Source organism: Callorhinchus milii, unplaced genomic scaffold (genome assembly GCF_018977255.1).
Source record: "Callorhinchus milii isolate IMCB2004 unplaced genomic scaffold, IMCB_Cmil_1.0 Scaffold3, whole genome shotgun sequence".
NCBI classification, from domain to species: domain Eukaryota; kingdom Metazoa; phylum Chordata; class Chondrichthyes; order Chimaeriformes; family Callorhinchidae; genus Callorhinchus; species Callorhinchus milii.
Genome location: NW_024704744.1, coordinates 31,895,616 through 32,039,794, shown reverse-complemented (window position 1 = coordinate 32,039,794; position 144,179 = coordinate 31,895,616). Strand labels below are relative to the sequence as shown.

General features: G+C 42.1%; 5 protein-coding genes, 1 long non-coding RNA gene and 1 other non-coding gene across 9 annotated transcripts; 5 read left to right on the top strand and 2 right to left on the bottom strand.

Annotated features, from left to right (window-relative positions):
• Nucleotides 1-15,383: 15,383 nt before the first annotated feature.
• On the bottom strand, nt 15,384-15,455 carry trnae-cuc. Its single transcript has one exon. It is a non-coding gene; the product is annotated as a tRNA-Glu (tRNA).
• Nucleotides 15,456-15,978: 523 nt separating this feature from the next.
• LOC103182306 lies at nt 15,979-22,725 on the top strand. The gene is made up of 4 exons (XR_488304.2): nt 15,979-16,052; nt 17,532-17,674; nt 18,200-18,278; nt 22,524-22,725. It is a non-coding gene; the product is annotated as an uncharacterized LOC103182306 (long non-coding RNA).
• Nucleotides 22,726-27,608: 4,883 nt separating this feature from the next.
• On the top strand, nt 27,609-66,398 carry LOC103182304 (nuclear receptor coactivator 7-like). Of its 2 annotated transcripts, none has more exons than XM_042333504.1 (11): nt 27,609-27,672; nt 40,232-40,401; nt 46,087-46,349; nt 53,844-53,908; nt 54,126-54,233; nt 55,152-55,235; nt 56,051-56,209; nt 57,534-57,718; nt 59,441-60,216; nt 60,724-60,889; nt 65,957-66,398. In XM_042333504.1, the coding sequence occupies exons 2-11, from the start codon at nt 40,352-40,354 to the stop codon at nt 66,018-66,020; spliced, it is 1,920 nt and encodes a 639-aa protein (XP_042189438.1). In that variant the 5' UTR covers nt 27,609-27,672; nt 40,232-40,351; the 3' UTR covers nt 66,021-66,398. The 2 variants fall into 2 exon arrangements, with proteins under 2 accessions (XP_042189438.1, XP_042189439.1); XM_042333505.1 differs by lacking the exon at nt 65,957-66,398 and adding an exon at nt 61,556-61,582.
• Nucleotides 66,399-69,793: 3,395 nt separating this feature from the next.
• On the top strand, nt 69,794-80,538 carry LOC103182305 (nuclear receptor coactivator 7). 2 transcript variants are annotated; one of them, XM_007899270.2, is made up of 7 exons: nt 69,794-69,880; nt 72,830-72,977; nt 76,931-77,056; nt 77,609-77,761; nt 77,847-77,942; nt 78,174-78,247; nt 79,142-80,538. In XM_007899270.2, exons 1-7 carry the CDS (start codon nt 69,855-69,857, stop codon nt 79,275-79,277), a joined length of 759 nt encoding a protein of 252 aa, XP_007897461.1. In that variant the 5' UTR covers nt 69,794-69,854; the 3' UTR covers nt 79,278-80,538. The 2 variants fall into 2 exon arrangements, with proteins under 2 accessions (XP_007897461.1, XP_007897462.1); XM_007899271.2 differs by lacking the exons at nt 69,794-69,880; nt 72,830-72,977 and adding an exon at nt 75,317-75,450.
• Nucleotides 80,539-84,764: 4,226 nt separating this feature from the next.
• hint3 (histidine triad nucleotide binding protein 3) lies at nt 84,765-92,500 on the top strand. The gene is made up of 5 exons (XM_007899314.2): nt 84,765-85,010; nt 88,351-88,468; nt 89,724-89,793; nt 89,997-90,123; nt 90,877-92,500. Exons 1-5 carry the CDS (start codon nt 84,765-84,767, stop codon nt 90,928-90,930), a joined length of 615 nt encoding a protein of 204 aa, XP_007897505.1. The 3' UTR covers nt 90,931-92,500.
• A 1,860-nt stretch (nt 92,501-94,360) lies between these two features.
• On the bottom strand, nt 94,361-95,193 carry si:dkey-29b11.3 (actin-binding Rho-activating protein-like). The gene has a single exon (XM_042333506.1). It carries the CDS (start codon nt 94,989-94,991, stop codon nt 94,545-94,547), a length of 447 nt encoding a protein of 148 aa, XP_042189440.1. The 5' UTR covers nt 94,992-95,193; the 3' UTR covers nt 94,361-94,544.
• A 2,829-nt stretch (nt 95,194-98,022) lies between these two features.
• trmt11 (tRNA methyltransferase 11 homolog) lies at nt 98,023-129,706 on the top strand. Its single transcript, XM_042333570.1, has 13 exons — nt 98,023-98,164; nt 100,948-101,013; nt 102,737-102,810; nt 103,372-103,453; nt 103,552-103,644; nt 104,750-104,884; nt 106,211-106,367; nt 106,890-106,970; nt 108,054-108,218; nt 108,756-108,828; nt 113,015-113,146; nt 118,386-118,506; nt 129,361-129,706. Exons 1-13 carry the CDS (start codon nt 98,051-98,053, stop codon nt 129,490-129,492), a joined length of 1,425 nt encoding a protein of 474 aa, XP_042189504.1. The 5' UTR covers nt 98,023-98,050; the 3' UTR covers nt 129,493-129,706.
• The last annotated feature ends 14,473 nt before the right edge of the window (nt 129,707-144,179 follow it).

Sequence of the window (144,179 nt, the reverse complement as noted above, 5' to 3'; positions counted from 1 at the left end):
TATAGCTATTAAAAAGAAAAAGCACACAAACGCACATTTTAATTTATTTATACAATTGTAATGCACCGATACACATACAAGACCAAGTTAAATATGGAATGTACATTACTCAGGGTTAAGACGGAAGCCTGGGCCAATTTCCCTGGTCAACACGCATCCTATTTGTTTCATGCATCTGTCTTCCTTTGACCTATGCAAATTGTAAATAGCACATGTGGGACAAAATATAGGATGCACCATTTATAATCAGTTCAAGAATTTTTGCAAGAGAATGGGCTCCCATCTGTGCGTCTGTCAATGATTTGTCACATGGCAAGTTCCCAATCTTTGCTGAAGCAAAAAAGGGAGAACATATCCCACAGAGAACAGAGATAAAATCAGAGTGCTTTGAGCAGATGCATCTCTTGCTTAGTTCGAGAATGACATAGGCAGAGGGTCGGGGATGTGTTGCTTGTCAGTCCTTTCACCTGAAGAATGGCACACGCGGAAGAAAATATTGTGTTTTGCAATTATTAAAAAATGCAAGGGTAGAGACATCCTGTCTGTTTTTGGAGTGGTTACAATGCAAGAATGGGAAGGTATTTTCTTATGTGTGCAAAGCTTGCTCGCCCAAATTAGTAAATGATAGATCCTTATACAATAGACTGGACTGTCAGCCCTCGTCTAGCTCACAGCCCAGTCTTACACTCTTTGAAATTTTACTTTAAATGGAGATACCATTCGCTTGTCCTTAGGGGACATTAAGGATCCCATGACACTATTCAAAAAGGAGTTCCTTCAGTCCCCTGGTCAACAAGCTCCAGATAGATTAATCATTTATCTCAAGTTTGTTGGATTTTGTTGTGGGCAATATAGCTGTTACATCTGCCAATAAGATGCAATGACTACACTTGACAATAATTATTGTGAAGGGCTTTGAGATGTTTCAGCATGACAATAAAAATGCAATTTTTTTGTTCTATACTGCTTTGTTCTATACCTCCATAAGGAACTATAAAGGAATCTATATTTTGATCTCAAAAGTTTAAGCTTGCCAGATGAATATTAAAAAAATGGTCATTCACTTTATGGCTATTTGTGCGACATTCCTATATACAGATTGGCTGCCAAAATAATATAATCATTACACATTACAGAAATTCCCTGTGAAGCAGCATTATGACATTATATCAAATGTATAGATAATTTGCATAATTCTTGCTTATTGTGTAGCGCCTTATCATGTTGAAACATCTCAAAGAGCAAGTACAGTGACTGTTTTGTAAAAATCTCCTCTTCCAATTTGAGAGTTGTTAATCTTTTCATCTTGTCATCTTTTCAAAGCCTGTCGACGTTGCTTGGCACAAGCAGTATTTAGAGTCATGGAGAATCCATTATATTCTCGGCTCATATGTTAGAGTGTTTGGTGAGGGTATCTGGGGTTCTCAACTCAGTTTGAAATTACAGGATATTTCAGTTACAATGCAGCACACTGTTAAAATGCATATTAATGGATGAATGGAAATTTGAAACAGTTGTGGGACAGTGATACTAAAAGATTTAAGTGAGATTTTTAAACACAAGAACAATAGTAACAAGTGGTTGTGTACATTATCTAAACTGACCCAAATCATGTCACTGTTTTTGACCTTTCTCCCATCTATATTTGTTCTAACACTTTACAATTTAAAATTTCTATTGGAGGAAGTTGTAAATTCCCAGTGACTAGTCATTATTGCAAACTGCCGTGGATTGTTGTGGAATGGTCTCTGTGGAGTGATTGCAGCTGGCAGAAAAANGACAAAGACAAAAAAATTGACAAAGAAGAATGGAAACAGGTTGAAGGATATTACGAAGGACTGTTTGCACTTACTCACTCCTGTGCGCATATTGCAATGAAGGTACTAGGGTTATTTATTTGAGTTGAAGAGTTTCCAATATACATTTATAAAGACCACTTTTAAGCATAACTATTTGATAGCGTGAATGAGATAATAAACTTCCAAATAGCTCTCCCAATAATTTGATTGGTAATGCAACCTCCATTCACAAAATGAACTCCATTGGTTGAAAAGGTGCCATTTTGTATTAACGTTTAACATTTGAAAAATTGTGGAAAATTCTTATGTTCAGTCATAAATTAGAAACTGTTTAAGGCACCGAGGAAATTTACAGCACATTATATCTGTGCTGGCTTGTTGAAAGATCAATCCATTCAATCTAATTGTCTCTTGAAAGCTAATTAGTTCAAGGCACTCACACATTTTGAACAGGGAAATTTTATTAATTTGGCCCAAGGTTTGAGAGAGGGCAAACTCATTGATCAATAACAAAAATTAGGGAAGGACATAAGTGGAGGCTCAGCACACCCCAATGGTCAGTACACAGAATGTTTCTGGAAAGTGACCCAGAACTGCTCTGCTATACATTCCAAGGACTTCAAAAACATGGTATCAGAAAGGGTCAGTTGATCCAGTCAAGTCTGTTCCTTTTGGAGATTATGCAAGGCCTAGTTTATTGGGCAAAACACAAAATATTGCAGATCCTGGAATCTGAAACAAAAACAGAGAGGGCTGGGAAAACTCAGCAGGTCAGGCAGCATCTAAAGAGAAAGGAAAGTGAGTCAACGTTTCGGGTCCACGACCCTTCGTCAGAACACTGGGACCCTCTGATATTGTCTCCTTCCTGTGGGGATATTTCTCCCTTTCTTGGAATAGGAAAGATTGGAAGCTTGTCATATTGAAATTCACAACATATTATATTTGTATAGTGCCTTTCATGTCGGGAGGACATCCCAAGCACTGGACAGTCAGGGATTCGGACCAATAGGAGAAGCTCAGATGGAAGCCACACATTCCCCTACAAAAGCTGATGTTAGATTTGATCATTTCTATCTCTGAGGTGAAAGTATTACAACGGTGCTCTCTGACCCACAAGGAAATCAAACTAAAAATGCAAAATGTTGATCTATTCCTATTATTTACACAATTCAACACTGCCGGCCCCTCCCTCGTCAGACAACATTCTTCCCAGATGCTAATATCGCGGAAACCATTGTTTTTCCAGGATTATTTTTAACCAAAAGTGTCACCACTGAGGGTGATAGTCAGGTGTGAGCACCAGTATTATGGTATTCAGAAGTTGGACAGATATTTCAAAACATATTTTGACCTTGTTTCTTAAATGATACATGGATTGTGTTTAGGAATACCACAGATTTTGAACCTAATAGCTGTCATTGTGGATTTACTCCTTCATGCTACTATACATCTGGTATTGGTATTAGTCAGTTTTGGACGGTGAGCATTATAGTTGCAGGCCTGTAATAATGCCGGCAGTGAACCGAGAAGGCAATAAATGTTGAAGGTGGCTTCAGGCCCAACCATTGTTACAAAGTCACAGCAGTCTTTAGGTATTGATTGTTTCACAACAATTTACATTTATAAAGCGCCTTTAATAACATAAACTTAACATAAAATGTAGGAGCAGAAGTAGGCCATTTGGCCCTTCGAGCCTGCCCTGCCATTCAATCATGGCTGATCTTCTAATCTAATTCCAGCTAATAACCTAACTCTGCCTTATCCCCATATCCCTTAATCCCTTTTGCAATAAGAAATCTATCCATCTCAGTCTTGAATGTGTTCAAGGACTGAGCATCAACAGCTTTTTGGGGTAGTGAGTTCCATACATTCACCACCCTAATGTGAGGAGGACTTCTTAAAGCACTTGACACAGCTCTCTGGGAGTCTGAGTTGGTGGGGCAGGAGGGGGAAGTATGGCTGAAATCGCAGTAGGTTTTCAAGATGGAAGGAAGGAGCAAGGCAGAGGGACCTGAGATGGTGATCCAGAGAGCTGGTCCATAAGCACAGTCAAAGAGGAACATTTTCAGGCAGGAGTTGAAAAAGGGGAAGGGGCAAGGCGGAAGGATTGAGGGAGAGTGTTCCAGAGTTTTGGAGCATTGGGCTGAAATCATGACCTCTGATAGTGGGGCGAAGGGTGTGAGGGACAAGCAGGAGGCTGGTGCCAGTCAAGCAGAAGCACCAGGTGGTGGATTGGGCAGTGAGGTGGACAGAGGTCTATTGCAATTACACAAAGAGCTGCAAATCCTGTCGGTGTGTGGTGGGGTGGGGGGAGGGAGGTGGCCATAAGCATGGTCGAAGAGGAAGGTTTTCAGGCAGGACTTGAAAAAGGGGAGAGAGGGAGCAAGGTGGAGGGATTGAGGGAGTGTTCCAGAGTTTCGGGGCACAGAGGCTGAAAGTTGCGACCTCCGATGGTGGGGGAAAGGATACGAGAAATAAAAGTGTGTGGGTTAAGATTGGGTTAAGATGTGACAACACCTAATATACTGGCAGAACAGGTTCAATTCTCTCTTCCTGTTCCTACTTTCCTATTTTTCCAAATTACTTAAAATGACTCCGCTACATTAAAATATGCATTCTAAGGTCCCAAATAATCATATATCTAGTTAAGTCCAGGTAAAATTATTAATGTTAAAGGCTCCAGAGTGATATGGTCAGAGATCTCCAACTCAACAAGTCTGTTCAATATGATCTAACAATAGCATAGTTTAGATCTGTAAAATAATTCACATCAAAATTAAGCTGTTCACCCAACTATTCCATTCACCAAGGTGCCAGTGTGTAAGAAAGTCAATCTGATCAAGTGACTAGTGATTATTAAATGATCTGGACAAAATAATGATCACAAACTACATCAGCTAACATTGTATCCAAAAATATATCAAAATTATTCACAATTTACATTGACCTCTTGGGTTCAAATCTAAATAAAATAGTATTGATGTTGTCCTTTCCTCAAGCAACAAATAATATGAGTGAGGTACATCTTTGAATGACCATCAGTAATTTTAGCTTTGTATTCAGCTCTGAAGCTGAAACTATATCAAATGCAGGGATTATTATTGGAGTCCTGTAGCTCAGTGGTTGGAGCACTCGTCTTGCAAGCGAGACACCTGGGTTCAGTTCCAGCAGGGCGAAATCTTGGGCAAGTTTCCTTACTTCACACGCCTAATAATAATCCCTCCAAAACAAAACAATAATAAATTGGTCATTTTCAATCCATGGTGGGACACTGCTGTGTGTAATTGGCTGCTGCGTTTCGCCCACAAATATACAGTCAATTCACTTTACAGTATACTCTGTGAAGCACTTTGAGACATCTGGAACATGTGAAAAGTGCTATATCAAATGCAACGATTATTATTATATTATTATATTATTAAATTAATATTAAAGAAATCCTAATGCTAAATTTTCTAAGAATGACGTGTAAAGAATCTGTTCTCCCCAGCCAAAGGCTTCCTTCGCGTTTATTGACATAACAATTGTCATGTGGCTTTATCCCTACCTGCTTATAAGTAATTCCAGAAACCTTTATTAGTGAACGTTTGCTTTCTAATAAAACTAGTCTGGACCTTGTTTAGGAGGGCGGATAAAATCTCTGCATTTTGCTGATCAACATGTTAGATGGAATCTAGCAACTTTATCAATGAAAGAAAGATGGCTGCACAGCCATGGGTCATTTATTTCATACACATATCTTAGCACCTGCAGCCTAAGCCTAAGTAGTCAGTGGGTGGCTGGTTCACAAATTGAAAGGATTGGTTATAGTGCGTGAACTGATTGGCTGTGTATTAAAGCTGGTAATCTCATCTCTCAAACTGTGACCCAGAGCTGACTAAAAGCTTTGACTTATTTTCAGCCTGGCTGACAGCTTGCATGTACAAGCCAGAAACTCCAATGAACCCTTCTCACATTTAACGTTTACTACAGGATGCAGAGTGAGATTAGTCAACCTGGTGCTCACATTTTAAGTACAGTTCTTTGAGCTTACATTTATATAGAGCCTTTGATGTAAATAAACATGTTTTACCAAATGAGATCAGTTAGATAATGTAGTGAATGTTAAGGTAGGCGAACAGGATCAATGGGGTCCTTAGCTAATTTTGTGCTGATATAAATGTGATGGTAGTAGTTTCACGCCTTGCCCTGTTTCAAAACCAATAACACCCTACCTGGCCCCTCTGCAGTCATTTAATTAATTGTGGATCACAGTAGCCTACCTACACCTCAAATTGTTGTCACTGTGATCTTTAATCTTTAGTAATGGTAAAACATGAATCATGAGCAGATCATTCTTGGCAGCTTTTTTGTTTATTTTTACTATTCACTTTGCTGTCTCCCGCCTGACCCACCCTACCATCGGTGGCCGGGCTTTCAACCTCTCTGCCCCCAAACTCTGGAACTCCATCCCACAGTCCATTCGCCTCGCTTCCTCCCTTGCCTCCTTCAAGGACAGTCTCAAGACCCTCCTCTTCGATCATGCCTTCAGTCGCCCTCCCACCTCTCTGCCTTCCCTCACCCCTACCCCACCCCTCCCCAGGATTGGATCCCGACCCCTGACTGTCCAGCGCTTTGGGACGTCCTCCTGACATGAAAGGCGCTCTATCAATGTAATTTTGCTGTTGTTGTTGTTGTTGCTGTCATCTGTGTTGGAATATGAGGCATGTTTCAGGATTCTGCTAGAGGAGAAGGCCAAGTATACCAAAATGGTCTACACTTCAATAAGCCTGCAGATCTGATGATAGGAGTCAGTAGTGTACTAGTGCTAAAAATATAACAGGGCATAATAACCTCAAATGGGCAAATTGTGAAGCCAACTATTTATAGAAAATATTTTTTCATTGGCCTCAGGATCAAAAACAGGATTTGTGTAATGCCTCTGAGCAATAGTCTCCTTAAGATTGGTAATCAAATTGTCTTCAAAGTTAAGAACAGTGTTGAAAGCTGAGAACATTACTTAAACATTAAAGCCTTAACATGTTCTCTCCAAGGACATCATTTGGAGGAGTATTTTCAATTTCAAGTATTTCTGTATTTGGTAATAGGGAAAGGGCAGGTTTGAAAATGTTGCACATGTAGAAGTCTGACTTTCAATGCTATTCCTTCTGTCTCCTGGAGAAGTGCCATTTTGTTCTTCAAGCTCACTGCAGAGCCACTGTCAGTTATGGGCCTCATCTACCTGCTGTGCACTCAGACGCTATTAAACCTTTCAGTCTCAGCTGCCTCCGAATCAGCATCCCAGGACCACGAAGGATACAGACCACCACTGAGCTACACAGTGCCTCTGTGGAGAGTGAAACCTGAAATATCAAACTTTCAGGAAGCTCTGAAAATTACATTATAAATGCAATTTCCTTTGTAAGATAGAAGGCTTTTAAACTTTTTTTTAGCTAAATAGTTAAAATACTTTACATCAAAAGTATTCACTCCTACACCTACTGGTACCAGTTTAGTTCAGTTGATGGCACTCTCGCCTCTGTTTGAATGTTCTGGGCTTATGAAAAACAACATATTTCCTTCAGCTGCCCATCTTGGCATTGTGACAGTAGATGTTTCTTGTCCTTAGCTATTTTCCATAGTCGTAGGAAAAGTTGGTTTTGAGGCAGACAGCAAAGAACTAAAGTTGAGGTTGGATAAGAACACAGTTAGAGTACACTTTTGAGTATTCTATACTGCAAGATTTCAAAATAAATGGCTGGCTGTCAACAGCAATTCTCCAGCAGCCCAGCCACCCTGGCTCATCCTCAGGACTTGGAAAGGCGGACCAGTCATTGGGCAGGGACTCTTCCTACTCAGCTCCTGTTAACCTGGCAAGCCACAGCCCTAATGGGTAGGGTGGTCCTAGCTGGCCAAGCAGACAGTGATCTCAATAATAAACAATGTGGTTTTAGTTGGTTAGACTCAAGCAGTACCCCTATGCACGCTCTGGGGTCCCCAAGCTTTGCTCTTGCTAACCTGAGTCTAATACTTTCCAGAATTAAGTAAGTAGGATGCGTCCCTCCAGGGAGAGAGTGTAGATTCCATTCCAATAAATATAGAATTATATAGCACAGAAGGAGGCCCTTTGGCCCATCGTGTCTGTGCAGGCTCTTTGAAAAGAGCTATCCAAATTAATCCCACTCCCCTGCACTCTCCCCAAGCCCTGCAAACTTGTCCTCCCCAAATAATTATCTACTTCTCTCTTAAAAGTTGTTATCGAATCGGCTTCCACCACCCTTTCAGGCAATGCCAGAACCGAACAACAACAACAACCTGGATTTATATAGCGCCCTCCATGCTGGACGGCGTCTCGGAGCGCTTCACAGTAATGAATCCCGGGACTGAGCCAGGGGGAGGAAGGTGACCAAAGGCGCGGTCGAAAAGAAAGGTCTTCAGCCAAGACCTAAAAATAGGAAGAGAGGGGCCCGAGGCGAAGGGAGTGAGGAAGGGAGTTCCAGAGCCTCGGGGCATAGTGGCTGAAGGCATGGCCGCCGAGGATGGAGCGGAGGACTCGGGGGATGAGGAGGAAGCCAGACCCGGAGGAACGAAGGCAACGGGTACTGTTTTGAGGAGAGAGGAGGTCAGAGAGGTAAGGGGTGCAGAGGAGTGCAGGGACTTGAATACAAGGGTGAGGATCTTGAAATCGATCCTCTCTGGGATAGGCAGCCAGTGCAGTCTGGCAAGGACTGGGGTGATCGGGGAGTGGAGTTTTGTGTGAGTAAGAATGCGGGCGGCAGAGTTTTGAATGATCTGGATTTGATGGATGGTAATGGATGGGAGACCAGCAAGGAGGGCGTTAGACTAGTCCAGCCGAGAAGTGACAAAGGCATGAAGCAGGGTTTCAGCGGCTTTTGGGGAGAGGTATTGGCGGAGACGGGCGATGCGTTGAAGGTGGAAGAAAGCGGTGCTGGTGAGGGACTGCATGTGGGGGATGAAGGATAATTGGGGGTCGAACCTGACGCCTAGATTGCGTACGGGTTTGGAGAGTTTTAGCGGGAGGTTGGGTAAATGGAGGAGGTGAGAGCTGTGAGATTTTAGATGTTGACGAGAGACAAAGAGTATGGCTTCCGTCTTGTCAATGTTCAGCTGAAGGAAATTTGCGCTCATCCAGCGCCTGAGATCTGTCAGGCAGGCTGAACAACTTGCGCTGTAAAAAAATTTCTCCTCACCTCCCCTCTGTTCCTTTTAATAACTATTTTTAATTGGTGCCCTCGGGTTACCGACCCACCCGCCAGTGGAAATAGTTTCTCCTTGTTCACCCTATCAAATCCCCTCATAATTTTGAAAACTTCTATTAAGTCTCCCCTTAACCTTCTCTGCTCCAAGGAGAATACTCCTAGCTTCTGTAGCCTCTCCTCATAACTGAAGTCCCTCATTCCTGGTACCGTCCTGGTAGATCTCCTTTGCACCCTCTCCAATGCCTTGACATCCTTCCTAAAGTGTGGGGCCCAGAACCGAACACAGTCTGTAGCTGAAGCTTAACCAGTGTTTCATAAAGGTTCATCATAATTTCCTGACTTTTGTATTCTATGCCCCTATTTATAAAGCCTGGTATCCCGTGTGCCTTTTTAACAGCTTTACCTACCTGTCCTGCCACCTTCAAAGATTTCCTTATATGAACCCCCAGGTCTCTCTGTCCCTTCACCCCCTTTAAGATTGTACCATCAGCCTATATGGCCTCTCCTCATTCTTCCTCCCAAAATGCATCACTTTGCATTTCTCCACATTAAACTTCATCTGCCACTTGTCTGCCCATTTCACCAGTCTGTCTATGTCCATTTGCAGTCCTCTAGTATCCTCCTCACTGTTTACTACTTTTCCTAGCTCGGTATCATCTGCAAACTTGGAAATTGTACTCCCTAAACCCAAGTCCAGGTCATTTATATAGATCAAAAACAGCAGTGGTCCCAATATTGATCCCTGGGGGACACCACTGCACACTTCCCTCCAGTCAGAAGAACAACGTTCACCACTATTCTCTGCTTTCTGTCTCCCAGCCAGTTCTGTATCCGTGCTGCCATTGTCCCTTTAATACTGTGGGCTTCTATTTTGCTTACAAGTCTCTTATGTGGCATTTTATCAAACGCCTTTTGAAAATAATAAAAACTACATCAACTGCTCTACCTTCATCTACCTTCCCCGTTATTTCATCAAATAAACTTTATCAGGATTGTTAGACATGATTTGCCTTTAACAAATCCATGTTGGGTGTCTTTTATTAACCCATATTTTTCTAAGTGAAATTTTGTATTTTGTCCCGGATTCCCTGGAGTTTCCACGTGTAGTTGGGCTGCATGGATGTCTATTTGGTTTGGATACTCTTAGGCATAGAGACGGGATTCTGCATGTGCCAGACACCTCGCTGACCAAAAAATGGAAAAGATGCAGTATAGATTCATCAGGTTGTTACCAGGGATGCAGGGTTTCAGCTTGGAAGAGAATCTTGATAAGTTAGACCTTCTTTCACTGGAGCTGAGGAGGTTAAAGGGTGAACTGATTGAGGTCTTCAAAATTGTGTCAGGCTATGAGAGGCTAAATCAATGAAACCACAACTCAGCAATTTTTGGCTGCAGAATCTGCAGAAATAGTCAAATATTTTAAAAATAGATATGTTTGAAATATATTTTTACAGTTATATTTGTGTACAGTGAAATCAGTGCAGACAGAGAAAAAAATGTTTTGTGTGAATTACATTTTTAATAGATTATCCATGAACTAAACATCTCTTCTGTTCGGTGTAAAGTTCTGCAGTGCCAGTCTCCTTGACAACACTCCATTCTTCGGGTGTCAAACATGCAGGTGTGCTGGGATTCATTGTGCAAATAAGCCAACAAAGGTTGGCCTCACATTAGCTGCTTTGGCTATTTACCATAAAGTTATACAAGTGTTAAGGTCAATCTATGTTTTAGCAGACATAAAAAGATTTATAAAGACATCACCTATGCACCAGAATTTTCATTGTTTAAAATGTTAATTTACGTCATCTGAGAAAATGTTTAATTTACATGAATTGAGGATGTAGGGCACACGGGTGGGGGAGAGATATTGGTTGTTTGATCCATGTACATTTTTCCCTTTTGTAAAGTTGATGGAGTTTGCATTTGTTTTTTTTATTCATTCTTAACCTTTACTTTTGTAACTCTGCTGTCAAGTCACTGTGACATGTCCAGTCAATGAGAAGCTGTTTCCAACAGATTTAACAGCTCTACAGAGCATTTGTCTGTAAACCTAAAGAATATATTCTAACCTGATATACATCAATCAATAGAAAGGTCATAATTGGAGGAAATGTTTACCATTAGCATATTCTAACATCAAAAATTATTAGGTACGTACTGTGTGATGTGATGTGCACACTTTGAAAATTGCAGTTACAGAAAATATCCCCACCGCAGATTTTGTCACAATAGTCAGTGCCAAAGGCAGCATTGCCTGCCTCTGGAGTTGTGAGTGTAGGCTTTGGAACAAAGAATCCCCCAAATAAAAATAAAGAAACAAATCCCCCAAATAAAATTGGTCACTCACTCCATGGTTATGTGTGGGACATTGTTGTGTGCAAATTCGCTGCTGTGTTTGTCCACAAAATACACAACAACAAAATTACATTTATAGAGCGCCTTTCACGTCGGAAGGAAGTCCCAAGGCGCTGGACAGTCAGGGGTCAGGACCCGAGCGTGGGGGAGGGGTGGTGTAGGGGTGAGGGAAGGCAGAGGGGTGGGAGGGAGACCGAAGGCACGATCGAAGCGGAGGATCTTGAGATCGTCCTGAAGGAGGCAAGGGAGGAAGCAAGGCAAAGGGACCGTGGGATGGATTTCCAAAGTTTGGGGGCAAAGAGGCTGAAAGTTTGGCCACCGAGGTAGGGCGGGTCGGGCGGGAGACATGGAGCAGGCCGGAGCCCGCTGAATGGAGGGAGCGGGCAGATTAGTAGGGAGTCAGCAGGTCAGAGAGGTAGGAGGTGGCAAGGCCATAGATGGCCTTGAAAGTGAGGACGAGGATCTTGAATTCGATCCTCTGAGGGATGGAGAGCCAATGGAATTGGGTGAGGATGGGAGTGATGGGGTCACGGAACCTGGTGCTCGAGAGTACATGAGTTGCAGAATTTTGGATGATCTGCAGCTTGCGAAGGGAAGAGTTGGGAAGACCGATGAGGAGGGAATTTCCATAATCGAGCCTTGATGTGATGAATGTGTGGGTAAGGGTTTCAGCAGTCTGAGAGGTGAGGCAATGGCAGAGTCTGGCAATGTTGTGGAGGTGGTGGTAGGCAGGTGCGGATCATGGTGCAGATGTGGAGGAGAAAGGACAGTTCAGGGTCAACGAAACACGTAGGTTCCTGACTGGCTTACTGAGGTTGAGTGTGCAGTCATGGATCATGATGCTGCCAGCACCCGAGGTGTGGAGGCGCTAGCGTGAGCCAATCAGGAGGGCCTCGGTCTTGCTGATGTTCAACTGGAGAAAGTTGTCCCTCGTCCAGGACTTGATGTCTGACAGGCAGTCGGTCAGGACCCCAGTAGTCCTGGAGTTGAGGATGGAGGCAGAGAGATAGAATTGGGTGTCATCCGCATACATGTGGAAATTTACCCCATGTCTGCGGATCATGTCACCAAGGGGGAGCATGTAGAGGGTGAAGAGGAGGGGACCGAGGATAGAGCCCTGAGGAAAACCGCATGAAACGGTGCGGGGGCTAGAGGAGAAGCTATTTGCTGCAACGAAGTGGAGGCAGTGTGAAAGGTAGGACTTAAAGCAATCAAGGACAGAACCTTAAAGGTTGAGGTGGGAGGAGAGGCGGTGGAGGAGGATTGAGTGGTCCACAGTGTCAAAAGCGGCAGAGAGGACAAGGAGGATGAGGAGATAGAGCCAGCCCTGGTCACACATGGTCAGGGTGTCATTTGTAACCTTGACCAGAGCAGTTTCCGTGCTGTGGGCAACAGGGAACCTGATTGAAGGGACTCATGGAGGGAGTGGGAGGAGAGGAAAGAGAGAAGCTGGGAGGCAACAGCTCTCTCAAGGACCTTGGACAGAAAAGGAAGGTTGGAGATGGCTGGTAGCTGGACAGCTGTGTTGGGTCAAGGGAAGGTTTCTTCAAGGTGGGGGAGACGGGGGTAGGAACAGTGCCAGGTGACAGGGAGAGGTTGATGATGTCGGCGAGTAGTGGGGCAAGGAGGTGGAGCTGGGATTTAAGGAGAGGGTTGGGGATAGTGTCCAGGGAGCAGATGGTGGGCTTCATGGAGGATATGGTGGTGATGATAGAGGAGGGAGTGACAGGTTCAAAGGTGTGGAAGGAGGGATGGGTAGTGGTCGGAGTGTTGGGCGGGGTGGTAGGGAGGGGGTGGAAGTTGGGTGGGCAGTGGCAGCTGAGAGGATTCCCTCGATGTTGGACTCAAGGAAGTTCAGCATTTCCTCACAGTGGGAGTCGGAGGAAAGAATCTGCAAGGTGTGGCAGGGAGGGCTGAGATGCTGGTTGGTGGTGGAGAACAGGAGCCTGGGTTTGACCTTTGCCTGAGGTTGATCTTCACACATTTACAGTAAATCCTGTGAAGCGCTTTGAGACGTCTTTCCGACATGTTAAAGCACCATATCAAATGCAAGGATTATTATTATTAAAAAACTTGAAGAGAAGATGTAATGACTCCGAAGAAATTAAAAAAGATAAATTGTGAAAAGTTATTCCAACTGATTGGTGAATTAATACTGAGGGGAAGGGGGGCATAAACTCAGGATTGTCACTGGAACAAATATTTTCACGCAGAGGGTTATGTATAATAATCCTTAGATTTGATATAGCATTTTGTCACATCATCGAGACATATTAAAGAGCTTCACAGGATATGCTGTAAAGTATCATGACTGTGTATTTGTTGGCAAAAATGGCAGCCAATTTGCCCAAAGCAACATGAAATGCTTGTACAGTATTTCAACATGGAATGACTTCCTCCACAAGACGCAGATTATTCAGAACTCTGCATTTTGGGTCTTCTCTTGTATCAAGCTCCGAAGGCCGATCACCCCCATCCTTGTCCAGCTTAAGTGGCTTCTCATCCCCTGGAGGATTGAGTTTAATATCCTAGTCTTCATTTATTGACTTGTTCCTCTCTAACTCTGCGATTACAACTTAACCAACCTGCCCGCTCATCAGACACTGGCCTGCTCTATGAGCCCTGCCTGCCCTGCCCACCCCACCATTGGCAGTCGTGCTTTCAGCCTTCTGGAACTCCATCCCAGAATCTAGTTACCTTGTCCCCTCTCTTGCCTACCTCAAGACCCATCTCAAGACCTTCCTCTTTGACAATGCCTTCAGTCATCCTTCCATGCCCAACCCCCTTGACCTCCATCCCTCTTGATTCCAATCCCAGCTCAGGTGCAAACCCTCAACTGTCCAGCGCCTTGGGACGTCCTCCTGTAATGAAAGGCACTATAAAAATATAATTTGTGTTGCTGTTGTTACTTTGATACTGAGGCTACGACCGCAACATTTGAAAGGAAATTGGATAAATATTTGAAAAGAATGTAAAAGTGTGGAAAAAGAACAGAGAATTTGAATCAAAATAGTTTAAAGTGGCACCAGCTCAACTGGCTGAAAAGCATCCTTCTGTACTATAATTTCTATAGTTGTGTAGAAAACTGGGTCAACTAATACTTTTTTTAAAAAAAAAGAGCTCGTTGAAATACAAAGATAGTTATGGGACTATGGGATATTAGGGAAAAGTATAAATTCAGCTGATCAAATTTCAAATACTGCATGGAACATGATTCCTGAGCTGCTGGTAAATTTTATTAAATGAAATGAAATGGTAAAATGGCCATTGGAAATTTTGCCGAACCCTTTTTTTTAAAAAAAGTTTAAAGCAAATTCAAATGGGTTGATCCACGAAAGCGGTCGAGCGGTCTGCGAAAGGATGGCCCGGAGGAGACGATTCTCCTTCCACGTTCTTAAAGCGTGACCTCGGGGAAGGCGGCCGAAAAGATTCAGAGCGCCCGAGGAAATGTAAAGAGTTTGTCTGCTCGCTGAGGGAAGATTGTATCCAATGGAAGATTTTTTTTGGAGGGGTGGGGGGGGGTAAATTATGGTTGGAACAATCATTTTAATGATGTGTCTTTGGAGAAGCAAAGAAGGAAAGCAATGACTGAGCAACACAAGGCTCATGGCAGCCCTGCAGACAGCAATTTCAGGCACCAGGTGGCAACAGAGAGTCCCTACAGGATCTGGACAGTCAACACCGTGTTGAGTTACAGGGATACCTGTCCTTTCAAATTGGGTTTGCAAATCGGACCAGAGAAAAGCAAACCACGCTGATAAAACACCTGAATAATTTAACATGCAATACACTGCGGCAGCGACGGTCACCTCGTGGTCTTTTTCGATTGAATGCTAAAAGTTTATTCATTTCCACTCAAGGCGATGCAAGAGGGGGGTGGGGTGGGGTGATGCAAAAAATGGCAACTTGGACAATTTATCATCACAAAAAGGTTGGGTTTGTTTGAAAGGGTTGAACTGTTTTTTTTTCAATGATTATCTCTCTTTTTTTTAAAAAAAAAGAAAGTTTTGCAGCGAAACAAAAGACGGCCTTCCCTGACCGGGAATCGAACCCGGGCCGCGGCGGTGAGAGCGCCGAATCCTAACCACTAGACCACCAGGGAGCTCTGGAGACAGGGCGCCAAAACCGCTCACATAGTGACGCGAGGCGTGCGCCCGGGGCCTCCCGGAGTGTGCGCACTGACACCTGATTCAGCATCGCGGGTCAGGCCGGGTGGGGCGGGTTCACGCTCGGATTGGGCGGCTTTTGCCGTTGCTGTGCGTGGGGAGAACGGCTTCCGGTGGGCGGGCGGGCGGGCGCCTAACCTTTTAATTTTTTTTAAAGTTTAAACCTGCAAAGCGTTTTTTTTTCCCCCCCCAACTTTGAAGCCCCTTTTTCTCACGAATTTCAAAAGCACTAAAGCCAACTCAGACACTGTTCTATCCACAGGAGGGCCCACGCCCAACGTTGGGCTAGTTTTGGGCTACTGTCTGGTTGACTGGGCTACAAACCTATTTGCCCCCCTGTCCCCCTCTGGTGCAAACACCACCCCTCACCCTTGGCTGTTTGTGGGACGCTGTTGGGCGTAATTGGCTGCTGCGTTTCGCCCACAGAAAACTCGTCTTAACGACGCTTCCTATTTTCAGATCTCTGCTAAAGACCTTTCTTTTCGACCGCGCCTTTGGCCACCTTCCTCATCTATCTAATCTTCCCTGGAGAGGTAGTGTGACCACAGATGTTTATAATAATAATAATAATAATAATCCTTGCATTTGATATCGCGCCTTATCACGTCGTCAAGATGTCTCAAAGCGCTTCACAGTATATACTGTAATGTGTAGTTTTGTGTACGAAATGTGGCAGCCAATTGCACACAGCAGTGTCCCACAAACAGTGGTGGATTGAGTGACCAAATCATTAATATTATTTGTAATATTTAAATTATTTCCAGCGATGATTAACGGTCCATTTCACCAAATACAATATCCTGTGTCCCGATATCATGGTTTTGTCAATCTCGCAAACTAACTGAAAAGGCCCTCCTGTTTGGCTCCCGCCAGCGGCTCCACACCTCAGGCTTTGACAGTATCACCATCCATGGTTGCACACTCCACCTTACTAATCCAGTCAGGAACCTTGTGTTGTTTGACCCTCAACTATCCTTTCTACCCCACATCCATGCCATGACCCGCTCTGCCTTCCCCCACCTCTGCAACATTGCCCGGCTCCGCCACTATCTCACACCGCAGGCCAACCCTCATACATGCTTTCATTATATTGAGGCTTGACTATGCAACCCTCTTGCTTGTTGGCCTCCCCTCACCTTCAAAGCTCTCTATGGCCTTACTCCCCCCTACCTCTGAGAACTCCTAACCCCCTACCATCCTGCCCGGTCTCTTCACTCAGTGGGCTTCTGTTTTACGTCCCCCGCCTCGCACACCACACCACGCCTTCTGCCACTCTGCCCCTATCCTCTGGAACTCCATCCTGCAGTCCCTCTGCCTCGCCCCCTCCCTTGCCTCCTTCAAGACCTATTTGAAGACCCTCCTCTTCAACCGTGCTTTCAATCATTCTGCTTCCCCCCTTGCCCTCCACCCTCCCTAATCCTGGCCCCCAGCTCGGGTCCGAAACACGGATTGTCCAATGCCTTGGGACATCCTCCCAATGTGAAAGGCATTTTACAAATGTAATTTTGTTATTGTTGTTGTTGAATTTGACATACAAACTGGATTGTGCAAGAAAATATGCACATTCAAAATTAGAAAAGACAGGAGTTATGTAGCAGTTCTGAATTACTCCAGATGGCACTACTCCAATTCAGTTTACAGGGGCATTATGAATTCAGTGTATATTTCATATTGCCAGCCTTCAATTTGAAAGTTGTTTGAAAGAAATGGAAATATTATGCATTATGAATGAATGGCTGGATGGATGGATGAATGAAATTAATTAATTGTTATACTGCTCTTTAATTTTCAAATATCTTAGGGAGTATCAAAGGCAATTTATAGTCGAATCTGTTTAACGTTATAATCTATTGGACCGGACAAAATTATAACACTATATGTACTATAACAATATAACAATATGTACTTGCAATCACTTCCAGACTCTTCTGTAGGCATTTACAATTTACAATACGCAACTTAACATTATGCAAACTCGACTACTCTATCAACTATAATGACTCTTTTTATAGACAAACCATAGGCAGCAAAATTTGTGCCAACACCTCTGATGACAGCACAGCCAACCTGGCTCATCAACAGGACTTAGAAGGACAGACCAAGTGGAGATATACCACTCAGCTCCTATTAACTCTGCAAGCCAAAGCCCTAACAGGTAGGGTTGTCCCACACACACTCCAGGGACCCCAAGTATTGGCTCTTGCCAACCTGCGCCTCATACTTTCTGGAATTAGGTAAGCAGGATGAGTCCCTCCAGGAAGAGAGTGCGCATTCCATTCCAACAATCTATCTCTGGGAATTCCATGTATAGGTGGGATGCATGGAAATCTCAGTTTGGTTTGGATGCATGTGTCAGACACCCGACTGACCTCCCAAAAAAATTTGTGAAGCGTTGACCCACAATAGCCATTAAATAATCATTTAATCAAAGATTAAGTGGCAGTAACACAAATTCCTAAAAGTATGCAACTGATTCACTCTGAAAATGCCAATTTTGACTATAAAAGTATATTTTGTAAGGTTGTTTCAAGTATTCTTTCTTTTGATTTGTCTAACTGAGTTTCTATGAAAATTGTTCAGTGGAAAGATAGTACTTTAAATCTGCATTTTTTATGCAGATTTAAAGTCTATGCTGATAAATGTACACTAATAACCATCTGCTTTCTGCAATAACTTTTAGGACCAGCTGTGAAAGCAAGGACTGAATGAACAATTATGCAAAAGGGAAGATCAATAAACTATTCACAAAGCATGAGATGGTAAGAATTGAAAAAGTGAGTGAATGTTACCGCCAACTTAAAATATATATCCCAGACAACTTAACTCAAAATTGTTTTACAAAATTGCACATTGCACATCTGGCACTGCAATATCATTTTACATTAAGCTTTCCAGATCGTACAAGAGCTAGATATAAGAACCACGTAGCATGATTTTACTGGAAAAGATATAAAGTTCAAGGGACATAAAAGGCAATAAATCTGAAGTGAAGTACATATGTTTGTATAACTGCTTCAGCATCTATTTTAACTCCTCTCAGAAAATTATTATCACACTTGGTGAACCATTGTGAAACATTGTTCTTATTTTGCTAAATATTTAATGATAATATGATGTGAAAATATGGATTCATATGTAGTTTCCAGGAAGCCCATTAAAGAGACTCATGAAGGAAATCACTGGTAAATATCCAACAAAACACAATTTGTCGAGATAAACGATCACTGAAGCAGGATAAAGTACAGAGCAACCCCATTCTAACCTCATTCCATGTCCAATATCCCAGTATTTGTTCTGTAAGTGAGGCGCAAAAAAGGCCAACTTCTCAGTAACCAGGTCACTGCTGATGCCACATCCTGCACATTGCACATTTTCTAACACAAGAAACTGACTAGGCACCACAAGAATCTGGGTGTACTGTGCCTAGAGTCCTGGATGAGAGCTAAGTTTCTTCAGTTGAACATCAACAACAATAACAATAGCAACAACTTGGATTTATATAGCGCCCTCCACGCCGGACTGCGTCTCAAAGTGCTTCACAATAACAGATCCCGGGGCCGAGCCGGGGGGGGGGAGGAAGGTGACCAAAGGCGCGGTCGAAAAGAAAGGTCTTCAGTAGAGACCTGAAAATAGAAAGGGATGGAATGAGTTGAAGGGAGTGAGGAAGGGAGTTCCAGAGCCTCGGGGCATAGTGGCTGAAGGCACGGCCACTGAGGGTGGAGCAGAGGACTCAGGGGACGAGGAGGAGGCCATATCCGGAGCAACAAAGGCAAAGGGTACTGTTTTGAGGAGAGAGGAGGTCAGAGAAGTAAGGGGTGCAGAGGAGTGCAGGGATTTGAATACAAGGGTGAGGATCTTGAAGTCGATCCTCTCTGGGACAGGCAGCCAGTGCAGTCTGGCAAGGACTGAGGTGATCGGGGAGCGGAGTTTCGTGCGGGCGGTAGAGTTTTGAATGATTTGGATTTTATGGATGGCAATGGATGGGAGATCGGCGAGGAGGGCATTAGAGTAGTCCAGCTGAGAGGTGACAAAGGCATGGACCAGGGTTTCAGCGGCTTTTGGAGTGAGATATTGGCGGAGACGGGCGATGCATCGGAGGTGGAAGAAAGCGGTGCTGGTGAGGGACTGGATGTGGGGGATGAAGGATAATTGGGGTTCGAACCTGATGCCTAGGTTGCATACAGATTTGGAGTTTTAGTGGGAGGTCAGGTAGATGGAGGAGGTGAGAGCCGTGAGAGTTTAGCGTCCGTCTTGTCAACATTCAGCTGAAGGAAATTTCCGCTCATCCAGCCCCTGACATCTGACAGGTAGGCTAACAGAACATCAGAGAACTGAGGGTCACAAAGAGAGGTGGAAAAATAGAGTTGGGTGTCATCTGCATATATGTGGAAGTGTACCCCATGTCTGCGGATGATATCCCCAAGAGGGAGCATGTAGATCAGTAAGAGCAGGGGACCAAGGATGGATCCTTGGGGTACACCGCAGGTGACTGGGTGAGAGCGGGAGGAGAAGCTGTTTGTGCAGATGTACTGCTGGCGGTTTGTGAGGTAGGACTCAAACCAGGCGAGTGCGGTCCCACTGAAGTGGAATACGGAGGAAAGGCGGAGGAACAAGACCGAGGCTCTCCTGATTGGCTCCCGTCAGCGCCGCTACACCTCAGGCACTGACAGCATCACATCCATGGATGCACACTGCATCTTACTAAGCCAGTCCAGAACCTTGCATCTTGTTTTGACCCTCAACTATCCTTTCTACTCCACATTCATGCGATGAACCACTCTGCCTTTCCTCACCTCTGCAACATTGCCCGGCTCCGCCACTGTCTGACACAACAGGCCACCAAAACCCTCAAACACACATTCATAACACCCAGGCTTGACCATGCAAACTCCTTGCTTGTCGGCCTCCCCAACGCCACCATCCATAGGCTACAGATCATCCAAAACTCTGCAGCCCATGTCCTTGCCCACACCAGCCCAACTCCACTGATTTCCCATCACACAGAAGATACAGTTCAAGATCCTGGTCCTCATCTTCAAAGCCCTCCATGGCCTTGCTCCCTCCTACCTCTGCAACCTCCTAAATGCTTACCATCCTGCCCACTTCCTCCGCTCAGCAGGCTCCGGCCTGTTTTACATCCCCCACTATTGGTGGGCGGACCTTCTGCCACTCTGCCCCTACCCTCTGAAACTCAATCGCGTAGTCCCTCCACCTCGCCCCCCCTCCCTTGCCTCCTTCAAGACCCATCTCAAGACCCTCCTCTTCGATCGTGTTTTCGATCACCTTGCTTCCCCCACCACCCTCCACTCTTCAGTGACAATTCCGATCCCCAGCTCAGGTCCAAAAAACAGATTTTATATCTCTCTTATGAAGGTAGGAACATTTGTACATCACTCAGCCAATCAGGTCTGTCCATCCTTTTATTAGATTATGGTGGATCTTTCAATCCCATTTCCCCTGCATTTCTCCATATTTCTAACCCCCCTCAATTTCTAGAATGGTTTCACTCTAATGTTATGACTATGTTCCTTTTAAGCAGCTCAATTATACAACCCTGCAATTTCCTCAATTCTAGAGAATGAAGTCCATTTACCCAGCCTACTCAGTAAAACTCAGCTTTCACTTCCCAAGTCAATCGATGCTGGATCACCCTCCTTCCATCCAAACCCAGTTTATTTTCCTTAGGTTGATTGGGTGCCCTAAACTGAACATCGTGCTCCAAGTTAGATCTGACCAGCCATCTGTATAAGCAGCACCTCCTTGTCTTTAGGCAGTAGACCTCTTGTTATAACGAATAGAATTGCATTAGCTTTTTTAATTGATCTCCATCCAGGGTCTTGATGATGATTATTTACCAAACATTTACAGTACCCATTTATTGTAAAGCTGCTATCAGTAAGACTATCAAGAACTGGAATGGATCTCCAGGGAATTTTATTGTAATGGGAGAAAGCCAGCATGGCTTATGTTTATTGCTGAAGGCTAAAGATTATTTAGCAGCGAAGAATAAAAGAACTAAATTTAATATAAAAGTTAGCAGAAATTGTGAAGAAACAAACACTTTTTAACATGGGAGAAGGACAATGCTTGGATTACCACTGTCCAGTATCAAAACCCAACCAGTCCCCTGAAAATTCAACCAAAATGTTAGTTCTCATTTGCAGTGATCTTTCAGAGTAAACACTTTGCTACTATTGGGGGACAAAATATGACACTTTGTTTGGATTTTAAAAATCTGTTGGTCACCATTTTCATGAAACTAAAGTATGTTAGTAAAGAAAAAAACGAGAATGTTAGTGTCATCTGTGTGATAAGGATGACCATCTGAGAGGTCAGGACTTTGAGCTCACAGTCCATTTCAGTGCTGGGGAGTGCTGCATTATTCGAGCTGCCTTCCTTCGGATGCAACATTGAACAAAGTCCTATTTGTGCCTGTTCAGGTTGACGTTAAAGATCCAATGGCCCAATTCAAAAATAGAATGGAGTTTCTCCCAGTGTCCTGTCCAAAAATCGCCAAGTTAAAAATAATTGATTATGGGACAAGCTTGTGCATAAATTGGCTGTCGTGTTCACCAACAAAGTATATAGTCACTACACTTTACAGTAATTCCTATGAAGCTGTTTGAAATATTCTCCTGACCTGAAAAACATTACAGTATATTAAATGTAAGGACCATTATCAATTACAGTCTCTGTGCTACACAGTATACAAAAGTCTTGTGAAGTGCTTTGAGACATTTCGACATGATAAAGCTTTATATCAAACTATCTGTATCCGTTGCAGCTTCACTTGCAACCAAAGGATCCAATATGGAATGTAGATTGACACACAGACAGACACACAGACAAACATTTCGTCTTTATCTATATCCATCTGGGAGGATTCCTGTGGGAGGACTCCTTTTGGGAGGACTCAGTGGGAGGACTCAGCGCTTTAAAAATGTAATTTTATTGTTGTTGCCATGACTCAGCTTCGTCTTTGTTCTTTATTTTGTCCTGCCAAGTTTCCATCTACAAGGAAAACATTGGGGTGCAATAATGGAACTTGAATGAAAAGGAGAAGCAAAGCAAAATGGAGAAGCGGGTTGACCTCTTCATGAATTATACTGTATTTAAAAATCTGTTTACAATGAAGATGAAAGAACAAAAAATAAACCAAAGTGTGTATTGAACTGCATTAGTGCTGATGCTCCATTTTACTTTCTGTTTGCCTGCACATCTCTCACATACTGATTGTACAGTATTTCAGCTAGCGCAACAACAACAACAACAACAAGATTTCATTTATGGAGCGTCTTTCACATCGGGAGGACGTCCCAAGGCGCTGGACAGTTGGGTCAGGACCCGAGCAGGGGGGAAATGGTCAGGGTGAGGGGAGGGAAGGGAGGGAGTGAGGAGGGGGTAGAGAGTCGAGAGGGGAGCTGAAGGCTTGGTCAAAGAGAAAGGTCTTGAGACCGGCCTTGAAGGAGGAAAGGGAGGAGGCAAGGCGAAGGCACTGGGGGATAGAGTTCCAGAGCTTAGGGGCTGAGAGGCTGAAGGCCCGGCCACCGATGGTAGGGCGGTTGGGGCGGGGGATGTGGAGCAGACCGGAGCCAGAGGAACGGAGGGTACGGGCAGGTAGGTAGGGGGATAGTAGGTCAGAGAGGTAGGAGGGAGCAAGGCCGTGAATGGCCTTGTAGGTAAGGATGAGGATCTTGAATTCGATCCTCTGGGGATGGGGAGCCAGTGGAGGCGAGCGAGGGTGGGAGTGATGTGGTCGCGAAGCCTGGTGCGGGACAGTACACGAGCTGCAGAGTTCTGAATGACCTGCAGCTTGTGGAGGGAGGTGCCGGGAGGGCCGGCGAGGAGAGAGTTCCCATAGTCCAGCCTTGAGGTGATAAAGGCATGGACCAGTGTTTCAGCAGCGTGAGGGGTGAGGTAATGCCGTAGTTTGGCGGTGTTTCGGAAGTGATGGAAGGTGGTGCCAGTTGTGGTGTGGATATGAGGAAGAAAGGACAGCTCAGGGTCGAACAGAACCCCGAGGTTCCTGACCGGCTTTGAGAGGTGGAGAGTGCAGCCTTGGATGCTGATGCTGTCAGCGCCTGAGGTGCGGAGGCGCTCACGTGAGCCAATCAGGAGGGCCTCAGTTTTACGCACGTTGAGCTGAAGAAAGTTGTCTCTTGTCCAGGACTCGATGTCGGACAGGCAGCTGTCAGGACATCGGTGGTCGTGCAGTTGAGGGTAGAGGAGGAAAGGTAGAGTTGGGTGTCATTCGCTTACATGTGGAAGTTGACCCCATGTCTGCGGATGATGTCAACAAGGGGCAGCATATAGAGGGTGAAGAGGAGGGGACCGAGGACAGAGCCCTGAGGGACACCGCACGAGACAGTGCGGGGGGCGGGGGGCTGGAGGAAAAGCCGTTAGCGGAGATGCTGAGCTGGGGGGAGGGGGCGTTGACCGTAGGCACGGTCGAAGAGGACGGTCTTCAGGCTCTATCTGAAGATGGGGAAGGAAATGGCAATGTGGAGTGACAGAGGAAGAGTGTTCCAGAGTTTCGGGGCGTAGTGGCTGAAAGCGCGGCCATCCAAATGCGGAACGGACGGCACGAGGATCATGCAGGAGGCCGGATCCAGTAGAGCTGAGGGAGCCAAAACACTTTCATCTAACAATGGAATTATTTTTTGTTGAAATATTTTAAGATTATGTGCTGTTGTATGGAGGGGGAATAATCTGCAGGTTAACACTGTTGTTTTTACCTTCTGCTTTGTTGTTACATAAAATGAAAGTGGAATTCGCAGCAATAGGGAGAAAGGATATCTAGGAAAAAGTGTAAAGGAGAAGGATGGTTAAAACAAATACTGAAACACAGGCAAGATAGTATGCACCAGTCACTTGACAGACCCGGTAAAGTACAAGCTGTTAACTTTTTTTGAAAATATATAATTATTTATAAATATAATATTTAGTACAACAGACATCCAAAACAAACACAACATCTTCTGTTACAATTGTTTTCCTTTCTCCCGATACAAAAAACATTCCATTGTTTACGGTACATTCCTTCACCACACATAGGTTGTGCGCACGTTTTTTGGGAAGTTCCCTTTAACACAGTTGGGAATTGCTCCTGTGTACATCACGTCTATGTGCGCCTCTGCACACACCCTGATAAGGCGCACTTGCCGCTTTCGGAAGGCGACCCGATGTGCACCGTACACGCACACGTTTACAGCACATACATTTTTGGGACGCTCTTTGGTTACATCTCGAGCCTCCTTCTGTACCCATACTTCAATCAGTTTAGGTGCGTTCGCGGGCTACCCGGTGGGTGCGCCCTGAGCGGGTTGTACCGGAGCGGCTCCTGCCGGGGTCAGACCCCATCTGGCCTTTGCCGCGGTTGAGACAAACTTCATTCAGCTTGGCCCTCAGTATATAGTCCCTGATCATATCGTGCGCGAGCCTGAGGCAGGCCCTCACCATCCCCTTGTTCTGCCAGAAGAACAGCTGGTTTTGTGAGTTTCAAAGGGTTAACACTGCTGAACAAATCCAGCAGTAGAATGCAATACACCACAAATACCACAGGTTGATCTATTTATTTGAGCAAAACACATGCAAATATTCCACTCCGCTCTTAGCTCCATCTCCTCCCCTCTCATCACCACTTCCTCCACTCTTAGCTCATACTATTTTCCAGCAGCTTTTTATTGTGTTGTTTTTAACAGACTTGTTCCTTCTGCTCTCTCACACACAAGATTTCTCTAATCACTAAGCAAAGCTTTGATGTCATTTTCTTGTCCTGTGACGTGAGAAGATGGCATGATGCAATGAAATTACAAAACTTTCTCTTTTCTGAATGCATCTGAGCATGTAGAGCTTTCCACTCTTTTCAAACAATAGTTTGGAGTTAATGATATTGATTGTGGGTGGATAGTGACATATGTAGCACAGTGACATGTGAAGAATTTAAGGTATGCAATTGAAATTTATACATTTTGTGCAAAATAAGTAGCTCCTTCTTCAGAGTCCCATTTCAGTACTTAATTTATATTTTTCTTGTAAGATAATATATCCTAATACTGTCTCTGAACAAATAATGTAATCATTTTGATGAGTTTTCTGCATTGATAAGTGTGAGCCACCCCTTTTACCATATTTAAAACATTATCCTATGCTGAGCATTCTATTATGTTTGAATATAAACTGTGTTATTTAACCAGTGATAGTACTGCGTTAATTTCAATGCAAGTTGAAGTGCGAGTACACAGTTAGAGAAAAATATTGCTGGCAAAGTGTTCCCTTCCAATGATACCCAAATGAATTCCTTAATTTGCATCTTATTTATATAACATAATCTGTGAGTGGAGGAAGTGTTGAGAGAATAGATGGTACCACTGGGGTGGAAAGGCGGCCCAAAGAATAAAGGCGGCACTGATGAAAGTAGACGGGTGGCGCTGAGACTGGAGGAGATGGAGCTGAGAATGATTGGAGGGAAGGGGTTTGAGGAGGAGGGTGGAGGAATGTGTGGCTGAGCATGAAGTAGGTGGGCGGGGCTGTGAGTGTGGGGGCGGGGCTGTGAGTGTGGGGGCGGGGCTGTGAGTGTGGGGGCGGGGCTGTGAGTGTGGGGGAGGGGCTGTGAGTGTGGGGGCGGGGCTGTGAGTGTGGGGAGGGGCAGTGAGTGTGGGGGCGGGGCTGTGAGTGTGTGGGCGGGGCTGTGAGTGTGAGTGGGGCTGTGAGTGTGGGGGCGGGGCTGTGAGTGTGGGGGCGGGGCTGTGAGTGTGTGGGCGGGGCTGTGAGTGTGTGAGTGGGGCTGTGAGTGTGGGGGCGGGGCTGTGAGTGTGGGGGCGGGGCTGTGAGTGTGTGGGCGGGGCTGTGAGTGTGTGAGTGGGGCTGTGAGTGTGGGGGCGGGGCTGTGAGTGTGTGAGTGGGGCTGTGAGTGTGGGGGCGGGGCTGTGAGTGTGGGGCGGGGCTGTGAGTGTGGTGGCGGGGCTGTGAGTGGGGCTGTGAGTGTGGGGGCGGGGCTGTGAGTGGGGCTGTGAGTGTGGGGGCGGGGCTGTGAGTGTGGGGGCGGGGCTGTGAGTGTGGGGGCGGGGCTGTGAGTGTGGGGGAGGGGCTGTGAGTGTGGGGGAGGGGCTGTGAGTGTGGGGCGGGGCTGTGAGTGTGGTGGCGGGGCTGTGAGTCTATGGGTGGGGCTGTGAGTGTGGGGGCGGGGCTGTGAGTGTGGAGGCGGGGCTGTGAGTGTGGTGGCGGGGCTGTGAGTGGGGCTGTGAATGTGAGGGCGGGGCTGTTATCAGGGGGGGGGCGGGGCTGTGAGTGTGGGGGCGGGGCTGTGAGTGTGGTGGCGGGGCTGTGAGTCTATGGGCGGGGCTGTGAGTGTGGGGGCGGGGCTGTGAGTGGGGCTGTGAATGTGAGGGCGGGGCTGTTATCAGGGGGGGGCGGGGCTGTGAGTGTGGGGGCGGGGCTGTGAGTGTGGTGGCGGGGCTGTGAGTCTATGGGCGGGGCTGTGAGTGTGGGGGCGGGGCTGTGAGTGTGGTGGCGGGGCTGTGAGTCTATGGGCGGGGCTGTGAGTGTGGGGGCGGGGCTGTGAGTGGGGCTGTGAATGTGAGGGCGGGGCTGTTATCAGGGGGGGGAGGGGCTGTGAGTGTGGGGGCGGGGCTGTGAGTGTGGTGGCGGGGCTGTGAGTCTATGGGCGGGGCTGTGAGTGTGGGGGCGGGGCTGTGAGTGGGGCTGTGAATGTGAGGGCGGGGCTGTTATCAGGGGGGGGAGGGGCTGTGAGTGTGGGGGCGGGGCTGTGAGTGTGGTGGCGGGGCTGTGAGTCTATGGGCGGGGCTGTGAGTGTGGGGGCGGGGCTGTGAGTCTATGGGCGGGGCTGTGAGTGTGGGGGCGGGGCTGTGAGTGCGGCTGTGAGTGTGAGGGCGGGGCTGTGATCAGCGGGGGGGGCGGGGCCAGGTACCGGTGCTGGCTGATTGGTGGAGTGTGTGAGTGACGGGTAGTTATGGCGGGGCCGCGCGGGCTTCGCTGATCATTCCAGCGGCGCTGAGAGCGGAGTCTGGATCCCCTCCATCGTGGTGACTGGAGCCGCGTGGGCGAGGACCAGGAGGAGGAGGAGGAGGAGGAGGAAGGTGGGCTGCGGCGAGTGCGAGACCGCCAGAGATGGCGGCGGCCCCCGGGAGTTAGGTGAGTGACAGCGGCTGGAGGCTGCGGTGATCACAGGCGCCCACAGTGGGTGTGACCCCGAGGACTGCTCCCCAGCCCCCCCTCTCCCCCCCCCCCTCCCCCCCCCGGACGCTTTGCGCTCCAGCCTCGGAGCCGCCTGGCTGGAGACTGGGGCTCGGTTCAACGGTGACAGTCTAGAAAGTTCTTCGGCGCAGGTGTGTGTGTGTGTGTGTGTGTGTGTGGGGGCGGTTCTGCCGCTTTGGTGTGTTCCTGTAAAAATATTAATAACTCTCGTGTGCATCCAAACTGGGAATATTTACATATGTATATATGTATATATATATTATTACGAAAGCACACACCGCAGAGTTGGACCTAACGGCAAATGGAGCATCATCATCATCATCATCATCATCATTATTATTATTATTGTTGTTGTTGTTATTGGAGCTGCCTCAAGACTGGACCCTGTCAGTTCATCCCGGTGACAGGTCAGACAGGAGATCCGGACGCCTTCCTTCACTTGGCCTCAAACCATTGCAGAAAAGAGGCGGTGGAGAAAAATCATCTCCGCATCTCCCCCCAACCTCTCACCCAAGCAAAGCAGAGTGACGTTGCCATAATTTTTTTTCTCTCTCTTCTGAAACCTCAGGCTTCCAAAGCCAAGTATCGTTAATCGCCTTGAGATGAAGGATGTGCGAGGCGCTGTATATACATGTAAATTTGTATCGTTTTGTTACCACACTGAAACTTTCAGCTAAAGAACCTGCTGATGTCAGCTGTAAATTGTCACTAATGTCATGGGCGTTTTAATAACAACCACAAATTACATTTGTCCAGTGCCTTTCACATCGGGAGGATGTCCCAAGATGTTTTAAGGACTGACACTGTGGAAGGTGGTCAGATTGTCTTCATAACTTTGAGGCCCATCTCACTATTCATCTTGAGAGCGATGGATTGTGTGTTTTGCATCTGTGGTAATACTGTTTTTAACAGCATACAGTATAATATAATCCTTGCATTTGATATAACGCCTTATCATGTTGGTGAGAGGCATCTCAAAGCGATTCACAGAATATATTGTAAAGTGGAGTGACTGTATATTTTGTGGCCGGGTGAAAATTTGCTGAAATGCTGAGGTATTAATTCCAATTGGTGTGAGAACCCAAATGGGTGAATCAAGATGCAACGTCTTGTCTTTGTGGTCAAATCGTGTTCTAGGAACCAGTTACTTTTCAGGCCAAAGAATTTTAAACATCTTTGGCAGTAATTGCTTTCATTTGCAGCGTTCATTTAGATGGCAATTAATCTATATGCTTGGGGAGATTGTGCTTGTGGTAATCTGGCTTGAGATGCAGAAGAAACAAACACAATGTCTAAATAATGCTTTTGTTTATGTGTTTTTAGCTTCTAAATGGAAAGCAGGAAACACGATGCTTGCTGAATCTGCCTACACAACTAGGTTAAACTCAGACATAACTTCAGACCTACATGTATTCCATCTCATCAATTACATCAAACCTCATCAAAACCATTGTGAATGTTTTTGAAACATCTTGGTTACAACATCCCGCTACCTGGTTGTTAAATAGGGTTCAAAACAAACCTTATGACTTACTAAAGTCATTGTAAGTTGGATCACTTTTCCGGGGGAAAAAATTCCTTAAAAAAAAATAATTTTGTCATCAATCCACGATTGTTTGTAGGCCATTGCTGTGTGCAATTGGCTGCCGCGTTTTGACCACAAAAAATGCACAGTCATTACACTTTACAGTATATTCTGTGAAGTGCTTTGAGATGTCTTGAAGACGTGATAAGGCGCTATATCAAATGCAAGGATTATTATGAAAGTCAGATGAAAGGTACAGAAAGCTATCATGAAGGCAAATCGGATTCTGGCGTTTATAAAGTGGGGTAAGAATTTAGAATTAGGGAACGCATGTTGGAATTGTGTAGGATGTTGGTTAGAGTGGAGTTGGAATACTGTGTTCAGGTTTGGGTTCTCCATTACAGGAAGAATGTTAGAGATGAAGAGGATGTAGGCAAATTCATTAAGTTGGGTATGAGACAATGTAAGCATGAAAAGAGGCTGGTTAAATGGGATTTTTTTCCATTAAGGCAGTGGAGATTAAAAGAGGATTCGATAGCAGATGTTTAATATACTGAAGGAACATAATAATCTTTGCTTTTGATATAGTGCCTTCTCACGTTGTGGAGATGTCTTAAAGTGCTTCAGTATAGAGAATATATTGTAATTCAGAACTCTGCAGCTCGTGTACTGTCCCGCACCAGGCTTCGCGATCACATCACTCCCACCCTCGCTCACCTCCACTGGCTCCCCATCCCCCAGAGGATTGATTTCAAGATCCTCATCCTCACCTACAAGGCCATTCACGGCCTTGCTCCCTCCTACCTCTCCAACCTACTATCCCCCTACCTACCTGCCCGTACCCTCCGTTCCTCTGGCTCCGGTCTGCTCCACGTCCCCCGCCCCAACCGCCCTACTATCGGTGGTCGGGCCTTCAGCCTCTCAGCCCCCAGGCTCTGGAACTCCATCCCCCAGTGCCTTCGCCGCCTCCTCCCTTTCCTCCTTCAAGGCCGGTCTCAAAACCTTTCTCTTTGACCGAGCCTTCAGCTCCCTCTCGACTCTCTACCCCCTCCTCGCTCCCTCCTTTCCCTCCCCTCACCCTGACGATTTCTCCCCTCCTCGCTCCCTCCCTTCCCTCCCCTCACCCTGACCATTTCCCCCCTGCTCGGGTCATGACCCAACTGTGCAGCGCCTTGGGACGTCCTCCTGACGTGAAAGGCGCTCTATAAATGGAATCTTGTTGTTGTTGTAAAGCGGATTGACTGTCTATTTTCTGGGTGAATCATATGGTAGATGGGGAAAATATATTGAGTTGGGGAAATTGGTGGCAAGAGGGCATAGTCACAGGACTGTTAGAAACTAGGGAAGAAGTAAGGAGGATTTTCGTCACTCAGAGTTGTTAGAGTTTGGAATTTTTGCCGCAAGTGTCTGTTGAGATGAGTCATTCAAAAGAGAACTGGATAAGCACCTGCTTAAGGATAAGCACCATAAGTAACAATGTTTGGCATGCAGTTAGAGCATTAGATCTTGATATTTCTGGAGCTTTTGATAAGGAATAATATTCTGGCATTGTGTGATATGTCTTCCAACTATTTGGATACATTCCTTCTTCAGAGAATGCAAGCATTGATAATAATAATAATAATAATAATCCTTGCATTTGATATAGCGCTTTTCACGTCGGGAGGACGTCCCAAAGCGCTTCACAGAACACACTGTAAAGTGAATCGACTGTATATTTGTGGGCGAACGCGGCAGCCAATTGCGCACAGCAATGTCCCACAAGCAGTCGTAGATAGAAAATGACCAAGTTGTTATTGTTTTGGGTTTCTGGAGGGATTATTATTAGGCTCTGTGTGGGGTAAGGAAACTTGCCCAAGGTTTCGCCTTGTTGCCATTTTGTCACAATATCCTTAATATGGGTCACTTGGAAGTAGGTACCTGTATATCTGGATCCATTTATTTATTTATTGGGTTGGTAGGGGATTAGGAGATTGCAGAGGTAGGGTGGAGCGAGGCCATGGAGGGCTTTGTAGGTGAGGACCAGGATCTTGAACTGGATTCTCTGAAGGATAGGGAGCCAATGGAGTCGGGCGAGAGTGGGGGAGATGGGGTCACGGAGTTTGGTGCGTGAGAGGACACGGGCTGCAGAGTTCTGGATTATCTGCAGCCTGTGGAGGGAGGAGTTGGGAAGGCCGACAAGCAAGGGGTTTGCATAGTCAAGTCTGGAGGTGATGAAGGCATGAACAAGAGTTTCAGCGGCCTGAGGGGTGAGTTAGTGGCGGAGTCGGGCGATGTTACAGAGGTGAGGGAAGGCAGAGCGGGTCATGGCTTGGATGTGGGGAAGAAAAGACAGTTGAGGGTCAAAGAAGACACCTAGGTTCCTGACTCGCTTGGTGAATTGTAGTGAGCAACCATGGAGGTTGATATTGCCAGAGCCTGAGGTTCAGAGGTGCTGCACTCCGAATCTGGCCCGGCTCCTCATCCCTCAAGGAATGAGTTCAAGATCTTCGTCCTCCACAGTGTTGCTCCACTCTACCTCTGTGACCTTCTTAAACCCTACCAACCTGGCTGCTCCCTCCAGTCAGTAGGCACTGGCCTGCTTCACATCCCTTCCTCTGCCTGTCTGACTTTCTGTAGTTGGGCTTTCAGCCTATCTGTCCTCACTCTCTAAAACTCTATCCTGGAGTCCCTTTGCCACGTCCCTTCCCTCGCGTCCTTCAACATCCGTCTGAAAACCCTTTTCTTTGACCGTGCCTTTGGTCATCTTCCCCCTAGACCAACCCCTCCTGAAACTAACCCCCAGGTCAGGTACAAACTTTCGACTGTCCAATGCCTTGGTACATCCTCCCGATGTGAAAGGCAATATGTAAATATAATTTGTTGTTATCGTTGCCTGTGGGGTTTCTGAAATGCTATATTCTGTTTCTAAGTAAAAATGAATGACTAATGCTACAATGTTGGAAGACTGGTAATTGAATTCAGATGGAATGTACCACTGAAAATAACAACAAGATTACATTTGTACAGCGCCTTTCACGTCGGACGGACATCCAAAGGCGCTGGACAGAGTATAGTATTTCAGACCCGAGCTAGGGTTGGGGTGGGGGGGTAAGGGAGGGGAGGGGAAGGAGGGTGGCCGATGGCATGGTCGAAGAGGAGGGTCTTGAGGTGGGACTTGAAGGAGGCTAAGGAGGGGGTGAGGCGGAGAGACTGGGGAATGGAATTCCAGAGGTTGGGGCAGAGTAGCTGAAGGCTCTTGGGGTATGTCGGGGGACGTGGAGCAGGCCAGAGCCGGCTGAGCGGAGGGAATGGGTGGTTTCCATGGTTATTTTAGTGTTATTCCGTGGCGTCTTATTCATGTAGTCATACTTTGTAGATAAGAGTGAAGTCTGTCCTTTGCAGAGCACGAAAATGATTTTGTATTTGCCAGAAGGGGCAATACTGTCATTAAAAACCTCTCGTATAGAATTACTTTGTTTGTTGTGCGGGTGACCTGTGGACTTGTGCTAATTGGAAGCTTGATACACTTGGCTTACGGCACTGACTTGCTAACTTCCTGCATTAAAAATGTGCTGTGCAAAGGAAGTGAAGTCAGCGGCGCTCCTTGCTCATAGCACTTGTGTGAAATGATGTCAATGGTGATTTGTCATCATGTGACCACTGAGAAATTGGACTCAAAGTCCTCCAACTTGCTCCCTCGCTCGCCTCATTAAAGGGGCGTCTTTGGGGGAAGTAAACAGGGTCTCCTTGGACTTGAACTGGCTCCAATGTAACATGTATGGCAACAGAATGTCAGAATCAAGTCAACTCTCTGAGGTGGTCTTCGTTGCCTGATTCCTGAGCCAGGTGGGTCCACAATATTCCAGGGCACTGCTGATGACAGCGAAGCCAGACTGGCTCATGGACAGGATCTGGAAGGGCAGACTGGTCACTGGGGGCAGGCACTCTTGCCATTCAGAATCTGTTAGCCCTGTAAGCCAAAGTCTAGCTGGATAAGCAGTGGGAAAGCTTGCAGGCTGTGCTGTCAATGGCAAACTGTGGTTTTAGCTGGTTAGACTCCAGCAGTACACCAACGCACACTCTGGGGTCCCACAAACTTTAGCTAATCTCCACCTAATAGATTTGAAATGAGGTAAGCAGGATGTATCCCTCCAGGGAGAGAATATGCAATCCATTACAATACTTGGGCATTCCCATGTGTACAAAGTTTGGTTTAGATATTCTTAAGCATGGTGATGGGTTTCTGTGTGTGTCAGACACCCAGCTGACCAAAATCAAAAGGTACATCTCAAGACCTACCTCTTTATCTACGCTTTCAGTCATCTCCTCCCCACTCCCTCAGTTTCCACTCTCAGCTCTCATTCCAAACTCGAGTGCCCAACCAATATGGTTAAGCACTTTGGAACGTCCTCCCAATATGAAAGATGCTGTACAGTTGTAGATTTGTTGTACAATAATGTATGATTCTCAGACCTTTCCTTATTCAACTTATTCTACATCACAGTTTTTACTATGAACTTAGGCAAGTTAGATGCAGAAGTTGAAAATCATTAGAGTAAAAATCCACGTAAACATTGGATGATGAATACAGTATTTGATTTCACATCAGTAGTTTACGAAAGATGCCAAGTGGAGAGTAGATCAAGTTGTGATGCTTCTGTGCACCATCTGGTAGTTGGTTAAGGGAGGAGTTAGTGAAAGACAGTGAAACACTACATTTTCAAGGCATAAAAACTTAATAAATTTTAAGCAGATAGGAACAAGGGAAGGAAAAATGGGAGAGATTTTATGATGATGAAAATTGTCAACTCTTTTATTACAATATTTTCCGAAGCTGTCACCGAACACTTCTTACAATACAATACAAATTTACATTTATATACAGCATCTTTTACATTGGGAGGTCATCCTCATAAGATGTTAAAACAGTAATTACATTAAAATAAATGTACGTAATTGCAATAGCTTTGTTGGATATGGTCATCTTGTAAAACAGTCCAGTCGTTCCTGATGATTCAGTTGATAAAGTCATTGCTGAGTGAAACAGCCGTGCATACTTGAAGGTGTGCAGGTTTGATCCTTGGTTTATGCTAACTTTGTTGACATCAGTTGGTGTAGTTCTCTCCCAATTGCCCTAGGGAGGGAATAGTCAGCTGGGCTTTCTACTCTCCAATGATCCCTGCTGAAAAATGCATGTGACTATCATGTGAAGTCAGAATCATTCTCAGTTGTATTGTACAGTAGTGAAGTATCATCCAACAACAATTTTAGAGCCTTTCACTTTGAGAGGACATTTCAAAGCTTCAGCTGACTGGGAGCTTGGAATTGCGGGAGTGCCTGAAAGCACAGTCAAAAAGTCCAGATGCAAAGCAAATATTGTACTTAATTTATATATTACTGTAGTTGAGTACACAACACACCTGTTACCACTGCTATAGTGTGATGTGTTTTCAAGTATCAAGTGTCATGTACTTAGTATCCCAGATTCTGTGCTAACGTAGAATACAATAACTGATTAAACTATACCTCAAACTAACTTACTAACTGTACACTTTAAATTCTGATAGGTATTGGATATGTCTTGGGGGGAATATTAATATTAATGTTCAAGGTTCTAAATCCTGACTGATGGTATGATTTTCTCCCTGTTCTTTAGTCATTTCCTTTGGCCTAATGGGTTTTCTTTCAGCCGTTCTACTTACATTATCCCAGTAAAGTAAAAGATAAACCTCTTGAGATTCCTTGTTGCAGAGGAGAACCGATTAAATTTATTGTAGTGTCAGCCATTGATAATACATGTGGTAGTTGCATTAGAATTTATGATTGTCCTGTTTTCCAAAAAGTAGAACCCTGATTATAATAATAATAATAATCCTTGCATTTGATATAGTGCTTTTCACATATTCTAGATGTCTCAAAGCACTTCACAGAATATAATAATAATAATAATCCTTGCATTTGATGTAGCGCTTTTCATGTCAGGAGGACATCCCAAAGCGCTTCACAGAACACACTGTAAAGTGAATTGACTGTATATTTGTGGGCGAAACGCGGCAGCCAATTGTGCACAGCAATGCCCCACAAACAGTCGTGGATTGAAGTGACCAATTTATTATTTTTTTCGTGAGGGATTATTGTTAGACGCGTGGAGTAAGGAAATTTGCCTTATTTAGTATATGCTACAAGTTCTGCTAATCTCCCTGGAGCATGCACATCTGTAAACTGTGACTTCCAGATAGAGGAGATATTTCAAAAGGATAAATGAACAAGATACATTCCTCTCGCTCGTTTGCTAGCTCAACTGTTTTTGATAGTTGGGGAGGATTTTCAAAGTGACTTTCTCTCCAAATTGGTTTTGGGATGATCCTTTCTAGTTTCTTTTAACCTTTTAGAACTCTGGGGGTGGGGGGCAGAAGAAGATGGGTCTCTTTTTTTTGCTCTTTCCTTTCATTGTATCAAGGATTAAACTATAGAGATATTGAAAGCTTTAGTTATACATTTGTAAGAAAACCCTTTTCAGTGGTATTGAAATCTGTTGTTAAATACAACAGCTCAAAAACATGTTTTCAGTGTTACAATTAGTATCACAACTATAAAAATGGGATCAAGCAGACAAGATAGTCTCCAAACAAGTATGTTAGATTAAAAGATTCACAAACTATAGATGTATTTCCTTTTTGAAACCCCAGTTACTTGTTTCTCCATATGTGCTGGCCATCAGCTCCACATGTCACCCTGAATCTTTTCAGCTAACATGAATTGTGTACTGTACTGTATTTCCTTTATGAAATTACAAGTTTCTTTTTACCCCAGTAGTCTGTAGCATGCCTATCACCATTTTACTACAAAACGTCTGTTCGCTTTTATTCTTATGGTGAAGAAATGATTCCGATTAACCACTCTACCCCAAACACACAACTTTCTTTCATTCTGTATAATTAGAAAATCAGAGTCCAAAGTTTCCAACCCTTTCATTATTTTAAATATATACTTCAACCTTTTTGAGAGAACAGTTCTTATGTAGTTTACCTTTCCTCATAGCTCTGTATGTTAAATTCTGGAATGATGATGTTGTACAGAGGATGGTAGGGTGAGTTTTCTGAAAAGATGAGATTATATAAGGTGAAGGGTATTATTTATCTGAACCTATCTTGTGATCTCTATTGTCCTCCCGTAAGCGCATCAAGCTATTTTTTAATTGAGTCAAGTTGCCTGGCTTCTGCCATCTTTCCTGGCAATCTGTTCCAGTCGTTGATTACCCTATTCGTAAAGAAAAATTTCCTGATATCTGTCCTGAAATTGTCCTTTAAACTCTAAAGCTATATCCTCTTGTTATTGTCTTGGCGTATCTGAAAGTATTCTACTGGGATAAGTTTTTCAATCCTATTTAAAATGTTATAGATCTTTTATAAGGTCCTCTGAGATGTCTTCTCTCAAGACCAAAAATGTACAACAACGTGCATTTACAGTATATAGTGCCCTTGTGTACAATAACGTTTGGAGTGCTTTAGAGTGATGAGGTGGGACATTCTTCAGCAGGGTTTCAATGCTTGGGTCGCAACCCAAAATTGGGTCACCAGAATGTGTCAAAGGGTCACAAACAAATTTTGAAAATTTATCCAATTTGCATATTTTTAAATAAATGAATGCCACAATGATTCTGTCTTCACATGATAGTCACATGCATTTTCCAGCAGGGATCATTGGAGAGTAGAAAGCCTAGCTGACTATTCCCTCCCGAAGGCAATCGTCTGCTACACCAACTGATGTCAATAAAGTTAGCACAAACCAAGGATCAAACCCGCATGTTGACTCCCAGGCTGCTGATGTCCTGTCAGCTTGTTTGACGGACTATCAAGGCCTGGATGAGCACAAATTTCCTGCAGCTGAATGTTGGCAAAACGGAGCTGTACTCTTTGGCTCCCGTCAATGTCTTCTCTCCTCTGTGTCTGAACTCCTTAACCTCCCCGGGCTCTCACTCAGACTCACCAAACCTGTGCGTAACTTAGGCATCAGGTCCGATCCCCACCTTTCCTTTCTACCCCACATCTGTTCCTTGACCAGGACCGTTTTTTTTCACCTCCGTCACATTGCCCGCCTCCGTCGGTACCTCACAATCAACGCAGCCGAAGCTGTCGTCCACACCTTCGTCATTTCCCAGTTGGACTATTCCAGTGCCCTCCTCGCTGGTCTCCTCAGCTCCAACACACACAAAATCCAATTAATCCAAAACTTTGCTGCCTAGATACTCAACTGCGCAAAACTCTGTACCCCATCACACCAGTCCTTACCAGGCTCTACTGGTAATCCCGCCTAAAGACCTTCCTTTTGGATGGTGCGTATGGTCATCTCCCTCTGGCTCGTTGTCACACTCCGCCACTGTCAAGCGCTCCGGGACGCTACCCCGCGTGAAGGGCGCTATATAAATCCAGGTTGTTGTTAACCGTGTGCATGAGCTTCTACCGCAAAATCTAAATTCTCGACGCTTCATAAGAACCGGCGATCGTGAAGGCAGGTCCGCAGCTTATCTTGGCCGGACGATAACAAAGCCACTCATTGAATAGTGAACAGCGTAGCGGTTGTTCTGGTGCGTTGAGAATTTAGAAGCTGCGGTTCTTGCGGCAGAAGCTCTAATGAACAGCCGCAGGTGTCAGAGATCAGCCAATCAAATGCAACATTCTGTCATTTTGCTATAATCTTGCAGTGGAAAGTTTGGAGTGTATTTTCACTCAGTGAAGCAAATCTTGTACTCGGTGAAATGGAGAAATTTTTAAACTGTTCTGTTGCGAGTGCAGTGATGGTAGAAATTCTTCACAATGTGAAATCACAATGGAAGTCGGCCTACTGCACGCCCCTCGTCCATCCATTGCACTATCGGCGTCTGTGCTTTCAGATACTACGCCCTGAAACTCTGGAACTATCTCTTCCTCAACCCCTCTGCCTTGCCCCTCCTTCCCCATTTTCAGATCACGCCTTAAGATCTTGCTCATCGACCGTGCCTACGGTCACCTCCCCCGGCTAGGCGTAAGGCTCCACCACTGTTAAGCGCTCTGAGAAATGAAGGGCGCTATATAAATGCAAGTTGTTGTTGTAGGTTTGTCTTTCTACTAAAATTAATTGTAATAATTGCTTACTAAAGGCAGGGTGGTTGGGTACTTATTGAAATGTAATGTGGCTACAGCTGGGAGGAATCCCAGAAGCTTGCTTGCATTTGGATTCGAAAGATGTGTTTGGGAGGTTCAGGTTGGGTTAGTTCCATTGTTTGACAGTAGTGAGAGTTTGGCAGCACTCTTGCTTCATTACTAACCAGGGTGGTCTGGGAGGATGCCGTTCTTTGGACTTGTGCCACCCAATAGCAATTGTAACCTTTGGGAGGCTACTTTCCCTGGCACCAGCATTTGGGCAGCTGCAGCTTTCTGTTGACTCTAGGCATCTTGCCTTTACAGAGAAATTTGATAATCTGTGTGTCAAGGTCGGTAAAGGCATCATGAGAAATCTTGACTGAGAGTGGAATACATGTCGGAATCATAGTGGGATTTTGCAGATTAATCTTCTTAAAATAAAGATCAAGGGGGCATATCCAGTGAGTTATGTCCTCCAAACAGCTCTGTTAATTCCTGGGAAGTGCCAGTCGTGTAGACTTCAAGATCCTTGTCCTTGACTTAAAGCTCTCCATGGTCTTGCTCCTCCCTACCTCTGCGACCTATTAAAACTTCACTAACCTGTCTGCTCCCTCCACTCTACAGGCCCTGTCCTGCTCCATGAGCCCCGCCCTGCCTACTCCACTGTGGATTGTCAGGCCTTCAGCCCCGCCCCCACCCTCTGGAACTCCATCCCGGAGCCCTCCGCCTAACCCCCTCCCTTGCCTCCTTCAGAACCCGTCTCATGACCTTCCTCTTCATGACCGTGCCTTCGGTCACCCTCCCAACCCCACACTCCCTGCCCTCCAAACATGTCACCTTGTAGCCAGTTCAACACAAGGAGGATAGTCACCAGTTTGTCGTTTGACATCCGACAAGCGCAGGTTTGAGCCCCTCACGAGGTGAACAGTGGGTACCAGCTTGGGTGCAAACCCCTCATTGTTCAGCGTCATGGGACGTCCTCCCGACGTGAAAGGTGTGATATAAATATAATTTGTTGTTGTAGTAGTGAGATGCTTCAAGCTTCACATGCCTGCGAATTATACCAGTGTTGATTTTATATTTGGTGCTTTGTACAACAGGAGGGCGAGTTATGTGGCTAGATTCTTGGAAAACCGCCAAGTTCCCATTGAGATTTGAAGCTTTGCCACTTTGTGTGACTTGTGTTGATTGAGTTGCTTCTGGGAGAGTGGGGGATCTTGGCCATCATTTGGAAAGGATGCAAATTTGTTAGATATTTTCATATGTCTATGGATGATGATAATAATAATAACGATCCTTGCATTTGATATTGCGCCTTATCACATCTTTGAGATGCCGTGGTTTTATATCTGTATAAGATTTGACTCATGATGTCTTTACCCTAGGATCGCTTGGTGTGTACTTATTACAAATGGTCTGAATTACATGTTGAGCACAAAAGTTATACTTCCCTTTCAAAAACATATATCTTATAATACAAAAATAGTTATTGTCTTGCAATACTGCAGCTTTCTGCCCAAATAGAAGAAAGTACATTTTTTAAATCACTCTGTGTAATAATGTATTTTGATAAAGGGAGTTTTTAAAAAAATTGAACCTTTTGTAATGTATTTTTATTTTAACATTAAATTCTACTGGTCTACATATTGTCATTTTGCATGACTTGTGTAAATATATCTGTGATATTTTATGTATAAACACATTGGATAACATTAACATCATTAAAATGTCATTAAAATGATTAAATCAGAGTGGATTTGGTAAGAAATTTTATGTAATGCAAAAGATGTACCTATTGCATTTGGCTAAGGTTCATTTTCAGAGTTTCAAGTATACAAATAACCGTTTATTTTTGGTTGAGCAACAGGCTTGTGGGTGACAGAATTCTGCTGTTTACAGACACTGGTATTTCTACACACTAGAAATCTGAAAGCGAATTTCGTTCATAGAACAGTTTTAAAAAAAAACTGGATCAAAATATTTTACCATGGAGACTAAGGACGTAAAGAAAGAAAGAAGTCCTGGTTATTTAGCAAGGTATAGTATATACCTTTTTCATGCATTTGCTTATGATACAGTTGGAGGTTTATTGTGTACTGTAATGTGCTTTACTTTGATGTTGCTCATTCCCAAACATTTATTTTTAATTCTTTATGATGGTAACAGAATGAGTGATATAAAAAGAGATGTGCAATGATAATTTTATATTATTCCTATTCAGATTATTTTAAAAATATGGAACACAGAGGAACAAGCATGTTAATATTCTCTGCACCAAGATATAAAGTACATACTGGAACGTGAGTCTTAATCTCATGGATAAGAGAATAATTCTCTTGAGTGATAAAGTCAGACTAAGCAACATAGCAATTTCTAGAACTCTACGTATGGACAACACCCTAAAATGAAGGTGGAAAAGCATGGCATGCAGTCTACATAGAACCTTATATTTCATGCTGCTGGCTGGCCTGAAAGTTGTTTAAAAAGTAGCATTTGTTGAACATCTATCTGTAATAGTCAATGGTTATACTGATTTCATCCTACCCTTTGCTTTACCCACTCTGCCCTCTGCCTATCTTGGTCATGTTTTGTCCTCCACTTAGCGAGTCGTGTCCTTTAGTTAGCCCAGTATCAATCACCCTGGCCTCTGATGGTCTCGGTTGCTCTGCCTCATTATTGTATTGAGGCAAAAATCATACTTTCATTAAATATATGTCGTGTCTAATGATTCTTCTGCTGCTTGTTTAACAGTGTTATACAATGGCAAGCAAGTCTTGCAAAATTTACAGTAACTAGCAAGACCAAAAGTACCAATAAAAGTCCCCAAAATATATACCAGTAAAAATTCAATGTAATCTACACCCATTTAACTTATGAATCACCAGGAATCAATGACCCTGGTTATATGGTAAATTATAAGTAAAAAGAGAACATAAAATAATCTCACAAATAAGTAGAACTAACTTGATTCTTTATTGCAAGGGTAACTCGCTTTTCAGCAGGCCCATCGCAAACAATGGCACCTAAAATACATAAAAGTATATTACTAATTTTTAAAAATCCTTTGCTATTATGTGTTCCTGAAAAAAANTGAACAGTGTATAAAATACAGAAGTTGGTAAAAAAAAGAATTTAAAATGAAATAGTCATTCCTGTCAAAACTAGTCCAGAAAAGCCCTGAAGATGTTATGGTAAAATCACTCAAACTTTCCATAAGCTTGAATGGGGAAAAAGAAGACAGTGTAGTGTAGTGTGGAGTCCTGTAGCTCAGTGGTTAGAGCACTCGCTTTGCAAGCGAGAGACCTAAGTTCAATTCTCGGCAGGGCGAAACCTTGGGCAAGTTTCCTTACTCCACACGGCTAATATTAATCCCTCCAAAACCAAAAACAATAGTAAATTGGTCATTTTCAATCTACGACTGTTTGTGGGACATCGCTGTGTGCAATTGGCTGCTGCGTTCGCCCACAAATATACAGTCAATTCACTTTACAGTGTATTCTATGAAGCCCTTTGGGACGTCCTCCCGATGAGAAAAGCGCTATATCAAATGCAAGGATTTTTAATGGATAATGCTGCAGTTTACAAAATGGTTCAAATCTGGGTCAGTATGTTTGCTAGGCACAGCTAGAGCTGTATTGGGAGGCTAAATTGACCCTGGCCTTCCCATGGTTAGGGAGAGGAGAAACCGTTGGGGTTCTTGCTCCTGGTCCGTTTGCAGAACCCTCCACTGGTAGTTTAATGTGCATTTGTGGTAACCAGGTGAATGATAGCATTGAAGTCAGGCTCACTCTCTACAGTCTTGTGGCTCAACTGCCAAGGTGGGGAATCGAGGACAACCAGTGCCTGTGGAACTGCATCCCAGCATGAAGAGGCTGGGGACCAGGAGCTGTGATAAAAGAAAAATAGAGAGAAAACTGGGAGAAAAATAGAAGAAGAATTAGACACATTGAAATAAAAAAAACTTTCATATTATCTATAATGTCAGCATTTCAACGTTAAATTATTTTACAGATAACTCTAAAAGGTTTGTATTTTGGCTTGAATTGGGGAGAACATTTTGATAACAGAAAACTGAATAGCACAGCACATTATTCACATACAAATCCAGCTAATGTGCTGTCTGGCACTTCATTTTATTCACTTCCTTTCCCTTGCACCACATATTCCTCAAACAGTTTCAGTGCTATCAGATGCCGACATCTTTAGCTTTTGTGAGCAGAAATATTAAGCCAAATGTACTACCATTTTAATACAATACACATATAGAAATTTGAGGGGTTTTAAATTGCAAGCACCTGATTTGATGTAGAATGGTTTTATTAGCAGTTAAATGAGCTGTTTGCAGAGTTCTGGCTACTGCTTTTTTTTTGGCAAAGATGACTTAACAGTAAATTTCCACTCTTTGTATCCTTTTCTATTGTTTAAATCCTAAGTAAATATTCTGTAGCAGAGCAGTATTATCATAAGTGTGTTTTAAATTTGTACAGTGCTCAGTTTCTCATGCAATTGCTCTGTGTTTTTTCTTGATTTGATTTCAGTTCAACAGTAATTGAATCAATGTTAGATTATTAACTTCTGGTTATTTCTTGAGTCCTGAGGATCAGAATTGCACTATTGAAAATAGCTTATTGTATTTGTTCAGTTTACTTTTAATACTGTGTCAACTGGCTCAATGATAACTGAAATAATTCGTGAAATGTAATAGAACAAATATCCTGACTTGACATTCTTAGACATCTTAAATACAGAAAATACTTTTAAGAAATAATTTTTAGGAATTCCATTAATAAGATGGTAGGCATTTTTTAAAATTAGAACATTAAAAAGTAGCACTTATGAACATAATAATGCTACATAATGCCAAATTAAAATACGTTATTTTGCTCCAGAAATGTTTATATATTTGCAAGTCTGTCAGCGGACGTGAAGGTTATCTTGCTAAATGTTGGTTGTGTACAACAACAATAACTACTTGCATTTATATAGTGCCCCTCATGCAGGGTAGTGTCCCAATGCATTATGTACTGAGAACAATGTAAACAGTGAGCTAGAAAAACACGGAAACTTACTCCGACTCGCTTTAGTTCAAAGTCCTGGAGATCGGATACTGGACTCAGTATCTTGTATATTTTTGCTCAACATCTTGTGGAGTTGCTGGTGTTGCAGTTCATTTTCTTGGTAGCAACAAAGTATAGAGGGAGTTGTGACAGGTATAAAGGAACAACTATTTGTACTTTTCTCACTAGTAAATAAAACTTTTTCTGTTTTGTATTGTAAACCTTACCAGTTAAGACATTCTTCTGTAATAATGTTGAGCAAATCTTGCTAGAATAGTTTATACAAATTTCTCACACTAACTACACAGTAACATTAGAAATTTACTTCAATCTGGTAGAACATAGGAAATATAGAAACATAGCACAACAACATTTAAGTGACCAGTGTACACGGACTAGTTCCCGGGCTAAAAACATTGCCGATTTCTGGGCCACCGGGCTGCCATCAATGTGACTTTCTCTTTGCACAAAGCAGGATGTGCCATTGGTAGTGACTGATGACCTGGAAGTTGGCCTGTTTTTAATTGCAGGAAGCTAAAATGTACGATGATCGGGTCAGTAGATCTCCATTGAGACTGGTTCTTGTCTCTATGCATTCATGACCTGGATATCTGTCATTTTAGCCTGAAAGCAAGTCAGTTTATGATAAGCGAGTGGGCCAGTTTCACGTGTGCAATGGAAAGGATCCACACTTCTACTACGTACTAACCAAATTTATGCTGTACCAAGGCACATTATAATGGCACTGCACTGTAATTTGTTGAATTCTCAGTGGTTTGGAGACTTTTTCAGCTTGGTGATGGATTTCTGCTTGCGTCAGATATCCAACTGACCAAAAAAAGGTGGCGTAAATTCTACCTGTTGAGCAATATTAAATGCAAAGATTATTATTATTGCACCTATCACAGGATACACTCTAAAGTGCAGTGGCTGTGTTTTGTGGGCAATGCAACAACCAATTTGTTCGCAGTAATGTCCCACACACAGCCAGTAAATTACCAATTTTATTTGAGGGATTGTTAGCCAGGACACCAGGAGAAATTTCTTTCTTTTTTTTGATAGAGTGATAGGATCTTTAAAGTCCATCTGTAGATACCAACAGGACCTTGGTTTATTGTCTCATCTAAAGGATGGCCTCACCTTGGCAGTTGAGTGCAGGCCGCTAGACTGTAGAGGGTGAGCCTAACCTCAATACTATCATGCAGCAAACTCCCAGCACTGCATTGAATGTCAGCGTAGATCCGGGTGGTCCAACTGGTAGCCGTGGGTTGCATCTGTCTCGGGGTATGATTTTTCTGGCCCTTGAAACTTTTCCAAATTCATGCCCAACGAGCAAAAATACAAGCGATGCGCAAGCCCTGAGCCAATCAGGAGACTACCGCCAAGGGGCTAAGGCTCTGCCAGGAATGGTACTGGCCAATCAGGATAAAATAATATTTATGCGGCCCGCGAACATTTCTCAAAACTGGAATCTGGCCTTCAACAGCCAAAAAGGTTGGTGTAGATTAGATTATACGAGTTCCAAGTCCCGATGTGAGTCTTGAATCTATAACTTTCTAACTCGGAGGAAAGAAAACTAACAACTGACTCAGGCTGACACACTCATTTAGTGATGAATGTGTGGAGTTTGGTGTGGGTGAATATACACGATTGTATTGCAGATGGAGTCAAAAGATTTACATCAGTAGAACCAAATATTTCATATACATGAGGTGAACTCGTTCCTGAAAAGAGGCTTACAAATTGGATAATTTAGCACTCCTTAAGTTCTCTTGTAGGGAAAGACCTACCTAGGAAGATTTTTGCTCTCCACTTGTTCAATTGCTATTTCTTGAGCCAATTAAGGGTTTCTCCAGAGATTGTGTGCAAGACAGTTACCTAAAACAGTTCCCATACTTTCACTTTCATTATTGTCCTTTTCTGATGGGTTGTATCAATAAGAGTGATATTCTGCTTTAACAATCTGTAGCTTTGATGTGGGGTGGGTACTTAATTTAGTAAATTTGTGAATTGGGTCCTTTCTGCTTATAAGTGAGGATTATGTGCATATTTAATTTTAGGTTTTATTTTTGAAATTGTATTTGTTCTAAGTGCACAGGAATGAATTCAGTAAATTGACTGAATAGGGCAGAAAGGCTTACATTAGTAAATGTGCATCAGTCTTCATTAGAGGAGAATAACCTTTAAGTGCTTTTGCTTTTCTCCAAGCCTCTACATGTTTGTTAGTGCCAGTTGACTGTTTGAGGATAAATGTTAGATTATTTACTGTTTCACTCATGCTCATTTTTAAAAACATTTTCTTTTATTCCCATCTAGCTTTTTCTTCTTGATTCTCCTTTTGATCTGGGCTACTTTTTATGTATTACATTAACATGAGAAGGTTGTATTTAGACCCCAAACATAACTGTATTAGAAAAGAGCAAAGAGTTGTGTTCAGAATCAGTCCTTTATTACTTGTATGTGAGAATGGGCATGTTTGATTAAGATTGTTAAGCTTGGTGCAGAGTTCTTAACAAATTGAGTGAGTTTCTTTCCACTCAAAAAAGCTGTTGTTGCTTGAATGTGAAGGTTGAACTTTATTCATTTGTCTATGGTATATAATCTAACATAACTGGTACTTTTTGTACTGAACTTTTGTATAAATTTTCATTACATTTATTTTAAGGTTGAAGAAAAAAACAAAACTAAAACCAAAGGAGCAACCTGTTGTTTGCTGTACTGAAAATCCTTCACCCAGAATACGTGTACAAACTAGTGAAGATTGTGCTGAAGAAAATTTAGATATATCTTTACGTTTGGTCAAAAATAAAGATTCTCCAGCTCATTCCAAAACATCTTCAGCTAATGGGGACACTGCTGTGAAAGACATAAAGAAACCATTTGGAAAAGTAACCAGACATGCTGGCCCAAAAAAGTATTACTTTACTGGTAAGTAATGGGCTCAGATTTAATCATCTATTATGCAACAGAATGTTTTGAATTTTATTGGGGGATGAGACAGTGTTGCTTATAACACTGTTTTGTGAATAGTAGGATGTAGTAATGCACACAAAAGAATGCAGTTTCATAAACCCTTCATTTGTTCATCTGAAAACGTCTCAATCTAAATGCAGTCCTTCAGAAAATCACAAAGTAATATGAAACTATTAATTCTGAGTACAGCCCAAATCATGGAGAAATAAAATGAACAGGAGTCTCTTGAAGAGGTAATTAATCAAATTATTTCTTTGAAAGAAATGTACCTAATTCTTTTCATTCTGTTATTAGACTTGTAAACATGGATTTAAAATAAACAAGTCTCAAAATAAAGGATTACTAAAGATAGAAACAGATATTCTGCACAACAGGAAGCCATTATGTCTGTACTCCTGCTAATTGTTTTTCCTAAATCGCCCTTTTTTACTATCTCACTTTCCGAATCTCTCTCTCCCTATATCCTTTAATGGTTTACTACCCAGGTGTTTATCCAGCTTTGAATGATTTTGTTGATTCAATCTAAAAAGTCACTTGAGAAAATGAATTACAAATTCTAACCTTTGAGGGCAGACAATCCTGAGACTGTCCATTTGACACAGATACACTTACAGAAGGAAATGTTTTTCCCAATCCAGCTTTCCATGACCCCTTCAGTCACTTGAACATATCTCTTATCATATCTCAATCTATTCTGCTTTATTGGAAAATGCTCCAATAGTGGGTCTGTGGATGGAAAAACTTTTTAAATTTGGTACATCCTACAAAATGTCCAAAAGTGGTTATAAAATAATAATCTTTATATTTGATGTATTTGATATAATGCCTTTCACATCAGAAGGATAACTCAAAGTGCTTCACAGGCTTTATTGTAGAGTGTGGGTTCTATGGCGGTGGGATAGCAGAGGAGGGAAGGGAACGGTGGCCAAAAGCACAAACGATGAGAAAGGTCTTAACATGGGGCATGAAGGTAGAGAACGAGGAGGGAAGTCAGAGGTACTCTGGGATGGAGTCCCAGAGAGCAGAAGCAGAATGGCTGAAGGCGTGCCCACCATTGGTGGGGTGGGAGGGCAGAGGACATGAAGCAGATGAGTGTTTGGTTAGTGAAGGTAGCAGCCAGGGCAGTACAGTTGCAGGGGTCGCAGAGGCAAGGTGGGTCAAGGCATTTGAATGAGGACAAAAATCTTGAAATTGATCTGCCGGAGGACAGGAAGTCAGTGGAGATGAGTGTGATGGGGGTAGAGTCTGGTGCAGGAGAGAATATTGGTTGCTGGGTTCTAGATAGCCTGAGGTTGTATAGGTAGGAGCTGGGGAGTATGATGATGGTATTTGAATAATCGAGCCTGGAGGTGATGGTCTGGATGAGAGTCCCAGCAGCCTTCGGGGAGAAAGAGTGGAGGAGGTAGCCGATGTTGCTGACGCGATGAAAGCAGAGCTGGTGGGACCTCAGTTGTAATGTTTCTAGGATAATTGGAGGTTGAACAAGGCACTAAGATTCCGCTCGAGTGGGAACTAGTGCAGATTGATGCAGTCAGCGCCGGAGGTGCAAAGGCACTGACTGGAACTAAGCAGAAAAGCGTGAGTCTTGTTGACATTAAGCTATAGAAAGCTGTACAAATGTGAAAAGAGCTATAGAAATAACATTTTTATTCATTTTTTTTCTTGTCAGAGTTCTACTGTAATAGGTCAGGTATATCAAGAAGCTACTTTTAATTGTGTAATTTATGTGTACTCTGCAGAAGAACTTGAAAATTAGTTCTCAAGACTTGTCTGGGTGCTGAAGACTTTCCTGGATGCTAAGACAGAAAAGCCCAGCCAGATAGTTAGTAGCAGCTGAATCCTGCCCGAGATGCACCAATCATCATCAAGAGTTGGCTTCTTGGTGTGGGATCTGAAATGATGGCTTTCATGAGCAAGAAAGGGAGCGGGAAGATATGAAGAATAAAATTATATTGTTGAGATCTTTACTTTCCTGTCATTGGGGGCTATTACGTGAGTTGGGTAAACGCCTTTATAAATAAGTATAAACACAGAAGTCGCTGGGAACCTGCAGCAAATCAGGCAGCATCTATGGAGAGAGGAAAATGAGTTAACGTTTCAGGTCAATGACTTCATCAGACTTCGCCTGAAATGTTAATTCATTTTCCTCTCTTCACAGATGCTGCCTGACCTGCTGCATGTTCCCAGCGACTTCTGTGTTTATACCAGATTTCCAGCATCTGCAGTACTTTGCCTTTTGGCCCTTTATAAATAGATGTGTTTAGAGTGATATACAGCTGCCCATAATTATGCAACAATCAAAATTAAGAACAGCTGTGATTCCCTCTGTAAATGCATTGTCACGTGGTTTGAATAACTTAATAATAAATAATCTTTGATTTGGTATAGCAGCTTTCATATTAAGAGGACATTCCAAAACACTGTAAATAGGCTCCTATATCTGGAAGAAGATAGTATTTGCTTTTCTTTCTCTACCCCCCCACCAAAAAGACCCTGATTTTCTCTTTTAGCCAAACATAAAAATAAACTTCCAAACCTAGAAATAAAGCACAAATAAATAATAATAATGATAAAAATAATGATTGTCGCATTTGGTAGAGCACCGTATTATGCCGGAAGGATATTTCAAAGCACTTCACAGGATTTACTGTGAAATGGACTGACAGTGTAGTTGTACGCAAATTCAACAGCACAATTGTACACGGCAATGCCCCACAAACAGCCATGAGATAAATGACTAATTTTATTTGAGAGATTGGTGGCCAGGACACCGGGAGAAATTCCCGTCTCTTTTCAAATACATAACAACAACAAGATTGCATTTATAGAGCGCCTTTCACGTCGGGAGGACGTCCCGAGGCACTGGACAGTTGGGTCGGGAATGGTGAGTGGAATCTTTAAGGTCCACTTAAACAGGCAGATGGAACCTCAGTTTAACATCTCATCCGCAGGATGGAGCCTCCAACAGTGAAAAACGACCTCAGGACTACATTGGAGTGTCAGCTTACCAGGGTGGTCCACAGGCGCATTGGCCCAGGGGATGAGTTCATCTGATCGTTTAACACAGTCCGTTAACTCGTTTGTCCGCAGCCCAGGCTTTGTCTGACTTGGAAGAAAAAAAGCCAGTGCGGGGTGGTGGTTAGCAGCAGAACCTTCAATCACTTTCAAGCCAGTAACAGGAAAGATACAAAGACTCAGAAAGAGATACAGAGACTCACACAAATACAGAAAGAGATGTACAGACAGATACCTCATCGCTGACTGTATTTTAAAATTTGTATTTTTACATTGCCTATTTAAATATAGTGAAATGAAGTAATACAGTTACATAATTTAAAACATAGGATTTTTATGATTCCTCTGGGTTTCTGGAAGTGAAACACAAAAATATTGCTTATGTGGCCTGTGGACATTTCTCAAATCCAGGATCTGGCCCTTGGCAGCAAAAAAGGTTGGACTGGACCACCCTGGATCAGCCTAAAAGAGTTTGACTACCAAAATGGGTGGGTATTGAACCCACAATCTTCTGACTCGGCGGCAAGAGTGCTAATGCTGAGCCAAACTATTTCATATTTGAGGAGTAGAAGCTTTTTATTTCTATTTCATAGGTAGCAGCTAACTATGTAATTTACATTTAGTAAAATTCCAAGCCGATACAAAAGATTATAATAATTGTGGAATAGCTGCATTTTGCCAGAGCTTTACTTAACTTGCTTTATAATAATAATAATAATAATCCTTCCCTTTGATATAGCGCTTTTCACGTCGGGAGGACGTCCCAAAGCACTTCAGAGAACACACTGTAAAGTGAATTGACTGTATATTTGTGGGCGAACGCGGCAGCCAATTGCACACAGCAATGTCCCACAAACAGTCGTAGATTGAAAATGACCAATTTATTATTGTTTTTGGTTTTGGAGGGATTATTATTAGGCTCTGTGTGGAGTAAGGAAACTTACCCAAGGTTTCGCCCTGTCTGGAATTGAACTCGGGTCTCTCGCTTGCAAAGCGAGTGCTCTAACCACTGAGCTACCCCTCCAATCCGGCTTCTGCGTTGCCCACAGCACGGAAACAGCCCTGGTCAAAGTCACTAATGACATTCTGAACATCTGTGATCAGGGCTGACTCTGCCTCCTTGTCCTCCTCGACCTCTCTGCCGCCTTCGACACTGTCGACCACGCCATCCTCATACACCGCCTCTCCGACTTCACAGCAATGGATCCCGGGACCGAGCCAGGGGGATGGGGAGGAAGGTGACCAAAGGCGCAGTCGAAAAGAAAGATCTTCAGCAGAGACCTGAAAATAGGAAGGAAGGCAGTTCCAGAGCCTCGGGGCATGGTGGTTGAAGGCACGGCCGCCGAGGGTGGAGTGGAGCACTTGGGGGACGAGGAGGAGGCCAGACCCGGACCTTGGGACAATTCCAAGATAATTTTCTGGGAGTTGGATACATGTGCCTGGAGTGCCAAATGTTAGGAGCAATACTCTCCTGTTCCTTTGGTGTTTTTCATACTTAGGTTTATAATGGAAACCTAATTTGGAATACCTATATTGAAAACCTAAATTTTCTTTGCCGACATTACAGTCAAGCCACTGTAGAATATATTCCTGTGAAGTGCTTTGAGATGTCTTGGCAATGTGATAAGGCACTTATAATCAAATGCAAGAACCTGTCGAGAGGTGTCAATTGGTTCAAATGTGCATCTTGCTGATCAATACATCTTCTTGATATTCTATCTTTAGTTGTGATGGATAATAATAATCCTTATGTTTGATATAGCTCGCACCTTTCATGGTGTCATGCAATTTGTAAGGAAGGCATCTCTATGAAGCAAATTTATTTGTAACTTGCCATGGAGTCAAATTTGCTCTGTTCCAGTAACTGGATTCTATTGTTTACTACTACTGTATACAGCTCTGAACATTAAAATCCCCCTCGATTATACTCCAGCATTTTGTAGGTATTTTAATTTTATTTGTTCGATGCATTTCAAGCCAAACTACGAATGGTGAGTTCCCTATCATTACATTTTGTATTTGCGAATACCTTATAGTACCCAAATATTATTGTAGGACGAAGAACTGATCCATGAATCCGCAGGGATTTGGAAAGGAATGCGGTTGAGCTCTGCAGATTGCGTTACCGAGTCCATGTGCAGCATTGATTTACACTAGTTGCTGGCTGAGCTTGCATCTGGCAGAGGTGGAGGAACCGGTTCTGTGTGTTTACATGGTCCACCTGGTTACGTTAATGTTCCCGAGGAAGGGGACATGAAGCAATGCACGTATTCTCTTGGTTCTGTTTCTTCCAGATCCAACTAGATCGCTGCAGCATCTCTTGTAACACAAACCTATGGCTAAGTTTTGCAAAGGGTCTGTCGGTAGGGGATTCTTTTGTTTGCCAGCAGCCGGACAGATTTGTTAGTGAGACGAGACGCTTCCCCTGTCTTCCGCTTTTTCTGGCAATGTGTATTACTCAAAGGAGTTAGAAGCCTTGTGATTTGAAAGGTTAATTAATCCATAATGCTCCAGTCTTGTGATCCATCCTTATCTGATGTTCTGTAGTTCAGTGGTTAGAGCACTCGCCTTGCAAGTGAGACACCTGGGTTCAATTCCAGGCAGGGCGAAACCTTGGGCAAGTTTCCTTACTCCACATGCCTAATAATAATCCCTCCAAAAAACAAAATCAATAATAAATTGGTCATTTTCAATCCACGGCTGTTTATGGGACATTGCTGTGCGCAATTGGCTCCCGTGTTTCGCCCACAAATATACAGTCAATTCACGTTACAGCATATTCTGTGAAGCGCTTTGAGATGTCTAGAAGACGTGAAAAGCGCTATATCACTGTCTGAGAGCGAAGAGTCCATTTCCTCTGGTTACTCCACGTTTGGTGGGAGCGGTGAGTCCTTAAACGAAGATGCAGAAAATGTGAGCGATAAAGAGAACAACATGTTCCAGTGGAATCCTTACTGTACGTACGGTCATGTTTCTATCACGTTATGGATGTAATTTTGTGTTTCAGATAAATAAGACACGAATATTCTGTATGTATAAAAGGAGTTGGACCGTTGAGCTGATTTTGTTTTGCTGATAACGAATAGGACTTAGCTCATAGTTCTATTTGTAACTAGAAGTTTTGTTAACCTTTATTAGTTCATGGTTAGGCTCCAGTCCTCTGAATTCAATATTGTTTACGTAAATCTGGGCAGTGTAGGTGGATTAATGAATGTCAAGTCATTCACAGTCGAGGCTAGATTCTGAAGGAGGGGAAAATGCATATTTTTAGGTTATGGTTATCATAAATATTGGGTAAATAGTCCAGCATCCTGACCTCCTGTTATTAATTGCTTTCTTAAGTTTTGAAAAAAACTTGCTGGTACCAATACTGACATTTTCCTGTGCAAACTTAAATTTAACCCTCTTGTTCAGCGGCTTTGGTGTATTTGAAAATATTTTTTCTGGACTTACTTTCTCAATCCCATTCAAATTTTTAGCTATTCCTATAAAGTCCCCTCTAAGATTTCAAGGCTGAAGAGCCGGAACCCCTTAATCATTTCTTGCAACTCATTCCCTCTTCACACTTTTTTAAAAAGTTAACACTGGTCCACAAAATATACAGTCGATTCACTTTACAGTATATTCTGCAAAGTGCTTTGAGACTTCTAGAAGATGTGATAAGGCGCTCTATCAAATACAAGGATTATTTATTATATTATTATAACACTTACCTGGGGATGGATCACCTCATTGCTCTGGCGCCCTGCCTCTAGGGGCTGGCCAGCCCTTTGTGTTGCAAGAACTGTATCTACGTGCAACCTGACCACAGCACTATATAAATTTTGGGAACCTAAACTTAATTGATTTGGCAATACAGTCCAGCATTCCCTTTGCCTTATTTATTGCTGCCTCACAATGTTTTGACGTAGGAAGCAAGAGGTTGGATTAACATGCTCAGGAATCCTTCATCATTACTCCCAACAACCAGTCAATGTACAACCTTGCTCCTGTGTTTGACTGTCAGTTCTGCTTCAAACCTTGCAACTGGCCCTAGATGGTCTTCTTCTACCTCAGGAACATCGCCTATTATGTTGTCTCTCGCCTTCTCTGTGGTATTGTTGCCTTGAGACAAGATTTTTACCTCTAACTTTCATGTTTTTCCTAAACTCCAAAAAAAGCTTTCTACAGGCCCTAGAACCTTATTGTGTTTAAATTAAAACACAACAGGCTGTCTTCTACTCTAATTCATTCTTTTCCATAATCTAAAGACTAAGGAACACCTGCTTTCTCCTGTAAACTAAAGGCTTTGAAAATCTAAATTTAGCATCAGATTTTATCTTAATCTTTTTTTCTACTCTCCATGTCTGCTATTGTGTTTGGTGAGCTCTAGCCCCTAACCAGGTTTCGTAATAAAATTTGAGAAATTTGCATGTAATTATCTTTGTTTTAAAGTTGCCAATCATGACAAAGAAAAGAAAGCAACATCTGGGAAACTACTTGGAGCCCTTGAGTACGAGGTATATATTATATATATATATATATATATTCACGTAAAACAATTTGTGAAGTGTACCATTTCTCAAGAGTTATGCATAACTTGGTCTTTAGTCTGACAGTATGATTGGATCATATTAATCAATGAGGCAGTGCTAGAAATGCAGTATCTGAAGGAAGTATAATAACTATGAAAGGAAGGATAATAAATACATTGAGTATTTTGTTTTTATATTGTAGGTGGACTATCGAGATACGATTACTAACATAGCTTTGAATTTCAACACTACTCCAACTGAAATTGTGTACAACAATAAACTTTTCAGTTGCACTGTTATTCCTGGCCAGGTATGTCGTCAAACAAGATTGAGGCCTCCATACCTCAGGCACTGACAGGATCACCATCCATGGATGCACACTTCACCTTACTAAGCCAGTCCGGAACCTTGGCGTGTTGTTTGACCCTCAACTATTCTTTCTACCCCACATCCCTGCCATGACCCGCTTTGCTTTCCCCCAACATTGTCTCACATCGCAGGTCGCCGAAACCCTCATACACGCATTCATAACATCCAGGCTTGACTATGCAAACTCCCTGCTTGTCGGCCTCCCCAACTCCTTCCTCCACATAGGCTGCAGATCACCCAGAACTCTGCAGCCTGTGTCCTCTCCCGCACCAGGCTCCATGACCCTAGCACCCCCATCCTCACCCGACACCACTGGCCTTCCATCACACAGAGGATACAGTTCAAGATCCTGGTCCTCACCTTCAAAGCCCTCTATGGCCTTGCTCCCCTCTACCTCTGCGACCTCCAAACCCTCTACCATCCTGCCCGCTCGCTCCTCTCAGTGGGCTCCGGCCTGCTTCATGTCCCCCACCTCGCCCATCCATCATTGGCAGGCAGGCCTGCCACTCTGCCCTACCCTCTGGAAATCTATCCCGCAGTCCCTCTGCCTCTCCCCCTCCCTTGTCTCCTTCAAGACCCATCTCAAGTCCCTCCTTTGACTGTGCTTTCGATTACCCTGCTCCTCTCCCCCATGCCCTCCATTCTCCCAATCCCCATCCCCAGCTTAGGTCTGAAACACTGACTGTCCAGCACCTTGGGACATTCTCTCGACTTGAAAGGCGCTATACAAATGTAATTTTGTTGTTATTGTGTTTGATTTAACCTATAGAATTTCAAACAGTTGTCATTTAATAACCTATTTATGGAATAACAAAACATATTTTATGAGTTTACTGAAATTAAATTCTACATTTTTCAGATTTTATATGTACCAGACATTTGTTCTCCAGATTTTGGTAGACCTGTTACACCATCGTCATCTGATGCCAAATATAAGCTTCCAGTAAGTATAGAAAAAAATCAGATGGCTTGTCAGTGGTAAAAATATAATTTCTGTGTCATTGGTTGAAAATGAAAATGTTTGATTAAACAATACAAATTTGGTGTCCGCAAGCTGTTATAAAATACAGTAAAACTCACATAAATCTTATCTTTATAAATCGTATAACTGCCTAAGTCGTACATTCACACGAGTCTCATTCAATTTCCTATCAAAACCACTTAGATTTCTTTAAAAGGTTCGTATTATTCAACTCCTAACTTGTAATGCCGCTCCCCTACGCTTACCAGAGGGCTTGCATCGCAGGAAATTAAGTCCTTACCTGTTGATACATACGCACTTACCAGCCGGCTGCATTGAGTCGCAGGAAACGTAGTCTTCATCTGTCAAAGCATGTGCAGAAGAACTTCATTACTTGTGATTCAATGCGATTACAGTGTTTGCCAGTACGTGCATATGCGGTATGTGTCAAGATGCACTGAATCGATGGAAATATAGTGTTGACCTCGACACCCGCACTTACCTGCTGCATTAAATTACACATGCACAGTGTAGATTATTGATTAAATCTGAATTCCTATGACTTCTGCAGTTTGCCTGCAACTCAGACTTTGTGTAAGTCATATTAAATGTTATAGTCCTGACTGATGGGACTGATATGAGTTTTATGGTATATTCAAAAACCTCAAGAGAAAAATAGAAAAAAAAGAAGTTGGTTCTTAAATGTTTAACTTTAGTTTTTAATTGCTCTATTTAGAGTGCCAACCTTTCTAGTTACTGATTTCCCTGAAAGTTAATTGACTAATTCAATCTTTCAGAATGCTGACCTTGCAAGAACAACAACTGAGAAAAATTTCCACTCCCCACCACTGCGTTTACATCCCATTTTGAGAGTAATGTCATCTGGTTCAGAAGAAGATGAACCACCTATCGTAAAGTTTTTAAAAATGAACTGCAGATACATTACAGATGGCAAGGTAACTAGTGTGGTTAAGCTTCTTTGTTCCAATTTCCACCACATGCTGCATGAGTACTAGCTCAGGATTTGGTTGCTTTTAAAATAATTTTAAACGGCCATGGATTGAGTGACCAAACTATTGAATTTAACAACAACAACAAGATTCCATTTATTGAGCGCCTTTCACGTCGGGAGGACGTCCCAAGGCGCTGGACAGTTGGGTTGGGACCCGAGCAGGGGGGAAATGGTCAGGGTGAGGGGAGGGAAGGGAGGGAGCGAGGAGGGGGTAGAGAGTCGAGAGGGGAGGTGAAGGCACGGTTGAAGAGAATGATCTTGACGTCATGTATCCCACCTTGTATTTTACAAAGTTGACTAATTAGGAACATAGGAGCAGAAGCAAGCCATATGGCCCATCGAGCCAGCTCTGTCATTTTCTTAGACCATGACTGATCTTTAACTCAATACTTTTTACTTGCCTTTTCTCTGTACTTCCTGTTACCCTTACTAGCCAAGTATTCATCTACCTCCCTCTTAAGCAATCCCATTGACTCCACTTAACAGTTACTTAGGCAGTTAGGTTTCTGAACTGAAAGCTTTTCATAGCTTCATAATTACCAGTTTAATGCATTCACTGACTACAGATTTGCCACTGAGGAAATGTCAAATGTACCCAAATCGTTGGTTGATTCTGGGTCATCATATTGTTCATTTTAAAGAATTATGATTGCAGAAAGTTGAGATGAGGTGTAAGCAGTTTATTTAACAATGAGAGCAGCATTAGAGATCACAGGTATAAATAAGAAATTAGAAAATAATTATCAGCATCTTGAGATTCTTTACTTCATATTATTCAAAAAAAAAGTTTCTCCCAGTGTCTTACCCAACAATCCTCTGGATAAAGATTGGTTATTCACTTCATGACTGTGCAGAAATTAGCTGTTGCTTAATGCCCACAAATACACAGTCATTATAGACATCAATTATCTGTGAATCACTTTGAGACATAATGACATTATAGATACTACATCAAATGCAAGAATTATTAAAACTATTATTATGATTTTGATTGGCTTGAAAGGTGAGAGGCAAGATCGAACATCTACTTTTTTTTNGCTGGGGGATTTTTTTCAGAGACATCTGCTCTTGTCATAGTTCTGGGGCATTATTATGTTCCCCAAAACTAACTGCAGATTAGAAAAACATTGTGCATTAATTTCACTCATAGTTTGTAATACATTGTGGAATGTATTACATTGCTTATAAGTTTAAATTACGATTTACCATTTTCTAATTTCTGTACATTGATCTAATGTCATTGCACATAATTTTCCTTTTATTCTCAGGGTGTAGTAGGAGGAGTTATGATTGTCACTCCAAACAATATAATGTTTGACCCACACAAGTCTGATCCTCTCGTAATAGAGAATGGTTGTGAAGAATATGGGCTCCTATGCCCCATGGAGGAGATCATATCCATTGCATTATACAATGATATCTCCCACATGAAAATTAAAGATGCACTTCCATCGTAAGTAAATCTGCTCTTTTAAAACATGTACTGCTATAAACTTGTTTTAATATATTTTACAATAACCTCTTTATTTCCTAAAGGCTATTTAATAGTAGCATTTCCACTACAATATGGTTCCCTCTGGTTATATTGATTATTGATTTCAGCATTTAGTGACAATCAGCAACTGATATGTATTTTTAATGCCCAAGACTTCGATGAAGGATTGTATGCCTCTTGGTTGTCTAGAATACTGATGCCAGGGAATTAGGGATCTGAAGTCCACATTAGAACATAGCTGGACCTGAAGGATTATAAAGCATTGATAATAATAATCTTTACACTTGATATAGCACCTTATCATGCCTTCGAGGATATACAAAGTGCTTCACAGAATATACTGTAAACAACCAGGTTCCTACTTACTACTATGTAAACAGAGGCGAGTAATGGAGTAATGAAACTTTCCTAACGTTTCGCCCTGCTGGAAATTAAAGCCAGGTCCTCTCGCTTGTGTGGCGAGTGCTCTAACACACTAATCTACAGGGATCCATAGGATAAACTTCTGTTTGCTTGACAGCATTATTGTTTCTTCATTAGAAGGTTGTGATTGCCAAGCCCATGTCAAGACTTGAGTTCACAATCTAAGTAGACAATTCAACACAGTCCTGAAGAAATTCTATTTGTTGGAGGTGTCATCTTTTAATGAGTTATTAAATCGGGTACTGGCAGTCTATTCTGATGGACTTTATAGATCCCATGACACTATTCAGAAAGAAGTAGGGCGTTTCTTAGTGTCAACTGGCCAACGGTTCTCTAGGTTAATTTACTATATGTACTGCATCATTTACCCTAAAGATTACTAATTGATTATTTGCCTTGTGGGTGTTTGTTGGATTTTGTTGGTGTGAATGGTTGTTGCATCTGATTACAAAAACAGTCAGTACACTTGTTAATTACTTGTTAATTTACTGGCTTTGAGATGTTTCAATATGAGATGTTTCAATATATAAATGCAAGTTTGTTCTTGACCTTAGCTCTTAGGGTGTTGTCTTGCAGGATTTCAGGAACTAATGGGGAAAAATTGCCATCCCCCAAGTTATGACTACCATTCAATGTACTATAAATGAGCCTGGTCGATTGGTCAATCATTAATGTCTTGAAGTTCTGTAGACTTGGCTGGTTAGATATTAAATTACACAGTCTATCATAGAGCTTTGATATCCAGGTCACTGAATTGCTAGCCTGACCTGGAGATATCCAGAATATCTTTTCCTTGTATTGCTCAATTTGCAGGATAGATGTGATCTTTTGGCTCATTGAAAATTAATACATTTTAAAAATATATTTGCACATTACATTTGCAATCTTGGTTTAGTACCTTCATCTATAAAGTAACCATGTTTTAATTAGTATACAAATAGAGCTCATTCTGAATTTCTTAGCTATGTTGTAGTTTTAAAGATTTAATAATATTTTATTAATAATATTATTAATAATATTTTAGTAATAATATTTCATTCATACAAACCAGTTTTGATTTTAATAATTAACTGATTTTAGTGATCATTTCTTGCCTTATATTGCATTTTAATTCACATTATGATTTTCAGTTTTTCTTTCAACTATTTGCTTTCATTTCAAGATTTTTAATTTTGTTTGCCTTTTGTGTTGTCTGTGTTCATTTGTTTTTGCTTTCAGTTTAACATCCCATTATGCATACATCATTTCTCCTAACAGTGATGTACCAAAGGATCTTTCTCCTTTGTACAGGCCTGAGGATTGGGACGATCTTTCAGCTGAAAAAGACCTCAATCCATTCAATCGATTCAAAGCAATGAGTAAAAACCGCCATTTGAGAGTCGATGATAATTTCGAAAACTGTTCGGACCACAAAGATGTGGGAGATGCAGCTGATGAAGGTTTCACAGAACTTGCACCATCCCCAGTTAAAGATAAAAATGCAACAGTTTCTACCACTAATAGTGTCTCTACAGATCTGGCTCATCATATACCATTAAAAGCAAATGCAACTGAATCTGCCCCTGAAAAGCATGGATATTATAAATGTGGGTCGACTACAGTAATTTCTGAAGAGGAACTTATAGGTACATCCGATGCACTGAAGTCTAAGAGACATGAATTTGAGGAAAACAATGACCATGATGTTCATCAAACAATACCTGAAAAAACTGTAACAAAAGAATTACCAAAAAAGTACATTCATTCTTGTGAGAAGCAATGTACAATAGAAATTGCATCTGATGATAGTAAATCTGTGCAAAATGAAAATGCCTGTAACATTGCTAATATTTCATCTGTTAAAATCGATGGGAGTAACCTGGAAAGTGATTTGAATAATTTGAGTGAAGTTCCTCCAGTGCAAGTTGCTTGTTCAACTGATCTCAAACCCCACAAAGAGAGCTTGAAGTCGACGACAGAAGAAGTCAATGAGGAAGTGGGCTGTGATTCCGAATTTGAAGCCTTCTTTAAAAAACTTAAAGGACCAATAGACGGTAAGCTGAAAATATTTTAAACACTTGTTACAGTACGAGAGTAAATTAGGTAAGCGATAATAAAGATATGATTTATCAATACATGTAATGTGGATAAGCCATTGGAATAGGTTAAGTAACAGAATTGAGGTCATTTAAAGTGATCTAAGCAACTGAAGAGAAGAGGGGATCTCATAGAGGTGTGCAACATTTTAAATGGGATTGTAAAGTAAACTCAGATCAATACTTTTGAATTTGTCATGACAGTAGAACACTAGGCCATAGACTTAGAATAAAGGGCAATTTCAGGATAGATTTCTGGAAGTTTTTCTTTTTGCAGGGAGTAATCGAGGTCTGTAACAGGTTGTCAGAAAGGTGGTAGAGGCCCGGATATTAAAAAGCTGATTGATGTAGTGATGGGGGGGACAGTAGAGTGGGTATTCTGGAGCAATGAGATTGGATGAGCCGAAGAGCTTTCTTCATCCAGACCAATCTTGTGATCTTGTAATTTATTCTATATCTGTTTAGACATACTTCGAGCAAAGGAGAGAAGTAAGAAGCCACCCATGTTTATGTGCATTAAGGTCGGGAAACCTATGCTAAAGTCATTTGCAGGGGACACTGCAGCCAGAATGCAACAATATGTAGAGAAAGGAAAGCAGCCAGAATATTGGTTTGCAGTTCCACAAGAAAGGTGAGCGCCTACATATTTATGCATTCATGAGTTAAAGCTATGGCACCTGATAATTTTGCTAACAGAATGATTGTAACTTTATTTGAACTAGAAACTTTTGCAACAGAGTTTTGAAATTTTGCTTCACAAATTACTTTTTAATAATGGGTAAGACTCGAGGATGTCCAGCAAATAATAATTCTTTCTAGCTTAATTTATTTGAAAGATGTTTCAAGATTCAATTGTTTCAGGCTAACCCAGTGGAATTAGGTGCTGTATGGTTTATGTATTAATGTAACTGATGTTTGCTTTTTACCCCCTGGTTTATTGGTGGTCATAGAGTTAGAGCCTTGAAAACTAGGTCAATAGTCTCAGTAACACCAAGCTCCCTTCATTGATTGATTTACCTATCAAATATTAACAAAGAATTCATAGCACTGGAAATTTTTCACCATGAATAAAATTGTTTCAAGCCAGCCTAAACCATGGCCATTTTTTGAAACTAAAGTAATAAGTCTGGAGCCACATCTATCTATTTTCATGCATTAGAAAAACGAACATGAATGCTCAGTCACTGCATTTTACTGTGGGCACACAAGAGTAGGAAGATATCTGTTTTTAGCTTATCTGATACTAATGGTTTCTATGTGCGTCACTGTCTATTATTCACCCAACTGTTTTGAGTAGGTAAACCAGTGATATTTAAGATGCAAGAGAATGAGCACACAAGATTGACAGGGAGGTGAGATCGGTTGGAGACAGGTCAGGCAGATAATGATATAAGCTCAATACCTGAGGAATTTTTAAAAGGTAGGGAGACAAATGTAAAGGGAGAGGAGATTGAAGGAAATTGTAGGATTTTTAAAAAAATCCATTTGTTTATGTATGAAGAACTCAAATTGTCGTAGAATATTTCTGCATTTGTGTCGAGTGCAGAAATGTGTCTTGCTCTGCGTTTTCTATATTAAGAAGTAGAATGAATGCTTTGTTTTACAGTTTGTCAAAAACATTTTTTTAAACTAAGCGAAGATTTTGGAATCATCCTTTCCATTCAATGATACGTACTCTAGCTTATTTGCTTGAACTGCATACTCCCAAATACATGTTGAAATCAAAATTATCGTGAAGTTGTTCCAAGGGTCATTTTAGATTTTTGGCAGAGAACTTGAATCAATAAGCAATTTCAGGGGGCCACGTAGTATAATAGAATTATAGAATTATACAGCACAGAAGGAGGCCATTCGGCTGATCGTGTCAGTGTTGCTTTGAAAAGAGCTATCCAATTCAATCCCACTCCCCCGTTCTCTCCCCATACCCTGCAAATTTGTCCTCTCCAAATAATTATCTACTCCTCTCTTAAAAGTTGAAAAGAGGTGAGTTTCTCCTGGTGTCCTGGCCAACAATCCTCCAAATGAAGTTGATTACTCACATTATAGCTGTTTGTGGGACATTGCTGTGTGCAAATTGGCTGCTGTTTTACCCACAGAAAAGTACAGGTTCATTTAAATTTACTGTATATCTGTGAAGTGCTTTCAGGCATCCTTCCGATGTCAAGGATTCTATACCACAGTTTAAGATTATTAGTATCTATGTGAGATACTCTTACTCTGTCCCTGGCAATGATTTAAGTATAACTGAAATTTAGTTTCATTTGAGTTGAGCTGTTTTAATTTTACTGTAAAATTGTGCCTGCAGCTATAATTCAGAGTGGAATGTGTCTCAGTGTAGCAGTCTGAAAGAATAGCAGCCTTCCAGTGTTCTATGTATTCAATTAGTCTTATTTTAAAATGGTTACAGTGTAAAGAAAAAGTACTTCACTTTAATGTTCATCTTCTATAGCCTCTCATAACGCAGATGCCTAATTTGAGTCATGTAAGAATGTCTATTACAATTTCCTCATCTGTCCCCGAAGGCTTGTCTCTGGGAAAGTGAATTGTGTTTTCCGCTTGAGTACAAACACAAAAAATAATTTAGGAAATCTGCTATTGCTTAGCCATTTGAAGTTATTTTCCCTTTGAGAACTTTCAAAGACCTACTGTTTATTGAACAACCCTGTTTTCTACATACATATATTTTTAATCTTAATCTCATATCATCCTTCTTAAACTGCCTGTTCAGGTAGACTTTAATGATCCCATGACACTATTTGAAAGGAGGTGAGAGTTTCTCCTGGTGTCCTGGCCAACAATCCCCTAAATTAAGTTGGTTACTCATTTTATAGCTGTTTGTGAGACATTGCTGCTGTTTTTCCCCACAAAAAGTGTAGTCACTTAACTTTACTGTATACCTGTGAAGTGCTTTGAGGCATCCTTCCGATGTCAAGGGCACTATACCACATTTTAGGATTATTATTATTTCATACTTATTTGACCAGTCTCTTAGCTTACTTTACTTAAGTTTTTTACTCCAATGACTGCTGTTCTACCAGGAGCCTTATTTTTGAGAAAAGCTCACATTTTTGTCTTTGTTCTCTATATATGACCCTTTTTGTCCTTGTTCTCTGCATATGACCCTTGTTGCTGTTCTCTCCTCCAAAGCCAACTGCGAGGCAATGCTAGATTTCCTTTGCCATTGACCGACTCTGCCACTGCCTCACCCCTCAGGCTGCCGAAACCCTCACCCATGCATTTGTCACCTCAAGGCTTGATTATGGGAACTCCCTCCTCATCGGCCTTCCCAACTCTTCCCTTCACAAGCTACAGATCATCCAAAACTCTGCAGCTTGTGTACTCTCATGCACCAGGCTCCATGATGCCATCACGCCGACCCTCGCCCGACTCCACTGGCTCTCCATCCCCCAGAGGATCGAGTTCAAGATCCTTGTCCTCACCTTTAAGGCCATCCATGGCCTTGCCCCCTCCTATCTCTCTGACCTGCTGACTCCCTACCAACCTGCCCGCTCCCTCCGTTCATCAGACTCCGGCCTGCTCCATGTCTCCCGCCCGACCCCCCTTACCATTGGTGGCCAGGCTTTCAGCCTCTCTGCCCCCACACTCTGGAACTCCATCCCATGGTCCCTTCGCCTCGCTTCCTCCCTTGCCTCCTTCAAGGCCGGTCTCAAGACCCTTCTCTTCGACCATGCCCTTGGTCTCTCTCCCACCCCTCTGCCTTCCCTCACTCCTACCCCTCCCCCATGCTTGGGCCCCGACATCTGACTGTTCAGCACTTTGGGACGTCCTCCCAACGTGAAAGGTGCTCTATAAATGTAATTTTGTTGTTGTTCCTTGAAACCGAAGTCGAGGGATCCGCTCAGCTGCCTCTACCCTTCTGTCTACCACCCATTCCCCATCTCCCCCTCACACTCCGGCCCCAACTCATCCGTCCCTCCTCACCTTCAAAGTTGTCTCCCCCTCTTCAGCACCACTATAACCCACCTGCTCCCTCGACCCCATCCCTATCCCTCTCACTACCTCCCATCTCCACCTCCTTGCCGCTCTACTCACAGACAAACCTCTCCCTGTCCACTGGCACCGTTCCCACCCCTTTAAAAATGGTTGTCATCACTCCTATCCTTAAAAAAAACTCCCTTTCCTTTCCAAGGTCCTCTACCACCTCTCCTCTCACCTCGACCTTCATGGTTCTGTCCTTGAATGGTTCAGATCCTATCTCACACACCGTCTCCACTTCATCTCCACAAACGTTTTCTCTTCTAGCCCCCACACCGTCTTGTGCGGCGTTCCTGAGGGCTCTGTCCTTGGTCTCCTCCTCTTCAATATCTATATGCTCCCTCTTGGTGATGTCATCCGCAGACATGTATGTGGATGACACTCAACTCTACCTCTCTGCCTCCACCCTCGACTCCAGGACCACTGCTGTCCTGACAGAATGTCTATCAGATATCAAGTCCTGGATGAGAGCTAACTTTCTTCAGTTGAATGTCAACAAAACCAAAGCTCTCCTGATTGGTTCCCGTCAGCGCCTCCACACCTCAGGCCCTGACAGCATCACATCCATGGATGCACACTGCACCGTACTAAGCCAGTCCAGAATCTTGGCATCTTGTTTGACCCTCAACTATCCTTTCTACCCCACATCTATGCCATGACCCGCTCTGCCTTCCCCCACCTCCACAACATCGCCCGGCTCCCCCACTGTCTCATGTGTCACTGTTTCATATACGCATTCATAACATTCAGGCTCGACTATGCAAACTCTTTGCTTGTCGGCCTCCCCAACTCCTCCCTCCATAGGCTGCAGATCATCCAGCCCGTGTCCTCTCCTGCACCAGGCTCCGTGACCCTATCACCCCCATACTCTCCTGACTCCACTGGCTTCCCAACACACAGAGGATACAATTCAAGATCCTGGTCCTCACCTTCAAAGCCCTCATGACCTTGTCCTCAGGCTCTGACTCTGTCAGGGAAGAGTGTAAGAGGTAGGATCTGAACCATTCAAGGACAGAATCAATGAAGATGAGAGGCGGAGGAGAACCTTGGAAAGGGAGGTTGGAAATGGGGCGGTAGTTTGAGAGCAGGGATGGATCCAGGGAGGGTCCACTGCGACTTCCTAACCCCCTACCAACCTGCCCGCTCCGTCCGCTCAGCGGGCTCTAGCCTGCTTCACGTCCCCCGCCTGCCCCACCATAGGCGGACGGGCTTTCAGACACTCTATCCCACCCTCTGGGACTCCATCCTGCAGTCCATCCTCCTCGCCTCCTCCCTTGACTTGTTCAAGACCCGTCTCAAGACCCTCTTCAACCAAGCCTTCGATCACCCTCCTCCCCATCCCGCCCTCCAGCCTCACCGATCCCGACCCCCAGCTCCGGTCTGAAATACTGATTGTCCAACGCCTTAGTACGTCCTCCTGCTGTGAAAAACGCTATACAAATGTAATTTTATTGTTGTTATTGTTGCTGGCTAACATTCCCCCCGAAATAAAATTGGTCATTTGTTCCATGGCTGTGGGACTTGCTGTGCACAAATGGGCTGCCATTTTCAAGATTCAGTCACTGCACTTCAAAGTAATACATGCAAGGATTGTTGTTGTTATTATTTCCCACATTTATTTTCTTGTTGTATATGCTTGACTTGCATTCTCAATAAGAATTACATTTTTCTTTTGATCTTTTGATTTTCTTTCATCTAACAGTTTGATCCAGTCTACTTTCTTTGCTGTCTCTTCATTCCCTCAAGATCTATCTTCCCGAAGTTGAGAATGCCAAACTCTTCTCAATTGTAAGCCTTACTGTGAACTTAAATCATATTATAATTACTAATTTCAAAGTGCTCTCTTGATGCAAGCTGTTATACCATCCCTGATTATTATAGAAAATGAGATTCTTTTCTTGGAGTTTACTTTGGGTTCTGTAGTTGTCTAGTGTCACATCCAAAAATGCATGTTTACTCCCTTTTCCTTCCATTGTAAACATCTCCCAATGTTTCTATGATAAATTGAACCCATCCTCTTCCCTCATTTAAGAATAAAGTTTCTGGTCTAATGCCTTTTTTAACCTGAGGCATGTAGCAAGTTCCAACAGCAAGTTAATTCGCTTTAATATTGTTTACTTCAATCCACAGTGTTTCCATGGCTGCACCCTATCCTGATTTGTCTACCTCTTTTAACTTCCTGTTCTCCTTACATACTTCTTAAATATCTTCATATCTTTCCAATGGAGGAACAATTTATATATCCGTTCCTATATTCAAGATAGATGACAAAACCATACCTGGTAACCCTTTAGCTTAGCCTCAGTAATTGGAAAATTAATGGAGTTAGTCATCAGAAAGAAAATGGAAGATTACATTCCATGTATAAAAATGATCTTAATAATGGCTATCTTGTCTTACCAACCTGATAGACATTTTGAAGACATGATATACTAAAATGATTGGAAAGCAATATGATATAGTGTATCTAAACTCTCAAAGTACCCACATGAGAGACTCTTTCACAAACTGAGCTCCATGGATATCAAGGGTAAGACTTAGACATTAATTCAAAATTGACTGAAGAGAACAAAGAAGTGAGTAGTTGTTAGGAGTGCTAAGGCAAAATGGAGGGAGACATTAAGTGGGGTACCTCAAGGCTCTGTACTAGGACCCCTCCTAACTACATCAAGGTAGTTAAGTTTGCCGATGGCACCAAGGTGGGGGAGAATTATAGAATCAAAAGAGGCAGCAGAGGTCTTACAAAGTGAGCGTGATAGGCCAATGACTGCTAAATTGTGGAGTCCTGTAGCTCAGTGGTTAGAGCACTCGCCTTGCAAGCGAGACACCTGGGTTCAATTCCAGGCAGGGCGAAATCTTCGGCAAGTTTCCTTACTCCACACGCCTAATAATAATCCCTCCAAAAATAAAACAATAATAAATTGGTCATTTTCAATCCACCACTGTTTGTGGGACACTGCTGTGCGCAATTGGCTGCCGCGTTTCGCCCACAAATATACAGTCAATTCACTTTACAGCATATTCTGTGAAGCGCTTTGAGACGTCGAGAAGATGTGAAAAGCGCTATATCAAATGCAAGGATTATTATTATTATAAATTAATTTCAATACAAGTAATGCATGGTACTACATACTGGAAGTTGTCCAGGGGTACACATACTCCATAGATGAGGCAACAATAAATAAGGTATAAAGGATGCTGAGCTACATTGCCAAGTCTGTTGAGTTCAGATCCCCAGAAGTCATTATCAAACTGTACGGTGCTCTGGTTAAGCCACATCTGGAGTACTGGTATAGTTCTGCTTGCTACCAATTAGGAGAATTACTCAGACCCTAGAGACAGCGCACAGAGATCAACAGGATGATCGCAATTTTGGAGGAACTAGCATAGTTCATGCATAGAGGCATAGAAGGGTACCTTCTAGAGGTATATAAGATTATAAATGGAATCGAGAAAGTAGCAATACTTTAAAATAGACCAAAGGGCCTTCTCTTCCCCCCACATTTGTTTATACGTATTCTGACATTTCATCTCCTATATGTCACTACATCTGGTTACTTTCTGTTCCAAACTAAAGGGATTATTTTTTCTGAAGTATGTGCACAGCTCCATGTGAAAATATGACTAGTCTGAGTTCAAGGTTTATAAACAACTGCCATTTCAGATCCGTGTAGTCCTGGGCTACTCAGGTAATATCACACAGGGAAGCAGTACATACATTCCATTTGCTTCATAGGGGCCAGTGTTTCAGATTAGCATGGCCTTATCTGGACCTACCTGACTCTGGAAAGCGCTGATCCGTCAGGTATGCAGCAGTGCCCAGGGAATGTTAGTCTCCTGCTCAGTGATGGTTAAGAAAATTTGAATAATTGCTACTTTTAGATAGCGACAGAAAAAACATCAATAAATCCTGATTTGCTCCGCATTTGAACTCTGCTTTCTTCTCAGAGACAAAAGGGAATGTCTGTGTCATTTTATCAGAGGAATGTTAATCTATAGTATTGTTTTTTCTAGTCATTTGGATGAATTGCATTGTAAAATTAACTAGATTATTAGACTACAGTTATATGAATTATCACTATTATTTTTAATAATAAGAATAATCTTGCATTTGATGTTGTGTAATCACATCATCAAGATGCCCCAAAGTGCTTGACAGGATTTTACTGTGAAGCGTAGTATTTGAAGGCAAGTGCGACATCCAATTTGAGCACAGCAATGACCCACAAACAACAACAAATTGTATTTTAGTGCCTTTCATATCAGGAGGATGTTCTAAGCCACTGGATATTCTAGGGTTTGCACCCGAGCAGGGTATTAGATTTGGGAGAGGTGAAGGAAAGAGATAGTGGCGGAGGCGTGCAATGTTAAAGGTGGGGGGAAAGCTGAACAGGTTAAGAGCACAGGTGGGGAGTTTAACCGACAGTTAGTATTCAAGCAAGACACCGAGGTTCTGCACTGGTTCGGTGAGGTGGAGTGTGCATCTGTGTAGGTTAATACTGTCAGTGCCTGAGGTGTGGAGGTGCTGATGGCAGTCAATCAGGTGGGCTTTGGTCTTGTTGACGTTCAATTGTAGAAAGTTAGCTCTCATCCAGGATTTGATGTCTGACAGGCAATTGGTCCTGAAATCAAGGGTGGAGGCAACAGGTAAAGTTGGGTGTCATCCACATACATGTGGAAGTTAATCCCACGCCTATGGATGACATTGCAGAGTGGGAGTATGTAGATATGTAAGAGGAGAGGTCCGAGTTTAGATCCTGAGGAACACTGCATGTGGGAAAATAACCTCCTAAATTAGACTGTCAGGCAACACAAAGTTTACATTTATATAGTGCCTTTCAGTTTGGGAGAAGGTCACAAAGCATTTTACAAAGACTGAGTGGGGACCGGAGCTGGTTTGTAGGAGAGCTATACAAGTGTGGGACAGGAGGAGAAGGCATTGGCAGATCCGAAGTGGGGATGTTGAGATAAGTAAGATTGAAACTAGGGAAGGACAGAATCGTGAAGGTGGAGTTCAGAGGAAAGGCGGTGGAGAAGGGTAGAATGGTCGGCATTGTCGAAGGCAGCAAAGAGGTCAAGACGGATGAGTAGGCAGAGAGAGACCTGGTCACAGATGGAGACAACCATGAAGTCTAGACCTGCGTAGAATTCTCCTGTAGCCAGTCTTTTCTTAGCTGGTAACAAAGTTAAATAATAATTAACAAAATCTACTAATGAGTAAGTTTGCATATAGTTGATAGAAGTTATGGAAATTGTTGGTTCTGTCATGAAATTTCAAGCAAGCTGTACGTGACCTAAAGTGTGAACTGTACCAAGTGTGAGCTCGAAATCTGACCAGTTTACAAAGTTATCGGTTGTGCAATCATTCTGAATATTGGCAGACAATTGGGATTAATAAGCAACTTCGGAAAAGGCACGCAAATCCCTTGTGAAATACGATTATTTTACTGTTGGCAAAGATTCAATTGTTAAGTAAATGGTTTAACTGATTAAATTAGACTGTGAACCCAGCTACAGTTCAGTGTACATCGTGCACTCAACTTGATAACACCAAAGCTGCAGCTTTTCCACATTCAACTGTCCTTTCTCCTGCTGCAAAAATGGGCCTTGGTTACAGTGTTAGAGAGTAAGTATAGTATTTAAATTATTCTCTTCCCAAAGCAGGATGTATAAGTTTGAAATTTATTGGATGTTTAAGTTCCTATTTTTAGTTTGGATATTTGCATTGCTGCTCTTTTCTATTTGACAGAAGTATTTGTTCAGCAGTTGAATTCATCCACGCAATGGATGGATTCAACTGCTGAACAAATTTATTCTTCCTGAATAGTTAGTGCAGACAGCGTCTCTATGCTCATCGTAAGGTCTGATAAATGCTGTGTGACTACAGGTGATTGAAACTCAAATTGTGTTTTGCACTTGCTTGCATATAATCTACACCTGCATCTATATTACAAAATATCTACAGAAACACCATTGCTTATTTTGAAATGCAATAGTAGCTTGAATTGGAACTCTACGTTTGGTGGGAAACTGACCTCCTAAATTAGAGATGTTCAGGCAACACAAAGCTTACATTTATATAGTGCCTTTCATGGTGGGAGAAGGTCATCAAGCACTTTACAAAGACTGAGCAGGAACCCAAGCTGGTTTAAGTAATTAGCACGTAGGAGAGATATACAAGTGTGAAAACAAGATCTACGTACTTGACAGAGCCGAAGAGGCCATGATTTTGGAAACTAGAATATGTTCTGTGTAGTCTGAAATAGAAATCTGTTAACAATGACTCCTGAGTTGGTTGCATTTGGGGCTGATAGACCAACCTCAGCTGGATATATAATAAGAAATAGTAATCCTTACATCTGGTATAGAACCTTTCATGTTGGGAAGATGACTCAAGACATTTCACAAGATTTTACTATAAAGTGGAGTGACTGTTTTGTGGGTGAATGCAGCACAGCAACATGCATCATGCAGTGATCGACATCATTAACCGACATCATTAACTGTCGGTTAAACTCCCCACCTGTGCTCTTAACCTGTTCAGCTTTCCCCCCACCTTTAACAATGACTAATTGTATTGGGGATTTTGGCCAGGACATTGGGGGAAACTCCCTTCTCTTTTTGAATGCTATGAAACTTTCCAGTACTTTATATTGGTAAGCTTTGTGGTTGCCAGAACCATTGATTATATCACCTTGAGGGACACCGAACTTCTGATCTTAGATGAAATTCACATAAAACTGTTTTCTGATGCGATGGAAGCTTTTCCATGGTTCTAGTAAATAGTGTTTTTTGCACTTTTTTCAAAAGGTGCCTGGTTTGTGCATCATTTACCTTCCTCGAGTAAATGTAAGTAGGAACAGATTGTGAACTGTAGGTGTATTTCAAGTGGTCTCCCATTATGTTTGCATTTAACCAAGTTTTAATTTGTTCAGTGTTAGATGCTGTCCCCTAGTGGACTTTACAACAACAACATGGATTTATATAGCGCCCTCCATGCCGGATGGCGTCTCAGAGCGCTTTACAGTAATGGATCCCGGGGCCGAGCCAGGGGGAGGGGGAGGAAGGTGACCAAAGGCACGGTCGAAAAGAAAGGTCTTCAGCAGAGACCTGAAAATAGGAAGAGAGGGGTCGAGGCGAAGGGAGTGAGGAAGGGAGTTCCAGAGCCTCGGGACATAATGGCTGAAGGCACGGCCACCAAGGGTGGAGCGGAGGACTCGGGGGACAAGGAGGAGGCCAGACCTGGAAGAACGAAGGCAATGGGCACTGTTTTGAGGAGAGAGGAGGTCAGAGAGGTAGGGAGGTGCAGAGGAGTGGAGGGATTTGAAGACAAGGGTGAGGATCTCTCCCAATGTCTCCCAATTCCAGGGGCATCTTTACTAGTGACAAGTGGTTAACTGGAAACGTCCAATGAACGTGTTTCTTGGTGGATTGGCCCTGAGGTGAAATGATCAGTGGGTGGGCCTGAATGTTGATAGATAAATATTTAAAAAATGCCAAGTTTTACAGGTCAACTAAAAATGTAATCTACAGAACTGTCCTAAGACCGTAGCAGATAATGTAATGTGAATGAAACCAACGGCTGATAAATATGATTACTTATTTTATATGAGAGACTTCACAGGACTTGTCACTGATGATTGGGGGTGTAAACAAAACTAAGGATGTGGATTAACACCTTGTATATGACAGAGTGATTATCCAAGACATGAAAATGTTAATTGGACACTGTCTTCCTTGGCTATTTGTCTTCTTCCTTCTATCTTCATCCACCCTTACTGGGATTAAACTTTTCAATCAAATTATGCATGTAGTGTAGGATAGCACAGAAATGTATAAAATGGGAGTTTAAGCGTGTGGCTATTCTGTTTGCTCACACACATGAGAATTGGAGAGAAGTAGGTTTTAGAGAGCGAGTAGGGAGTGAGAGAGTCAGGTGGGAGGAGGTAAGAGGATGTGAGTCTTAGAGAGGAAAGAGAGAGACTATCAGGGAGGGGGAAGAGACTCTGAGGAAGAGAGAGAGAGAGACTATCATGCAGAATACAGAACTCTATTTTGTCAAATTATACAAAATGTTCTTTTTGACTACTATATAATAATCCTTGCATTTGATATAATGCTGTATTGCACTTTTTGCTCCCAAATATATCCATGAAAATGAGGTAGGGAGGGGTGGGGAAGGTGTCGAACTATAATTGAGGTTGCTTTATATTCAAAACAATGTAATAATTTATATTCATTGAGTTGATATTGTTTTAATCTATAACAGAATCCATAAAATGTCTATTAATAAGTATATCTTTAATTTCTGCTATTTCACTGTACTGTAAAAGAATGTAAATTTTAAGTTCAAAATAGTGAAACCATACTGTCAATTTTGACCGCGTACATGAGTACAGTAGATGAGACTATTACAAATAGCTTTGCACATTGAAACACGGTAGTCTCATATGGAGAATACTTGAAACAGTTGGTAAAATAAAAGACGAGAAACTAAATAAATTTCTATTTCCTCTCAATGTTTTCACCAAGTCTATACCTCTGCCTTGGCTAACGTTTCCTTCCCAAATTCCAGGGTAGATCACCTGTATGCATTCTTTGTTCAGTGGTCACCAGACTTATATGGAAAAGATGCAAAAGACCATGGCTTTGTAGTTGTTAACAAGGATGAACTGGAGGTGATTGATGACTTCTTTAGTGCCCCAATTCCAAAAAGTTGGGAGGTAGGTTTTTAATTTTTTTTAACAATTCAGTATTTAATTTTTGAATATTCCTTTTATTATTTAAACGTCCAAAAGCCTAACACTTCTGTGCTGTGTTTCAAATAAATGTACTCATAATAAAGCTGTCACTTCCAAAGAATCCTAAAATTGTATTGGGTACATTGTTTTTCACACATTATCTGTTAAAAAATGTGTTCCACCCAGATTGTGGTATTGCATAGTTAAAATAACCTTCAGAAGGAAAGCATTTACAGAGTGATTATCTTACTGTTTAAAAGCATACTGTTATGCAAAACGTTTCTGTGCACAACTGTTAAAGATTAATTTAAATAAATAAATCCCTAAGAGCTGCACCTTTGTTTATATTGGGTTAATCCCTAAAAATGTCAGTTAAAAACTTTTATTGCAGGCATGTGCTTCAAACAACCATGGATCCTTGATTTAAAACAGGCCATTTCTGTGAAATTAGCAAGTATCTCTGGAAAAAAGATTAGCACAAAGGCATCGTTACGTTGGTATAATGTGGAACAATCTGCCTGCATAAATGTAGGGCAAATTCTGATTGCATAAGTATGTTTGCTCTCCTGGTCATGCAGCTGTGTTCAGCTCGGAGATGTGCTTGAGTAGTCCAGTCTGCGAATTGTACAACTAATAGAAAATTGAATTTAAATAAATATAAAAACCTCAGTATCTGTATACTTTTATGTTGCAATTAAAAGTAGTTGTGTGTGTAAGATGTTAGTCTGTGTTGCAATAGCTATTAATTGGAGAGATTCAGCAGTGTAGGGCAGGTCCTTGCATATCTTGTAGCAAGGGTCTGCAGCTGGGGATGATAATTAGCTCTCAGATGCAACTTTGAAAGAATAAAATGTAAAAAGAAACCATACTGTCAACTTGAAGCCTGTTTATCATGTTGGAACCTGAGTCTTGCCTTCTGAGGGAGGATTCCAGTAATTTTAGTATAAAACATAAATGTTCAAAGGGTGTTCAGAGAGAATTTTAGTTTGTGTTGACCTGCGGTTTTAGGTGGCTAAACATGAAAAATGTAGGATGTGTTTTTGCATGTTCAATGAAACGACATGTTGCAACGTTTGAAAAANTGCATGAAATGGTGAGTCAAGAAATTGGAAACTGAAACTTTCCAGTATAATCTTATCTCAGCGTTAGTTACTTACCCTGGGGAAAACTAAAGTTTCTGTTGTCGATCTGACAAAACAGGACAAATGCATAAAACAAACTGCTGTAGTTTCTGTTGGTATTCCTTCCTCATGTAGCATTGTAGGTTATTCTGTGGCATTTAGCTAAATTGTTGCATAATCACACTCCAATGGAGCATGCACTTTTCTTGAACTTTGTTACAATTATTTCAAAGGAAATAAACACTGATATGAATATTTTATTTTTCAATGAAAATAACTAATTATGGCAGGATCATTAATACATGTATTCAAATGAACAGCTTGTGTGAGTTTTAAAAAAAGTATTTTCTTGGCATTTATTTCTATTAATAATTTTTTATGTACATGTAATGATTACATTTTTAAAGGATTATTTACAGTGCATTAATAATAATCCTTGCATTTGATATAGCGCCTTATCATGTCTTCAAGAAGTCTCAAAGCGCTTCACAGAATGAAGTGAATTGACTGTATATTTTATGGGCAAAACTGAGCTACTGAACCTAAATATGTCATATGTCTGGATACTTTGATCATTTTAACTTTAATACAATAATAAATAGGATAAAGCAAATCCTTTATTTTGCTACAATACCTTTTTAGAAATTTTAGATTGCATGTGTAAATCTAAATGATCTGACCATGCTTTTGCTCAGCATCCCTTCCCCCCTACCCTCCATTATAATTGTTAAGCATTTGAGACATTCATTCTATGTGAAAGGTTTTCAATAAGCGCAAGTTGTTGTTCATAACACCTGTATAACATACCGGTGATTGTCACAACATGTGGAGGAGGAAGAGCAACACCACCTCCACCGCACAAAATGATTATAGTTATTACTCACCACAACACAAAACAAATTGCATGAGTAAAATTCTACCTTTTTCGGTATGCAGCATACTATAGTGAAGAGTTTAGATAATTGAATCTAAATAGTTTAAAAGTCTGTTTAGTTCATAAAATCAGTTTGTTAACAAAAGGGCAGATCTTTCCCCTGATTATCCTGTGACAGATGTTCAGGAAATACACGTAATTGTTGACTAACTTCCCGTATTGGGTCTAATCCGGGGGTGTTTTCAGTTTGAGAAATCGAAAGTTGTTTGACGAATGGAAAATCGAAACTGTATTGCAACTATCAATCATATAAAGCTTAACAATCTAGTAAGTACTTACCACTCTCGATGATAGTCCAGAGCTGTGTGGAAGTGCAGATGCAGTAATGAGAGGTCCTAGGATACCAGCTAATATTAGAATTGTGTACAAGGCAAAGGCAAACGATGGGTCATATGTGCAGGTTAGGTGCTGCTCTTATTTTTATGCTTGTTCATTTTGAATTGGTATTCATTTTTTTTAGAACGGGAATATTATTCTAGGTAGAACACTATAAGGAAGTAATTTTCTGTTTATCTATTAAAAAATGTTTTCATTTAAAAAATGTGCTTTCATATTTTGTAAAAGACTACGATTTTATTTCATTCAATTTGGAAGGAAGCTTATTTTACTTGAATTCAGCATTCATGTTGAAACAAAACTGGTTACATACATACGATACAATTTACATTTATGTAGTGTCTTTTACGTTGGGAGGTCATGTCAAAGCGCTTCACACAACTGGCTGGGCACTTGGATGGTGGAAGCTGAACAGGGTAGGGAGGGGAAAGATGGCCTAAAGCATGGTCAACAAAGTGGGGGAGGGAGTCAAAGGGACTCTGGGATGGAGTTCCAGAGAGCAGAGCAAAATTGCTGAAAGCTCATGTGCCAATGGTGAGCCAGACAGGGAGGGGGACATGAATTAGTCCAATGTTCACCAAACAGACAGATCAGTCAGGGCCATTCAGTAGGAAGATTCAACCGTCTTTAATCATTAATTCTTTAAGTTACAATTTTAAAAAAAGGAATATTATATATCCTGTAGTTTTTTGAAAGTTATTTGAAGATTTAAATTAAGTGTAGAAATAATAGACAGCAAAATAGGTGCAGTCATCTTGATCCGAGTGAAAAACTTCAAAGGAGAGGTGAAGGCTGAATAATACATTGAGTTTTGTATTGGCTTCACGAGCTGGAGTGAGCAACTAAGGAGGTTGAAATAATTGGAATATAAATTTTCAATGGTTGTTCCATGCAGCTGAAAGGTAGATGATATTAATCTGCAACAGCAACTTGCGTTTGGTGTCCTTCAAGCAAGTAGCATCTTTGTGGAGTCCTGTAGCTCAGTGGTTAGAGCGCTCGCTTTGCAAGCGAGAGACCTGAGTTCAATTCCAGGCAGAGGGCGAAACCTTGGGCAAGTTTCCTTACTCCACACGCCTAATAATAATCCCTCCAAAACCAAAAACAATAATAAATTGGTCATTTTCAATCTACGACTGTTTTGTGGGACATTGCTGTGTGCAATTGGCTGCCGCGTTCGCCCACAAATATACAGTCAATTCACTTTACAGTGTGTTCTGTGAAGCGCTTTGGGACGTCCTCCCGACGTGAAAAGCGCTATATCAAATGCAAGGATTATTATTTTTATATCTTGGAGTGTTTGATGTAGGAATTTTTATAGTATATGTAGTTTTAGCTACTGTGAGAAATCTATTACAAATTTAGAAATTTGTCACATTAAGTCATTATTCAATAATTTGTGCTAATATATGTTTAGAAATAGAATATTGTAGTTCGGGTTTTGGCAGATTTAAAATATGCCCCTCTTATAATTTAGTTCTTGTTTTTTATTTTAATCGGAAAGCTAGCGATTGCTGAAAATCCAATAAATGTATTTAATGTTACAGATCATCACCATTAAAGAGGCTAAAAGGCGTCAGAGTGTTGGCAGTTTTTATGAGGAAGAGGCAGAAGATCTCCAGCCTGTGCTGACAGATGTCAGTGATCTCTTGGAAAGATTGCACATTGAAAAGGTAAAAATATTTCACTAGGATGATGAGGGCTAAGAAATTATAGTTCTAGTTTATAGTTATAGTTTATAGTTTCACGTCCTCCTGACGTGAAAAGCGCTATACCAAAATGCAAGGATTATTATTATTATTATTATAGTTCTGTCAAGAGATTTTAAATTAGAATTGTTAGAGCAGAATAGTTTAAGTGGGAATCTGATAGAGATTTTCAAAATAGCGAAGGCTTTCAGAGACAGTAACGGGTCATAAATTGAAGATTATTAACAGAAAAAAAGGATAATTATTTTTTTTACACAGAATTTGGAATACTTTACCACAAATGGCTTTTGAAGCAGCAGCAATAAAAGGGAACAGGATAACTACTGGTGACTAATATGGGAAAATAGCAGGAGAATAAGTTTTAGTGGTTTGAATGGGCACCTAGAACCAGCACAGACCCAATAGGCTGTGTGCTATAAACTTTCTATAATATGTGAACCATGACGCTGTTACCCTTAGTTGGATATTTTCAGTGCAGAGATACTTATTCGTTTTGAAATGTGTTCCTCTTTCCAGCTTGCACAATGCCTTCCTGCAAGAACACAGGGATATGCATGGCAATTAATGTACAGTACAGCAGTTCATGGAACAAGCTTAAGAACAATGTACCGCTGCTTGGCAGCCGTTGATAGTCCTGTTCTTCTAGTAGTCAAAGACATGGATAATCAGGTAATGAAATGAATACATTTTCAGTTGTAAAAAGACAGGAAAAGAGAAAAAGCAAAGTTTTTTAAAAATGTTTTTGTGTTTACAGGTATTTGGAGCTTTAGCATCGCACCCTTTCAGATTAAGTGACCACTGCTTTGGTACAGGAGAAACTTTCCTTTACACATTCAATCCAGAGTTCAAGGTAAACTTTGCGTCTTGGATGCGAGGGTAGTTGGGAGATGTTCCTACATTGCAAAGAATAATCCTTCTCATATTCATTCACTGAATAAGTTTCAGAATGTAGTGGATAATGCTGTAATATGGAATCTGAATACAGCTGGTAGCCCTCTAATTCAGTATGTTTAATGCTGCAACCTAAATAAACCATTCTTTATCATGTGACTATAAATTGAATACATTTCATTTTCAACAGATATTCAGGTGGAGTGGAGAAAATTCGTATTTCATTAAAGGAGACCGAGATTCTTTGGAACTAGGTGGAGGAGAGTATGTATCCATTACACTAGCTATTTTGTACAAATATTAATGTGGTTTCTTTTGACAAATGTTGTGCTTGGGTAGTTTGAGCAGATATAATTTGTAATCTGAATTCATATGGTGTGTGTTATTGGAATGATCTTATTGCAACCAGAGTTATAGTAGATACATGAGTTCTGTCAGACAGAACCACACTGTGACCCAATTGCTTTAGAAGTAGAGTATGTTAGTCTAGACCAAAATGTGTGTTTAAGCCTTAATGTTCTACATTCTTCCCAGTCAACCAGTTTGCATACAATTATGTATAGTCGGGCATCTAACAGGTACATCGAAGTACAGTACTTCAGTTAGGTAGGAAGGGGAAGTGCATATTGTAAGGAGAGAAAAAGGGATATATTATAACAAAAGCTTTTTTTTGTTCCATTTAAATATATTCTTAAGAGGTAGTGAACTCTGTGACTTTTATAGTCATCAAATTGCTGGGAAAGAAGATAGTTTTTCCACTTTTTGCACTCCTACAGTCTGAAATAAGAATAAAGCACCTGTGCATTTGTATCAAACTCGTTCCCAGAACATCCATTCTGCATTAATGTGACACAATTTAGACTTGAAACCATTGAGAATTGTGTTGACAATGTATACTTAGTCACCTTTCAGTGACTAAGTATACTGAAGCTAAATCTGTGTATTTATTGATTCATATTTACAAGCTGGGATTTGAATCCATTTCCCACAATTGAAAGTACAGGGTTTTTAATGTACTTGTTGACTTTGGTAGACTTTTTAATAAAACAACTGTGCTTTAAGCACAATAAAGATGGTGAATAATGTGCAATGACTCTTTTGAGAAAAATTATATTAATTTCATTGCAACTAATATTGTTTTTAAATTTGTGTTTTCAGTGGGCACTTTGGGCTCTGGCTCGATGCAGATTTATATCGTGGACGAAGCAACCCATGCAACACATTTAACAACGAAATACTGTCAAGAAAAGAAGACTTCATCGTGCAGACCATTGAAGTGTGGACTTTTGTGTAAACCTGGCTGACCTTTTATTAGTCGGACCAGAATTTTCTGTTTGGAGCATTGGATGGTTGTGATAAGCTAGTTGCCTTGTAGTGTTCAGCGTGGCAACCCACTCTGTAAAGGAGCATGTCTCTGAATGCATAAGCTTATTCCTTTCAAAGCTGTGAGGGAAATTGCGTTGAACAAGTCTCCAGAAAGATGACAATTTGCTGTGTGTTTTGTCATACGTTAACCATGACCCACACACCTTCTGTGCAATAGGAAATTGGTTGAATCGGTGGAATGTTTTTGACCAATAAAAGCATTTTGGGTATGAACAAGCAAAAAGAGTTTTGTCTGACAGATCTAGTTCTTTTAAAGTCTTACATACTATATGATAGATCAGAGTGAAAGCTATGAGCTGCTAGCATTGCCAAAGCTATAGCACAAGACAGTGCTATTCATTTCTAAGGAATATTAATGAAAACATTTAATGGCAACATAATGCATGTAAAAGGCATGTCCAATATTCTCAAGCTAGTCGTTCAGTTTTTTAATTGTTTTATCACGTTTACTTAAAATCCTGACTAGGATTTTTAAAAATATGTTCTGCGGAATTGCAGACCTATTTCTTCTTCTTAGAAAGAAATTCCTTTGAAAAGGGAAGAACAAATTGCAGTCTATGATCCTGGAAAAATGGATTGAAACTCTACGAGGGTTGTTATAATGTTGTTGTACTTAATTTGTTTATATTTGGTTTTGGCTGTGGATTAAATGTTTTACTTACCCAGAGTTCAGGGTTGCAGTTTGTATCGGTGCAGGCACTGAATGACACATTTCAAGATTTTGTTTACATTTATCAAAACATTATGTAAAACATTTGTTTTTTGTGTACCCATTTTTTTNAAAGTTCTCAGTTGAAAATTCCATCGTCTTGGGTTAGGAAAGGAACCATTTGTAATGCACAAAGGGAAGATCATAGTACTTTGAAAGAAGTTAGTATCTTCAGCACTATGCACAATTTGAATTGTAAAGAATCAAATCTACATGATATCAATACATAATTTGCACTTCATCTTCAATCAATTAAGGTTGTACAACTAAATGTAATGCAAAAAAAATCACCTGTTCGATTTCTAGATTGTCTATGTAAAGTGGTTGAACAGATTTTAAAGAAGCTACGTCAAACTTTTGAGAAGGCTAACAAGCTAAAATGTATGTTCTGTAGATTTGATTTTTTTCTGGAGCATGTGGTTTAAATTGTGGTAGAAAATAAACGTGTTTCCATAAGGCACCATGTTTACTTTTAATTCTTACCAGAGATCAGGAGTTAGAAATAAAGAGCAGTGCATTTTAAATGCAAATCAGATGTTTGCGTTTGTCCCTTCCTTGTCTGTCTTCAACTCATACCTGAAGACCTTCTGCTTACGCCTCCCTGGTCTCCACCCCTCCTGATCCCAACTCCCTGCTCGTGTCCAAATCCCTGACTGTCCAGCGCTTTGGGATATCCTCCCTACATGAAAATACAAATGTAATTTGTCGTTCAACTGTGCCTTCGGTCACTTTTCCTGACACGGAATCGACCTCCGCCACTGCTAAGCACCTGAAGATGCTACCCTACTTAAAGGGTGCTAGTTAAGTGCAAATTGTTGTTTTGCAGCTAACGTTCTGTTTGCTGTTGAACTGCTCTAGCACAGTTTTAAAAATTGCTAAGTATGGCATCAAATATTTACCAGTTTTGTTTTTCTACAGTTCAGTATTTGTTGAATGCTAGCCTACAAATCATATTGTTTAACACAGTCGGCTTTAGTGTATCAGAGTAACCAAAACTGTCTGAATGCAGTGAGCTGTGAATGTCATTAAGAAGCTATGCACTGCAGCACTGTTACAGTATTTACAATAAATCAGTGTACTTCAAATAATGCTGAACCTTGCAGAATTGATGTTTGTTAGGAGCAAAGAAGCATGAACTGATTATATCCATTTACTGAACACACAAATCTGACTTCTTCAAGTGCAGTCAAGTGAGAATAGTACTTTTATATCTCTTGTAAAGTACCTTGCAGGCAGATTTTCAATGAGGTACGAGAATATTATATTCCCCTACTAAGTATTGAGTACAGTTAGAATATATCTAGCATGTTGTATTAGCTTTATCTGACAATTAAAATTGGTATTTTTTTTATATATTGTCCTCTAGAATTGACTTTTTTTTGGTGAGAAGTCTCTTGACATCTGGAAGTCCATCACCATGCTTAGTAATAATATAATAATAATAATCCTTGCATTTGATATATTGTCTTATCACATCTTTGAGACGTCTCAAAGCACTTCACAGAATATACTGTAAAGTTAATTTATATATTCACTATATATTTTGTAGGTGCACAATAGTGTCCCACAAACAGCCATGGATTGAGTGACCAAACTATTGAATTTAACAACAACAACACGATTCCATTTATTGAGCGCCTTTCACGTCGGGAGGACGTCCCAAGGCGATGGACAGTTGGGTCAGGACCCGAGCAGGGGGGAAATGGTCAGGGTGAGGGGAGGGAAGGGAGGGAGCGAGGAGGGGGTAGAGAGTCGAGAGGGGAGCTGAAGGCACGGTCAAAGAGAAAGGTCTTGAGACCGGCCTTGAAGGAGGAAAGGGAGGAAGCGGCGAAGGCACTGGGGGATAGAGTTCCAGAGCCTAGGGCCTGAGAGGCTGAAGGCCTGGCCACCGATGGTATGGCGGTTGGGGCAGGGGATGTGGAGCAGACCGGAGCCAGAGGAACGGAGGGTACGGGCGGGTAGGTAGGGGGATAGTAGGTCGGAGAGGTAGGAGGGAGCAAGGCCGTGAATGGCCTTGTAGGTGAGGATCTTGAATTCGAAGGGATTATTACCCCCAGAAAAGCCGTCCGCCAATCGACTAACAACTGGGTTCCTACTTACTGCTAGGTAAACAGGCGTATGGATTAGGGAAACTGCCTAACGTTTTGCCCTGCCTGTGAATCGAACCCAGATCCTCTCACTTGTGAGGTTAATGCTCTAAACACTAAGCTGCAGGACTCCACAGTTAAACCAGTTGAGAATAACGAAACCAGACTTAAGAATTCCACTTAAGATTTCCCCACTTATTGGGGAAATCTTTCTGTATCTAAAAATGAAATACGTATGCTTTCCAGAGTGACACATCCTACTTACCTTATTCTGGAAAGTATTTGACATATGTTGTCAAGATCCAAGGAATAGGAACCCCAGATGTCCGTTGGGGTACCCCTGGGGTTTAGCCGGCTAACACTGCTTAGTTTGTCATTGAGAGCACTGTCTGGCAAGCATGTTGATCTAGGACCACCCTAGCTGCTAACGCTTTGACTTGCAGGGTTAACAGGAGCTGAGTGGGAAGATTTCATGTCTTCTGTGACAGGTCTACCCTTCAAGTACTGCTGATGAGCCAGACTGGCTGGGCTGTTAGCATAGTACTGTGGACCCACCTGGTTCAGAACCAATCTGTTGGAGAGGATTAACCTGATTCTGACATTCCGTTGCCGCTGAGTGATGGGAGCGGCCAAGGTGGTAGGGTTGAGGGAGGTTGCAAATTAAGCTCAGGATTGAATTCGAGGACAAAATCTTGAATTTGATCTGTTGGGGGGTGGGGAGCCAGTATAGCTGCATCAGAATGGGGTGATAGGCTCACAGAGCAAAGAATTTTGAAGACATTCATATGATACACTAGAAAAGGACAGAATGGTGGAGGTGCAGCTGGGAGGAGAGATGATTAAAACTCCCAAGGCATTACATTGAATAGTCAGGTGGTCTCACAATGTCCTGGTCAAATTCACCAAAACAGATTAAGTTTGTTATTTCTCATTACCCATTACCTCAGTGAGGCATTATTGGTGCAGATTAGCTATTGTATTTGTCTATAACCATTATAAGATTTATTAGTCCTGTATTTCCTAGATTTGCAAGGGATATTACTTCAATATCTCCATAAATTGTTAAGATTATTTTTGTCACAAATGTTTTATAAATCGTGCACTGGGATAATGTATTACAGTATTATTTTTCAAGATAGCAGAGTATCTTGATTCCATATATACCAAACACACAGCCCTTGCTTGCATGCAAGATTTAGACCTACCAGAATGCATGCGTGTCATACGTGCGTGTCCAAATGCAGTTACATTTTTAGAAAATAAGGCTTGAGGAACAAATGGTTAGCTGTCTGTTTCAGACAGAAACCCAGACTCTGATCATGATTAATGTGATGTAGATAGAAAATTAAATGCTATACTTCATAATAATTCCTTGGGAACTTTAATCAGCACCAAGGTTAAGATTCAATTGCTTGTGAGCCGCCTAGTGGTAAGTGGACACATCAGCACCTGGAGTACACGAGTGCAATGTGCTGCGTTGTCGGAGGTCCATCCTTAGCCTGAGAAGTTAAACTGAGGTCCTATCTGTCTGTGCAGGTAGACATTAACAATCCCACGGCATTATTCAAAAAGAGAAGGGAGGTTATCCTGGTGTCCTGGCCAACAATAACCCAAATAAAATTAGTCACTCACTCAATTGCTGTTTGTGGGACATTGCGTTCACCCACAAAATACACATAATATATCCTGTGAAGCACTCTGAGATGTCTTGACTATGTCATAAGGTGCTACATCAAATGCAAGCATTATACATTGCACTGATCTATGAAAACTTAACTCCAATCCAAATGCCTCGGAGCAGGTTCTAACATGTCAATGTAATAATATACACGGGGTTCCCCGGAGGAGACAAACGTGATGTGCGTGTTCAGCACTATCGTGGTCTATAATTAAGGTAGAATCCTTGGGGTCCAATGTTTTACTCGTCTGCTGTTTGCACTCCGTTTTTGCTTCTTTTTCCTGAGCTCTTGTCCTTCTGGCCAAATCCATCACCATCCTACCGTCAAGTGATTTGGGAGATGCAGATGTTTCATCCACAAAATATACAGTCAATCCACAGTATATTCTATGAAGCGCTTTCAGACGCCTGAATATTCTAATAATCCCTGCATTTGATATAGCGCTTTTCACGTCTTCTCGGCGTCTCAAAGCGCTTCACAGAATAGACTGTGAAGTGAATTGACCGTATATTTGTGGGTGAAACCCGGCAGCCAATTGCGCGCAGCAGTGCCCCACAAACAGCCGTGGGCCGAAGCGACCAATTCATTACTTTTTTTAAAAATGTTTTTTTTTTGAAGGGATTGAATTACCACCTGGAAAAGCGACCCCAGTGATGTGACACCGCACTGCATCAAACACCAGGTTTATCATTATCATTATCACCACAGTGTGAAGGGCGCTGTGCAGAGCACAGAGCAACAGAGCCCCACCACAACATCGAGCTCTCGGCGGTTGATTGCTGGGGGTGATCGAGCTCTCGGCGGTTGATTGCTGGGGGTGATCGAGCTCTCGGCGGTTGATTGCTGGGGGTGATCGAGCTCTCGGCGGTTGATTGCTGGGGGTGATCGAGCTCTCGGCGGTTGATTGCTGGAGGGTTGTCATGGCGACGGACGGGGTGCAGGTGCTGGAGGCTGAGGCCGGGGCGGCGGGGCCGGGCTGTGAGGCCGGGGCGGCGGGGCCGGGCTGTGAGGCCGGGGCGGCGGGGCTGGGCTGTGGGGAGCCCGGGGCCGGGAGGGAGGCCAAGGCGCCCAGTGAAGCTGTGAGCGCGGAGGACAGCGGCCTGGACCACAAGTGTCTGTTCTGTAAGATCGGCAACGAGAAGGAGGCGGTGGAGCTGCTGCACCTGGTGAGGCGACAGCGATCCGCAACACCGCACATACCACAGCAACACCACCACCACATACCACAGCAACACCACCAGTATATACTACAGCAACACCACCACCATATACCACAGCAACACCACCACCACATACCACAGCAACACCACCACCACATACCACAGCAACACCACCAGTATATACCACAGCAACACCACCACCACATACCACAGCAACACCACCAGTATATACTACAGCAACACCACCACCACATACCACAGCAACACCACCACCACATACCACACCACCACCACATACCACAGCAACACCATATACCACAGCAACACCATATACCACAGCAACACCACCACCACATACCACAGCAACACCACCACCATATACCACAGCAACACCACCACCACATACCACACCACCACCACATACCACACCACCACCATATACTACAGCAACACCATATACCACAGCAACACCATATACCACAGCAACACCATATACCACAGCAACACCACCACCATATACCACAGCAACACCATATACCACAGCAACAACACCATCATATGCTACAGCAACACCATATGCCACAGCAACACCACCACCATATACCACAGCAACACCATATACCACAGCAACACCATATACCACAGTAACACCATATGCTACAGCAACACCATATACTACAGCAACACCATATACCACAGCAACACCATATACCACAGCAACACCATATACCACAGCAACACCATATACCACAGCAACACCATATAGCACAGCAACACCATATACTACAGCAACACCATATACCACAGCAACACCATATACCACAGCAACACCATATACCACAGCAACACCATATACCACAGCAACACCATATAGCACAGCAACACCATATAGCACATCAACACCATATACCACAGCAACACCATATACCACAGCAACACCATATAGCACAGCAACACCATATAGCACAGCAACACCATATACTACAGCAACACCACCACCATATACCACAGCAACACCATATACTACAGCAACGCCACCACCATATACCACAGCAACACCATATACCACAGCAACACCATATACCACAGCAACACCACCACCATATACCACAGCAACACCACCACCATATACTACAGCAACACCATATACCACAGCAACACCATATACCACAGCAACACTATATAGCACAGCAACACCATATAGCACAGCAACACCATATACTACAGCAACACCACCACCATATACCACAGCAACACCATATACCACAGCAACACCATATACCACAGCAACACCATATAGCACAGCAACACCATATACTACAGCAACACCACCACCATATACCACAGCAACACCATATACTACAGCAACGCCACCACCATATACCACAGCAACACCATATACCACAGCAACACCATATACCACAGCAACACCACCACCATATACCACAGCAACACCACCACCATATACTACAGCAACACCATATACAACAACACCACCACCATATACAACAACACCACCATATACTACAACAACACCATATACAACAACACCACCATATACAACACCACCATATACAACAAAAACAACATCACCATATACAACAACATCATCACCATATACTACTACAACAACATCATATACTGCAACATCATCATATACTACAGCAACATCACCATATACAACAACAACACCACCATATACTACAACAACACCATGTACAACAACACCATATACAACATCACCATATATAACAACACCACCATCATATACTACAACAACATCACCATATACTACAACAACGTCATATACTACAACAACATCACTATATACAACAACAAATCACCATATACAACAACAACATCATCATGTACTATAACAATATCACCATATACAATATCATATACTATAACAATAACAAAATCATCATATACATATCACCATAAACAGGATTAGCATATACGGTATCATCATATACAATAACACCATATACAATATATACAATACCATCATATATCTATGATATTAATAACATAATGTAACTTAATAATATCCTAATAATGTAACAATGCACTAATATAAATATAAAACACCATAATACTGTATGTTCACAGTATTAATAACACAATATAATACAATAACATCTAATAATATAAAATATATGTTTATAATATTAATAAAATAATAATATTGTGGAGTCCTGTAGCTCAGTGGTTAGAGCACTCGCTTTGCAAGCGAGAGACCTGAGTTCAATTCCAGGCAGGGTGAAACCTTGGGCAAGTTTCCTTACTCCACACGCCTAATAATAATCCCTCCAAAAAACCAAAAACAATAATTAAATTGGTCATTTTCAATCTACGACTGTTTGTGGGACATTGCTGTGCGCAATTGGCTGCCGCGTTCGCCCACAAATATACAGTCAATTCACTTTACAGTGTGTTCTGTGAAGCGCTTTGGGACGTCCTCCCGACGTGAAAAGCGCTATATCAAATGCAAGGATTATTATTATTATTATTATAATATACCAGTATATGTCAGTTGGACCACCCTGACCTGTGTCATCATTCTGTCAATATGTCGGCTGCATTTTTATTTATTTATTTATTCATACGTATGACTCACTGGCCACTCTGGATAACACTGAGCTCTTTTCCCTTGGAATGAATTATCCGGAGTTTACTGTGCATTTAGTGAAGCACTGAGGCATCCTCCCATGTGAAAATAGCTATATCAGATGTAAGGATTCATTATTTTATTTCATATTGGGAGGAGGTCTAAAAGCACCCACTTCATCTTGGGGGATTGGAACCCAGGATAGGAACCGGAGAAATTCTCTTTTTGTGTAGTACCATGGGATCTTTAACATCGACCTGAACAGACTAACGGGACTTTGATTTAACTTTGAGTTCCAAAAGACGGCATCTTTGAGAATGCAGCACACGCCCGTATTGCACTGGAGTGACAGCCTAGACTGAGCCCAGTCCTGCCTGAGACTTTAACCCACGATCTTCTGACTCAGAAGCAAGACTGCCACCAACTGAGTCAGGCTACCAAACCAAAATAAGAACATCACAAAAAGCCAAGGAGAAAGGCAAAACTCCTGTACAGCCAGTAATTAATTTTGTACAAAAATAATAAATTTTGTAAGAGTTTACCAACATGCCAAATTGGCATCAGGTGACAATACATACTTATTGTAACTAGAATAACTAGTCCAGAGATGGGTGTTCAATCTCATTAAAGTGCCAAATTTGTAATTACAAAAACTGTAAGATTGGTCTGTTTTAAAAGACAAAGGAGTTTATAGAAGTTATTGAAAATAATGCCGTTGATCAAATTTTTGTTCAGGATGACCAGTTTGCCTGTTTTAAGGACGTCCGACCAGGAGCACCCCATCACTATCTTGTGGTGCCAAGAAATCACATAGGAAACTGCAAAACCTTGAAGAAGGAGCATGTATCTACAGGTGAGACTGGCAAACTGTTAACTAGTGTTGGTTTAATTAAGGTAAAGAATTAGGGATTAAGGTAAGGGTTGTGAAATGTTTTACTATCACAACTGATACATTTACTGTACTTTATCACATTTCATCCAGACTAAACCAGAGTTTTTTAGAAATCTATTAAATACAAAAACCATGTTTAAGCAAGTATTTGAGAAAAATTTAGAAAAAAAATGCTATGTAAGAAAGCAAGGAATGATAAATGTTGATTTGGTTTACCACTCTTCCTGATACCATTTAATAAACCTGCCTTATCATGACTTCCACCCTACAAATATCTCCTGGGGTAAGGTATTCTATTAGACCCTAAAAGCGAAAAGCGATCTGCCAATCAACTAACAACCAGGTTCCTACTTACAGTTAGTTAAACAGAGGTGTGTGGAGTAAGGAAACTTGCCCAACATTTTGCCCTCTGTGATTGAACTCAGGTCTCTCGCTTGCGAGGCGAATGCTCTAACCACTGAGTTACAGGACTCGGTGATCAGAGTTGTGCATCATCACCAAGTTAAAAAGGTAAAGATAGTATTTGAAAAGAATATTATATTGTTGAAGTTCAAGGTGTAGTCACTATGTTAATGTCCTCAGAAGGCAAGACTCAACAATAATTCTGGGAGAACTTAATCCACCAGAAAAGTTCCCAGTTCAGCTACAAAACCTGTGAACCTTCGGACAGATCTCAATGAGACGTGAATGAGCATTCTTGCTCTAAAAGTGATAGCTTGATACTTAAAAGTTGGATGCCACTTGCATTTACCAGAGACTGCACAAGTGTACGTGAGGAAAGCAGAGGAGCAATGGGGGGAAATTAGTGTGATAAAATCTAATCAGAGACAGCATCATCTGCAAGATCTTTAGAAGAGACAACACGAGATCTTCTGTTACATATAATCAAAATATTCTTAACCAGTGAAGCATATTTGTTAACAAATGTAGTTTTAAATTTTGTTTTTTAAAAAGATGAAAATTGTGTCAGAACTGCAGGTCTTCATTGTTAGAAGAGGATGGGAGTGGGAGTGGGGCATTGGGCAGCAGAATTATCGTATCACTGTTTTCGTATGACCAGAATGTGACAGAACATAAAATGAAAGAGACCTGCATTGAACTGGAGCTTTAGGTTTACCAGTTCCTATTTTTATATATCGGTATAAACTGTTTGCTACTCTGATATGCATCAGTGATTCTTAGTTTTAATTTGTTAAAATTCTGTTTTATTGAACAGTTGAAAAGATGGTGGAGGTTGGAAAATCTGTACTGCAACAAAAAGGTTTCAGTGACTTGGCTGATGTGAGGTAGGTAAAGCACTGTGAAGGACAGTAATTTGTGCATTGGCAAACACAAACTAGTGTTCCGAATGAATTGGTATCTTAACATTTACCTATGAACTTTCAGTAGCACTGCAGCAATATAAACGTAAAATGTGGGCCAGCTAAAATGGTGCCATTTGTTACATATGAGGCTATCAAGACTGATAATTTATTGAATTTGTTGACAGGCTGGGGTTTCATTGGCCCCCATTCTGCTCAATGGCACATTTGCATCTGCACGTCCTGGCTCCAGCCAGTCGCATGGGATTCCTATCAAGAATGGTTTATAAATCAAATTCTTACTGGTTCATAACGGTAGGTAATTTCTTCCTATGAGATTGATAATTTGTACTAATTTGTGGAAATCTGTGCTGCTGTGGGGGGGAGGGGAAACAGAAAAAATAGAAGGAAATAGATTGAGACTCTCCAATGTTCTTCAGAGGACGTTTGAGAGCCAGCAGAAGAGCAAACTTTGATGCTGGTTTGGATTTAAATCCAAGTGCAAGAGAGGAAAGATCTGTGTTCTAAACCTCTGCAATATAAGACCCTACAAAATACTTTTGATTAACAAATTGCTAATTACCCAGTCCAACTTGGTATGTTAGGGCTATTTGGGTTAATTGAGCTGCACCACATTTTATGACTTGGATTTCAGATGAATACAGAAAACTTCAGAAAATTTGACTCTGGCTTAACTTGTCTCTGGCCACTTAAGTCCCTTGCTGTCAATATCCCAGCTACTTCCCATGCAAAATATTAATAAGTGACATCACTTTACTTGTCACTCACTTAATAAGTAACGAGTCGCAATCTAGAATTTTTTGTAAATACAATGTAAAATTGATTGGATAATTTGTCCTAAAAGATGATGTCTTGCCTTGCCGAGGCCTCTTGCTCTATCCTGTGACTGGTGCAGGTGCTCAGCAGAGGTTGGGTGCAAATGCTCAGATGTAGCGCAAAGGTCTCTGGTATTGGATTTATCCGGAATTCACCGTACATAAAAAATAAAATTTCCTTTTATAACTGTCTGAATGATCAGAATATTGACTTGTTTTTGTTCTCTTGAAGGTTGACCAGTTGATTGAAAGATTAAAGTCCCTCCCAGGAGACAGCAAAAGCTAAATCCATCCAGTTAAATCCTTTTGGATAATTCCAGACAGTTACTTCATGTTTTAAGACTATTGTTGATTGTTTATCTGTTTGAGTTTATTTAATTGTACAATGTTTCACAAATGTCTCTGGCTTTTATTGTAATTGAAGAGTGGCCTTTTCTGTATTTAATACAATATGCACTGTTATGCCCACATAATCCTCTTTCAACATTTTTCTAAGCTCTGTTAAATCTGGACTACCAAAATGTAATACCTTGACGTTGGACAATGTCACTAAATTTAGCCGGACCAGTGATGGTTCATTGATAACTTTAAAAGTTAGAAAAAGTGAAGAAGTTCAATGAGAAGATCATTTTGTAAGTCATGTTTAAGTGAAATACTCTTATGAGAAATATACAATTGCACCAACTTTAGTATCAAACAGTTACAAAGAGGTTCTGTAAACTTTTAATATTAATAATAATAATAATTTAATATTACTGCATATGAAATATTAAAAATTTGGTTATCTAGAACCATTCACGAGACTGCTCATGTAGTTTTATCTGTTTTAGTTCCATTAGTTCTCCAGGTAATTCTGTAAGTCACACTTCTAACGTATACTATGGTTAACAGATGTAACGGCTCCAAGATGCTACACTATGAAGGGCGATATATATTCATTCTAACATTAAAACTAGATCCATTATTATAGCATATTTGTGCCATTTTGAACAAAAGTGATGTCAAGTCCTAACTCAAGACTTTTGTAAATGTATTGTATGAAAATTAGAATAAGCATTGTGCCATGCATAATACCTATACCTCAACAAACAGAACTGAGTGTTTGGGACTAAATATCCCCTGTCAGCCTCAACTCTGTCCTCTTTCATACATAGACTCAGACATTCTGTATCCTGTGTTCTGTAGCTTGACCATCCATATTGCCAAGCTCAAATATGCCCCTGACTTATTACTACTGTTCCTATTATTCCCCAAGTAATGGCATCCTTTAGCTCATCTCACAACCAAGTACCATAACCATGGTGAAGTTAAGCCAATACCTATTAATTCACCATTGGAGAGATCACATTATTCTTTCTATCCTGTACTGATCCCTGATTCACATGCTAGCTAGCTTTTCTTTAAAACATAAAAGGACAGATTAAAAACAAATGTTTCCGACTCAAGCTATAATTTGTTTTGAGAGATAATTTTATTGCACCTTAATTATTTTGAGTGTTGTCCCATAACCTGCTCTGCTTTTATTGGCTGAGTGATGTATATAGGAATGACATCTGGGTCAGCACTTTTACCTTACATAAAACAGGATTTTTTTATGGGAGGGCGGAAGGGGGTGTGTGGCATGGTTACAAATCTCAAACTTGGGATCTTTAAGAATGAATATCTTGTACCATTATCTTTCCTGGTTTTCATTGCACTCTTGACTGCAAGTTCAGAACAGTTGCTGTTTTATCAGTGCCAGGTTATGGATTCAAGTTATAAAATAAAAATCATACCCCATTGGTCCTTGCCATATACTCTTGCGAGATATGTTTAAAATAATTGATTTGTTTTTGATAATAAATTGATAACATTAATATTGTTCTCATGTCTTTTTGTGTTTGATTGCTTACTTTCACATGCAAATTATTGATGTAATTTGTACTGTCAGTGTACTGTCAAGGTAATCTATCGGAAGACAAGGAATTAGTGCAGAAGAAGTTTGATTCAAGAAGACCTTTCAGACCACCTTAGCTCTTCATATTAGCCCTGTTGTATAATGTCCTGGGAATCAGCAGTTCTATGGTTACACATGTAGGATGACTGCTCCAAGAGTAAAATTAAATTACTGCATTGTGGGAGGGAGACTTTCCTCTGGTTTCCAGAAGGTGTCTGGTGGATAACTACATCACCCAGTCCCAAGAGGTTCCAGAGTCTATCCCAAATCTATACTGAATTAGCTGATCTCATATAATGTCTTTTCACATTGTCAAAATGTCTCAAAGCACTTCATGTTTTTTTTCTGGTTAATGTACCAAGTATTTGTAGGCCAACAAGGCAGCCAATTTTCGCACAGTAATGTTCCGCAAACAGCCATGAGGTAAATGACAATTTTTTCTGGAGGATTGTTGGGAACTCCTTTGTCTTTTGGAATAGTGCCATGGGATTAATGTCCACCTGAACAGGCACATTTGACATTAGTTGATCTCACCATATCTAAGCAAGGAGGTCACATAATTACCACAAATTGCAAAAGGAAACCTTTAGTAACTAACAAGTCTTAAATGAACCTTGAAGTGTGTGTACAACCCAATAATTGTTCCCTTCTACCTGATATGATCCATGTTATGTTGTACACTGAACATTGTACTCTTGTACCTTGTAAATCCTGCCATTATATCTTGTAAAACCTTGATATTTTCAATTAGGCTTTGATTCTGGAAGTTATGGCAGCAAAAAGCTGAAGCTAATTTCATATTGGCAACTCTCAATCGTTTAAAATTTTTGTGCAACTCTTGCTTATGGATAAAATCTCCTTATCAATATATCAAAGGTTGGAGAAATATCAGGCTTTTTAATACAACAATGTTTGAGATCACACAGTTTTGTTTGTTCCTTGTGGAGTTTATATATAGTAAAGGGACAGCTGACAGGAATGCAGTATGATACCAATGGGTTTTTAAAGCTATTTAAACCATCATTGCTAAGTATTTACAAGTGAATAATCTGCAATTGATTGCAGGAAAATTCTTGGCTCATGTACATTTGCATTCTGCACATTAAGTGGTCAGTGCCTTGGGACATGGCTGTTGCTTGTCTGCACCAAATACTTCTCTGAAATTAGGTAAGCAGGATATGTCCCTCCAGAGAGAATGTGAATTCCATTCCAATACAAGGAAATTTCCATGTATAGGTGAGATGCATGGAACTCTGAGGTTGGTTAGGATACTCTTAAGCATGGTGACAGGTTTCCCCCAAAAATCTTGCTGGAGCAGATGCAGGATTTTGAGAAATCTGTGATATGCTTGTTGATATCTTAATACAAGTCGTCCTGAGCTTTGCAGTGCTATCTGTAACCTTCAGTGCAGTGGAATGCCCTCTAGACATGAAAGGCGCTGTATTTACAGTTTTTTTTTAAAAAAAATTGGTCATTTAATCCACGACTCTTTGTGGGACATTGCTGTGGGCAATTGTTTTCCGCGTTTTGCCCACAAATTACACAGTCAATTCACTTTACAATATGTTCTGTGAAGCGCTTTGAGACGTCTCAGCGACGTGATAAGGCGCTATATTAAATGCAAGTCTTATTGTTGTTCAGTGTGAAATTTGTCGAAAATAACGTTTTTCTGCAAACCACAATTTGAAACATATTTGCTTGCGGACTGACCTCTGGTGGTGTTCCTGGTAGCTGGGTCTTGAATCTGCTTGTCTCACAATTTCAAAAATCGACCTCCCTGTTATAGAGCATGTTTTTTAATATCTTTTTTTTAAAAGAAATCTCAAAAGCAATTGCAAGGGCCACTGTAAATAAATTCCGACCAAAAGTGCATTTTCACTCTCTTACAGGTTATCAAGATGTGCAATTTCATAAAACATATGCCAACGTTTTGTTGGGACACAAACTCTGGAAATTCAGTCTCTTCAATCTACCAGTGTGATGAGGAGCTGATCGTCTCTCCCTTGCCAGAGCATCTCTCCATCAAAATGAACCAGACCGTGTTTCCTGGCCCGTAACAGGATGCCCACCACTTTGTTAGAGATTGTCACATAGGCATCAAACAAGCGTCCGAAGGTGACACGAGTTTTCCCGTCCGGCCCGGCTTCTCCGATCCTTTTGATGATGCCCCGCAGCTCGTCCATCTCTTTCCCCACCTGGGAGTGCGCCTCTCTCCCTCTCTGCTCGGTCTGGGAGCCCTGGGTGGGGAGCCCGTATCCCTGCTCTCCTGGCCGCAGCCTCTCGGTCACTGAATGGGAGCCGCTGAAGGGGTTGCGGCGCTGGGACTCTCTGTGATCATCTGCCCATTTCTGCCAACTCTGCTTCAGGTTCAGGTTCCCACCGCCTCCCCCTCCACAACTCATCACCGACATTCACTGCCACCAACCAGCCTGTCCCATTCCTCTCCCAGCTCAGCCTTGCAGCACAGCTTCCTGATCACTGGGGGGTAGGACTTATTTAGGGCATTTCTGCACTAAACTTTCCCATTTCTGGTTTTCCTCCTCCAGTGTGTACTGACAGGCTGGGCCGGTGTTGGGTGTTAAGAGAAATCCTTATCTCCTGCCGGCACCAGGTCCTGCCTGAATATGACACTGTGTTGATTGACAGCTCAACCTGCCAACCCCACTGTGAGGCTCCTCACCAATAGGCAAGAGGAAGGGGCAGAAACAACGCTCATTGTGCAAACTGTCTGTAAATTACCTGGTAATATTAATGATAATCCTTCCATTTTTATTACACCTTATCGCGTTGTAGAGCTGTCTCAAAGCGCTTCACTGGTAAAGTGCAACTGTGTATTTTTGGGCGAGCGCAGCATCCAATTTGTGCACAACAATGTCTTGCAAACAGCAATTGAGCGAGTGATCAATTTTATTTTGTTTTTTGCTGGCCAGGACAACAGGATAATCTCCCTTCTCTTTTCGAATAGTGCCATGGGATCTTTAACATCCACCTGGACTGGCAGACGGGATCTGTTCAGATGGACATTAAAAATGCTATGACTATTTGAAAAGAGAAAAGAGTTTCTCCCAGTGTCCTGTCCAATAATCCCACAGATAAAATTGGTCATTCACAATCATTCATGATTGTTTGTGCAATATTAATGTGTGCAAGTTGTCTGCTATGTTAGCCCAAACCAAAAAAACAGATAGTTACCGTACCCTACAGTATATCCTGTGAAGTACTTTGTGACATCCTCCTGACTTGACATAAATGTATCCATCAATCTCATTACATGTATTGTTTTTTTTAGCATTTCCCTCCAACGCATTGTTACTGGTGGTTCACGTGAGAGATTTAGTAACAGTATGTGTGCATTCTTTTTGTCAAACCTCCTAAATAAAAAATGTTCATTGATCTGTGACAGACTTCAAAGGCAGCACAGTGCACTGAGTAACATTATCTATGCAAGAAAAAGTGTTGTCTTAAAATATAGTGAATCTAAGTGGGTTTCATGTTACATGGTTTAACAGCAGCATTTGTTCTCATCTACAAAGGTGCTCTTCAAGTAAATGATCTGGATTCTCAGACCCAATGTGAGGCAGTTACATTTACAGATGGGGGCGGGTCTGGGGAATGTGGAATCAGATAAGACAGCAAGGTTTTACAAAGAGAGCATGATAGGGTATGAGCAGATGAAGGTCAATATTTGCTAACAAGGTCATCTTGAAGGTCACCTTGCATTAGCCCCACCACTGCAACATTGTCCGAATCCACCACTGTCTCACCCCTCAGGCCACCAAACCCTCATACATGGCTTCATTATATCTAGGCTTGACTATGCCAATGCCCTGCTTGTCAGCTTTCCCAACTGTTCCCTCCACAAACTGCAGATTATCCAGAACCTGCAGTTCGTGTCCTCTCCCACACCAGGCTCCATGACCCCATCACCCCTACCCTCGCTGGCTCCCCATCCTTCAGAGGATCGAGTTCAAAATCTTCGTCCTCACCTTCAAGGTCCTCCATGGCCTTGCCCCCTCCTACTTCTCCAACTTCCTAACCCACTATCAACCTGTCGGCTCCCTACTCTTAGCAGGCTCCAGCCTGCTCCATGTCTCCCACCCGGTCTGCCCCACCATCGGCGGTTGAGCCTTCAGCCTCTCTGCCCCCACCCTCTGGAACTCCATCCCACATTCTCAATGTCTTGCTCCCTCTCTTTCCTCCTTCAAGGCACACTTCAAGACCCTTCTCTTCGACCATAACTTTGCTACCATCTCTGCCCTCCACTCTCCCTGATCCTAACCCCACTACCCCACCCCGCTCGGATCCTAATCCCTGACCGTTCAGCTATACAAATGTAATTTTGTATTGTATTATAAATCGACTTGAGGAAATAAACCCAGAATTATATATTTGGATTTAGCAAGGCAGTAGAACAAGAGGATATTGTTGGAGGTGCTGTCCTTCGCATGACACATTAAATAGAGGGCGCATCTACCTATTCAGGTGGATGTTAAAGATTCCATGGCACTATTCAAAAAGAGAAGTTAGTTTTCCCAGTGTCCTGGCCAACAATCTCACAAAATAAATAAAATTGATCATTCATTTCATAGCTGTTTGTGGGATATTGCTATGTGCAATTGGGTTGCCTCGTTCGCCTACAAATGCACACAAGCGCACATCCTCCCAACATGAACGACGTTATATACCAAATGTAAGGATTATTATTTATTATGAAATAATAAATGACTGAAATAGGTTACCAGAAAGGGTGATTGAGGCCAGGTCACTGGATCATTAAAACATGTGGATGGGAAGATGGTAAAATGAATATTTTGTAAGCATGATTGTTCATTAATTGGTCGGAGGGTCTTCTTCATTTGAGCCGTTCCTGTGATTTATAGTGAATGGGACATACCAGCATTTTTTGCTGAGCAGAAATAGCCCACCCTCTCCCCACCCTAATGGCTTCTCATCCGACTGTTAAATGTTTGGCTGTTTTGCTCAGAAAAATGTTTCAAAACAATTCGCATCCACTGCGACAGTGCAAGCACTGGCTACGCCGGTGCCCGCGTGGTTGACCAAGGGTGACCAGGCAGGTGGCTGCTCTGACTGGCACAAGGGGCAGAATTGCCAGAAATTAAAATAAATGATAGCCCAAAGTCAGCAGAGCACCAGCCCAAAAGTAGCCCAATGTCCCGGGTTGACTCCTGTGGGTGGCAGAGCGGCCAATTCAGGTTAGTGACTGTGAAACTGTGTAAGAAACAGTCTTGAAAGGGGGGGGGGGGAGGGGAGGGGGGGCACGTTTTGCTGTGGTTTAAATTAAATTTTTTTTAAAAAAATGTAGCACCTGCCTCAAGCCGTGATTTTTCCCGCACAGTAGCAACAAACAGCCTTTGGGAGGAAAGCCGCCCAAACCGCCCACACGGCACCTGGCGCGGGAGGCCCTGACTCACACACACACACACACAGGGACCGTCCCGAGGCGGAACCAATGTTGCGCGGCCCCGGCGCCGGGACTTGTTGTTGTGACGGAGTGAAGATGGCGCTGCACAGTCGCAGGTTTTTGCTTCTTTTGGCGCAAGAAAACCTGGAGTTCAGATTCCCGGTGAGTATCAGCGCCGCGGGGCCGGGGGGCAGGGCAGGGAGGGCAGGGCAGGGAGGGCAGGACAGGGCAGGGAGGGCAGGGCGGGCAGGGAGGGCAGGGCGACAGGGCAGCGAGGGCAGGGAGGGCAGGGAGGGGAGGGCAGGGAGGGCAGGGCCGGGCCGGGCAGGGAGGGAGGGCAGGGAGGGCAGGGCAGGGCAGGCAGGGAGGGCAGGCAGGGCAGGGCAGGGAGGGCGGGCAGGGAGGGCAGGGCCGGGAGGGGAGGGCAGGGCCGGGCAGGGAGGGTAGGGAGGGCAGGGCCGGGCAGGGAGGGCAGGGCAGGGCCGACAGGGCAGGGCCGGACAGGGAGGGTAGGGAGGGCAGGGAGGGCAGGGCCGGGCAGGGAGGGCAGGGCAGGGCCGGGCAGGGAGGGCAGGGCAGGGAGGGCAGGGCAGGGAGGGCAGGGCAGGGGAGGGCAGGGAGGGCAGGGCAGGGAGGGCAGGGCAGGGCCGGAAGGGCAGAGCAGCGAGAGCAGGGCAGGGACGGCCGGGCAGGGAGGGCAGGGCAGGCAGGGCAGGGAGGGCAGGGCAGGGCCGGAAGGGCAGAGCAGCGAGAGCAGGGCAGGGAGGGCAGGACCGGGAGGGCAGTGCAGGGCAGGGAGGGCAGGACCGGGAGGGAGGCAGGGCAGGGAGGGCAGGGCAGGGAGGGCAGGGCCGGGACGGCCGGGCAGGGAGGGCAGGGGCAGGGAGGGCAGGGCAGGGCCGGGAGGGCAGAGCAGCGAAAGCAGGGCAGGGAGGGCAGGACCGGGAGGGCAGTGCAGGGCAGGGCCGGGAGGGCAGGGCCGGCAGGGAGGGGAGGGCAGGGCCGGGCCGGGCAGGGCCGGGCCGGGCAGGGAGGGCCGGGCCGGGCAGGGAGGGCAGGGCCGGGCGCTCGCACTGCTGTGTGAAAGATATGACTAATGTCACTCAGACTGTAGGAAGACCAAACTATAAACATAATCATTGTGTTTGATTCAGCGCCTGATCCCGTCCTTCAGACAAACCAGTGACTGTCCAGTGACTGTCCAGGGACTGTCCTGGGGGGCGCGGGTCAGCTCGGCTCATCGGTCGCACTGTTAGAAGGTTGTAGGTTCAAAATCCACATCGAGACTTGGACTCACATCGTCTAAGTTACATTCCAATGCAGTGCTGGGGGTGTGTGCATTGTCAGAAGTGCTGTACTTCGGATGAGACATTAAACTGATGTCTGCCTGTTCAGTTGGATGTTAAAGATCCCATGGTACTATTGAAAAAAGGAAAGGAGTTTCTCCCAGTATCCTGGCTAACAATCCTCCAAATAAAATTGGTAATTTGTTTTATGGCTGTTTGTGGAACATTGCTGTGCGTAACTGTGTTGCTGCATTTGCCTATAATTACACAGTCACTCCATTTCACAGTAAATCTTGTGAAGCACTTTGAGACATCCTTCCATCTTGATGAGGCTATACCAAATAATAACAATAATCATTGCATTTGATATAGCGTCTTATCGCGTCTTCCAGACATCTCAAAGCGCTTCACAGAATATACTGTAAAGTGAGAATTGACTGTTGTGGGCGAAACGCAGCAGCCAATTGTGCACAGTAGTGTTCCACAAACTGTCGTGGATTGAATGACCAATTTATTATTTATTTGAAGGAAATTATTACCCCCGGAAAGGCAATCTGCCAATCGACTAACAACCAGGTTTGTACTTACTGCTAGTTAAACAGAGGCGTGTGGAGTAAGGAAACTTGCCCAACATTTCACCTTGCTGGGAATTGAACTCAGGTCTCTCACTTGAGAGGCAAGTGCTATTACCACTGAGCTACAGGACTGCACCCAAGGATTATTATTAGTAATAAACAAATTATTTCAAACTTCAAAATTGCACAGAAGTTGAACATCATCATCCTGCACTTAAAATAGTAATCACGATCAAAGCTTTGTTTAGCACTCATAGATTGCTAGTTAATTATTTTGATTACTGAATAACAAAACAAACTCCAGAGCGGTCCTTTAGTACTGACAATTTATCCTGAGGTTAGAAGGAATGGAAGGAGCAGGGAATCTTGCAAACCATTTATGGATAGGACCAGGTGTAATCTGAATAACAGCAGAATTACATTTGTATGGCGTCTTTCACGTCAGGAAGACGTCCCAAGGTGCTGGACAATCAGTGTTTCGGACCCGAGCTGGCGGTCGGGATTAGGAAGGGTGGAGGGCAGGCGGTGGGGGGAAGGAGGATGATCGAAGAGACAGGTCTTCAAGGAGGCAAGGGTGGGGGCGGTGGGTGAAGCGGAGGGCCTGCAGGATGGAGTTCCAAAAAGTGGGGGCTGAGTGGCTGAAGGCCCTCCCACAAACGGGGGCAGAGTGGCTGAAGGCGAGGTGGGGCAAGTGAGGTGGGGTGTATGCGAGGCGTGGTCTGCTGAGTGGAGGGAGCGAGCAGGATGGTAGGGAGTTAGGAGGTCACAGAGATAGAGGGGAGCAAGGCCATGGAGGGCTTTGAAGGTGAGAACCAGGATCTTGAACTGTATCCTCTGTGAAATGGGAAGCCAGTGGATAAGTGGTTCAGAGGTGCTGGAGTGTGTTGTGGCACTGTCCCCAAACCATCCAATGTTATTTTCTCACACTTCCATTGCAATGATGCTCAATTGTGAATGCACAGGACTCCAGGTTTAGTCAATATGCATAATGATTGAGTTGAATAGAAAAAAACAAAGTTGTTTATATTGCAGACAATGTTTTATTGATTTTTGATGTGTCAATAAAATATTCTTTTTATTACAGGAGATTACATCACTTTTTTCGGTTTGTGGTGGACAGTTAAGATGTGAAGAGAATATTAATGAAAAGGTAGGGAGCCGTATTTTCTTATGCTAAGTCACAGGATGTTTTGGTTCACATCAGAGGCTTTACGTTTTTTTAAAAAGTCTTCGACTTGGGACCACTGCCTTAAAATTTTATTGTGCAGAATTTTGGCAGATTTTTTAAAATGAATCTTTAGAACTGTTTTTCCGCATTTAAGATCTGTGGATAACTGGTTTCCAAATGAAGACTGCATTTAAGTTTTAAATTTAAATGCATTTTTTATGAAATGCTCGTGAAGCTCAGACTACAAGGAATTTTGTGCTTTAATACTGAATTGGTCTCAGAATCCTGGAGCTGGGAATAGTGGAATAATGGAAGAATCTGAAAAATTTCACTTAATTGAGGAATTCAGACATTGCCCTGAACGGTAAGACTGACATTTGTATAAATTTATAATTATTAACTGGCACCTGAGATTTAATTTCATTCCTTTCCATGTGTTAGCCTGGCCTCAGAGGTTCACCTCTGAGTCAGAAGTTTGTGGGTTTAAGCATCGGGTCGTGCCTCGGAACTAATCTATTCCATGCTGACCCTCCAATTGAGTGCTGGGAATATGCTGAATTGTTGGTGGTGCCATCCTTTGGATAAGATGTTTTACTGGGGTCCCATCTGCTCAGATGGAAATTAAAGATCCCATGGCACTATTCAAAAAGAGAAGCGAGTTTATCCAAATTAAATTGGCCCTCCATGGCAGTTTGTGAGACATTGCTGTGCCCTGTCGTGTTCGCCTACAACATACAAAGTTCACACTACTTTAGAGTATATCATGTGAAGCACTTTGAGATGCCTCGTCAATATATTATTATTACTATTATTCCTTGTATTTTTTACTTTCAATAATAACTAAAATGATACCGTTCAGCTTAGCAAGTCCACATGAGCTACCAAATCAAATCCCACTCTCTTGCTTGCTCCCCAGAACCTTTATATTCCTTTTCTCAAAAGTTTACCTAATTATTTAGTAAAGAATTATTTTGTAATTCTTCACTAATTTTTACTTTACTAATTACTCCCCTCTAATTTTTTCTGTTTTTCTAAATTATCAGAGTTTTGTGTTATTTTATTACTGACTTGCTGAACAGTGGAAATAATCTATTACTATTACTATATCAAATGAGGTCCTGTAGCTCAGTGGTTAGAGCGCTTGCCTCACAAGCGAGAAACCTGGGTTCGATTCCCGGCAAGCCGAAACCTTGGGCAAGTTTCCTTACTCCACACGCCTAATAATAATCCCTTAAGAGAAACAAAACAATAATAATTTGGTAACTTCAACCCACGGTTGTTTGTGGGACACTGCTGTGCGCAATTGGCTGCCGTGTTTCGCCCACAAAAATGCAGTGAATTCACTTTACCGTATATTCTGTGAAGTGCTTTGAGACGTCTAGAAGACGTGAAAAGCGCGATATCAAATGCAAGGATTATTATCATTTATTATTACTAATAACCCGATCATAAGTCTTCATCTTGAAAACCTTTATATTGTCCTTTGTATGGATTTCTGTTTGCTTTGCAATGATTTCACAGTGCAGATTACATCGTTGATGCGTAATGGCATTCGTAAGTTTTTCATACCTTTTGATTATTGACAAAAGAGAATATTTTCATCCTTAGGATTTATCACAGTACATGTGGTACTGGGCAACTGAATTTGAAATGTGCTTTGAGTTTGTATGACTACTGATATCAAGGTGTTTTTTTTTCTTTTTAGTCTCCATTCTGGGTACTCAACATTCCCTCTGAGGATATTGCAAAAGGAATTATGAGACGAACAGTGTGTGCAAAGTAAGTGTTTCAGCAAAGCATGCAATTGTGTATTTTGGTTGAAGTATGCAGTTTAACATTTTGTTCATTGTTAACAGAACAAAGTTGTACAAAGGTGACTGTTATTGAAGAATCTGGATTCTAAAGTGCAAAATAAGATGGACTCCAAAGCCACGATTGATGTGGTCAAAGAGTTATAGGCTGAGACTCATTCAGTAAGCTTAATATTGCCTATAATGGTCATCAGTGTTACCAGAGAGTCAGATTGTTGGGAGGGAAATACATAAGTTCCTGATAGTAGTTGTCAGCCTTGACTTATGTGTTCAAAGCCTTTATGTAGGTTTGGAAACTACAACTTTTTGACTCAGATCTGAGAGTGCTACCAACTGAGCCAAGCTGACACCAAATATAGTATCAAAATAAATCAGTTGAAAGTAAAATAATCTATGTCCTTAAGAGGAATAAGAGAAATGATTTAGAGCAGTTGCATGGAAGACTCAATGTTATTTTTGATCTTTCTGTGCACTATATATCAGCAAAATACTTCTCTTTTTAACACAATTGCCTTGCATCACTTTGCAGATCAATATTTGAATTGTGGGGTCAAGGAAGAACATGGAAAGAGTTGCACACTTCCCTGAAAAATTATCCTACAGAGAGAATGGTTTGTGTTCTCATTATTTATTCCTGTGTTTGCCTTGTGTACCGCCAGTGCTGTTTGACTGCCAATAAATCAACTACATTTATTTTCCTTATTTTTAGAATCCATATCTTCAGAGAGATTCAACGTATAAGATAAATGTTTATGCATTCAACAAAACGCTGACACATAACAAAAGGATTCAAAAGATAGATGTATGTATCGTTTTGTGGTTTTATTCTACTGTTTGAATTTCTTGCGAATTCATTTTGGTGCCAGACCAAAAAATCCTGAGTGCAGTGAGAAAGTGTTGAAAAGCTTTCTTCATGACCTAGTAGGTTAGGCACTATCCTGTGCAGGACTAAACTATATGACCCGAATGCAGAGTTAGCTGATCTCAAATGGGCAGCAGTTGGGGCTCTAAAACTGGTTTCAGTGATCCCAGATTCAGGAAGGGAGTATTTGGAAGAGGTCCAGCATCTGGGGCAGGAGGAGGAAGATGTGTTCAAGTAGATTTTGTCGTTTTTTTATGAGGAAGCCTATGACCTCCTTGCATTTGGTGACAGGATGGAGGGTGCCTGAGGGAAAGGAGGCAACAATGAAGGCGGATTAGTGGTGGAGAAGAGGAGCTTGTCCTTGGGCTCCATGACAACTTTGAAATGGAATAAGGTTTTAGCTTGGGAGAGGAAGTGGTACTAGTTATGGAGCTGATCAAGCCAGATTTGCTAATGGACTGCTAGGCTGGAGTTGTGTCATTTAAGTTTGAGTGAGCTCAGATACATCAAGGCCGTGGGTAATAATAGCTGCAGTTGTGGACGGGACAGCTGAGAAGTCAGAGGAGATGAGGCAGGAAGAATTAAAATGTAAGTTGAAGTTGCCCATGATGAGAAGATGCTCAGTTAGGAAGGCGAGTTTGTCTGGGACAGGAAAGGTTGAGGAATGCAGCTCTTGAACAAATAAGAAACTGATAAAATTGGTCAGTCACTTTGTGGTTGTTTTGTGAGACGTTTCTCTGTGCTGTGCTGCCGCAAAAATACAGTCTGTACATTTTACAGTAAATCCCGTGAAGTGCTTTGAGACGTCCACCAGATGCAATAGGTGCTATATCAAATGCTAGGATTATTATTCATTTATTTGCTATCAGTTAAACAAACTTGAAATTGAGTTTGTGAATATAAATTATTTTGCATGGAAGATCTGAATGTAGTCTTGGTACTCTCTGAAGGGCATGTTAGACAGCTGCATACTACTGCTGTGTATTTAAGCAGTTCACATTATTGCATGACTCACTATTTGCTTTTGTTTCCTTGTTTCACGCAGGATTTAGAATTTCTGCCCTTTAAAGGAAAAGTGAATCTAAAGAGTCCGGAGCATGTGTTTTGGTTACTTGAAGACTATGGCACAGATCCGAATAACACTCCTGAGAAGCCGTTTGTTCTTTATTTTGGAAGATGGGTGAGATTTACACTGTCCACTTCAGTCTAAGCAACACCTTAAAGGAAATTGAGAATCTGTAATGACGAATTTCTGTTGATCTTTTTGTCTTCCTACGTATAAACATGCTTTTTGGGGGTTGTTTTTGTGAACCAGATGTCTGAGACATGTGAAACCCATCGCCATGGTTACGAGGAACAAAACTCTGTTATGGGGAGATCTCAATCTGGTTTGGATACACTTAAGCATGACGATGGGTTTCCACCTGTATCAAACACTTGACATAAAACCCAGGTATGTTTACACATTGTCTACACATGGTGCAGAGTAAACCTCAGTGAGCGTCAGTCAGCAGGCTCCATCGATGGCTTTGTGAGTCATTGCACTATTTGATGTGGAAATGAGTCTTACTAACTAGGTAGTAGATTTGATGCCCGATATATGTAGAACTAGGTGATCTCAACTGCTGCAGGGAAGGAGCAGTCAGGGATTTGGCTTTGCAAAAAAAGTTGTGTTTCATGTAGTTTACACGCAATACATAATAATACAACTGTATTGTCCAGCTTGTGTAAATGCCCGTGCACAGAGGGGCTATCAAGTGACAAGAAGCTTGATAGTAATCAAATGCCAGGATTATTATTATCAAGTGCATTGATCAATGAAAACTTAATTATGCAATTAACAGTGAATCCTTTTCTTGTTTAACTACATTATTTAGGGCATCTGTAATTTCTTTCTACACATGATACTGCACATAGCTTATTATACAGCTAAGTTGGCATGACACATAATAAACTCCAATATCCAAGCTCAGATATGCAGAAGGACCAATTGGGTGAGGTTCTATAGGGCAGGCAACACCATAGTAATGTATCTCCGGCATAACTCATCACCTAGAGGAGAGCACAGGACAGGGAAAAGCAAGTTCTCAGTGTTGCTTAGAAAAACCTTTAAACAGTAAAGTAAACTGGATAATTCTTGCATTCCAATGTTAACTGAGACATTTACTATTTTTTGTGTTGAAGCATTTAATGCTTTTGTCGTGCAATGTAATGTATTTATTTTAACCCTAATCCTATTGTTGGAATATTTAACATTAAATGCAAAATTGAAGAGCTGACCTTTTTCTAGAATGGATTAGAAGGGTATGGGAGGAGGATATAGAGATGGGAGGAGGATACAGAGATGGGAGGAGGATACAGAGATGGGAGGAGGCTACAGAGGTGGGTGGAGATTTGTGAGGAGTATAAACACCAGCACGGACTAGTTGAGCTGAGTGGGCTATTTTGCTTCTGTACAATCTATGTAATTCTATGTAATCCTCACCTCTTCCCATTTGTATTTTAGCTTGCTGATGGTCAAAGAGAACTAATTGATTCCTACAGTGTGAAGAAGCGCCATTTCATTGGTAATACAAGTATGGATGCATGTTTGTCCTTCATAATGGCAAACCATGCCCAAGTGAGACCCAACGACTTGGTGTTTGACCCTTTTGTGGGAACAGGTAAGAGATTGCTGAGAGCACAGACAGGATACAGGATTTCCTATTGTATAGTTTGCATGCTAAAACCATTCTCTTATGTAGTATGTGGTGAAATTGCATGGAAATAATGCAGTTCCTGTAATTCAGTTAATTTGTGTTTTTGGGGAAACTGGATTCCACAGTAGATTAAACACTTGCTGTTTAACTCTGGAATTTAGATTTGAAACCTGTCCAGACTGATGGATGTAAATGTCCTAAATGAATCAGATTTGGACATTTCCCTCTCCAGATTTGGGCTTGGTTCTGGAGCACAAAATTGCCCTTAATTTGATGCTTGCAGAGGTCATAAGGATTGAGTGATGGTCCACCACTGCCCATGGACATTGAGTAAAGTGCTGCTACAGATACTACCTCAGTAGATGTGGATGTACTATTTGCTATAATACTGAAGCTGAAGGACAGGAATTGACCAGGTTCAATCCTTGTGTGTTCTACTAGTAGGTTTGACACAGCAGCTCACCATTTAAAATGATGTTTCCCCAGGTAGTCTTCTTGTAGCTTGTGCTCATTTTGGAGCATATGTATGTGGAACAGACATTGACTTCAACACTATTCATGGACGTGGTAAGCATAACTGCATGTTTTCACATCGTTAATAAAACAAACTCATAATTTCATAGGGCTGACAAAATAATTATTTTAGCATGAGCTTTGAAAAATGTATCTTGCAGGTGCCTGTCTCCTGCTGCACCTACTATAATAATAATAATAATCCTTGCATTTGATATAGTGCTTTTCACGTCGGGAGGACGTCCAAAGCACTTCACAGAACACACTGTAAAGTGAATTGACTGTAAATTTTTGGGCGAACGCGGCAGCCAATTGCGCACAGCAATGTCCCGCAAACAGTCGTAGATTGAAAATGACCAATTTATTATTGTTTTTGGAGGGATTATTATTAGGCGTGTGGAGTAAGGAAACTTGCCCAAGGTTTCGCCCTGCCTGGAATTGAGCTCAGGTCTCTCGCTTGCAAAGCGAGTGCTCTAACCACTGAGCTACAGGACTCCACAAACTACATTTGAACAAAGAATTAGTAGATTCTACTTTCACTTGTAGCAAAAAGTGGCCAATAGAATATGGAATCCAAGAACAAATTTAATATTAAAAACAGTATGAAATTCAAAGGGAAGAAAGTAACAATAAACGCAATTGGAGCTCATGTCTATATGTAGAATCATTTGGGAGTTTAAAAAGTAAGTAGATAAGCAGTTGGTAAGTAAGGGTATGAAGGTGTTATGGAGAAAAGGTAGGGAAAAGGAAATAAAAAATCTGCCATGATCTAATAAAATAGCAAAACAGACTTAACAGGTCAGATGGCCTGCATCTCTTCTTACAATTTTAATCAAGTTGGTGGTGAAAATAGAAACCTGGAGGATAAGATGAATAAGAATACAAGTTTGCTGGTTGGACTCCACTTTTGGTTTGATCTGGATTAAAGATGATTCTCTACATATAATAATAATAAGAATAATAATCCTTGCATTTGATCTAGCACCTTATCACGTCATTGAGACGTCTCAAAAATCTTCACAAAATATATTGTAAAGTGGATTGACTGTGTATTTTGTGAACGAAACGCAGCAACCAATTACGCACAGCAGTGTTGAAGTGATTGTGAGTAATTCCATATTGTGTTCTGCCACGCAGGTAAGGCCAGTAGGAAAAATCAGAAATGGAGAGGACCAGACGAGAATATCCGGGCCAATCTTCGGCAGTATGGCTTGGAGAAATTCTATATTGATGTGTTTGTTTCTGACGCCTCCAAGAAAATCTGGAGGAAAGAGAAACTATTTGATGCAATCATTACGGATCGTAAGTTCAGGCTGAAGAGCGGCATTGTGCAGCCATGTATTATCTTACTGCAATGTGTGTTCCAGAGGCCACCACTCCATCCCCCGTGAACAGATTACCAAAATTAGGGTAATTATTACCAGTTGGGTACAAAGTTTTGTAAGGGCAGAGTTGATTAGTATAGAGGAATTGTAGCATCTGAGACAAATGTCAGGATCACTTGTGAAACCATCGTAGGAGAGACCCTATGAAAATATCATTTGCAGCTTTAAGATTATTTAGAATTCTACTCCTGTAAAACTCGCATAAACCTTATCTTTATAAATTGTATGATTGCCCGAGTCCCATTCAGTTTCCTATCAAAACCACTTAGATTTCTTTGCACTGGTAACACTGATCTCCTATCCTCCATTACTTCCGCACTTGCCTTCTGTTTTTGTAGTGAGATTTTGTATTATACATGCAGAAAGTAAGCACATTGTATATTCCTTTGTCTATTTATTAGCTATGTGTATAAAATCAAATTTTTGAACTTGCACGTGTTTTCTTTCTTTATAGCTCCATATGGTATTAGGGAATCCACAAGGAAAACAGGCTCACAGAAAGAAATTTTTAAGCCAACGGAAGATTAGTAAGTATTAATTTTATCCAATGCGTATCCTGTGATATAATATTCATTATCATCATCCTTGCATTTTATATTGTGTCTTTCACACCAGGGGGATATCTGAAAGTGCTCACAGAGCTTCGCAGGATTTACTGTAAAGTGCAGTGACTATATCTTTCCGGTGGACAGGAAAAACTTGATTAGAAAAACTTTTCTTATCTTAAATCCAGTATTCACTTAGCACTTTTGTTGAATAGCTGTAAGGGATTGCAAGTTTGACATTATTTTACAGGGTTGTTACCACATTATCTGAGAAGAGTATCATATGTTCTAGCTGTCAGTAACTACATCTGCATTCTGTCTGGTACTATTTCCAAAGAAAGGGGCTTTAATATTAAAAGTGCTGGTTGCCAAAGATAGGGCTACCATATTAGATCATGCTTTGATTTCATGCAGGTTTGCCTATAGTTCTATCCCACTCAGAAGTAGAACACCCACTTCTGGCACTGACTTGCTGGCTTCCCTCAGTAAAACCAGCCCGCTTTCTGAGTCATCAAGTTGTGGCTGACGTCACTTCCTACGTAAAGGAAATGCCGTCAGCAACACTTCTTATGCTGAGTGTAAGCGCAAATTGGTTGCCACGTTCACATACTAAATACGGTTGCTGCAGTTTACAGTAATTCCTGTGAAGTGCATTGAGACATCTTAAAGGCACGAGAAAGCACTATATCAAATGCAAAGATTATTATTATGTAGCACGCATGTACTTTGCAATCAAACTGACATCAGGGATGTTTTCGGATGATATGCAACATGTGGAATGTGACGTCAGCAGCAACCTGGAATTTTACCTTTTTTCTGCTTGATTTTAATGTGGGGAGAGGTGTCTGAGTTTATGGAACAAGACCACTGTGTTATAATGGGGTTGCCCTTCCTCCCTTGCCTCCCGCTTCCTCCCTTGCTTCCTGCTTCCTTCCTTGCCTCCTTCAAGGCCGGTCTCAAGACCCTTCTCTTCGACCATGCCTTTGGTCGCCCTCCCACCTCTCTGCCTTCCCTCACCCCTACATCACCCCTCCCCCATGCTCGGGCCCCAACACCTGACTGTTCAGCGTTTTGGGACGTCCTCCCGACGTGAAAGGTGCTCTATAAATGTAATTTTGTTGTTGTTGTTGTTGCCCTGTAGTCAAAATACAACAAAAACAAAATTACATTTGTATAGTACCTTTCACATTGAGAGGACGTCCCAAGGCGCTGGACAAACAATGTTTGGGACCCAAGCTGGGGATTGGGATCGGGGAGGGTGGAGGGCAGGGGGGGAAGGAGGGTGACCGAAGGCATGGTCGAAAAGGAGGGTCCTGAGATGGGTCTTGAAGGAAGCAAGGGAGAGGGCGAGGTGGAGGGACTGCGGAATGGAGTTCCAAAGGTTAAGGGCAGAATGGCAGAAGGCCCACCCGAACAATAGTGGGGCTCTCCGCAAGGGGGACTTGAAGCAGTCCGGAGCCTGCTGAGTGGAGGGAGCGGGCAGGTTGGTAGGGGGTTAGGAGGTCGCAGAGGTAGGGGGGAGCAAGGCCATGAAGGGCTTTGAAGGTGAGGACCAGGATCTTGAGCTGTATCCTCTGTCTAATAGGAACCCAGTGGTGTTGGGCCAGGATAGGGTGATAGGTCACGGATCCTGGTGCAAGAGAGGACAAGGGCTACAGAGTTCTGGATGATCTGTAGCCTATGGAGGGAGGAGTTGGGGAGGCCGACAAGCAGGGAGTTTGCATTGTCAAGCCTCAGTGTTGTTATTGTGTGTATTAGGTTCTCGGGCTGCAGTCTGAGATAGTGGCGGAGCCAGGAGATGTTGCGGAGGTGGGGGAAGGCAGAGGTAGAAAGGCTAAGTTGAGTGTCAAACAAGATGCTAAGGTTCCGGATTGGATTAGTAAGGTGGAGTGTGTAACCATGGATGGTGATGCTGTCAGTGCCTGAGGTGAGGAGGCGCTGATGGGAACCAATCAGGAGAACCTCGATCTTGTTGACGTTCAAGTGAAGAAAGTTGGCTCTCATCCAGGACTTGATGTCTGACAGACATTCTGTCAGCACAGCAGTGGTCCTGGAGTCGAGGGTGGAGGCAGAGCGATAGAGTTGGGTGTCATCCGCATACATGTGGAAGTTGACCGCATGTCTGTGGAGGATGTCACTAATAGGAAGCATATAGATATTGAAGAGGAGGGGACCAAGGACAGAGCCCTGAGGAACGCAGTACGAGACGGTGTTGCTTATAAGGCATTATTCTTATTTTCTTGAAAATGTCAGATACAGTATTTTTAAAAATTAAGCCAAGATTATGGGGCAAAGTCTGTGGTGGAATTACTGTAAAATTTTAAATCTAAATTTATTCTGGATTAAATAAATCCACAATTAGTTGTTTTTCCCCTTAATGCTTTCATCCACCAGGTGGCACAAATTCTCCATTCTTGTATTGTAGTCATCATGTGATACTTGAATACTTTTATGACATGCACACAGGAACATTTTATTTCCATGAAGTTATAATGCTACAAAACATCTGCTGTTTGTCATACTACTACAACAACAACAACAACAACAAGATTTTATTTATAGAGTGCCTTTCACATCGGGAGGACATCCCAAGGCGCTGGACAGTTGGGTCAGGACCTGAGCAGGGGGGAAATGGTCAGGGTGAGGGGAGGGAAAGGAGGGAGCGAGGAGGGGGTAGAGAGTCGAGAGGGGAGCTGAAGGCACGGTTGAAGAAAAAGGTCTCGAGACCGGCCTTGAAGGAGGAAAGGGAGGAGGCGGCGAAGGCACTGGGGGTTGGAGTTCCAGAGCCTAGGGGCTGAGAGGCTGAAGGCCCGACCACCGATGGTAGGGCGGTTGGGGCGGGGGATGTGGAGCAGACCAGAGCCAGAGGAACGGAGGGTACGGGCAGGTAAGTAGGGATAGTAGGTCGGAGAGGTAGGAGGGAGCAAGGCCGTGAATGGCCTTGTAGGTAAGGATGAGGATCTTGAATTCGATCCTCTGGGGGATGGGAAGCCAGTGGAGGTGAGCGAGGGTGGGAGTGATGTGGTCACGAAGCCTGGTGCGGGACAGTACACGAGCTGCAGAGTTCTGAATGACCTGCAGCTTGTGGAGGGAGGTGCCAGGAAGGCCGGCGAGGAGAGAGTTCCCATAGTCCAGCCTTGAGGTGATAAAGGCGTGGACCAGAGTTTCGGCAGCGTGAGGGGTGAGGTAGTTCCGTAGTCAGGCGATGTTTCAGAGGTGATGGAAGGCGTTGCCAGTTGTAGTGCGGATAAGAGGAAGAAAGGACAGCAACGCACAGCACAGTTAGGGCCAACCTAACCCATTAGGGCTTTCAATTAGGAAGTTCCTACTGATTCACAATTGCCAAGACTTCGATCTTTCCCTCCATCTACATATTTTTTAGATGTGGTGCTTATTGACCTTGAAAGGATGAACTGGACCCATTGGGATTTGACTGACTTCGTTAAGCATATATTTTTTTAGAGAGGGTTTAGAGCTGTGTCTATCACTGCTACATGGGAGTAATTCTCCTTGTCAATACATTTACCAAACCCTGGTGACAAACCTGCATTCTCCATTTGTTGGCACATTTTGGTGTTTGTACTTATAGCAGTAAGTGAAGACTAGTATGTAATCACCATCAAAGCCCTCATAAATGCACTGACCGGGGGAGCATAGGATTGCAGCTGCAGAACGAATAAATCCATGGACTGTTATTAACCAAGGTTAGGAAATAATAATAATCCTTGTCCTTGATATAGCGCCTTATCAAGTCTTAATGTTATCTCAAAGCGCTTCACAGTATATACTGTAAAGTGAATTGACTGTATTTTGTAGGCAAAATACGGCAGCCAATTGTGCACAGTAGTGTCCCACAAACAGTCGTGGATTGAATGACCAAATTTGTATTACCTTTTTTAAAAACATTGAAGGGATTGCTACCCTCGGAAAAGCGATCCGCCAATCAACTAACAATTAAGTTCTTACTTTCTGGTAGGTGAAAAAGGGTGTGTGGAGTAAGGAAACATGCCCAACATTTTGCCCTACCAGGACTCGAACTCCGGCCCTTTCGCTAGCAAGGCGAGTGCTCTAACCACTAAGCTACAGGACTCCACACATTTCATTCGTTCATCCATGCACTTTATTCATTCACTGAAAGATATTTGTGTTTGTTTTTCTTGTCTTTCAGTGTGGAAAATTACGTCCCCGTATCCATGAGTTATCAGCTCAGTGACATTTTTATCGACCTGCTGAACTTTGCTGCCCAGTGCCTGGTCATGAATGGTCGACTGGTTTACTGGTTGCCAGTATATAAACCTGAGTAAATAACATTTTATTTTTGAAAAACAAATGTACCCTTTTGCATCTGAACTTTCCAACGCTTCATTTAGGTAAATCTGGTCTTGCACATACAACACCAGTGACTCCACATAGCACTTTGGGTATTTGAGCTCACTACCCTAGTGCATGATTCAGGATTGTGGGTTTGTTTATTATCTTGTGAGATTTAACTTGATTTGATGTTTTAACGTGGCCGTTCTCAGCTGAGAGACCATATAAGGAAATAATGAATTTGTCATATCTCCCAGGATGGAGATACAGTAGAACAATGTTTATCTGTACTTTGTTTTTCCTCATGTCTGTTTATCTCTATAAGGGAGGCCTGAGAGAGAGGGGGAGAATCGGACAAAGAGAGAGTGGGAGAGTCAGACGGAGAGTGTTTGGGAGAGTCAGAGCAAGTTAAAGAGAGTGTGGGAGAGTTGGTATTTGAGACAATTTGTATTTAATGTGATGTCCAATTATCCACATTCATTTCACCCAATTTACTTTTCCCTACATAATCTATCTTATTATTTTATTTAATCCTCTTTTTCAAACTGAAACAAAAATTGTACTTTCAATACTCACAACCTGTTTTTAAATTGGGAAAACTTTTTTTTAACATAACAAACTGGTGGAAACTTTTTCAGTTAATTGAAAGCTCAGCCTCTAATGAATGACATGTCGTGTTAGAGGTGTGACCCTGTTAATCCCTTCTGTGAAGATGGATCCAGTACAGAAACAGCTGCCACCAAATGTACTGTCAATGGCCTGATCAGGAAACTCATCAGCAGTATTTGGATGGTTAATTTTACAAATATATCAAACTGTAGTTTGAGATTTAGTTGCTGATCTTTTTGAAACATGTAGAATTTTAGGAATATTGCAAGCTCTCAGGGCATCATAAATAAAATGCTTTCAGGTCATACTGTACCTGCTACAAAGTGAGGCTAGAGTGTGCACAAGCAAAGCTGTCTGGCTGAATTGGTGCTCACTAGCCTGTGAAGCTTCAACCAAGTGAACCTTGAAAGGTGCGAATTGCACTTTTGCAGAAGCGTTGTAACATTTGTCCTTGTGGTAACAAAGGAATCAAGAGTAGACCATTTGGCTAATCAAGCCTGCTCTGCCATTAAGTTTGAGGCAATTCTTGTTACACCTTTTCTCTTTACTCCTTAATAACATCAGTCCATGTGAAGGTACTAGTCCTCTTTGTAATGTCCACCCTCATTGTTACATTCATGTACGTTGTAACTCCATTTCAAACAAGGGAATGTACAAATACAGAAAAGACCATTAGGGTCCATCTGGTCCAGAGTATTAAAAATAATATATTAGCCCTCAGTCAGAATCTCTTTGCTTAATTCCTTCATTAATTTGCTGACACATTTTGTCTCCCTGGGTAGTCTTTTCTACATGTTTGAATCGTTGAAATGATTTTCCAGCTTCTACTTCCTCTGTATTGTGCATTGTCTGTGATTTCTCCAACAATAAGGGCAATCAGACCTCAGATCTTCACATTTCTGAAAGAAAGTTTCACTTGTTTCATAATTCCAGCAGAGGGTGCTTCAAGCCAAGGATTCAGTCAATTTAAAAATAAAATGGCTGGAGTTCTGCTATTTTTGTGGCCTTAGCTGGAATCCATCAAATTCTACATTTGTTTTTGTAATCTTCAGTATGTCCAATGTTATTCTACATAACTATTCACCATTTGTGGATGTACATTGTGCTATTATAATTTCAGAAACAAATTGCTTAATTTAAGATAGAATGGAATTCATCAGTTGCCTCATTGGAGTAACTAGAAATTGATCATTTTATTTGTAGGGTCACCACTACCTCCCTGTTTTTTTGGTTACCGGGAACTGTGTAAGCCCTAATGGCAGTAATTGTTATTTATACTCCTTTGCAATAGAGAAAGGTACTTCAAGTCAAATAAAGCTATTTCACATTCATTGTGAAACGTAATATTAAATTTATGAAGGAGATGAACAAAAAAGGAGCACAGAGGCATAGTTGTATGCATAATTGATATTTTCTGATACACAATTAAATGTCAATATGATATAGGGAAGTGGTATCCAGAGTAAGACTGTTTTTATAATTGTTCCCCATCTCAGTTCCCCTCCCACCTCCTTTGGGATATGCCAAATTACTGAATCCTTTGGAGCTAACATCTGTGCTGTTCCATATCTGGTAACCTCTTGCATTTTTGTTTGGGTCTGTAAACCACTGATCTGTTACAATTTTCTGCTTCTCTCCTGTCCTATATGCTGCTGCATCTAATGAGCTGTTCTGTATAGCTAACATGCAAACTTGGCTGAGATTCAATCAATGCTTTTCAGACAGAGCTGCCCTTATCTTTCTGCAGCATTTTATTATAATGTCAAATGGGTGACTGGAAGTTTACTTTTGGGTTTGCTATTGAATGATTTGTTTTAAAATTGTTATAACCTTTGAGGGTTTTAAGGAAAAGGCTTGAGCCTGTGATGTGCCTCAGCAGAGGTTTCCAGGAGCTGTATTGGTATGTCTTTATTCTGCATTGTATTTGTGCTTGAATCAATTGTACACCTGATACCTCGTGAAGTGACAGTCAGCTCTGTGATGGGTTCTCACAATGGGAGAAATAAGTACTCAAAAAGCTCTCATCGCCCCACCTTGAGTTCAATTCCTGACATGAGATGCTCCTTGTGCTTATTTACGTTCAGAACTGTCTTGGCTTCAACTGAAAACCTAGGAGTCAATCTGACAGCAGCCCTGCGGTCCTTGTTGCACCCAGGCAGTGGTGGGAACATGTACAACAAACGCAGCAAATTTATATTAGTATTTCTCCGCAGTTTAAAGCAAATTGCAAGAATTTTTTTTTTAAGTTGGTCTTTTACAATTCAATATAAATTCGCATTTACACAGGGCCTTTCACTTCGGGAGTATGACCCAATGTGTTTAACGATACTGGCTTAGCACCTGAGCTGCAATGGGAGCTGAGGGGGGTGGTGGAGATGACCAAAATAAATATCAAAGAGTTCGTTCTTGAGGTCTGGTGCTGGACCTTGAACAAGGGAAGCAAGTTGAAGGAACTCCGATCCTCTGGTTCTAAAGAATGGGGGCAGAAAGGCTGATATCCTGCCCGCTGATGGTGGGGTGGGGAGGATGAGGGATATGAAGCAGTCCAGTGCCTATTGAGCGAAGGGAGCAGCTGGGTTAGTAGGGTTTGAGGAGGTCACAGGTGGTCCCCTTTCGACTCTCTTCCCCCTCCTCGCTCCCTCCCTTCCCTCCCCTCACCCTGACCATTTCCCCCCTCCTTGCTCCCTCCCTTCCCTCACCCTGACCATTTCCCCCCTGCTCGGGTCATGACCCAACTGTGCAGCGCCTTGGGACGTCCTCCTGACGTTGTTGTTGTTGTAGGGTGGGGTGAGACTGAAGAGGGCTTTAAAGGTGAGAACTGTGCAGCGCCTTGGGACGTCCTCCTGACGTTGTTGTTGTTGTAGGGTGGGGTGAGACTGAAGAGGGCTTTAAAGGTGAGAATGAGGATCTTGAACTTGATCTGCTGGGGGGATTGGGGAGCTAGTGGAGCTGGCCGAGGATGGGGATGATAGTCTTGCAGAGCTTGTGGATTGGTAAAGCACCTGACTGCAGAGTTCTGGATAGTCTGCCTCTTGTGTAAGGAAGAGCTGGGGAGTCCAATGAGCAGAGCATTCCGTGGTCACCTAAAGATTGGAAAGAGCAGGGAGGAATTTTAAATACTGAGACTTTTAAAATAGAACTTTGAAGCAGACACACATCATTCAGAAAAGTTGGATTATTGTGGTTCTGTATGAAATTGTTTCAGAAGTTTCTTTAGGAAAATGATTCCAACAACAACTTGCGCTTATACAGTACCCTCCATGGAGGGTAGTGCTTAACAGTGACGGAGCTTGACTCTGAGCTGGGGGGCGCGGGGAGGTGACCGTAAGCACGGTTGAAAAGGAAGGTTTTCAGATGGGATTTGAAAAGGGGTCGAGAGGGGGCAAGGCGGAGAGATTGAGGGAGAGTGTTCCAGAGTTTCGGGGCGTAGTGGCTGAAAGCGCGACCTCCAATGGTGGGGAGGAGGGTGCGAGGGACATGTAGGAGACCCGTGCCAGTTGAGCAGAGGCGCTGGGTGGTAGATTGGGGATCGAGGAGGTTAGAGAGGTAGGGAGGTGGCAGGGAGGGAATTAATTTGAACATGAGTGTGAGGATCTTGAAGTTGATCAGTTCGGTGATGGTGAGCCAGTGGAGCTTGGCCAGAGCTGACCTGGGTGTACGGTGCGATATGGAATCCTGTAGCTCAGTGGTTAGAGCACTCGCCTTGCAAGCGAGAGAGCTGGGTTTCATTCCTGGCAGGGCCATACCTTGGGCAAGTTTGCTTACTCCACACGCCTGATAATAATCCTTCAAGAAAAAAACAATAATAAATTGGTAATTTCAATCCACAACTGTTTATGGGACACTGCTGTGTGCAATTGGCTGCCGCGTTTCGCCCACAAATATACAGTCAATTAACTTTACAGTACATTCTGTGAAGCGCTTTGAGACGTCTAGAAGACGTGAAAAATGCTATGTCAAATGCAAGGATTATTATTATCATTAATTATTACGACGTTTGGCCCGGGTAAGTATGCGGGCGGCAGAGTTCTGAATGGTTACCTATTAGAGTTCATTGTCCCTTAAGAATGCCCTCGATCCGATCAGTTGGTTTGGAAACCGATGTTTGACTTTCCCTCAGAAATAGAACAGAAATTCAGTTTGCCTGAGTACTTGCAAATTTTTGGCAGAGGGACCAAAACCCAAAGCTGTCTTTAAACAGACTGATCCCACTTACAGGAGTGACAGCAAGTTTTAGCGAATTCTTCTGGCTGACATCAGGCAGCTGGTCTGCTCCTCCATTTGCAGAGTAGAATGTGCACTTGGAACGCTACTAATTCCATTTAAATTCACTGTTACCTTTGTGACCTCCTGGATCTATCTCTTTGTGCATGTGTGAGTGAGTCTGTATGCATGCGTGTGTGTACATATGCAGATGTGCATGTCAAATGTAAGCAGCCAGGTGGTACTAATATGCACTGAGTTTCATAGGTTTAGAAATTATGCACATTTAAATTGATTTTAGGGCAGAGATGGGAGTAATTTTTAAACTATTTGTGTTTGGGCATCAGTCATTCCTTCTAATAAATATTTAGTCATTATTACTACTCATTATTAGTTGTCTTTTCTCTTTCTTCCAGATACTCTGAGGATGTTGTTCCCCAGCACCCTTGTTTAAAACGTATAAGCAACTGTGAACAGCCTTTCACGAGCCATACAGCACGACGGTTAATTACAATGGAGAAGGTGAAAGAATTTGAGGCAAGTACTTCTGCTTTATCTATCACTTTCCCCATACCACAAAAAGGAGCTAATTTCCACACGAGTGTGAAATGCTTTTAATGATGAAGCAAAGATCTCATAATGTCATAATTTGGTTACATTTTGCATTCCAGACTGAGAGAAATAGATAATGTAAATGAACATTATTTATCTCTAAACATAGAATTGTTCAATAAGAATATCAAATCTCAACTAAGAGTTAGTTGTGAGCAATGTTCTTCCTCACAGAATAGTAAGTAGACTTATGGAATAGAATACCTTTTAGCTGAAGGAATTAACACTGTGTTGATTAATATTTTTTAAAAAAAGAGCTTTATGATTATAGAAGATCATTGGGGTTTATGAGAATAGGTGTTGGATAGACAGAAATGACCAATTGTTGTTTAGAACATAATAGCTTCTGTGGTATTATGACATGTCATATGAAGGAATGCAATTTGCATATTTTATCTTTTGAGGTGATGTGAAAACTTAACAAACCTTATTGTCAATAGATGAAATGGAATTGGTGAAGTCTACACTGGAGAAAATTGTAGATGATCCTGAAAGGGATAGGCAAGATGGCCTTTTATCATTTCATGCTTTTCTGTGTTCTTATTTACTGATCTAGGTACAACTAAAGCACAGCTACATATCTGCCAATTCTATACTTCTGTTTGTTCTTCCCACACCTCCATGTGCTGCTACTGTTTGCTCAAACTACTATTTGTAGATGAATATGCAGCCAATTTGCACACAGCAATGTCCCATAAAGTAAATAATCAATTTTATTTGGGAGATTGTTGGACAGAACAGTGGAAAAAACTTCTCTTTTAGAATCATACCCTGTGGTCTTAAATGACCACTTGAACAGGGGGACAGCATCTCAGTTTGTCTCATCTGAAGGATGATTTCTCAAACAATGCAGTGCTCCCCCAATGTTGCACTGGAGTTCCAGCCTTGATTATGAGCTTAAATTCCTGACATGGGGTTTGGATTCACAATCTTTTCACTCAGCTACCAACTGAGCCAGACTGACACTTACATCTGAACTACAGAAGACAGGAACTTTATCAGGAATATTTATTTGACCCTTAAGATCTGAATTCAAATAATTGCACTAGTACAATAATTCCTGAGTTTTGATGGATTTTTGACTGACAGTGTCATTATACAACCCAGACATCTGTCCTGCCTGATTCTTCCCAACTGCAGCCCATAGCTTATACAGTGAACTTACATGACCGCTATCAAGCCAATTGTCATTCCTAGAAAACGTGGTCATCTTGAGGGCAATGCAATTCAGTGGCCAAAGCTCTGTCGCTCTCACACATTGATGATGCCTGCGTTTTGTAGGGTTGTTATTTGGAAGAAAACAGAAGTAGTTGAAAAGGAAAAGTCATTTGTAAACCCTCTTGTACTTGTCAGCATTTTCTTGTGGAGTTTGTCCAGAGATCTGTTTATTTTCAGATATCTGTGGTTAAGATTCAATTCCAGACTAAAGTTACATTTCAGTTAATTTATTTTTAAGAAAGCTATATGTCAGACTAAAGATTATGCAGATGATAGGGAAGAGGAGATTCTTCCATCATATTCAACAAAATATTTGACCTAATATGATAATAGCTTATTTTAAAAAAAGTAATATATATGAATATATGTGTGTGTGTGTATGTATATGTATGTTTAATATGTATAAGTTAAATCCTGCGCAAAGAAGCAAAAATCCAGTTTATTATTAAATTTGAAAAAATTGATAAAAAGGCTTTCTTGTCTAGCTGGGATTTTTATGGGTCAATATTAAATCATTAGATATTGGGTAAGACAGAAGCCTGATTGACCATGCTTGGGACATCCTAAAAGACATGTAGCATGAGAAGGTAGCACATCCTTTGAATCAGGAAATGAGGGAAAAGGGGAGTGATATCAGTGTTAATTGGAGATATCATTATAACATTAGAAATAATGGATTTCAATAAGGGTTAAGATAAATTGGTAAGATAAATAAACTTATTAATAATAATAATTGGTCACTCATTCCATGACTGTTTGTGGGTCACTGCTGTGCGCAAAAGTTTCGGCCACAATACATACAGTCAATTCACTTTACACTATATTCTGTGAAGCGTTTTGAGATGTCTTGAAGACGTGATAAGGCGCTATAATCAAATGCAAGGATTATTATTCAGATACAATCCATTTGAATAGCATTAAAACTAAGAAAGGTTTAGTCACTGCATTAGTCGTGTCCTGCAAACTACCCAACAGTGGAAAACAAACAGAAGAAATATGTAGGCAAATAAAAGATATTAGCAGGACAACAAATTTATAATTATAAGGGATTTTAACTATCCTTCGATAGATTGATAAAGAGAGGGAGTAGGAGAGATGAATATTTTACACTGTGTGATTGATTCTTTTCTGTGCCAAAATGCAGAAGCAAACATGAAGGGAAGCCCCGCTGTCTAATTATGAGTCAGAGCAGATACAGCACATAATACTAGGTGAACACCTAGGGCATAGTGATCATCATATAACAAAATGATGGGAGAGAAGGACATAGAGATAAGACGAAGACTAATGTACTTGACTGAAAAAGGTTTACTGCAGTGGAATGAGGAAAGGACTAGAAGAGGTAAACTGGAGAAAAAAGTGGCAAATAAAGATTGATCCACAATGGAATGTATTTATTATTAATAATTATATTCATCCTTATCACATCATTGTGACGTCTCAATGCATTAGCAGGATTTTATTGTGAAATTAAGTGCAATATCCTGCAAAACAGCCATAAATATATGTAAATAGTTTTTTTGTGGGGGAAAGAAAGCATTTCACGAAGTTCTAGCAAGGATACAAGATGAGATCCTTTCTCTTTGCTCTTTCTCTTTCAGCATCTCTGCCCGCACACTCTGGAGCTCTATCCCACAATCCCTCCACCTCATCCCCTCTCTTGTCTCCTTCAAATCCCGTCTAAAGACCTTCCTCTTTGACTGAGCCTTTGGCCACCCTCCCACCCCACCACCTGCCCTCCACCCCTCCTGACCCCAACTCCCAGCTTGGGTCCAAAAAACCCTAACTGTATAGCGTCATGGGACGTCTTTCCGACGTGAAGGGAGCTATACAAGTGTCATTTGTTGTTGTTGTTTGCTTATCATTGCTGCAGTTCTATCTACTATTCTGGTCAACGCATTGCAATATATAAAGAGGGTGCAGAGAAAAGTAACCAGACCAATCGCTAATTTAGTGGAGTTGAGCTACGAAGATTGATTGGAGTTGTTTAATCTCCAGTTTAATCTATAGGTGAAAAGAAAGCAAATTCAAAGGGAGAGAAACCTCAGTTGTATAGAATATTAAATATTAAAGATGTTGTCAGTTGCTAAATTGGAACATCATTTTAGATAAAATTAGGAAAGTAAGACAAAGGACACATGTAAAATAATAAGTGTTCACCTTTTATGTGCTGGTGGTTCACAGCAGGAGAGTGTGTACAGTACACCATAAACAGTTAATGTGCAGAGTTTGTCAAATGCATCAAGCTGCATTAATGACTTACTGGGTACCATGGACAAATTTTCAGTATGTTTTTCAACAGTACTTGAGGATTGTCTTGATTCCCCCCCCGCCCCCCCCCCCCCCCCCCCCACACCCCCTTTGCTTCTTCCAGCACCTTACAATACATCAACTACAGCAGGAAGAACTTATGCGGTTGTTTACATCTGATTGTTAGTGTTGTGTTCAAAGGACTCTAATCAGAAATACACTAAAATGAAGCACAGACCTTCTAGTGATGTATTCAACATCAGCGGGAACTAGACCAACTTGCAGTGTTATTCTGAGGATGTATTTATGTTGTCAACTCCAGTACGACATCTGCAACCAGCCAAATATTCTGCAAACCATTCCATGCATCAGTGCCACCATTTGCAATCAATCAGCACGAATAAATTCATTGAGTTGAGAAAAGATGTCAATTTATAATTTGTACACGCAATGCGACATTCGGTGGGTTTGTGTGATGTTGGTCAATTTCAAAGCAGACAGGCATGTCCAGCATGACTGAGATGGATTAAAGAACATAATCCCAGAACTCACCCTCAGAGTAACCACAATGGCAATAGCTTGTGCTCTCACCAATTGTATAATGTTCCCTCACTTAAGAAATGATCACATGCCAAGTTAGATAGATTAATGTTTCTTGTTGAGCCCTCTTGCGTTGCTTTGATAGACTGTCTCCAATGTTCTTGGAAAAGCTCCATCAGAATTTCAGCAGTGTTTCTGTAAGAAATAATCCCACATAATTATTACTATACTAGTAGTAGTATCATATAATGCCATATAATGGTATTATGTAATACAACTAATATATTAATAATCTTCACATTTGATGTAGTGTATGATCAAATGGAAATGTCGCAAAGAGCTGCGTAGCAAATGTATTGAATAATTGTCAACATCTGAGATCAGTGATGCCAAGTATTGCATATTTAAGATCAAACTGAATGAACATAATCCTGACTAATGTTTACAGGTGGTGAGCTTCACTTTCTTTATGTTTAGCTTTGAAGTAGTGCTGTCAGAGTTGAAAGCTTGCCTTTATTCACACTATTATAAGCTTTCCTTAGCTCTTCTGGATGAAAACCAAAATGGCTCACAAAGTACTCAGCCCATGCCCCTTTGGAATATGAATTAATTTCAGGTACTTTCCATTTTCCCTCATTGATTTTCAAGGTTAATACAATTCAGGTATTATTTGCAATGATTAACTAATTGTGTGGCAGTCAGGTCCTAGATGGGATGCTGTACTGTCAAAGGAAGCAGACTCTTATCACAAGGGCATCCTCCACATTAAAGACTAACATTGTCTCCAGCATCCGATCACAGTTGAGCTACAATTGGCAGTTGACCACATGAATTTTCTAAATTGAGAAAATGCCTCCTATAGTCAAAACTTTGGGCACAACCCTAAAAGCTGTTGTCAACAATGCCAGGAATAATCTCAGTGACTAGTGCTACTAGTGTTATTTAATACGAAGACAGTGCAGATTGGAATTCATCAGCGAGAAGAGAGACTGTTGGAACCTCCATCAGCCCCAGAGAACTCTAGTGCACCTCCTGATGCCCAGACTGAGACAGGATTGATGGGCACCAGTGGTACTCACTGCGTGCCTTTACACAGGGAATAATGTGAGCTGCTGTAAGGGAATTTTTTTTTAAAAAAAGTGAAAACAAAAATGTATTTATATGTAGAAAGAAGTTTTAGGAGTACAATATTAGGTCTAAAGGATTGAAAAATACTACTGTACTTTTGTATTCTGCAAATTGCAAAGAAGTTTCAGCTGCCAAAAGATAAAAGTGAATCTTTCTGTTTGATGTTACCTTTCTGATCGTGCAAAAGTGATGATTTATTTAAAATGTGCTCAACACGTGAAGCCAAATATTTTGGGGAAGGCGCTTTTGATGCTATTTTTGTATGTATACTTTACATCTCTTTGTACAGCCAATTTACAGCTATTTGCACACTATGTGGCAAATTATTTTCATTTTGAATATGCTTGGCTTTAACGCTATGTAATTTCACTTCTAAACTACTTACATTTTGGTTCGTGGCATTGGCTTAACATTGGCGAAAGCAGTGGGCCACACTGAGTATAGAGATTACGCTTAATTATGCTCAGTTATAGCATCTGCTTCACATTGCAAAGTGTTTACATTTGCTGGAAAAACCTTCAGCAAACACAAAATGTTTATTTCATATTGGCCAGGTGCAGTAAACCCATAACTTTAATATGAAGTTAATATATGACGCTCATATATATTAATGACCTGGATCTGCACAGCCAGTGTAAGATAGTTACATTTGCAAGTGATATCAAGGCGAAGGGGGAACTGGAATCAAAGGAGGCAGCAAAGGTCCAAAAAGAGAGCTTGTTAGGGTATTCATATGGGACAACTGGCAAATTTAGTTTAATACTGATTCTACATTATAGAATCCATAAATAGGAAACACAAGTCCTCCATGTATGGGATTGAACTTGCCAAGGAGGCAACTGAAAAAGATAATAATAATAATCCTTGCATTTGATATAGCGCTTTTCACGTCTTCTAGATGTCTCAAAGCGCTTCACAGAATATGCCGTAAAGTGAATTGAGCGTATATTTGTGGGCAAAACGCGGCAGCCAATTGCACACAGCAGTGCCCCACAAACAGTTGTGGATCGAAAATGACCAATTTTTTTTTTTGGAGGAATTATTATTAGGCGTGTGGAGTAAGGAAACTTGCTCAAGGTTTTGATCTAGGGGGTACTAGTTGACTCGTCGCTCTCTATGTCAAAACAATGTGAGGCAGCAATAAACAAGGCAAACAAGATGTGGCTATATTTCTAAATCAGTGAAGTTTAGTTCCCAGATTTCATTCTTAGGCTGTACAGTGCTCTGGTCGATCTACACCTTGAACGCTACATAGAGTTCTGGTCAGAGGAGGTGCAGAGGAGAGCAATGAGGATGTTGCCCAATGTCAGAGGAATGAGCTATGAGCAATGATGAGACAAGCCAGGGATCTTCAGTCTTGAGAGAAGGGGGCTCAGAAGGAACCTCATAGAGGTGTACAAAAAATGTAAATGGGATTGTAAAGATAAACCCAGATCAATACTTTAGGATGTACCATGACAGTAGACCAAGAGGACGTAGATTTAGAGTTGTGTGGGGCAACTTCAGGATAGATACCAGGAAGATTTTCTTTATGCAGAGGGTAATCAATGACTGGAACAGGTTGCCAGGAAAGGCAGTAGAGGCCACAACACTGGACTCATTTAAAAAGCAGCTTGATGCAGTGATGGGGGGGACGGTGGGGTTGAGTGATCTGGCGGGATGAGATCAGATGGCCTGAAAGGTCTTTTTCATCCAGACTGATCTTGTGAACCTTAGCACAGTAAATCTTATGTACATACAAGCAATTATTGTGGATGCCACCTCCCTACCCCTATGTGTGTTCAGTTGTGTTCAGTGGCTTTGGTCTGGCTTCATACTCCTCCCTGGTCTTCCTAGCTCCACTATTCACAAAATTCAACTCATCTAAAACACATCCGGACACATCTTCACCTACAGCAAACTCTGGATGTCCATCACCCTAGTCCTTGCCAGGCCCCACTGGCTCCCTGTCTCTCAGTGGATCGATTTCAAGATCTTCACCCTCATCTACAAACCCTTTCGTGCTCCAGCACCTCCCTATCTCTCTGATCTCCTACCCCACCCCTCTGCTTGCTCCCTTGGATTAGCTCACGAGTTGCTGCATGTCCCCCACTCTACCTGCAACACTGTTTCTATATGTGAAGTAGGTGGAGAGTAGGCAAGCTAGTTGACCTTAGAGGGCATTGCACTCAAACCTGATACTGTGCAACAGATGTCCACCCTTGTGCACATTTGTATCACAGGTTCATAAAGAGTGAGCGGGATGAGCAAGACTACCTGCCACTCTTTCACCCAATACTGAGAACAAATATGGGGCCAGCTCTGTGAAGGGGGCAACTTTACAAGAAAGTGGTGTCTTGATACAGATCTGCTTGCTTGAACTGCCATCCAGGTTTGACCTCTCCAGAAGTCCTATAGTACAGCACAATGGTAGTGATGGAATCTGAGTTCAGTTTCTCCCATTAAATTGAGTTCCTGATCTCAGGAAAATGAGACTGGGAATTAGGTTAATGCCTTGGATTTTCTGGCATCTCGCACATTATTGCAATTTTATTTGGAATTAAGATGTTTTCTTTTGTTTCTGTATACAATCCTGATATTCTTCGCATTTCTTAAAAGAATAAGATAAAACATAGTCAGTTTTATAAATTCTGTATGAAAGCTAGGAATTTTAAAGCTGTTTTAAAGGTGAAAGCCCATTTGTAATCCATGTTAGAAACAATATAAAGCAATTTGTCTTAATTTTTGTGTCATTTACTTGGGTGTAATTTGATTTTCGGGATATTACGACTGCATCAATTTGGTTGTAATTTTTGTTGTAGTTTTTTAAGAAAATACTTACGTAGCTCATTTTAACATTAGTTTGAAGAGTAATAGATTTTATTTTAGATTACTTGTTTTCTCTCAAGTGTTTCCCAACTTTGTGTCAGCAATTTTTTTTTGTCAGGATCGGTTGTCCTTCACACTGTTTACAGCTGTATGATTTTGCACAAGTGGTTTCTATAGCTACTGTACAGCAGCAGATGTAGAACAGTGAAAAGCTGTGATAAGAAAGACAGCCTTTTTAAACAAAAAAACAGACATGGGCAATTACCCTGAAGCTGAACTGAGGCCCATCTGAGCAAATGTAGGATTTGAAGCTTTCAAAAGTGTAAGAGGACGCAGCATTACCTGATACATTTTTTCCTGTTTACAATGTAATTGTAGCATATGTAATAATAGATAAGATATTGCAGTTGGTAGACCAAGTGTTTAGTGCTAAGAGGTTTATTATCAAGGATTAGTACATGTTCCAGAAGTGGATTTCCAGTGCAACTTTCCTTCAGTTGTATTGCGCTTTTAAATATTATTTGTTTCTGAATGTTTAGAGATATCAAACACTTTTCTTGGAAGCAGCTGCTGGCTAATGCTTTTTTTGTAGATGACTGGAAATGAGATGACAGCAAAAGACCTCGGCAAACTATAATCTTATCTGTAGTAGGCCTGAAAGTATGAATGTAATAATGGTAGCACAAACCGCAGGAGGTCAAGAAGGATGCTGTTTGACCTCTAATATGTGATGAAGATAAATCAAATTAAGGATTACAGAATATGTCCAAATAAATGTATTTTTGTTTCAAGTACTGTATAAGGTCCCAAACCACTTGGGCCTTGTTTCTATCGCGTAGAATTCCTTATCAAAGCATAGTATGTTTTTTTTATATTTAGATACCTATCCAAGGAAACATTTTTTGATAATTTGCCTTCATCTGCATGGTAATACAATGCAGTCAACCATTGGTGAAGGTCACATAAATTGTGCTACTATCTCTAGAAGAGGATTTTAAATGCTCTGTTTCCATTAAATTGCTGAATGACGTCTTGAATGGTTTGTGTTACTAAGATTTGCAATCTGGCTGTCCATTTTAAGTTTCCTGGTCTAAGCATAACCTTTTTGAGTTGTGCTTTTTAATTGGGATTCAACTTTGTACATACCAGGAAGATAAAACAGGAAGTAAATGAAGTAGTTGTATCTGTGGTATAAACTTTGTTGCAGTGAAACTAATTAGCTCTACTGAACCTGATTTGTGTCAGTTATCCAATTTATTATTTAATGAACTGTTTGGAGTCCTGTAGCTCAATGCTTAGAGAACTTGCTTTGCAAGCGAGAGACCTGGGTTCAATTCCAGGCAGGGCGAAACCTTGGGCAAGTTTCTTTACTCCACACGCCTTATAATAATCCCTCCAAAACCAAAAACAATAATAAATTGGTCATTTTCAATCTACAACTGTTTGTGGGACATTGCTGTGCGCAATTGACTGCCGCATTCGCCCACAAATATACAGTCAATTCACTTTACAGTATATTCTGTGAAGCGCTTTGGGACGTCCTCCCGACATGAAAAGCGCTATATCAAATGCAAGGATTATTATAATGTGGTATGAATTGTGACAGAAAATATTTTTTTTGTGTCCTTAACAACTGTCCTTATGACATATTTAGGGATGAGATGTTTAAATCCCCCGCCCCCCCCACCGAATTCTGGAGAATGCTTTCTCCCTCCAAGAATTTGAATAATAATAAATACTAATAAGTATTAGTCAACTAGATGCCATCTGCCACTCTGCCATCAACCTCTGGGATTCCATCCCACAGTCCCTCCGCTTTGCCTCCTTCAAGACCCATCTCAAGACCCTCCTCATCGACCGTGCTTTCGATCACCCAGCTTCCCCCCTGCCCTCCACCCCCACCTCCCCAATCCCGACCCCCACTCGGATCCGAAACTCTGACTGTCCAACGCCTTGGGACATCCTCCCGACGTGAGAGGCGCAATACAAATGTAATTTTGTTGTTGTTGTTGTTGTTGTCTGTCCATATGTGAAGTTTCTTTTCCCTGTGGATGACCTTGAATGTAAATGTAGTGAATACTGACATCTAAAATTTTCAACTGGTTTTGGATAGATTAAAATTGATAGCCTTTTTTACTTCACAATCTGTTAAAACCTGTAAGACATTCATATTTCGTATTAATTTGTTAGAAGCGCACTATAAAGTATTTGCTGGTTCCGTCTTGCTCTCTCAGTTAAATGGAAGTGATTTATGTGCTTTATTTGTAAATGTACTGTACTCTGTGTGGTGTCTATTGGATCCATATCCCTGGCAGCTGCATTGATAATAGATATCCAATATTTTGTGGGATCAAATCAGAAATTTTAATATATCCAAATGTTGGAATGCTTTGGTTTCCTAGATTCTACAGTAATATTTTTACTAAGTGATACCATCGTTAAAAACTCTATCATTCTCAATGAAGAGAGTAAAGTTGAGGGAGATGGGGAAAAAACCTGGGACTAAGGACGCGACTTTGGTTAGGCACTCATGTGGAATATAGACACCAGTTGGATTGGATGGGCTGAATGGCCTGTTTCTGAGCTGTCCCTTCTATGAATGAAAGATGATCGTGTTTCCATCCATCTGTTTCAATCCACTTTTCTATTGATCTTCTGATATGCTCAGTAATGTCCTGTGTCTGATAACAAAGATGTGAAATAAATATAATTTGCCAAAAAAATCATGTATTAACAGAAGCAGGTGATTCTACAGGCCATCGTTTCCACAGGATAGTGTAGTTTACAGTTGATTAGTGTCTTTTTCTACAATGTAATCTCTGCTTTGCTCCACAGGTTAAGGATCAATATGCTCATCTTACTGATACCAGGTACAGCCCCTACACAGGCCACAATTCATTCCGGGACAAATTCTTCAGTGGTGTTGTAAAGAAGATTTCTAAAGAAAATGAAAATTTCCAGAACTGAATGTTTAGAGCACATCAGACTTTTAACTCAATGAGCTTGCACACACATTTGTCCGTTGTTAAATTTAGAATTCTTAAATGTAATTTGAGAGATGGAGGTTTTTAAATTTAAGTTGAGTGATAGCAGAGATTAATGTGAAATTTGTTTTGTATTCTACATCCAATAGAATATGCATGAGCCAATCAAAGAATAAATGTCTTTTTATATCCAGAAATATAAGTGTTGGAAACGGTTTGCTTTAAGGAGAGATCATAAGGGCACAGAAATAACCTTATCCAGTTTGGATTAAACAGTATTTTACATGGAGAACAATATACTATTTGAGTACAATGGACTTGCACTGAATTGTACAGTTTGTTGGAAGAGAGAAGAAAAAGAACCAAACCTGAAATGAAGTCTTTTGAATTTCCTCAGTTCAGCATTACAATTAAAATGTAAATATTGCAGCAGGCGTACTGAACACTTTTAAATTACTTGTGCATGTAAAACATATGGTGTCCTCGTGTCAGCTTGGCTCGGCAATTTGTTGTTCTTGGCTCAGTTGGTAGAACTCTTGCCTCTGAGTCAGAAGATTGTAGGTTTAAGCCCCACTTCAGGACTTAGAACCCATATAGTTTAAGCTCATGCTCCAGTGAAGTATTGGGGGTGTGCTGCATTGTTGGAGGAGCCATCCTTCGGATGAAACGCTAAACCAAGGTCCTGCTTTTGATATTCAAAATCCCTTGGCGCTATCTGAAAGAGAAAAGTTTTTTTGGTCAGCAAGGTGTCTTGACACATGGGAAAGCCTACCACCATCCGAAAATAGAAGGAAGCTTCTTCTGATGTCCTGACCAACATCTCCCAAATAAAATTGGTCACTCATTGTTCGTGGCAAATTAGCTGCTGTGCTCATCCATGAAATACACACAGTCGCATCATTTTACAGTATATCCTCTGAAGTACATTAAGACATCTTGACCACTTGATAAGGTGTTCGATCAAATGCAAAAACTACTATTATATAACAATATGTAACAGAAGTTTCTTTTTGTTTGCATTTCTCCGCTTACTGAGGTATGGTTCCAGTCACCCTCCTGTACCTCAGCCAAGTGTTCACTATTCATGTATGAACCTAGACAGTGAGGGTCTGTAGGCTATTTCACAGGCATCACAATTGAATCCAGAACTGCACTTATCTGATGTCAACACAAGTACACTTTACAGAAAGGTGGTGGGGTGGGAGGGATTACTATAATAATAATAATCCTTGCATTTGATATAGCGCCTTATCACATCTTCAAGACATCTCAAAAAGCTTCATAGAATATACTGTAAAGTGATGCGACTGATTGTATATTTTGTGGGCGAAACTGGATGAAGATCTGGAGCAGGAACCGTTTAACACTAACTACTGCTCCAGCTGAGATCAGCAAAAAATAGAGCATTAACGGATTCAAATGTGTGACCTTCCAGTTTGCATGGCTTTGAGCTACTAATCGGTAATCTTTATTTACTTATCCATTGGAGCTGCAACACTAAGTTTTTATTAGCTTATGTATCCACAGGTGTCTTCTTTATCTTGATCATCCACAAAATGGCAAATCTCTGGAACTCTACAATGTTAAAATGTCCAATTTCTCAAAATTCATTTATTTATTTTGCCCAAATACCAGTGTAAGTTGGTCCGTTCGCCTGTTTTTCAATATCTAATGATTGCCACATCTTTTAGAATCAGTTCAATCCCACCCCCTGTTTACATCTAATCTTCTAACATTTAATTTCTATTTTATTCAAAAGTCTATTCTTGAATTTCCCTTTCCCTATCAAATTTCCCTCTTACGATAAAAACATGTCCCAAAGTAGGTCTTTGACTGTGGATTTTGGTCAACACAATCAATCTCCCATCTTTTCCTTCCTGCTCCCTGCTTCCCAGCTTTGTTGTGAAGAGTTTTGAGATATTTGTTGTATTTATTATATATGTTTATATATATATACATATGATGACAGCTTTATTCTGAGGAGGTGTCCTTTTTAAAAATTCTATTGGTTAGTAGGTCCACACAATTGCCCTGAAATTGTGTGTGAAGGATCAAGCTATTTAATTCAGTGTATTTATTTCTGGCTTCATTTATTCACAACCTAATACCTCATGAATCTGATCTTTGGACCCGAATCAGTTGTTATTTAAATATATTCTAATTATAACGAGCATAAAACCCTGCACTCTTCAACTTTAAAGATTATTTTTAAATTCTTTGCCAAAGCGATGAACTGTTCCACATGCTTCTTGAAGCTTCTATTTTAGTGTTCCTTTAGAAATTACTGAACCTCTTCTCATCTGTTTCATGATTTAACATTATAAAAAAAATCTGAAAACATTCCACAAGTCTCTTTCCAACCTAATAATGTCTTCTTAAAGTAATCTTTTATCTCTGGTTTTCTTGCTCCTTCGCCATTTTAAATTCCTTTTATATGCAAGGACTTATTTAAGAAACAGCTTGAAGCTGAAATGGGAACAAGTGGACATAATTTTTGGAAGTTTGAAATATAATGGATCAAATAGCCTTCTTCATCTATTCCCCTCTTGTAAAGTACTAATCCAATCTTCTGTGAAGGACTTTACTGGTCTTAATAATAATATATAAATAATATTAGATTTTTCTGGTAATGCAATTTTGTATTTGATACAACACTTATATCAAGTAATAAAACATCTCAAAATGCTTTGCAGGATTTGCTGTAAAGTATAGTGACAGGGTATTTTATAGACCCACACGGCAGCCAATTTGTGCATGGGAATGTACCGCAAACAGCCATTAAGTGAATGCCCATTTTCTATCTGGAGGATTATTAGCCAGGACACTGGGAGAAACTCCCATTCTCTTTTTGAATAGTTCCATAAGAACTATTCAATTCATCAGGTGCAGCAAATTGAACAATGTAGTGAGGATATCACTACAAATTCTGTTCCTTAAAAATATTTTTTTCTTGCTTTACCTTTCCGAGTGCCATTTTCAGATCTTTTTCTCCTCTATGTTGGCTATATTTGTGCTGCACCAATGAGTGAATAAAAACTTGGTTGCTATTGAATTGAATTCTAGCCCATTCGCTCAAAATATGATTTTCTATTTAAGTACAGTTTGATTTCCAGCTGCTGAACATTAAGGAAAACAGAGATTTGTGATCCTGCCTTAAAAATCAACATGAACTACAGGATGACCTTGCCTCTATTAATGCAACTTTGCAGTACATGAATTTTGACGGAACATCCACAAAAGAAACCTGAATTATTAGAAGGTAAATCTCTCTGTGGCTAAGACCAAAGTCAATTCAGTCTTTCTCTTCCAAAGCTGCACCTGAAAGGTTTCTAAGAAAAGACACTGAAGAAAGAAACAAATTTGCTAAGTAATCTTGGTAAAAATGCTTCTTAATGAATTTGATGTGTTGTGAAATCTGCTAAGAACGTGTTTTTCTATCTTATTAAAGATAGATAAATCCACTCCCACTGACTTTGATACAATGATTGGGATTAAGGCTGGTCCAACCTTTCAATGCTACTGTCTCAGCTTCAATTGCTATTGCCGACAGTCAAGCTCAATTTTGAGATCAGCTGATATCCCATGAAACAGCTCTCAAACAGTGTGCTTCTTGATCAACAATGACAGTGATGACATTTGAGCCGAGCCTTTGTGCTCAAGTCACAGGGCAAGGGGGGAGGCGGGGGAACACATGTTTTTAATAATATATAGAAAAAAAGTTTTCTTTAAAAAAATTCAATAATATTTTTGAAAATGTTCATGGGTTCGGAAACAACAACAACAAAGTTACATTTGTATGGCACCTTTCACGTCAGGCGGACGTCCCAAGGCGCTGAACAATCTGTTTTGGACCCGAGCTGAGGATCGGGATCGGGGCGGGTGAAAGGCAGGAGGGATGGAGGGTGATCAAAAGCACCATTGAAGAGGAGAGTCTTGAGATGGGTCTTGAAGGAGGCAAGGGAGGGGGCGAGGCGGAGGGACTGCGGGATGGAGTTCCAGAGGGTGGGAGCAGAGTGTCTGAAGGCCACTGATGGGACGGGCAAGGTGAGGGACATGAAGCAGGCTGGAGCCCACTGAGTGGAGGGAGTGAGCAGGTTGGTAAGGGGTTAGGAGGTCGCAGAGGTAGGGAGGGAGCAAGACCATGGAGGGCTTTGAAGGTTAGAACCAGGATCTTGAACTGTATGCTCTGTGTGATGGGAAGCCAGTGCAGTCGGGCAAGGATTGGGGTGATACGGTCACGGAGCCTGGTGCAGGAGAGGACACTGGCTGCAGAGTTCTGGATGATCTGCAGCCGATGGAGGGAGGAGTTGGGGCAGCCAACAAGCAGGGAGTTTGCGTAGTCGAGACTGAATGTTATGAATGCATGTATGAGGGTTTCGGCAGCCTGTGGTGTGAGACAGTGGCAGAGCCAAGTGATGTTGCGGCAGTGGGGGACGGGGAAGCGGGTCATGGCATGGATGTGGGGAATGAAAGACAATTGAGAGTCGAACAGGATGCCGAGGTTCTGTATTGGCTCCGTGAGATGTAGAGTGCATCCATGGAGGGAGATGCTGTCATCTCCCGAAGTATGGAAGCGCTGATTGGAGCCAAGCAGGAGGGCCTCGGTCTTGTTGACATTGAACTGCAAGAAGTTGGCTCTCATCCAGAACGTGATATCTGACAGGCAGTCAGTGAGGACAGCAGTGGTCCTGGAATTGAGAGTGGAGGCAGAAAGATAGAGTTGAGAGTTATCCGCATAAATGTGGGTTGACCCCATGTCTGCGGATTATGTCACCAAGAGGGAGTATATAGATATTGAAAAGGAGAGGGCCAAGGCCAGAGCCCTGAGGAACGTCACATGTGACCATGTGGGGCTGGAGGAAAAGCCGTTAGTGGCAACAAAATGGAGACAGTGGGAGAGGTAGGATTCAAACCAGGCAGGGGCAGGTCCGCGAAGATTGAGCTGAGAGGGGAGGCGGGTTAGGAGGATGGAATGGTTGGCAGTGTCAAAGGAGGCAGAGAAGTTGAGGAGGACAAGGAGGCAGTGAGAGCCCTTGTTGTAGATGTTTAGAATATCGATAGTGACATTGGCACAGCGGCATGGAAAGCCGATTGGATAACATCTTTTTTTTAAGGGGGTGGGAGCAGTGTCAGTGGATTAGGAGAGGTTGATGATGTTGGCTAAAAGAGGGACCAGCAGGTGAAGCTGGGAGGTGAGGAGAGGGGTGGGGATGGGATTCAAGGGAGCAGGTGGCAGGTTTCATTTTTGAGATGATGGAGGTCAGGGAAGAGGGGGAGACAGGGTCGAAGGTGGGTGGGGGCTGGGGTGTGGGTGGGGGGGTGGGGTGGCAAGGGGATAGCGGGGGAGAAGTAGCCGAACAAATCCCCTTGATTTTGGACTTGAGGAAGTCCAACATCTCACAGTTAGAATTGGAAGAGAGGATAGGCGAGCCATAGGAAGGTGGATGGAGGAGGCGGTTGGTGAAGGAGAAGAGGAACCTGGGATTGTCCTTGGTCTCCAAGATTATCTTGGAGTAAAAGGATGATTTGGCGGAGGCGAGGGCATAGCGGTAGGTCTTAGTGGGTCACGCTAGATCTGCCGATGGACCATTAGATTTGATTCGGTCCAGGTGCATCACACTTCGACTCCCTTTTTGCTTTGATCCAGAGATAAACCTTAAATGTAATCTTCAAAACTGTTATAGAATAGAACATTTAATGATTCAATCAGCAATCCAATGCAAATTAAAACAATTTGTATATGTTTTAAATATGGCCCACAGTGTATGGGAGCAGCACTGCAGAGTGCGAGAGTGATGGAGTGTGGCTTTGACCTTGTAATCTCTTACACAATCTGTTAGAGCCATGTGAAATGGAGTTCTGTACTGCACAAGCAACATACAGTCAAAATGTTGCAGATTCGCTTTTTTAGATTTCAAAATTGAACCAAACTCTGAACTTTATTCCAAATGGGCATAAATTTTGTAAGGACTAGCGTGCTGAATGGGAAATTAATCAATTTTCTGTTAGTAATTCAGCTCCTCTTGGCTACTAAAATAAAGCTTATTTAACAAACTCTGTTACTTATTTATACATTCTTTTTTACACTGATTCAATGTGACCTGTCGTCTTCACGGCCAACAAAATGGTTCCAATTTTTAGTTCTATTTGGCCTCAGTTCACCGCTTGAATATGTTCCATTGGCCCAAACTTGATGCAGTTTTCAGTCTAAGCAGATCACAATTTTCCATCTTCTAGCCAGTTGGCCAAAACCTCCCTCCTGTGATGCAATTTCTGTCAACAACTTCCAACAGAATCCTGCTGGGGCAAATTTCAAATACCTTTAGATTTTCAGAAATGTACAATGATGTTTTGCGGTTCTAAAATGCCCACTACAGTTTTAGAATGATGGACGATTCATTAAATAAACTCAGTCAAGGTAAAGGTTGACATGCGAATGTTGTATAATAATGAATCACTGTCACAGTGCAAACAATGTTTCCAAAGTCAAACAAAATGCTGTCATATGTAAGGAGCTCCTTAGAAATCTGAATCCAAGGAAGCATTCATGACAGTTCATAAAGCATGAGTGAAGTCATAGTTGTGTGGTCATCTTACTTCACATATAGAAGTGATGCAAAGGATTTAGAGAAAAACTACAAAGATGGTTCCAAATTGAATTTCACTGAGCCATGAAGAGTCTGAGGAAGTTAAATCTATTCCAAGTCACTAAGGAGATTAAACTGGAAATTAAGAGCTGAAGTGCCATTTGACAGGGTAATAATCCCAGAGGACAAGATTCTAAACTGACCTAAAATTAGTGTAATGAATAACCCTCCAAAAGGAAAGGCTGTCTCTTTTAGCGTAGCCTGGTAACTCATACCATGCAGTTTTGCGCTGTGGGAATTTCTATAGGGATTTCAAGTAATATCAACCAAAGAATGATTAAAATGGTACAATAACAATTAAAATATTAAGTGCCCTTGTAGTTAAGTTCACAGGTCAGAGCACAGACTTTCTCTTCCAAAGCTGCTTTCACAAGAATCCACAAGAAAGGCATTGAAAAAAAAACGATTTGGTAAGAAAAGGACGAAAAATGTGATGTTTAAGAACGCGTTTGATCTGTTGAATGTTATCGAACCACAAAGAAAAATCACATTTTTGCATCAATTACTAAAACTTGTTTACTGGTGTAACCAATCCCCCACCCCCCACATGCACACTTTTGACACAAGAAGGCTGCAAAATTTTATTGTCACCATCTTTATTCCTGTTAGCAACTGTTCTTGCAGTATTTTAGTGCTGCTTTACAGACACTATCTTAACTCTGTTAGATGGATTTTCAATTCCTTTTCTCTGTCATATTTGTGCTACTCCAGTGACTGAAAAGAAACATCACCTTGTTTCTATGGCAGTTGTCTTAGTTAGTAGCACTCTCACCTCTGAGTAAGAATGTAGTGGGTTCAAGCCCCAAAATGCTGACTCGGCAGGGGTGAAAATTCATTAGTTTCTCTGCTTTCTAACATATTGGTGAGGTGACACTAACATACTGAATATATTGCAAAGATGGATATTCACAATTTTTTCATTAAAACAAATGTTTGTCAGTCAGATGTTCAAACACCTCCAGTGCCTGCTTCTTCTGCTATTAATACAGTAACAACAAATAGAGAGAATACAGAAATAAATAGAGAACCTTGTCTGTAATGAGGTGAATAATAAACTGGTGATGATCAACCATGGCAGCAGACAGATGTTCATGACTGACACTCCTTCAAAGTGAGTGATGTGATTGTTAAACTAATACCAGAGGACATCGTAGATGTAGATGGCAGCTGAAGAAAGAGATAAATGTAACTTCTTCAGTAAATTACAACAACAACAACTTGGATTTATGTAGCGCCCTCCACACCAGCTGGCGTCTCAGAGCACTTCACAGTAATGGATCCCGGGGTTGAGCCAGGGGGAGGGGGAGGAAGGTAACCAAAGGCGCAGTCGAAAAGAAAGGTCTTCAGCAGAGACCTGAAAATAAGAAGAGAGGGGGCGAGATGAAGGGAGTGAGGAAGGGAGTTCCAGAGCCTCGGGGCATAGTGGCTGAAGGCTCGGCCACCGAGGGTGGAGCGGAGGACTCGGGACGAGGAGGAGGCCAGACCCGGAGGAATGAAGGCAACGGGTACTGTTTTGAGGACAGAGGAGGTCAGAGAGGTAGGGGGTGCAGAGGAGTGGAGAGACTTGAATACAAGGGTGAGGATCTTGAAGTCGATCCTCTCTGGGATAGACAGCCAGTGCAGTCTGGCAAGGACTGGGGTAATCGGGGAGTGGATGCGGGCGGCAGAGTTTTGAATGATCTGGATTTTATGGATGGGAGACCAGCGAGGAGGGATTAGAATAGTCCAGCAAGAGGTGACAAAAGCATGGACTAGGGTTTCAGCGGCTTTCGGAGAGAAGTATTGGCAGAGATGGGCGATACGTCGGAGGTGGAAGAAAGCGGTGCTGGTGAGGGACCGGATGTGGGGGAGGAAGGATAATTGAAGGTCGAACCTGACGCCTAGATTGCGTACGGGTTTGGAGAGTTTTAGAGGGAAGTTGGGTAGGTGGAGGAGGTGAGAGCCGTGAGATTTTAGACGTTGATGAGTGCCAAAGAGTGTGGCTTCCGTCTTGTCAACGTTCAGCTGAAGGAAATTTGTGCAGGCTGACAGAACATCAGGGGACTGGGGGTCGCAAAGAGAAGTGGAAAAATAGAGTTGGGTGTCGTCCGCGTGCATGTGGAAATGTACCCCATGTCTGCGGATGACATCCCCAAGAGGGAGCATATAGATCAGAAAGTGCAGGGGGTCAAGAATGGATCCTTGGAGTACCCCGCTGGTAACCCGGTGAGAGCGGGAGGAGAAGCCGTTTGTGCAGATGTACTGCTGGCTGTTTGTGAGGTAGGACTTGAACCAGGCAAGTGCGGGCCCACTGAGGTGGATGACGGAGGAAAGGCGGTGGAGGAGGATGGCGTGATCGACTGTGTCAAACATAGCGGAGAGGTCCAGGAGGACAAGGAGGCAGAGGGAGCCCTGATAAGAGAGGATGTTGTTTGTGACTTTCACGAGCGCAGTCTGTACTGTGGGCGGGGCAGAAATCAGACTGGAGGGGTTCAAAGAGGGAGTGGGAGGAGAGGTGTGCGCGAAGTTGATTGGCAACAACTAATCGTTTTTGCGTGTGTCAAAGAATGGCGGTTAGCTGTGGAGATGCTTGAGCCACAGTTGGCGGAGAACTGTCAGGCCAGTTTTCCGCCATCTGCGCTCGAGCAGCTGGGTTTGGGTTTTTTGGCGGCGGAGATGGTTGTTGTACCAGGGGGATCAGGTGGGTTTGGAGATGTCCTGAACTTTAGGGGGACGAGGGAGTTGAAGGTGGAGGAGAGGCAATCATGGAGCAGCTGGACGGTTGCTTCAGGATCTCCGTGGGTGGAAGGCCAGAGGGATAGGATGTTTGATGATGTTAGGGCCTTTGTGAGGGTCAAGTGCATGACCACAGTTGTGGGTAAATGAATTTATATGAAGGGTGAGGTTTAGGGAGGAGAGAAGGGCAGTGAAGTCGGCAGAAGTAGTGCAGGGGGAATTTAGTCTGTTCTACGCGGGCATGTGAGTCTTGGCTTTTTTATACTGATATTTATCACTGACTAGTTGCTCAACATGCCAAGGACGTTTGCTGTATTTTGCTATGAGACCCACTATATATCAAATTCCATATTTTATATTTTATCAGCTGGGTGTCTGACACATGAAGAAACCAATTACCATCCAAACCAAACTGAGTTAAATGTATTTTTTGTGATTTAACAAGCATATGACTATAAAACTGTGAGTATTTCTCTTCACTAGATTTCAGCACTTCTTTTCAGAAAAAAATCACAGGGTGATTAATAAACAAATTTATATGTGTCTTGGTTTACATGCAGGATATTTTGTAGGTGTTAAAAACTAGTATCAGAAATGACTGCAAAAGGCTAAAAATCCATGAGGAGCTGGTGCCTCTGAATAATTATATAATCCTTGCATTTGATATAGCACTTTACACATCTTCTAGATGTCTCATCCCACCAGGTCCCTAATCTTGGACCCCACCTGGCCTCTGGCAGCTCCCACACCCCTCACCTAAAATTCTATTTTTTCTGAAATGATGTCTCACTTCAGCCCCCTCCCTCCCCCCAATGTAAAAGTCAACCTCTGCCCATGTCTCGGGGTGTGATGCATTGTTCAGATGATGTTCTTGGATGGGACATTAAACAGAACCTGTCTGCCTGGCCTGTTCAGGCAGATGTTTAAAAAGATTTTCAAAGAATGTACAGCAGGGAAACAGGCTTGTGCGGAATATAAACACTGACATGGACACTTGGCCCAACCAGTCCGTGCCAGTGTTTATAATTCCACACAAATTTCCACCCACTCCTTATTCCCTCCCATACCCTTCTATTCTCTTTTCTCTCATGTGCAGGATGTCGTAGGATCTTATTTTACTATTTAAAAAGAGAAAGAAGTTTTGCCTAGTATTCTGATGAGGAATCCTTCAAATAAGAATGGATATTAACTGTGACTGTTTCTGGGACATTGCTCTGCGCAAATTGCTGCTTTAGTCTACAAATACACAATCAATACACATGTTACAGTAAAATCTATTGATTTATTCCAATTACATAACAAGGCACCACATTAAATACAAATATTATTATATGATGATGGAGTCACAGAATGTAGCATGTTTCATAACCATAAAATAATGACCTAGGACATGGATTTGTTTATTACAATACTGCAAGGAGATTAGAATTTAGATGTAAACAGGTTTGTGAACTTGGACAATAAAAATGAGAACAGGAAATGTAAAGTTGAACCTCAAGCAAGATGTAAGCTTTGAATAATCTGTTTTCCTCATATGGTGACTGGGGCAAGGACACTTTTCACTCTGTTCCTGTTAACCCTCCAAACTAAAACCCTTATGGCTAGGTGGGGTCCTAGCTGGACAAACAGCAGGAAAGCTTGCCAGACAATGCTCTCAAAGGCAAGCTTTGCGGTTTTAGCTGATTGGACTCAGGCAGTACCTGAATGCATAGACTGGTGTACCCTCTCACGCCTCGTCCATCCTCACCTCCAATGCCAAATGCAAGGCAATGCTGGACTTCCTTGAATCCAAAGTTGAGGGGATCCTCTCAGTTGCCTTTGCCCTTCCATCTACTACCCCCTCCCCATCTCCTCCTCCCTCCCTTGACCCATCTCTACTCTCTAACTACCGCCCCATCTCCAACCTTCCTTTCCTCTCTAAGGTCCTGGAACAAGTTGTTGCTTCCCAGCTTCGCTCCTTCCTCTCCCGCCACTCCCTTCATCAACCCCTCCAATTGGGTTTCCGTGATGCCCATAGTACAGAAGCAGCTTTAGTCAAAGTAACAAATGACATTCTGTCAATTTGTGACCAGGACTCTCTCTGCCTCCTCGTCCTTCTTAACGTCTTTTCTGCCTTCGACACCGTCAACCACTCTATCCTCAACCATCGCCTCTCCTCTCACCTCAACTTTCATGGTTCTGTCCTTGACTGGTTCAAATCATACCTCTCACACCGCCTGCACTTCATCTCCACAAACGGTTTCTCCTCTAGCCTCCACATCGTCTTGTGCGGTGTTCTTCAGAGCAACGTCCTTGTGCCCTCATCTTCAATATTTATATGCGCCCTCTTGGTGACATCATCCGCAGACATGGGGTCAACTTCCACATGTATGCGGATGACACTCAACTGTACCTCTCTGACTCCACCCTTGACTCCAGGACCACTGCTGTCCTGACAGAATGTCTGTCAGACATCAAGTCCTGGATGAAAGCTAACTTACTTCAGTTCAATGTGAACAAGACTGAAGCTCTCCTGATTTGTTCCCATCAGCGCCTCCACACCTCAGGCGCTGACAGAATCACCATTCATGGTTGCACACTCCACCTTGCAAAGCCAGTCCTTGTTTGACCCTCAACTATCCTGTGACCCATTCTGCCTTTCCCCACCTCCGCAACATTGCCCGGCTCCACCATTGCCTCACACCACAGGCTGTCGAAACTCTCATAAATGCTTTCATTACATCCAGGCAAATTCCTTGCTGGTCGGCCTCCCCAACTCCTCCCTCCATAGGCTGCAGATCATTCAGAACTCTGCAGCTCATGTCGTCTCCTGCATCAGGCTCCGGGACCCTATCACCCCCATCCTCGCCCGACTCCACTGGCTTCCCATCACACAGAGGATACAGATCAAGATCCTGGTCCTCAACTTCAAAGCCCTCCATGGTCTTGCTCCCCCTACATCTGTGACCTTCTAACCCCCTACCATACTGCCTGCTTGCTCCACTCAGTGGCCTCGGCCTGCTTCACGTCCCCCACCTCTCCCGCCCATCATTGGCAGATGGGCCTTCTGCTACTCTGTCCCACCCTTTGGACATCCATCCTGCAATTCCTCCGCCTCGCTCCCTCCCTTTGCCTCCTTCAAGACCCATCTCAAGACCATCCCCTTCGACCATGCATTCAATCACCCTGCTCCCCTCCTTCCCCTCCACCCTCCCCAATCCCACCCCCCACCCAGCTCAAGTCTGAAACTCTGACTGTCCAGTGCCTTGAGACGTCCTCCTGATGTGAAAGATATACAAATGTAATTTTGTTGTTGTTGCATCATTGGATCTTTAACATACACCTAAACCATCATATAGGCACTCAGTTCAACGTCTCATCTAAGGGATAACAGCTCCAAAGATACAGCAGACCTCAAACAATGCTTTGTAATGTCAGCCTGGACAATGTGAGTTCAACGTTTAATTGTTGGGCTTGAACCCACAATCTTGTGACTCAGGCAAGAGTGTTACCAAATGAGCCAGACTGAAACGACATATTAAGAATGCGTACAGCAACCACAACAACTTGCATTGATAAAGTGTCCCTCACGCACGGTAGTGTCCTAGAGCACTTGACACTGATGGAGCACGATGCCAAGCTAGACTGAGGGGAGAGGTGACCCTAGGTACGTTCAAAGAAGAAAGTCTTGAAGATGGGAAGGAAGTGGCAATGAGGAGGTATTGAGGGACAGTGTTCCGGAGTTTTCGGGCATAGTGGCTGGAACAAGGGTCACAAGGGAAAAGACGGAGGCCGGAGCCAGTCGAGCGGAGTGTTGCATAGTATTGTCTGTGGAACAAACAAGATTTATTATAAACCAAACATTCCTAGAATTGTGCAGAATGTTAAGGTGCTATTGTGCAGTAGCTCTTGTGAAGTGGGTATGAATACAGGGGTCTGACTTCAGCTTTGACAACTCCTGTGGTGCTGCTCCATCTGTAACCTCACGGAGAACTCACAGCCTGGCCATAGCTCTTTGATGTTGGAAACGTTAGGCTCCAACATACAAGATGTTACATAGAACTAAAGAAATGAATATTTCACAGTTTTCCAGATGTCCTGCATTTTATCATTCCAAAGGAATGATGGTCTTGGCAAACTACTGCTGGGGAAAAGATTTACAGAACCTATATTTGGCCACATATCAGGATTTATTTTGGAAGCGGGAGAAGAGAGCAGACCTCAACCTCCACAAAGAACAGCATCTCTCGTGAATAATTCACCTGGCTATCCCATGATAGTTTCCAAAACTTTGAAAAGCTTTTATTTGACATACTTTTGATCTTGGATATGTTGAGCTGATAATTAAGATCAGATTAATGCAGCGGGAGCAATTTGGATCAAAAACAATGATTGTTATCTCTTAATTATGATTTAAAATTGCACCATATGTACAGTGTATTAATAGGCCAACTTTGTCCTCTGCAGCGCTTTTAAGTATCATTCGAGAGCTCAGATTGATTAGTTGACTGATCAGAGCCAGGTTTTTGGACTTTATTTCACATGTGTTCTGTCATACAGTATGTTCCACTAAGTTCTTTACTCTACACTAATAAAGAGTCGAGCATAATTTAGCCCTTTAAGGATATATAATATTTTGGGCACAGACAAAATTCAATGACCAACTAGAGGAGAGGTAAACAGGGTTTCCTTGAAGCTGAACTGGCTCCAAGGTGACATGTTTGGCAATGGAATGTCAGAATCCAGCCAGCCCTCTGTGGTGGTCTCTAGATAGTTCCTGAGCCAGACGGGTCTGCAGTATTCCTGGGCACTGCCATCCTTCAGATGAGACATTAAATTGAGGTTCTGCTTGTCTGTTTAGGTGGATGATAAAAATTCCATGGCACTAATCAAAAAGAGAAGGGAGTTTCTCCAAGTGTCATGAGTAATAATTTAGATTAAAATAAATTGGTCAGAGTCAACCTTTTCATGTTGAATTGGCCAGCCAATGTTTGTTCCAAAGAAAAAACAGTCCGGGATATGAGCTGTTTGGAAAAAATACAGAATAGCAGTATCTATATGCTCATTAATCATAACATTTAAAGCACATCTGATAAAATCTATTTGAACAAGCGTCAAATTTAGTAATACTTTATCACACAGAATATACCTGGAGGTGGTACAGACGGTTGACCAGCCTCATTCTCAATGGTGGCATGATGATGAGTGTGAGGCATTGGACTTCTAGCTTGTGGATTGCGGTACTTGACTGTCAGTTAATGGGTTAGTGTCATCTTACTGAAGAGAAAACTTCCAGTAACAAATATTCAAGACTTATCTCTTTGACTGC

What these genes read in the sequence shown, in the direction of transcription:
- hint3 (XM_007899314.2), top strand. Translation starts at nt 84,765, where the DNA reads ATGGCGACGGACGGGGTGCAGGTGCTGGAGGCTGAGGCCGGGGCGGCG. An exon ending in GAAGGAGCATGTATCTACAG is followed by an intron (nt 88,469 to 89,723) that starts GTGAGACTGGCA and finishes TTTATTGAACAG; the next exon opens with TTGAAAAGATGGTGGAGGTT. An exon ending in AGTGACTTGGCTGATGTGAG is followed by an intron (nt 89,794 to 89,996) that starts GTAGGTAAAGCA and finishes ATTTGTTGACAG; the next exon opens with GCTGGGGTTTCATTGGCCCC.
- LOC103182305 (XM_007899270.2), top strand. Translation starts at nt 69,855, where the DNA reads ATGGGCCTTGGTTACAGTGTTAGAGA. An exon ending in TCAAAGACATGGATAATCAG is followed by an intron (nt 77,762 to 77,846) that starts GTAATGAAATGA and finishes TTGTGTTTACAG; the next exon opens with GTATTTGGAGCTTTAGCATC. An exon ending in TTGGAACTAGGTGGAGGAGA is followed by an intron (nt 78,248 to 79,141) that starts GTATGTATCCAT and finishes TTGTGTTTTCAG; the next exon opens with TGGGCACTTTGGGCTCTGGC.
- si:dkey-29b11.3 (XM_042333506.1), bottom strand. Translation starts at nt 94,991, where the DNA reads ATGTCGGTGATGAGTTGTGGAGGGGGAGGCGGTGGGAACCTGAACCTG.
- LOC103182304 (XM_042333504.1), top strand. Translation starts at nt 40,352, where the DNA reads ATGGAGACTAAGGACGTAAAGAAAGAAAGAAGTCCTGGTTATTTAGCA. An exon ending in AAAAAAGTATTACTTTACTG is followed by an intron (nt 46,350 to 53,843) that starts GTAAGTAATGGG and finishes TTTGTTTTAAAG; the next exon opens with TTGCCAATCATGACAAAGAA. An exon ending in ATGCCAAATATAAGCTTCCA is followed by an intron (nt 55,236 to 56,050) that starts GTAAGTATAGAA and finishes TCAATCTTTCAG; the next exon opens with AATGCTGACCTTGCAAGAAC.
- trmt11 (XM_042333570.1), top strand. Translation starts at nt 98,051, where the DNA reads ATGTTGCGCGGCCCCGGCGCCGGGACTTGTTGTTGTGACGGAGTGAAG. An exon ending in AAGAGAATATTAATGAAAAG is followed by an intron (nt 101,014 to 102,736) that starts GTAGGGAGCCGT and finishes TTTTCTTTTTAG; the next exon opens with TCTCCATTCTGGGTACTCAA. An exon ending in TTCTTTATTTTGGAAGATGG is followed by an intron (nt 104,885 to 106,210) that starts GTGAGATTTACA and finishes TTTGTATTTTAG; the next exon opens with CTTGCTGATGGTCAAAGAGA.